This window comes from Danio rerio, chromosome 5, assembly GCF_049306965.1.
Source record: "Danio rerio strain Tuebingen ecotype United States chromosome 5, GRCz12tu, whole genome shotgun sequence".
NCBI lineage: Eukaryota > Metazoa > Chordata > Actinopteri > Cypriniformes > Danionidae > Danio > Danio rerio.
This window is the reverse complement of record NC_133180.1, coordinates 24,612,733-24,741,879: the sequence shown is the minus strand read 5'-3', so window position 1 is coordinate 24,741,879 and position 129,147 is coordinate 24,612,733. Positions and strand designations below refer to the sequence as shown.

The 129,147-nt window shown below is 35.0% G+C and overlaps 7 protein-coding genes across 55 annotated transcripts; 4 read left to right on the top strand and 3 right to left on the bottom strand.

Moving 5' to 3' along the window:
* Window positions 1-10,822: 10,822 nt before the first annotated feature.
* On the bottom strand, window positions 10,823-22,327 carry gps2 (G protein pathway suppressor 2). 3 transcript variants are annotated; one of them, NM_001431107.1, is made up of 13 exons: window positions 22,199-22,327; window positions 21,783-21,806; window positions 21,305-21,422; window positions 19,310-19,419; window positions 19,084-19,196; window positions 17,483-17,562; window positions 17,299-17,378; window positions 16,979-17,153; window positions 16,809-16,892; window positions 14,450-14,526; window positions 14,241-14,336; window positions 13,974-14,057; window positions 10,823-11,748 (listed from the first exon to the last, which is right to left on the bottom strand). In NM_001431107.1, exons 2-13 carry the CDS (start codon window positions 21,783-21,785, stop codon window positions 11,656-11,658), a joined length of 1,113 nt encoding a protein of 370 aa, NP_001418036.1. In that variant the 5' UTR covers window positions 21,786-21,806; window positions 22,199-22,327; the 3' UTR covers window positions 10,823-11,655. The 3 variants fall into 3 exon arrangements, with proteins under 3 accessions (NP_001418036.1, NP_957267.2, NP_001418037.1); NM_200973.4 differs by having other exon boundaries at window positions 21,783-22,327; NM_001431108.1 differs by lacking the exon at window positions 21,783-21,806.
* Window positions 22,328-23,440: 1,113 nt separating this feature from the next.
* gabarapa (GABA(A) receptor-associated protein a) lies at window positions 23,441-25,708 on the bottom strand. Its single transcript, NM_001013260.1, has 4 exons — window positions 25,440-25,708; window positions 24,683-24,761; window positions 24,467-24,585; window positions 23,441-24,347 (listed from the first exon to the last, which is right to left on the bottom strand). Exons 1-4 carry the CDS (start codon window positions 25,527-25,529, stop codon window positions 24,267-24,269), a joined length of 369 nt encoding a protein of 122 aa, NP_001013278.1. The 5' UTR covers window positions 25,530-25,708; the 3' UTR covers window positions 23,441-24,266.
* A 3,284-nt stretch (window positions 25,709-28,992) lies between these two features.
* Window positions 28,993-38,530, bottom strand: ctdnep1a (CTD nuclear envelope phosphatase 1a). Of its 3 annotated transcripts, none has more exons than XM_068221163.1 (9): window positions 38,243-38,530; window positions 37,879-38,139; window positions 35,814-35,880; window positions 34,789-34,907; window positions 32,813-32,884; window positions 32,533-32,649; window positions 32,269-32,380; window positions 32,076-32,160; window positions 28,993-29,922 (listed from the first exon to the last, which is right to left on the bottom strand). In XM_068221163.1, exons 2-9 carry the CDS (start codon window positions 37,981-37,983, stop codon window positions 29,862-29,864), a joined length of 738 nt encoding a protein of 245 aa, XP_068077264.1. In that variant the 5' UTR covers window positions 37,984-38,139; window positions 38,243-38,530; the 3' UTR covers window positions 28,993-29,861. The 3 variants fall into 3 exon arrangements, with proteins under 3 accessions (XP_068077264.1, XP_021331802.1, NP_001007310.1); XM_021476127.2 differs by having other exon boundaries at window positions 37,879-38,104; NM_001007309.1 differs by having other exon boundaries at window positions 37,879-38,479.
* A 2,607-nt stretch (window positions 38,531-41,137) lies between these two features.
* On the top strand, window positions 41,138-54,550 carry pdha1a (pyruvate dehydrogenase E1 subunit alpha 1a). Of its 5 annotated transcripts, XM_073950108.1 has the most exons (13): window positions 41,200-41,317; window positions 42,344-42,364; window positions 44,246-44,857; window positions 45,421-45,489; window positions 46,241-46,414; window positions 48,877-49,003; window positions 49,175-49,266; window positions 49,345-49,437; window positions 50,706-50,861; window positions 50,968-51,039; window positions 51,336-51,403; window positions 52,003-52,111; window positions 53,342-54,550. In XM_073950108.1, exons 1-13 carry the CDS (start codon window positions 41,261-41,263, stop codon window positions 53,504-53,506), a joined length of 1,815 nt encoding a protein of 604 aa, XP_073806209.1. In that variant the 5' UTR covers window positions 41,200-41,260; the 3' UTR covers window positions 53,507-54,550.
* A 2,075-nt stretch (window positions 54,551-56,625) lies between these two features.
* Window positions 56,626-76,682, top strand: rps6ka3a (ribosomal protein S6 kinase a, polypeptide 3a). Of its 3 annotated transcripts, none has more exons than XM_005165118.6 (22): window positions 56,626-56,954; window positions 61,668-61,703; window positions 66,545-66,661; window positions 66,764-66,845; window positions 67,511-67,591; window positions 68,241-68,320; window positions 68,827-68,933; window positions 69,126-69,163; window positions 69,329-69,471; window positions 69,560-69,630; window positions 69,703-69,791; window positions 69,887-69,951; window positions 70,189-70,291; window positions 70,384-70,514; window positions 70,603-70,728; window positions 72,532-72,621; window positions 72,709-72,867; window positions 73,575-73,736; window positions 73,837-73,913; window positions 74,201-74,318; window positions 74,461-74,601; window positions 75,326-76,682. In XM_005165118.6, exons 1-22 carry the CDS (start codon window positions 56,892-56,894, stop codon window positions 75,446-75,448), a joined length of 2,202 nt encoding a protein of 733 aa, XP_005165175.1. In that variant the 5' UTR covers window positions 56,626-56,891; the 3' UTR covers window positions 75,449-76,682.
* Window positions 76,683-77,245: 563 nt separating this feature from the next.
* Window positions 77,246-83,761, top strand: eif1axa (eukaryotic translation initiation factor 1A X-linked a). Its single transcript, NM_001006082.2, is given in 7 exon segments — window positions 77,246-77,407; window positions 78,960-79,043; window positions 79,457-79,560; window positions 81,771-81,821; window positions 81,942-82,023; window positions 82,184-82,275; window positions 83,304-83,761. Coding segments are annotated over 7 exon segments (435 nt in total). The 5' UTR covers window positions 77,246-77,391; the 3' UTR covers window positions 83,310-83,761.
* Window positions 83,762-86,140: 2,379 nt separating this feature from the next.
* Window positions 86,141-127,263, top strand: map7d2a (MAP7 domain containing 2a). 39 transcript variants are annotated; one of them, NM_001327937.1, is given in 19 exon segments: window positions 86,141-86,927; window positions 91,637-91,750; window positions 94,873-94,974; window positions 95,134-95,211; window positions 98,017-98,180; window positions 101,524-101,623; window positions 104,814-104,894; window positions 108,643-108,765; window positions 108,991-109,103; window positions 110,962-111,077; window positions 111,214-111,614; window positions 113,747-113,897; window positions 114,845-115,016; window positions 116,251-116,355; window positions 116,682-116,732; window positions 117,001-117,055; window positions 119,211-120,045; window positions 123,420-123,679; window positions 126,083-127,263. In NM_001327937.1, coding segments are annotated over 18 exon segments (3,066 nt in total). In that variant the 5' UTR covers window positions 86,141-86,881; the 3' UTR covers window position 123,679; window positions 126,083-127,263.
* The last annotated feature ends 1,884 nt before the right edge of the window (window positions 127,264-129,147 follow it).

Genomic DNA, 129,147 nt, shown 5'->3' with positions numbered 1-129,147 from the left:
CTGCATGTCTTTGGACTGTGGGGGAAACCGGAGCACCCGGAGGAAACCCACGGTCCCACGCGAAGGCAGGAAGAACATGCAAACTCCACACAGAAACGCCAACTGAGGCCGAGGTTCGAACCAGCGACCCAGCAACCTTCTTGCTGTGAGGCGACAGCACTAGCTTCTGCGCCACTGCCTCACCCCATTTCAGAAATGTAACTGTTATTGTCACCCACGTTTAGGATAATAAGCAGTTTATCTTACATACAATAGGCCTAAGGAAACTGCTTATAATATGAAACAGGTAGGCTTTGGTTTGATTTCAGTCAAGTATGTATAAAGAATAGGTGTCAGCAGTCATTTATGTTGTATAACATACACAAGAAATACAGCCTTCTGAAAAAACATTTCCTGGCATAAAAAGGATAAATCAGACATGAAACAATTACTTTAAGTAAGACTGTATGATCTTGAAAAAGCACCTTTTTAGGACAGAAGCAATTAATTTAATCTGATAAGTCACCCAGTTTGCGTTATTTTGAAATATTTGTGTGATTGACAACAATATGAGAAGAGAGTAAAAAGAGAGCGAATCAGAAGCAAAACCCCAAACATATATTTTATATTGTATTGTAAACATTCGCATGCATGGTGGAATAAGTCATATTTTTCGAGGGCATTATTAATTGACTGAGAAATATGCCTAGACCTATTATGTTTTGAAGACATGAAATATAATATTTTTTTACCTTCAAAGAATTATTGTGATGCCAAAGCCACTTTGTTTTAATACCTCTCAAATTTTTGTGTATTTAAAAAAAAAAAAAGATTCTCTAAAGACAATAGATGATCAGTGTTACATTTATATGATGACAATTCATAAACCAAAACTTTATTGCAATTTAAAAAACATTTCCTAGATGTAATCCTAGTGGCTATTAATCTTAAATAAAACTTATAATCAATTAATTATGATGTAAAAAAGCTTTAATCAACTTGAGTCTATCTGAACATCATCGTGCATGCGTGAGTTTGACTGAACATTCTGGAAAAGTTCTACAAGCTACAGCTAGAAATGGGCAGATTTAGATCTCTCCAAATCGTTGTTAAAAGAACAAATATACAAATTTCACAAAACACGTCTTGTTATGCTAGCTCTATTTTGACTTTTATTCAAGCAAACGTAAAACCACAAAGGTTTTGATGTCACAACAGACCTTTTCATCCCATTTTAAATCTGTTTTACAGATAAAATGCAACCAGAAACATACATTTACAGGAAACTTTTGTGTGAATTTGTGGTGATGTTATCATGTTTTCATAACAGCATTGACTATATGTTTTTTTACAGTTTATTTAGAATATCAAAAATTTATTATAGCCTCTATTATTTTTACAGTGATGCATTCAATTCATCCTAACATCAGTATTAGACATATAAATGCAAATTGTATTTCAAGTATGGTTACAACAAATTATAAACATTTACACCACATTAACATGAATGAATTTGTCCTCTAAAGTGCATTTCTTATATGTAGTCAACTAAATAGCACAAAATTACAAATTAAAGTCTGAATGACTTTAATAAATAAGAAAATAACCGATTCATAACATGCTTAAATCAAAATGAAATAGGAGGAAGTACCTGTTATATGACCACACGCATCCATGAACAACACACGTTTTACACATGCACATATAATGACCAATTTTTAAAAAGCTGATTTAAAAAACTGCTAAAAAATAATAATTCGGGGGTAAATCTGAGGATTTACTTGGTGTTTTTAGCGTTATCACAGCTCTAATCATGGCCACATGTTACTTAGCATTTAGCAAACAGGCATCTCTTGCCCAAACTGAGAACTATTTAAACTATTTTAAAAACACAACAAAACATCCCTAGAAATACATGTTCAATTTAAATAAATGCGAAATTTAAATATATTACACTGGATTTTTTCAAACAAAAACATTTCTGCAAAGCTTCTGCAGATCAGCTACCTTGTCACCCACCTGTTGTAAAAGGTTGTATTTTCAGTCCCATTACTAGAACTAAAACTCTTAAATCCCGAATTCGACGTCGAAGGATATGAAGGTTCCATCTTCAAATTAACGTACGATTTACGAAACGTGCATATTCTCAATTTTGCTCGGTTTGGGAAAGAAAGGCGGCTACATTAGTTTTTGCAGTAAAGTTGGCAAATAGGAGCCAAAAACGTCATAAAGGGGGGTAGAAGGACAACCAATAGTTTTTAGACGCCTTTTTGAACATACAGATGGACAGCATTCCTTCGAAACTATTCGAAAATAATAAAGGATTATATTTTTACCATTTTTTTAAACAATTGACTAACAACCTGTAACATTTTTACAACTCAATCCAAGACTGTCACAAAGCAATATTGAGTATTATGTTAAAATCGTCACTGATATTGTCACTTACTTGATTTACAGAAAGCAAGAACTCAAAAATAGCACTAGCATTGTATTTTTCTTCCAAGAGCCAAACCCATTCATTCGCTGCCACTGCACTTTCATGTTGACTCATTCAGTTTCAAAACAGGCACAAAAATAAATTTAAAAAAGGTTATAATAAGAAACGTCCCAAGAATTTGGATTATTTCACTTTCTATAAAGAAGCTTCATCTTCATGAGTCCATTAGAGGTTTTATCTGTCTCTGTCTCTGACTGTCTCTCTCTGCTGCTCTCCACCCTTGTCATACTGGCTTAAACTGCATCATCAAACTTCCGCCCTGCTGTCTCACCAGTGGCTGACCTGCATACAAAATCTCCAATCCATTTCACTGCCATTTCAAATTTCCATTCGAATATGACAGAGACCAAATGTGTTTTTATTGTAATGTCTTGTTTATACTTGATTTTCTTATTTTGCACCAAGCTTGCACTTCTGGGTTTTTTTTTTTTTTTTTTTTTGTCTTCCCGCTTGTTGTCACATGTTGCCTCCTACGTCACTGTCCAAATTTAAATAACTGACACAGCATCACACTTCACTTATTAAAAACATACACACACAATGCTGTGGTGATTTCACTTAATCTTTTGCTGAGTGTCATGGCTGATGAGTCAGCCGTTTCATTTTTGATTTAGTTTTGAAATGAGCATTGGGGAGATGAGTGAATGAGGAGTAAATGAGACCTTGATGTGTTTTTTTTAGCTTTTGATTATTAATATTACTTTTAAAGAAGAAGACACTTGGTTAATGTCTTCTACAGCTGTAAGTGCTGGCAGTTATATTTAACTGTTTAAAAATACAGAGGTTTAAGAAGGAAAACAGTTAGGAGACCACAGAACAAAGAAAACTGCCTTTAGGTGAATCATCGGCTAAATTTATCCTGCTCACTCACACACACACACACTCACACACACACACACACACACGTACTTTCCCGCTTTTTTTTTCTACTAAGCTCTTTTTCAACTCCCTTGTATTATAGTATAATTCAGTCTTTATTTAATCACTCATATCATTCTAAACCTGGCTTCTTTTGTGGGACAACATGAGAATGAGTGAATAATGATGCAAATTTTAAATTTTTATTTTTGGTTCAAGGTGCCGTAGAATGCACGATATGTAAAATATTTTACTATGTGTTGCAATATGTTGTTCTTGGAAATCCACATTGAATATCTGTGGCTTGGGTAAGAGCAAAAGATCTTCATAAGCAGTTATCCATGTTCATTTACAACTCAATAGGAATTGGTTTTGGAAATAAGATATCTGTTTGTTCCTTATTTAAATATTAATGAGCTCTGCTCTCATGCTCCTTGCTCTATTCAGTGGCTGCCTCTCACACCATGACGTACTCTAAAACAGACGTATGCAGATTTTTAATTAAATATATGTTTATAACAAAGATGAAAACTATTAAATGAGTGAATTCAAAATGTTTAGAGTATTTTCAGAATATCAACATTATATTTGCAGTGGTGTTCATAATAGCATTAAATGCCTGGAAACCTAATTGGTTAAAGGCCCTGGTATACTTAAAGTTCTTTGTTTAAGGGCAAAAAGATGATCGAAATGGATTATTGACTGTACACTGCTTTTTTTAGACACTCCCATGTTGCAGTATGTGTGGTTGTAGCTGTGTCACGCTGCTCACATGTAACCCTAAACACCACAATGATGGCTGAGAGAGCCACACTTTTGTTTTTTTGTCCACACTTTTATTACGTCATGGTTAGACTACTGCAATTCACTCTACTGTGGCATTTCAAAATCATAAGTTTCTCGCCATCAGTTGGTCCAAAATGCTGCTGCTAGATTTATTTGTAATAGGAAACAACATAATGACCACATTACCCCTATTTTAAGAGACCTCCATTGGCTCCATCTTCTTTTGGTTCCTCAGTCCAGGCCGAAACGTATAGGGAACAGAGCTTTCTCTGTGGTGGGTCCTCGGTTATGGAATAGTTTGCCTGTTGAGATTAAAATGGCTCTATCCATACGGATATTTAAATCGCTCTTAAAAATGTATCTATTTAGCTTGGCTTTTTAATATTATTTTATAGTCCTTTCTACAGCTTCATTTTTAAATGTATTCAGTCATTTCTCTTGGCTTTTTATTTTGTTATATTCTTTTTATTTTACTTTGACTTTTGTACAGCACTATGGTCAATCTTGTAACTGTTTTTAAATGTTCTCTATAATTAAATGAACTTGAACTTACAGCTTTCTCCATAAGGAGTGTTACCGCAGCACACCACATCTTTACATTGTTTTCTACTTGCAGTGCACAGAAATCAAATGGCACCGCTGGTGTGCAGAAACTCATAGAAACGATTTGCCATGATAAGTGCTTCTCATCCAGTGTATGACCCCATCTGAATCTTTAAAATCTCTGCAAGTGATCGTACATGTGTGGATACATCTGTACCAGCTCTTCTTCTCCACCACCCAGTGTGGGTAGTGGTGTTGTTTTGGATGTTGTTCTCCTGTTTGACCACATGGAATGAGAACCTAATCAGGTGGAAGAAATCGCATATTGAAGAAGGCTGATGTCCAGAACACACACATCCATTATGATTATAATTGCCATGAACCGGAGGTAGCTCATAAGTGTTTAGGAGGCAAAACAAACTCCCCCAGAAAGTTTATTTTGATGAGCTGTTTCAAACTACCAAAATGGACTGTAAATGAACTTTGCTATGGATGATTTTAGTTAAAAATTACATCAGTTTAGTTCATGCTTCAATTTCATTTGAAGTACTTAATAGGCTTGAATAGACCAAACACTGACATTTTTCACATGCTAATCAGGCCTATTACATGCTAAGGTATTGATAGAATATTCTATGATTCTTTATAGGGTTACTGTACATTAAAGCTTGTGCTGGATCATTTAATAATGAACGAAACCAGGATCCTCTCTTCACTATATTTCTTAGCTAGAGTTTGGTTTAGGACCATTTTGTATGATCTTTCAAGGAATAATTAGATTCTTACTTTACCACAAGGTAGCTTGATGGGTTCTGTGCATGAAGTCAATGTCTACTTCAGGAAGAATATTAATAAAAATACACTTTTATTATTAAAATAAATCTATTGAAAAGGATGAATAAAAACAAATACAAGATAAAAAAACGAAAATCCTTTACTTTATTCTCTGTTGAAAATAAAGGACCTAAGACTTAGAAAGAATGTACAGAAGTCTTGATTTAATAAAACTAAGGAGATGATAATTAGCAGAAATAAACTAGTCCTTAGTCAAGGGTTGAAACCTCTGGTCTTTGAAGGACATGAAATAGAGACAGTTGGCTGTTTTAAATATTTAGGGACATTTATTAATAGTGGATTAACATTTGCTGCAAGTGCAGAGTGCATTTTTAAAAAAGCAATGCAGAGATTATATCTAAGGAGGTTTAAACAATTTGGTGTAAGTCAAGATGTTCTGGAGATGGTATACAAGAACTAGGTTGAAAGTGATGTGAGTTTTAACTGGACAGCATGGTATGGACTGTTGCCAATTAAGGAAAAGCAAAAACTGTGTCGAGTAGTAAAAATTACCAGTGAAATTGTAGATAAAGCACAAAGACAACCAAATGAAATGTATTCAATGAGAATTAAACAGAAAGCACATGTCATAATTAAAGATTGTTCCCATCCCTTAAATCGAAAATTTCAGCTCTTGCCATCAAAAAGACGTTTTCGGCAACCTCAAGTAAAAGAAAAATGTGTCCTTTCTGCCAAATGCCATAAGAATTTTAAATACTGGGTTCTTAGTATGTATAGGGTTTAATTGAGTTTTTTAATGTGATATATGTGATGACATGTATTTTTGTTGCCTGTTTTTTTCTGTGATGTGTGTAATGTGAACGCTGATGTGGTTGTGTGGTGAAGCCAAAGATAAATTTCAATAAAGAAAGCATAACAATAAAGAAAGTAAAAGCTGCTGGTTTGTATGTTTCAGCCATTAATACAGTATTCAAGCCTTTGAATACAGGTGTGCCTTTAATGTTTTAAGCTATCAATGTTTTATATGTACTTGAGTCTATATTTTAAAAAAGTCAATACACAGAATAAATCCCTTTATATTCTGAGTAAAGACAGCAAAGCAATAATCAATGTTTGATATACTTGAATAGATCTCAAAAGTTTGATATACCTGATGTCTTAAAAGGGTGACATGGTGGCTCAGTGGTTAGCACTGTTGCCTCACAGCAAGAAGGTTAGAAACTAAATTGGCCATAGTGTGTGAATGGATGTTTCCCAGTACTGAGTGTCATTCGCTGTGTAAAACATATGCTGGATAAGTTGGCGGTTCATTCCGCTGTGACGACCCCTGATGAATAAAGGGACTAAGCTGAAGGATTGAATTATATCTTAAAAGTGCTAATACAGAGAAGAAATCCATTTTTGTTCATTAGAGCTAAGTAATTACTCTTTAGGGTTATACTGTACACTTGAACAAAAAACATAACAAAGCATTTATTCTATTACATCTGCATTCGGGCAGTCTTTCAGGGGTCTTGTCCTTCAAGGCCATAGCTCATAGTTAGCAAAGTATGTCTTCCTCTGAAGACAACGCTTTTAGGCTTTCGGTTGGTTAGAAATGTCACCTGGACCATTTCTTTCTTTATTGTCAGCAGAAAACTGACCCACTTCAGTACGTCATTCTTGACCTCTTTGAACTCTGTCAAAAGCATCTCATATAGCGGTTTTCCATCCGAATATGTAAGTAAAGTTTTGTGCTTTTTGCAATTAATGTGATTAAACCATCCAGACACTACAAACTCCAATATTAACATAGTAAATCTGGATTTGTCTCACTGTTGATTTTAATCCATTAACTAACACTCACTAATGAGACTTGATTATTGATAAAGTGTTACATATTGTACTTTAAAATCATTTTGCAATTTCATTCATTCATTCATTCATTTACCCTAAATGTGTATATAGAATAAAGCAGTACACTAAGTATTTTTGGTCATTAAACCAGTTAAGTAACTTTTTTCAGCTTAGGTCAATATTGTGATAATTGCATCAGCAATTAAATGATCATTTTATTTGCCATCAGACTTGTTTAAAATGATCGAGTTTAAAATGACAGAGATGCCTTTCAAATTATTCTTATGAATACAGATGGCTAAATGCTGCATAGGAAAAAGAAAATAAAGGGCAGCCTTCTTGACAATTGCCTCTATCATATCATTGTTAAACCTACGAGTAGCACCATGTAGTAATTTCACTGAAGCATTGGCATTACTGTACAAAGTTTGAATTGCATCATTAAAATATTAAGACCAAAAGTACTGCAGGATTTCAGAACAAAATGAAACTCACTGAAATCAAGAAAAGTCAAAAACTGTGATGTGGATTCAGCTCTTGAGTAATGCAAAACAAGAACAAGACATCCCAAGCTGGACAGTGATTTCCGCGACGTAGATAAAGGAGCGGAGGGGGTTGCGCGATGTCTTGCTTTGATGTAATGTACACATGCATCAGCCGCTGAATGGCTGTCCTGTTTTCAAAATAAGAGTCCCACATACAGTATGTAGAAAATATAGCAAGCTGTTTTAAAATGAATTTAAAACAGTTTTTAAAAATATTGTTTTTATCTAAACAAAGAAGAGTGGCCAATCAAAACCTGCTAGGATGTACATATTAATGATCCCAAATGTTATTTTACAGTGTGTTATGTTCTGATTAACCTATTTTTCTGTGATGTATGTTTAAACAAGATTTATCTATGGAGGTACACGGTATGACATTTTACATTTAAAGAACTCACCTTCCTCATTCTAATGCTCAGATTGAACTTCAGCAAATTATCTGGACAATATTTATGCCTAAATGCTCTGATTTGTGGTCATGCAATTGTCAGATTATAAAATTACAAAACCGAGCCTCAAAAACCATCAAGGATAATTCTGGTAACATATTCACATTGCTGCAATTTTGGGAAGTGCTTCCATACAGTCCGATGAGATTTTCTCACCCCAGGCCACTAAACTCTTAACATCTCCAACATATACAGGATTTCATTAACTTTTAGCTAACCCCACCCAATACTTGGCAATATCATGACACAGCACTTTTTTGCATTTTGTTGTTCGATGAGTTATTTTCAAATTCTTATTTAACTTGCATATCTCAGCAGATTCAGCACCTGTACATCCTGCTTTAATGTATTATAATTTGTAAAAACTTTACAATCTTCATTTAACAAAACTGTCTTTATTTTAATATTATTTTTGTCTATGGTTTATAAATATTGCACGATCTATGGAGTTGACCTTACATTTCACTGCTTGTTATATAGCATGTACTGTATATATATATATATATATATATATATATATATATATATATATATATATATATATATATATATTAGGGGTGTCAAAATCAATTGTTTCTTCGGTGCACCGCGATGCAGATGTGGACAATTCGGTATCGATTCAGTAATAACCATAACCGGTTATTATGTAGTGACGTCATTTATCTCCTATGCACTCTGTCGCGAGGGAGGTGAGCGCCGTTATTTACAACACTCAGCCAACTCAGGGCCGGCCCATGGTTTTGTTTTCGATTTTCCTGACACACATTCAGTTATAGACGACAAGAACTCAAAAAACACTTACCCTAAAAAGATCTAAAGTGTGTTTCCTACAGAAAGACAAAGCTGGTTATGTTTCACAGCTGTCTTTCTTTTTTTCGCTCGACATTACGAGCACTGCTCCGTTTAAGCCCTCGCAGTCTGCGTTTACTTTGGCCAGCAGAGCTCGCGCTGAGAGGAGCTCTCTGTAAGGGACCTTCGGAAAAGTGCTTATTTTTTTCGTTTTTTTTTTTTTCCCGTTTTTCTGCTCCACTCAGCGCGAGCTCTCCCTGTTGCAAGGGCTTAAGTGTGTTTGTTTGTGTGTGTTTGCGTGTGTGTGTTCATTTGTTTGATGCTGTCTATGTTTGTGAATGTGTTTAAATGAGAGACAGTGTGTTGCTGTGTGTCTGTGTGTTTATACAGACAGCATGTTATAGCCTCCCCCCTAAAATATAACACTATATATGGAAAGCATCGTCAATGCACCGTGATGCACCGAGATATCGAATTGAATCGAATCGATGGCATGATAATCGTAACCGAACCGAACCGTGAGACCAGTATATGTTCACACTTCTAATATATATATATACAGTTGAAGGCAGAATTATTAGCCCATCTGAATTATTAGCCTCCGTTTATTTCCCCCCCAATTACTGTTTAACGGAGAGAAGATTTTTTCAGCACATTTCTTAACACAAGTTTTAATAACTCATTTCTAATAACTGATTTATTTTATCTTTGCCATGATAGACAGTAATTTTTTTACTAGATATATTTCAAGACACTTAAAGTGACAATTAAAGGCTTAATTATGTTAACTAGGCAGGTTAGGGTAATTAGGCAAGTTATTGTATAATGACGGTTTGTTCTGTAGACTATCAGAAAAAATCTATAGCTAAAAGGGGCTAAAAATTTTGAGCATAAAATTGTTTTATGCAAAATTAAAAACTGCTTTTATTCTAGCGGAAATAAAACAAGAAAATTTTACATACATACTGTTCTGACTTCAACCGTATATAAATACAATTTTAGCTATTAAAAATCTTAAATATTTGCATTAACATGCAGTGTGGGCAGTGAGTGTAAGTGTCTTTTAAATGATTGCTAAAACTCAGAAAAATACAAAATCAACAAAATTTTGGGATGTTCACCAGTACAAGGGACAGCCTACAAAATGAACATACAGTGCTCAGCATTAATAGAGTACACCCTATTTTGAAAATGAATATTATGTATTTTGGTGCATTTAAACAAAACAGATTTAATAAATAGATATAGTTAATATATAAAATTTTAGTCACCAAACATATTTATATATTTATATTTTTATACATATTTATTTTTATTTTTTTGCTTTTCTTGATTTTTCCTCTTTTTTTAAAATGTGTATTTAATTTTTTCTGTAACATGAATTTAGGTGTACTAGTTTTTGGACCGTTATTGTCAGTTATTTTGTTAGATTCACATTTGGCTTTAGTACTGATCAATTTAATGTATATGCACAAATATGATATTGTACAGCATCCTATTAAAAATAAGAATTTAAAAGATTTGTGAGGGGTGTACTCACATATGCTGATCACTGCATCTAAACTGAGCTAAAAAATATTTAAATTGAGTCGTTGCCGAGTTACTGACAGAACATATCAAATCTTATCCAATGTCAAGTCATACTATAACCATCATCCGATGTCAGGTCATACTATAACCATTCAATTAAGAGACTCCTCAAACAGACTACAAATATAAAAACGACAATCAAAAAAAACAAGTTTTCTACACAACCATTTAATACTATTTTAAGAAGCTCCTTTAACAGATTAATAAAATGTATATTTCATGTGCACTTTTGTGAAATTCAGTTGGTTGGCTTAAAACATTTACAAATTAAAATCATATGAAAATATTACTTTTCTGTGGCAGCTTTCCTCGGCATTCATCAATGTTAATGCAAGTTACAGATGGCCCTGAGTGGGAGTCCTTGTCAAATCAATATTTACAATGTTGGTTTTGTTAGCGCACGTTGTTATTCTTTAGGTGAACGATTAATTTAAAAAGTGTTTTGGTAATCTTCAAAATCGGAACATTTGCTTTAGTTTGACGGCTTCACACACATTATTCTTAACCACAGGCCTCTTACCGTTAGTTTGCTATGAGAGAATGATGTGCAAAATAATTCCCTAATCCATATTCCAGTTAAGTTAGAAGTACATCCACAAACTGAAATAAGTCTTAGCAACTTCCAGCTCTTGTAGACTTTCAAGAACTTGAAATTGTAATATCTGAACGCATTTCTGCATTGTTCAGTTCAGGTATAAAGCCAGATTTAACTTATGTTGTGGTAGTATTTAATACGACTAATGTTGGCACAGCTGTTGTCAAATGAATAAAAGAAACATTCAGACACATCTCACTGTAATGTTCAAATAAACCCGGTTACAAAGGCAGATCTAAGAAAGAGAAAAACGATTGGGACGTGACAGTAATAGTCATGTGTTTTATGTTGTAACACGATGCCAAGCGTTGTGGGCTGTGTAGCTTTAATCCAAAAGCCTGCGAATCTTTCCTTCTACCCCAACATTCTGCATTGAACTAAAACGAATGGCTATTTGCCATGGTGGTAAAACCTCTGCCCTGATTGGCTGTGAGAGAGGTAGGCGTGGCGAGGGGTTGCTTGAGAGGAGCTTTGAAACGTAGCCTGTAGAGCAAAAGGAGAAACAAAATAAAGTCACTTCAGTAGTTCCTAAAGATATGAAATATACTTGTGTTGGTGGCCGGATTAAAGCACACCATTTACCCGCATGACAAAAATATACTACAATATATGACAAAAAAATTAAGTTAACAACAATAATTGTATTTATAATGAGACGATTTCTTTTCGATGAGTGAAAAAAGACTGTTGGAATAAAAAAGAAATTCACCATTTCTCCTACATTTATGCTATTCAGGAGCCATGTGCACCCATTGGCGGGTAAAGTCTGCTTCTTTCAGGTTCAAAGTAAACTTGAATGGCAAAGCATTTTAGATATGTATATAGAATAGCCTATGTAATAGATTAACATAAAATAAATGAGAAATAAATGACAGAAAAGGGAATAAAAACAGACAATACTCTAAAAATAATCAAAATGACAAGATTAAAATATGTAGATTAACCAAATGTGTTGATTAATCATTACTAAAGGTGTTCATATATTTTGCAGCCAGATTAGAGCAGTCATTTCATCCTCTTTGAGTCTATAGGAAAGTTTTTCTGAGTCGCTTAGACTTTTAAAAATAAATTATTTAATGTTTCTCTCACGACAAGCCAAGCGAAAGTAGGCTTAAGTTAGAAGTTAATGCAAAAAGGCATACAAGTTTTCAAAAGCCAAATCAAAAGATGAATCCTGGACATTTTAGGAGATTTAGACGAATTTAAGTGCCAAAAAGGTGCGTCTTTATGGGTCTGCAGAGCACGTGAGACTGTCTGTGGGAGTGTTGACAGTTCACGCAAGTGAAGAAGATTTTCCAGTACTTAATTGATCGCAGATGTTTGGTTATGTTGCGCAGATACAAAAAAAAAAAAAAAAAAACGTATAAAAAGATCATAATAATAGTAAAAAAAATATGTGTCACTAGTTATACCTGGGCAGCCGCTCAAGTAAAGTTTGTGTGGGAAGCACTGCACTTTCTTTATACATACATACATACAGTGCTGTGCAAAAGTGTTAGGCCACTAGTATTTTCACCAAAAAAAAAAAAAAGGTTTAAAGTTGGTTATTTCTTTATTTTTCTGTCGCATGTCAGTTTGAAATATAAAGCTACCTGAAAAACTATGGGCAAGTGTATCAAGTGTTTTAAATGCAAAGTTTTGTCATACCAAATGTTAATTTGGTTAATTTACTAAAATATATTAATGCGTCCACCTTTAAAATGTGGTTGTCTCAAGTATATGCATTATTTCCACTTGGAAATGGAAATAGATTTTTCAAACTGACAAAAATATAGAAATAACTGACGTTAAACTTTTTTTTTTTTTTTTTTGTAAAAATACTAGAAGTCATTTGTTTCTATATTTTTGTCAGTTTGAAAAATCAATTTCCATTTCCAAATATTATTGTTTTCATGAATTGTATTTACACATGGAGAATATTGACTACACAAGGAGTCTGCTAAGAGTCAGTGCTCCACACAGAGATCTGATCTGATCATTATCCAGTCTGTCTTAAATGGCTTCCAGAGAAACAGAACAAACTAAGAGAAACTGAGTTCAGAAGAACTTTGGCAAGATCTCTAAGTTGCTCTAAGATTTTCACAAACAGTACATGTGTGTGAAAATACTGTAAAATGAGGATGCTTTCAAAAAATAATGCATAAGTACATTTTATCAATTAACTTAATTACTAAAGCATGACAAAACTTTGCATTTAAAACATTTGCCCATAGTTTTTCAGGTAGATTTTAAACCTTTTTTGTGGAAATACTAGTGGCCTAAAACTTTTGCACAGCTCTGTACATCACTGGAATACTAAATTCTTCCAGCAATTATTGGTTCATTAAAAAAAAACTATACATTTAGACTTTCTCAGTCAGATATCATACATACTATCATTCAAACTTGTGAGGTTGGTAATATTTTCAAGGTGTAGAGACAATGGGCAAAGTAAAAAAAAAAGTAAATAAAAGAGAGGTATATGTATATCGAAACATAAAAAAACAACAAGAACTGGAGTAATGCATACTTAAAATTCTGTTTAAACAGAATAGGAATAGTTTTATTCATTACATTTAAGTTTTAAAATGGAACCTTTTTTTAAAATAGTAATAAATTATTTCTTTAACCATTTGCTGTGACCTTGCTGAATCAAAATACCTCACTTATTCTATAAACAGTAGTGTATAAATATACATAAATACAAGATATAGTATAAAGAAACTTACTGCATGTGCTTGCTGTGAGGGCGTTCCATGGGAAAATGCACCTGGAGATGCTGGCCTTTGCGAATGTGTATAAGATATGCCAGACTATAAAAAAGAACAGAGCAAAGGTTTTTTTAAATGTTGAACAGGCCACAAAAGCAATACAAAGCATCCATTTTAATCATCTTTACATTAAAACAATTATAGTACAGCAAAGCCTAATATCTCCAATGCTGCAAAATCAAGACTGTGGCAATACAGATTTCATGCGGTGGTTGTGGCTCTGACCTTGCCAGGAGGAATCTGCACAGCAATAGGAGGAGTGGACAGCAAACTCGCAGCGCTGACATGAAGAGCCTGTGGGTGCATGGGCCTCAGGGGACTCTGAAAACATCAATGGGAATCATGCTTTAATTTAATTACACAAACACAGCTGAATCCCTCCACTGAGTTGACGTAGTTTGAAAGAAATGCACTTCCTGACCATCTCCACTTACAGAGTCTGTGAAGCCGGACTGCTGGTTAGCATGTTCCAGCTGTTTCTGAAGGGGAATCCCAGCGCTAGGGATGTAGCCTAGAAAAAGATGGAAAACAAAAGAGTTTGTGTAGCTATCTGCCAAAAAACTGACAGAGGAAATATTACCCCCTAAAAATACAGACTGACTGAGTTCCCCACCTACACCCATTTAACATTGTGTGTGTGTAAGAGAGAGAGAGAGAGGAGGGCTACTCCTATGACAACAGGATGCATATATACATAATATGTAAAAGTTTAGTGAGTGATATAACTCACGTGACCTAGTTTGTTTTGAATGACTAAGCAGATGACGCTCTGGCATGGCTGGAATTCTCAAACTTCAAACTCTCAAAACTTTGGCATTTGCTTGATTTTAGGTTTGCAGAGATTTTGGAATCACAAAATCCTGGAGGGTCTGGTTAACACTTAAAAAAAAAATCATAAAACAAACCAAAGTGACCTTAGATGTTTTAAATTGGGGGGTAGGTCCAGTTTTTGTTTTACTGCTTTCAATAAGCTTGCTAACTAAATAAAGATTGTAGATTATGATTTAAATCTTGCTGCTAAAATGTTGACATTAATGTCAAAAAATTTAACTGAGTGTAGAATTTTATTTTAGTCTTACGACATATTTTTCATTTCTAAAGTGATCTGCATACGCTTCATTTCATTAGTGTAGGTAACGTACCTAAAGCTGTAACTGCAACATTGAATATCATTTTACTTCAAACTAATATTTAAATAAACATTTGATTTCAAAAGAATTCTGTAGCGCAGGGTTTATAAACCTGTGGCACACATGCCACCATTTGCAGAATTACTGCCACATAAACAATAGAAACATTGATTGCAGTTTGTTAAAGGATTTAAAAGCTGTAAATGATGGATATTTTTGGAGCTGCTTTTTGTTTGTTGTTTTAGGCTATACTCACTCAGTTTAGCATTCAGTTTGTGTTAAAGTTCCAATATCTCTATTAAAGAGGTGGTCCAGAGTGTATTTTTAAGGCTTGGATGCATTTATAAAAATGCAAAGCAATGTGTGCTCATGCTTCATTTGTAGAAAATCACGTTACTTTTTCATATATCTTAATTTGATTATATACAGCTACTCAGCTAAAATGAAAACAACTGTCATATTTCCTAGCTCCTCCAAAAGGGCCGCCCTCAAGAGGCTCTGATTGGTCAGCTAATATAATGTGCTGTGATTCGTGTATCGGCTCCACGTCAACAGGAAAAGCGTCACACCTCTACAAGCACGCACTTTGCCTCAGCTGTGTAAATACTGTCCATCAGTTTGTGCCTGAATCAGTCAGAAAATGACACAGAGAAGACAGCTGAACCTCACACCTGCTCTCTAAAGTAAGATCTGACAAGTGTCTTTCACACATATTCAGATGTAGAACGCAGGGAAAGCACCGCATAGAAAGACACTGCAGCGCTGCTGAAAATTGTGGGTGTTTACAGCGGTTTGATGGAAAAATATGAATTTGTAGCTGAATAGTTAATAATGCCAAACAGCATTTCCTGTTGTTACATCCTTGTTTACGTTCTTGCTGTAACATACCCTTAACGCTTGAAACAATGCATATAATTGATCAATTTTAACAAATAAAAACACTTACAGGTTGTGGCTAACAATTCAAAGCAACCCACAAATGCTAGCTATATATTTTTTTAATTCTCTGGAACATAATTAAAATAAACTGTAAGAACTTCTCTCTTTGTGTCGTGTCCTTTAGTAGCCCAAATACAGGAACAGAACAAGCTGCCTGGTAAAGCAGTGTTTGGACGGCATTTTAGCTTTCTCTGCTATAACATTACAATGCCTTTGGCCACGTGCCTTCACTGCGCAGAGTGCAGTGGTGCGTAAACTGAAGTGTTTGTGATCTCACTAGCCTGGATGTATTTTTTGTAGTCCTCAAACTTTGTTCGCTGTAGGCTTTGCTAAGCTAACTCTGTAAAAGCCAATGTCTCCCCTTTGCATTGAACTTTCAGTGTATTTCATTCAGAGATGTTGTTTATGTTCACACATCAACTAAAGTTTAAAGTATGACATCGTACCACCCCTTTAAATAAATTCTGCTGTTTATTTTTTCTAAAACATTGTGCTGACTCTTTACTCTGGGGCTGAAGATTGAAGTGTGTTCTCCATGTTTTCCTTTTTTTGTTATAATTCAATGTTATTTACCAACAATTTTAGTCTTCTTTGTAACACCTCCGAACAAAACCCCTAGACATAAAAGAAGGTCTTCACAATGGTATGCAAAATTCCACACCCAGGTAAGAAAGTGATAGCCACTTGATGCCTAAAAGGTTGCCAGCCTCTGCTATACACACACCTGGCTGAGAGGTGAAGTGACTGTGAACTGCATAGCCTTGCTGCTGATGGGGCAGGTACTGCATGGTCTGGAATGCTGATGCACCTTAAAACAGAAAGACATAACATCCCAAATTCATACCATGTTCTCATAAAACAACAACAAAAACATAAATAATACAAGCAAGGCACCTCTTAGTTGTGAACTACTGGCATAGTTGGCTGGCACAGGCTGACTGGAGGCAAAAGGTGATGTATGCTGCGTCTGGGTGACTCCATACGGGCTGTGACCTGGCTGCGCTCCCGAATATTGGCCGTGCTCTGATCCACCTGCACTAAATCCTGGCTGAGACTGGAAATGACGTGCCTTGGGCAGCAGTAGGAGATGAGCACACAGATCGACAATAACATAAAACAACTGTGAGATTAAACTGAACCAGGTGACTCTCGATACTAAATGTATATAGGTTTGAACATTGCAGGTACAAACAGTTTAGGCTACATTGACTCACAGGAATGACCGGAGACTGGAAGAGCTGTTTACTGCGTTCCCCAAGCAGAACAGCTGGACGGCCATGACTCACCTGACCCGCTGATGGGAAACAAGCATGGAGCAAAATCAAGTCATGGCATTTTAAAATAAATAAAACAAAGCAAATAGTCTAAATGACACTAAAGATGATAAATAAAGGTCACCTTGCATGCTAAGAATGTGCTGGCTAGGGTGGATAGGCATGTTTGCCTGGTATGTGGCTGAAGTCAGGGTTGTCATGTCACTGTAAACAAACAAAAGAATTGTATATTATTTGGTTGATTCATTTAAAAGTAACATGTCTTGCAGTTTAAAAAAGTGATTTAGAGCATTTTTAATTTCAGAAAAGTACAGTTCAGAATAACCAATGTTTAACCTGTTTTAGATCACAAGAAAGATGGACACTTGAATTATTTTAGAAGATTAGAACCTTTCCATGTTATTTATTTATTTTTATATAATAATTTTTTCAGGGTTTTCACCTTGATTTTTTTGATAGGACAGTAGAGAGCATAGGGAGCAGAGAGAGAGGAAGGATCGGCATAGGACTGCAAGGCGGAATCGAACCCGGGTCGCCGCGAGCACCGGAGTGCATGTGTCGACGCACTAACCACTACACCGCTGCGCCAACATGTTATTTTTTTATTAATTTATTTTTCTTTTCTTTCCTTTTATATAAGAGTAAAATGTTAGTAGTTTATTTTAATATTATTTATATATTTTTATACAACCTAAATGTATGTGTGCGACAGGTTTTGTTTGTTGTGTTTAAAATAGAAAAATTGAAAAGCTGCAGAGCATGGCAGAGTGTGTGTGGTTATGTGATGCATGTTTTCAGAGGTGAACTGTGGATGGGGATCATTTCAGAAACGCTAGGTGAAATGCCAGTGTAGATGCAGATCGTTTTCATTCTCATACGCTGTTTTAAAACTAAAATTCTTAAATTCTTGTGATTGTAAATATGGATTATTCCACCAAGTACTGATTTCATATCTATCTTGAAGTTAAAACACTGGTACTGTGTAGTCTGAAAGTACATGTGTAGTATGAAAATATGGCATCTTTCTTTTTTGTTTATACAAACCAAAGCACTAGCAGTTCACAAAATATAACAAAAATTACATATTTTACTCAAACGCAAAACTATACAATAAAAAAATTTAAAAAAATTTCAGTGTTCTCTTATTTTTTCTCCTTTGCTCTCCTCTGAAAATGTATATACATTTTTTTCTCAATTGCCCTCCAGTGAAATCTTTATTCTTATACAAGTATCTCCCAAGTGATGTTAAACAGAGTAAAAACATTTTTCAAAGTAATTCCTATTATATTTTTCTTCTGGAGAAAGTCTTAGTTTTTTTTTGTTTGACTGGGATTAAACTAAAACATTCAAACTGGTCAATATTCTCAATAAAAGGTCAATACTATTAGGCTATTAAAAATGTTGTTTTTATTGGCTACAGAACAAACCACTGTTTACCAATGACTTGTCTACTTAAGCCAAATTGCCTAATTAACCTAGTTAGGCCTTTAAATTGCACTTTAGAATTAATACAAGTATTTAGCAAAATAACTAGTGAAAATGTATTTACTGTAATCATGGCAAAACAACATTAAATTGGTTATTAAACTATTATGATTTAAAATGTGTTTGAGAAAATTAAACAGCTCTTGGAAAATATTTAAAAAGCAATTCCAATTTCACAAGTGGGCTAATAATTTTGCCTACAGCTGTATATAGTGTGTGTGTGTTTTTTTAAATATTTACCTCTGTTCTTTCCGACGTCTTTTCTCCTCTTCATGTAGAACTTTTTTCAGTTGTAAGAAAAGCTGGTGCTTCTCCTCTTGAAGGCCCTGCAGCTTCACTCCCATCTTCATAATCTAAAGACAGAACAAAAGAAATTAAGGCTTGCTGAGGACTCCTGAACAATAATCCTGCAACAATATCTGCAAATAACTCCCAATGTTTAAATGAGCCAATCATACAGACTTACTTGCTCTTTAGTCTCCTCTAAGGACATCCTCTCCTCCATCTCCTTCTTCCTTTTCCTCTCCTCCTCTTCTTTTAACTTCTGTTCCATCATTTTGTCAACCTCTTCCTCCTCTGAGATACACAATAGACAATTATGAGCAAAAAAAATCTTTGAAATGTAGAACTAGCAACATATGCAAATGATTATCTCTGTACATGTATAAGATTAATATTAACATTTGTAGAAAAAAAAAAGTATACATACAACCTGGGCTTCTACAGGTTTCACCAAGTCAAAATTAAGACCTTTGAAGACCATTCGGATGAAATTTCAGACTTATTAGTTCAGACTCATCTAAACCCTTTAAGATTTTTACCTAGTTGTGTACATACACTTTTTAAAAATAACTTTTCTTATCTAAAAAACTGTAATAAACTAAATGTACAACAGTCTGGTCACGAATGTGTCCTCACCACATGTGGTCTATAAACACATGGAGAATGTACAAATCTTATTGCGAGGAAGATATTTAAATCATATAGGCTGTTTTCAATCATGTAGTTCTGGTGACACGCGTAAATCAGATAGAGGGCAGGAAATAAAAAAACGATTGGAAGACAAAGTTTGTATTTTTGCGATGCATACTATATTTCAAAGGAGATATAAATACAAAAATAACCACATATGTTAGGCATGATCCTTACATCATGAAGAGGGCAGTTTTCACTGAACTGATTTATTTGCCAGTCATCGATGCGGTACATAGTGTATAACAATTATGTTACATTAAAAATACTGTAGTAAAGTACTATAGTGTTGGATGCATACTATAGACAATTACTTGAATTAAACTATTGTAGTAATATTGTTTCTGTGGTACAACACGACTGTAGTAATAAATTATTCAAAAGGATTCAATTTTCTACGCTATAATTACAATACACCACAGCTAACACTAACAGTATTACAGCTTATGCTGCTGCATTCTGTAGAAGTCATTAAAAAAAAAGAGTTATACACATTATACACTTCAATATGTGGTTCAAAAACATATTATAAATTACTAGTTTTTCCTCATGCGGATATCTTCCAGACATAACGAAATAACAAATGAAAGCATGCAAAAGTGTGGACACATTGTCTACATTATTATTCATTTATTTTTGTAAAGGGGGAAAAGTGCTTCACAATAATAACCGTCTAGTTCAGTTGCAAGGGTTGCATTTCTTTTTTTGTTCAGTCGATGAACTTAACAACAACAAACAATAACCGCTGCTGCGCATCTCAATGTTTATGTTACAGTTGTTTATTCCACCAAAATGCCAGTAATGACTTTTGATTACTGCAAAACATGAAGGAGATTTCATTACATCGATTACATGGCAAATTACGTTATTTATGTTCTCCTGGATTTTGTATAAGTGTATTGGTGTCTGTATCTGATTTAAATAAAACACATTAACATATTTATACACATAGCTAGACCTGTAAGTAATCTTTATTGGTGCTGTCAAATGAATTACTGCATTCAAGAAAAGTTTGTACACATGGATGATTATTACATGCTGTCTTTTCTTCCATTTATCAGCCAGTTTCTTGAACTTTTTCCTTTTCATGAGCTAAAATATTTGGAAGTCAAGAAGGGCTGTTCGGCATTTCTTATTTTAGCGAATTTAACAATGATAAACAACATAAAACAGAAACATGTGTATGTTCTGATAGCGATTCCTATATAGAAGAATCACTTCCAGCCCTCCATCTGAATTTCACACGTCATCAATGACATCAAGTGAACACAACCTATTGGTATATAGTCTTATAAATAGAGTGTTAAAAGTTTTTTGAGATGGATTGCTGGTGACTGTATGGAAAATTAAAACCTGTTAAAATGATTGAAGACATACAAGTAAAAATTTCAGTGGATTTAAGACGTTTTAAAGCCTAAAATTAGTTTTTTGAATTTTAAAACATTTTAAGACCCCGCGGACACCCTGTACAACAGACTCCAGGACTCACCTTGCCTCTTGCGCTCCCTCTCTCTCATGATGTGCTTGTGTAAGGCACGTGCCATGGCATTAGACAGTTTGGGCCTCTCCAGAAGAGCCGGCATGATGGTAGGGATTGGTGGTGCCAGCTGAAGTAGAGATGGCAGGAGGAAAAAAAAAAAAAAATCATACTATAGTCTATACAAATTACAAACTCCATATTTTAAAACCTACAGTTAAGCATTAACATCTATATTTTCAACACAAAAAATAATTTTGGACTTTAGTGCCCTTACCCCAGCTACAATTCATTATTTTGTTATTTTACCTTGCTAAATGACAGGTGTTAAACGCATAACTGACCTATTAACATTATTACTATTGCTGAACAGCACAATTTAAGTTTGTTATTTCACAGTGTTTCAGGCTGACAAGTCACAAACACAAACTAAAGGCATCTGTCAAAAAGTTGACAAGCCTTGCTGACGTTGTTTAATAAACCAACTTACCATATCAATTCTAAAAACAAAAGACTACGAGTTAGAGCAAAATGTGAATTAAAAGAAAGGGTATGTGGTAATGAGAAGCAATAAAATGCAGCAAACTCCCTATTAGCTCTGTAACGACTTAACAAGCTAGCTGGCTATGCTTGCAGTAACCTTAATGTTTCGATAATCGATTGTGCCAAGATGTTCAAGAAAATAATTGATAAAAAATAGACAAACTTTTACAGGCGAAAGTGAGTTCAGTATTTTCTTTTTACAGTAAAATCGATTAACACATGACTATAAGGCTAGCAGCCTTGACCATCAGGCTAACAGGCTAACGGCTCAAGTAACAGCTTAGTCAGCTAGCTTGCAAAATCAGCGCACTGAATAAAAAAAAACTCTTGCAATGAAACTCTTGGAATCTTCATATAACGCACTTTTGTCCGTTTCTGAGATTAAAAGTATGCTGAGCTTGTCTGAAGGCTTTCCGTAAAGAAAAAATAAACAAGTATATCAGTATTTAACCAAAATAAGGAGGACAGGAAACCCAGTTTGGCGCACTTCCGCTGGGCGTGTCTTGATGACGGCAAGTAAAAGGGGTACAAACCGTGTTTTTCTCTTCAGTTCAGTGATTAGATCAGGGCCCAAACTTTTTCATGTAAAGGGCCAAAAGCCAAATATCATTGAGAACCGTGGGCCGAAGGTAAATATAGCAAATTATATGACATTAAAGCAGCCATAATTTCCTATTTTATTTTATTAGATTATGTTAGGTTACTGTGGGCCAGCTTTGGCCATCCCTGAATTAGGCATATCATGCTTATAATCGGTAAAATGTTTTTTACAACTACAGCTGTTTAACTTGGCTGTGTTCATAAAGCATCTACAATATCTGTAAACATTTTAATATATTATTATTTTAAATTTTTATGTTATTATTAGTGTTGCGCAAAATATGCACAGGGGCAGATTTGGTGATTTTGGGGCCCTAAGCAATTTCAGCCATAGGGCCAAAGTCCTAAAATGAACCCTTTCTACTTTAATAAAATTTTATTTTATATTGCTGTATTTTTTAAATCACTCATTCTTCTTTTCAACATTTTAAAGTAATGCAATCTCTACATTTTATTGGTTAAATCCATCCCTGTATATGCATATACATCAAAACAAAATGCTTTACTCCTTTGCTTCTCCTCAGGAATTAATACATCAGAATCATTATGGCGAAATGTTTAAATTATGCTTGAAAATCTAAGCTAAATCCAATTTGCATTTGTATGTTTTACCTTGAGGCCGCACAGTGGCTCAGTGGTTGGCACTATCACTCACAGCAATAAGATGGCTGGTTCGAGTCCCGAATCCGTTGGCATTTCTGTGCGGAGTTTGCAGCATGTTCTCCCTGTGTTGTCATGGGTTTCCTTCAGGTGCTCTGGTTTCCCCCACAGTCCATGCGCTATAGGTAAATTCATTAAGCTAAATTGGCCGTAGTGTATGTGTGTGAATGTTTATGGGCGTTTCCCAATACTGGGAAGGGCTTGCGCTGCGGAAAAGATATGCTGGATAAGTTGGCAGATCATTGCGCAGTGGTGACCTCTGATAAATAAAGGGACTATTAAGGAAAATGTTTTATCCTACAGGTACATTTGATGTACTACACATAATGAATTTCATATGCTTAATTTGATATAAAAGCTTTTATCTCTTAAACAACAACAAAAAAGACACACAGCAGATACTCTCGATTTTAAAAAATGAAAAAAATAAAGACCATCAAAGACACACATAAGCAAATATTGTTTCACATCAGGTTTATAATGGTGACAAGCTTAAGATTTGTGGCCATTACAATTAAAGCTTTTAGGAAAAAAAAACGAAAAAAATAAACACACCAATCCATAATACAAATGTGCAAAAAAGCCAATCAACTCATGAACCTTAATAATAATAATAATAAAAATCAAATAAACATTCGATCTCCTACATCAACTGAAATGAAACCTTTTAAACAGTTTATTCAAATAAACAGCAATCTTAACCTGTTTTAAAATAATAATTGGCAACAGTACACAAACACACATTCACACTTTACATGGTATGATAGTCCAGTATTATAAATGATTTTGGTCTGTGCAAATAGGGTGGCTAAAAAAAAACTAAATAGACTGCAGTAGCACAACTGCATGATGCATGGCGGTGCGGAGTAAAAATGAGGAAAAGTGAAAGGAGAAGTGTAAAACATTGAAAGAGCCTTTATGGATATGAAACCCACTAAAATTTACTGAAACGGACCAAAGCTAAGATTTTTCTAGGTCTGTCTTAGTAAAGCAAGACTGAAGGGGGAAATTCTTAAACCGAAAAGAACAAAATGCAGGCAGCATGGAGTACAAACAAGATTTCATAAACAGACTAGGAGGGGGATATGAAAGTGCATTCAACATGTACACCTCAAGTAGCCTAACGTATTGATCATTTTATTTTAAAGACTGGTAATGTGGAGCAAATTGGTTACACGTCTTTCAAAACATCCCCATACACGCTTTCATCACTGTAGGCAATGTAAAGGAAAAAGTCTTCTTCGTGATGCTCCTAAAAGAGAAACAAAGAGGAATGCTTAATTATCTTATGAAAGCATACGTGTAGCAAAGGGGTAAGCTGTAACAAACAAATAATCAAGTTCGTTATCACAAAGGGTACGAGGTGTGTACCTGGTAGAGCAGTCCCATAGTGGCTGATGTGGGAGGAATGACATTGTTGACAAAGAAGAACAGGGCATCTTCAGCCCTCAAGTGGATCCTTTTTCGAATAAGGAAGTAGAACTGCCCAACTTCAGAAATAATGAAAAAAAGTGTCAAAACATATTTTCATATTTTAATACCCTTAAAAATTATACAAAAGTTTATGCAGTTTTTTAACAAACTAACCTGTGAGGTCAGACGGGACGAGGTATTTCTTTTTGTCCAGATCTCCTATTCTGGCTTTGGGAGCTTTTTCAACAATAACCTGCAGAAAACAAATCAGTGCTGAAAACAATGTGCCAGTCAAGTGAAAACAACAGCAACTTTCAGTGCTATAATAACATGAGTAATGGGTATTCCCCTAGATTTGCTGCTGATATTTGTACTGACGACACATAATGCAACTGAAAAATAAACTGGTGTGAGGCCACATGGTATCGTGTCAGAAAACCCTGTATTTTTAATGAATAACGTTACTCATTTTGTTTTCAGCCCAGTCAAAACATGCACAGCTCATTTCAATAATTAAATGTTATGCAAAGCAGTTCATGTTTTTGTACGTTTAACACATTAATATGTGACGTTAGTATCATTAAACGTGTGTGTGTGTGTATATATATATATATATATATATATATATATATATATATATATATATATATATATATATATATTCTATTCACAGTAGTTTAAACGATGCCACTATTTCCAAACGCTAACGTTAACTGACGCTAACGCTAGTTGTTCCATGAAGGACAGCTTCAAAACAACAATCTATTAAACAAATATAGGGATTACATCACGTTTTTTAATCGAATACGCCATTTTCATAAGATTTAACATTATAAATCAGCGTTGTCACGGTGTAATTCGTCGGTAACGTTAGGTCTATATTATCTGTGAGCGCAGGGCCCAACAAAAACAACTCATTTGTCTGACTTACAGGCACTCTGTCCGGGTACTTCTTTCTGATTTTTTCCCCCTCGGACCGTCGCTTCTCGAAGGGATGCTCTTCTTTGTACATAAACTTCATTGTCAAGGTTTGGGAGATCTTCAAAATCTCCAAGAAAACCTGCCGTCGGTAGTGTTTACAAACTAGATCAGGGTTTTTTGACAACTGCGTCGGAGGGCGGAGGGATATACAAGGAACAAGGGAGGCGGCGTACGTCAAGTTACGTCAGCTGCGTAATGACATCAGCAGTATTGAAGATCATCAGACCAAGTGGTCGGGACAGGATAACTACGTGGCAAAACCTGAAAGTAAACGCTGAAAAAAGTAGATTAAATTCTATTAGAGTAAATTAGAGTAAATTCTGTCAGGCAAAAGTAGCCTATGGTGTTGAAGTGCACAAGCAGGTGGTTGGAGATCATAAATTGACACCTCACAAAAATTAAATATGATTCCACCAAAAATCCAAAAAAATAGTTTTGTTAAACCACGGTAACCACAAATGCAATATGGTTGTGCTACACTTGCTATCTTAACCATAGTAGGCTACTTGTATAAAAAATACAAAACTTTGCTTCATAAAAAAAAAGTTTAATTGTTCTTGAGGACACTTGCTCGTCATGACCTAAAAGACATCCAAAAGTCAGCTCAAAATCAACTTGATCATCTCTTGTGTACAGACAAACAGTTAATGATCACTGTGACCTATATTTTTCCTCCAGTTTAATTTTGCAAGTGTCATTTGAGTTGCAGTCCTGCAGTGTTGCTTCTCCAACAACCAGCTTGTAACCAAGCACAAAAAACCGATTACACAATTAGAATGACACACATTTAGCTACTTCCTTTTATTTTATTTCTCCCCAAGACAAGCCATGAACAAAACTAACATGCGAGATAGTTTTTGGTGATTAGCAGTTCGATTCTGTTTGAATGCAGTGCACAGTAATGGTTCATTTATAAATTAAAATATTCTCACCCTTAAGTGCTTCCAAATATTTATGTTTCTTTGTTTCAGTTGAAAAAAAAGAAGATATTTTGAAGAATGCTGAAAACCAGTGGACCCTGGCATACATAATAGGGAATTAATACTTTGGAATTCGAGGACTACTGATTTTTTATTGTAACCCAGGTAAAATAATGTTCTACAAAATGTTATCTTTTTGCTCAGTAAATGTAAGAAACACCAAGAGAATAAGAGGTATGTGAATGATGAGAGAATTCTAATATTTGGTTTAACTATCCCCTTAAACTTGATCTGGTTTTAAGTCAGATTTTAACCACAGATGAGATGGAGATGCTTGACATTACTCTAGTAACAAAAGCAGACTGAACAGCTGAATAAATCCTTCTCACACTAATTATGTTTGACAGAAATTAGTTTTGCACATAATAAAGAATACCAGATCCTGTTTAACTGTAGTCTAAATGTTGCAGTCAAAAGCCTATTCAGTTTCTGGCACTCTTAGCTGAAAACCAGTGTGAACCTGTGTATAAAAATTGAATGTCTGTGTGTATAATGCTGAAAGACATACTGACGCTCTAAAGAACCTCTTTACTAACAGTCTCACATTAAAATCTTGAATACTGAACTCCGCATAAACAAGTTCCCTAATGTGACAGTTTATGCAAGTCAAATGACTTCTTAAGAAAATACCATGGGACTCGATTTTGTACATGTGGAAATCATCATGTAAATTTAACAAATAAGGGAACAAGAATATATAGAAGTCAGAAATGATGTTTAACAGAGCAAAGCAACTTTTACAGTGTTTGAATATGTTTTCTTTCCAGAAAAAGTCTTATTAGTTTTATTTTAGCTGGAACAAAAGCAGTTTTTCACTTTTTAAACAACATTTTAAGGTCAAAATTATTAGCCCCTTTAAGCTAGATATTTTTTTCGATAGTCTACATAGTCTAGTCGATAGTAGTTATACATTGACTTGCCTAATTACCAAAACCTGCCTAGTTAACCTAATTAACCCAGTTAAGCCTTTAAATGTCACTTTAGGCTGTGTAGAAGTGTCTTGAAAAATATCTAGACAAATATTATTTACTGTCATCATGACAAAGATAAAATAAATCAGTAATTAGAAATGAGTTATTTAAAACTATTATGATTAGAAATGCTTTGAAAAAAAATCTTCTCTCCATTAAACAGAAATTGGGAAAAAAACAAACAGAGGGGCTAATAATTCTGACTTCAATTCAGTCCCACTGAATTATTAGCCCTCGTTTATTCCCCCTACTGTGAAAATTTCCTTGCTCTGTTAAACATCATTTGGGAAATATAAAAAAAATAAAACAAAATTCAAAGAGGGAATAATAATTCTGACTTCAACTGTGTGTGTGTGTGTGTGTATATATATATATATCAAAACTCCAAAGAAACTCCAAAAAACTCTATAGAACAGAAATAAGCATAAACAGGAAGTTCTCTATTGTGACAGTTTATGCAAGAGAAATTATTTCTTGAGAAAGTATTATGGGACTGGATTTTGCTCATGTGGAAATCATTACGTAAGGTATATGTGTGTGTGTATGTATATATATATATATATATATATATATATATATATATATATATATATATATATATATATATATATATATATACATACACGTATATATGTATATATATATATATATATATATATGTATATACACGTGTATATATATATATATATATATATATATATATATATATATATATATATATATACATACACACGTGTATGTGTATATATATATATATATATATACGTATATATATATATATATATACACATATACATATATATATATATATACACGTATATATATATATATATATATATATACACATATATATATGCATATATATATATATATATATATATATATATATATATATATATATATATATATATATATGTATATATATATATATATATATATATATATATATATATATATATATATATATATATATATATATATATATATACATATATATATATATATATATATATATATAAATTATATATATATGGATAAATCTTTTATAATAAACTGCAATATTCTTCACAGTGACGTTAAAATTATGCGATTCCAATATTGACCCATACTTTTGACTGTATTATGTACATTCCGGGGAAACCAGCTAACTGAGAAAGAAATGTACGTGTGACTTAATGGAAGCAGATCTAAATGGAAGTTTCAGCTGCTTGCAAAGGTGCAAGGTAAAAAGGTGCAAGGTTTAAGCAAAAAAAAAAAAAAAAAATGGATCAAAAAAACATTCATGAATGAAAACTTCAGAGTTTTGACCTTACAAATGAATGAGTTGCATTTTCCCCCCACTTATTTACACAACAGCGTTTACATTTAGGGGGCCCGAAATTGTAAAAACTAGCAAAACCAGTTTTGAGAACAATACTTTTTACATCTCTGTGTAAAGTACAAAGATGCAAACTTTTGAAACTGATTGTGTATTGTATTCAGTCTGCAGGCATTAACCAGAATCTAAAAATAAAACAGCATACTCCACAAAAAAGTGCAAGAGACTGTGAGGTCGGTTGTTGACAAAAGGCTCCATTTTATTTCTGTTATAGCAGAGTCCTTGTTGCTCAGTGTCTCTCTCTCTCTTTCACAGCGGCTGATGTATCCACATCGAAGAGCATCTAAAAAATCTGTCCTTGAAATAGAAGATAAAACCTCTCAGCTTTAACCAGAGGCTCCACATGAGCCATTTAAAAATACACAGAAAATTAATACCATGAGCTGTAATAATGGACTGTAGTTTTCACTCTTGCTGACCTTACAGTTATCTCTACCACAGCATACTATTAGTACAACGGTATTAACTGCTCTCAGCTCTTGACACAGAGAAGAGGCCAGATACCTGAGATGGCCGACTGAAAAAGAAAAAAAAAAAAGAGAGAGAAAAGGACAGAAGCTTTAAGAGAGAATGAGTGGAAACGACCATTTGTGCTAAGGTCATACGTAACTTAAAAGACAAAAGACACTGCGGAAGTGCTAATGATTTGTGGAAACTGACTGGTAGTTATAAACCATTAAATGATTCTTCATTTACCCTGATAAATGAAGGGTAAAGTTGCAATCAGACACATTCTCCCCAATTCAGAAATACTCCAACATGCACACGTTGAATCCAACAACCGTAAGGCAGAGGTTCCGTTTTTTATGGAAAGAAATACAAGAAAAATGCCTCTCGATTCGTTGAGTTCATTTGTAATAGTTTCTTCTCTTATTCTCCTTTCTGTCCTCCCATGTCTTCTCAGAGGAGTCCTTATGACTGATGGGAGCTCAAATGATGACGAGAGGCTGAAACTCCAGCGCAGGAGAGGTTAACACCTAGCGGGCAGAGCCATGTAAAATCAAGACGGTGACCAGAAGAGAAACTGGTCCTGACAGATAGGATCACCAGAGCCGGTGCTGGTGAAGATTTCGACTGAGGACGGAGCGAACATCTGAGGTAAACCTAGAAATGAGAATGAAAGTGCTGTGAAGTTAGTTTACTAAAACAGCAACATAAAACAAACAAAATAAAAATCCCAAAACTTGTCTGTATAGTAATTTATTGCTTGCTTTATACTTACTAATTCTAAAATTCCTATTTTATAACAGTTTTAAGTTTAATTCAAATAAAATAAATATAATATTAACTACAATAAAATCTACCTGAAAAACATATTGACGCCTATCCAAGTTTTAAGAAAAACAAATAACTTGACTTCTAGTTGATCATTTGGTATCAGAAGTGGTTTATATGAAAGGCAAAGGCCTCTAGATTACGCTTATTTTACCAAAATAAAATGTGATCATGACTTGATTTTTAACTATTTATATAGGACAGTAAGGTCTGACTTTGCTAAGACAAAAGTCTTGTCACTTAACAGAAATAATGTACCGTACAGAATTTAAAGTCATGGTGCAGTGAAAAAAAAAATATATATATATAGTGTATGACTCCCATGAGCTTGTAGGACTGCATCCATACATCTCTGCAATGACTCAAATAACTTATTAAAGGCGTTCTTGCTGGACCCAGAGTTCAATAAGATTCTTTGGATTCATCTTCAGTGTCTCCTCTATTTTACCCCACACATGCTCAATAATGTTCATTTTTGGTGACTGGGCTGGCCAATCCTGGAGCACCTTGAACCTCTTTGCTTTTAGGAACTTTGAGGCTGAAGTATGAGGAGCACTCTTCTGCTGAAGAATCTGCCTTCTCCTGTGGTTTGTATTGTAATGGGCAGCACAACTGTCTTGATACCTCAGGCTGTTGATGTTGATGCCCCCAAACTGAATGTAACCTCAAACCATGATTTTTCCTTCATCAAACTTGACTGATTTCTATGAGAATCTTGGATCTATGTGGGTTTCAATAGGTCTTCTGCAGTATTTGTGATGATTGGGATGTAGATGTTTCATCTGAAAATTTTTTTTTCCTTCTGCCACTTTTTCAAATGATCAACTAGAAGTTATTATTTGCTGCACTTACAATTGGGATCGACAACAAGACTTTTGTCGAAAAGTGTACACCAAACAATATGTTATTTTCAAGTTCAATTCAATTCAATTTGTATAATCACAATAATTATTGTTACAAAGCAGCTTCAAAAAAGGTGCACATTATTCCATTACGATCAAAATAAGACGTGTTTACTATTTATGAAATAAGAATTTACTATTGGTGGCTGCTTTTGCACAATTGACTTCCATAACCTGATGGTGAATAAATACACAGTCTTCGTTTTTGTTTAATCCATGTAGTTCTGAGAGCTGAGATGCATATTTTGATTTTCTCAGACACATCAAGGTAAAGGTCATTCTCACACTCTTACACACACTTCAATTTGCAGTCATACTCCATATAAAATCCAGAAACTAAGCTTTTTTTTTTTTTTACACAGGCCTATGTATGGGTTAATGGTGCCAACTAATGATCAACAGTAAAAATTACAAACGTTACATTTTCCCAATAGGAAAACCACCATGCAAGATTATATGTGGTCATGGTTTTTTAATCAAAAGAGTGTGATTATAATGGAAGTCAATGAGGCAAAAACAGCCACAAACAGTAAACTAGAGAGAAAAAAATGAAAATCAATCAAAAACAATGCATCAAAAGCAATGTTGTTTCACATGTTCAAGACTTACAAAAGGTTAATAAAATCCAGTTCACAATTACTTTTTATACTGAAAACACATCATTTTGTGTATACTTTCCACCAAATCTGTGACTTCATTTATAAATTTGGCAATTTAAGAGTTCAAATCCTTAAATTTTTAGTAGTTTTGATCAGGACTGAGGTTGACGAACAGATTCAAGCAGAGGTAAAATAAAACTGATCTGATGCAGTTTTACAGTAGTTTACATTACAGTGGATGTTTTCATCCCAAACATTTGCCCAGAGTGTATTGTTGTTGTTGTTGTTGTTTTTTTTTAATTCAAAGGATTTCTCAAAATATGCATCTACATAGGATTTGTCACCATTCTGATAGCTGAAACACAGAAAAAGTTATGGCCAAAATGAGACTCAAAATCACCCTAGAGTGGATGAAAACATCCCCAACAGGACATAAGGGTTAAAAAGCTACTATGATCATAATTTTAGATGTTGCTCATACCTCAATGCGTCCAACATCGGGAGCAGGTTAAGAAGTGCCGTGTCACTTGGGTCACTGAACCAAGACTTTATAGGTATTGCATTGTCTGGGGATAAAATTATATATATTTTAAATTGCACACGGACAGAAACAAAACACCTTTACTATCAACTGTAGAAAATTAAAGTTGCCTGTTTAAAAAAAAAAATTGTACCTGGGTGACTTCGATAAGCTCCTGGTGAGTTATCCAAAATAACTATACTGGAGAGGTCACTGTGTACTACAGACAGATCTTTAATGTAGCTCCCTAGATCCAAAGTGCAGTGCTGCGAACGGCGGAAAAAAGAAAGATGAGTTCAGTAATAAAACAATTAGAAATTAAAAAGCTATTTCCCAGGCAAGATCGATTAACAAATGTCATGTTTTAAGATTATAAAATACAATTTAAAAGTATAAACGTGAGGCCGGCGGGTTTTACCTGTCTATAGTATCTTCTTTTGAGGATGCCTCTGTTGTTATCCAGCTTATCTGCTACGGCTGATCCATATATCTCCATGCTAGCTGTAAATACTACCAACTCATACCACTGACTAACCTGACAGTTGAAAACAAAAGAAAACAAAGACGTACTTATTAGAAAATTGGGGAGTTTTATCAAAAGTAATACTTGTGCACAATGCAAATGCAAGTCAAAACAATTAATAAATGATAGAACATGTTATTTGTTTGGTAATCTGCCAGAATGAGAGATCACTTACCACTTCTAAAAAGAAATCAACATGTGGCCTTTTATGGACAAAAAACCTGACTGGGTGTTTGTCTATTACCACCTGAACAAGAGAAAGAAAAAATGTAATCAAAAGTGAGTAAACAAAAAGTTGAAGAATGAACCATGAGCTTTAATCGGGACTGGGTGTGTCATTAAATTGAAATTGCAAACACAATTGAGCAAAGCTGTAACTGTCATGCACATATTGTCAGGGAAGCACAATTTGATTAGCAGTAAATGTCCTCCGAAGGCCAGAGGGCGCTCTCACATGGACACTCCAAATGCTTAGGAAATCCCCAAGGCATTGCATTATAAACAGAAGATTTGACTGCTTTCATTAATTCAGTGTGACTAATTAACACATGACTATAGAACCACCTCACAGAAGGATTTAATTGACACATTTGACTGAAATTACGGGGTGAGTTTGGAGTAAAACCATGGTAATATATATATGTGGTCATTTTATATGCAGCATTTACTAGACAGAGCTGTAGTTCATTAAAAAGCTACAAAAACAGCTGTCATCATCACAGATCGGCTATCTCGCAGTCATTATTGACAAAATAATTTAAATTAGATTTTAAAACGGATATTTGTGCAGTAAACTATGACTGTGTGGTAAACATGCTGGAGGTTTACGAGAACAAGCTTTACTGACAAAATGCACATTAAAGTTGAAGCCAATAGCCTTGTGGTTAGTGCGTTGACACATAGCATCAAGGTGCACACAGCGACCCGAGTTTGGTTCCCGGCTCGAGGTCCTTTGCCGATATTTCCCTATCTCGTCTCCCCACACTTTTCTGTCTGTAAAATCTCCAATGTCCTATACCAATAAAAGTGAAACCCCTAAAAATAATAATTATAAAATGCGCATTAAAAATTGCATTAGCTTTAATCCACAGGGTAGCCTATTTATATGGATACACCCAGGGCCTCCCGCCCTCCCTCAGCACCCACGCGTCCTCAGTTATATCCGCGCATAGTGCGCTGGAAAAGAGGTCCTCGACACCTTACTTCATTTTCATAACCGGTCACTTTCGTTTTCACATTGGGGTTGAGGGCGGCATGATCGTCCTCTGCCTAGAGCGGCAGTTCAGCTTGCTCCGGCCCTGGATACACCTTAATAAAACGGGACTGGTTGGTGATATTAACGTCCTGTTTGTGTCACATTAGTATATGTGAGGGGGCAAACTTTAAGATGGGTGGTAATCATAGTGGCCATTTTGAAGTCGGCCATCTTGGATCCAACTTTTGTTTTGTCAATAGGAAGAGGGTCATTTGACACATCAAACTTATTGGGAATTTCACAAGAAAACAATTGTGTGCTTGGTTTTAACGTAACTTTATTCTTTCATGAGTTATTTACAAGTTTCTGACCACTTATATAATGTGTTCAATGTGCTGCCCATTGTGTTGGATTGACAATGCAACCCTCTTCTCCCACTCTTCACACACTTATAGCAACACCGCAGGAGAAATGCCAACACAGGCTTCCAGTATCCGTAGTTTCAGGTGCTGCACATCTTGTATCTTAGGTAGGGCTTTTTCTTAACGTGCGCCTAAATTACGGAATGCATTACCCATAATTATTTGGAATGTCATTTCTTTGGATCGTTTTAAGAAACTTCAAGACACATCTTTTTGGCAAATCTTTTATTTTATTTGTTCTTTATTGTTTTAGCATTGTGGTGTGACCTCTGGCTTCTTACTGGGATTTAATGCAAAGCTCAATGCTTGTAATTCTCTGTATTTTTTATTTGTTATTGAATATCTTGTAGCGCTTTAAGTTTAAGAAAAGCATATGATAAACAATGTATTATTATTATTATTATTATTATTAATATTAATAAATGGACAGGACAGTAAAAGAACAGTGAAATAAAACATGCATTTGTCAAAAAGCAGTTATTAAAAATACCAATTAAACTTCTACATTCTATTGATGGAGCAGTGTGTTTGTACCTTGAGGATAAAGTCTGGTGGTGTTCCCGGCCTTACTGTGGGTCTAAGGACACCATCATGGTGAGAATGAATCAAAGTCTCATCCAGATCCAACACCAAGATCTTCCTCTTCACCGCATCTAAAGCAAACAGTCAAAACATTTATCAAAAACATAGCGAAGTGGTGAATCGACATCAAAAAATACAACATACTCTTTAAACAATGATCCGTCTCTCTAGTATTGAAATGTATTCTTAGCTTGATTCAAAATAGTAGCACACTATTAATACACTGTTAAAAGTGATTAGTTACTTAAAAAGTAGTGAGTATATATATGAATGGTTCAGATGCAAAAACATCTGTGCCATCTGAAATTTCCATCAAAGATTAACATTTTTCTCAGCCTCCTTTGTTAATGTTGAGATGTTTTACTATTAATACCAGGAAAAGGACTTTTTCTTTGCCACAAAAGTGATATTACCGAACATACACACAGAAGACTGATAAAAATACTCATTTTGGAGGAAAACTTCAGATGGCTTTCAGAGGTTTTTCCATCTAAACTCTTCATATATTGCCTTAAAACAACAAGTTGACTTAAAAAAAGCGAGTAAATGTGCTGCAACTTAGAACTATCAAGTAGACTTCATTTCTATAAATAAACAGTTATTTTCCTTAATTTTAAGGTGACAGGTTTACTCACTTTTTTCAAGCAAAGTCAATTCACTGCTTTAAAAGCAACGAGTTTACTCACTTCTCTTTAAAGCAATGTCGACTATTTACTTTTTGTGTGATGAACTTTGGTCACAAAGTCTTTTCCAACATAATATTTAATATTTTAAATAGTGCTTCCCAAAATCAGTTTAAGTATAACAATCTTTTAAAATAAAAACAATGTTTGTTGACAGTGATTGGTTTACAAAACATTTGGTGTCACAAATGACTTCAAATCAGTTTGCAACTTTCAGCCTTCAACTGTGTGGTTAGAAGTTCTCCTAGTGGACAGAACTGAAAATAACACATGAAAAAAAGAGACTGAACTTACTGAGTCTGTTTCTGGAAATGGGGGAGAGAGGTAATATGTCATAACGCACTGTTTGGTACTGGATTATCTGTAGAAGACAGAACAAATACAGTGTCAATGATGCATACAAGATTGCATTGTCATTTCTCCCAAAATACACACAGACTATATTAAGATCCTATATAGTTCAAGGGGGCAGTTCAATCCACTGTGGCGACCCCTGATTAATAAAAAGACTAAGCCAAAAAGAAAATGAATGAATGAATAGCTTTAGGACTTTTCATGATCAATTTCTTCATCTTTGAGCCCAAGTGCAAAACTCTGATGGAGGCATCATGTAGCAGAGAACTATATAGTCACCCACCCAGTTGGCCCCATACTGTCACGACTATTAATAAACCACCAAAACAGCTGTTCAAAGAAGTCAAAGTTAAAGACAAGTAGAAAAATCTGTGTACTTCTAGTACCTACATTTAGATTTTCAATGCAAACCTTTTTATGCATTTAAGATAAAACTTATAAATAAAAATCAGAAACTTTTGAAGTAGCACCGATACATTTGGAAACTCACAATAGGAAGGGCAGCAGAATTAGGAGCAATAAAACCACAACGGACTGTTTAATCAGGCTTAGTTTAACACTCAACAACACTTTTGTTGGTTCAGGTAGTTATATAAAACAACCCAAGGTCATGTTGAGTTGTTTTTCCAGAGAAGCCCCTTAGTTATATGGAAGCACTAATTTAAATGGTGCAAAAATTGTAGACTGTTTTAAAAACAGAAAATTGTAAGTATTTATAAGTATTATATTTGTTGTAAGAAAGTATTTTTTAGCAACACACACAACAATATTTGATGTAAATAAAAACAATGTACGGTAATTTAATGTCAACTAAACCAGAGGCTTCGGACAAATGAAAAATAAAAGGTAATGAAAGCTAAAAAATGTCATACTTTTTGTAAACTTATGAGATGGAGTTCAAAATGTCATTTTTCACCTGATATCTGGAGGTGGAGGGGGGTACTTTTAAATAAATGTGAGCATGATAATGATTTTATACCGAAATTAGTAAGTGTATTAGTACATTCCTTGTGTTTTATTTTCCTTTTCATGCTTTTGGATTTTAAAAAACGTTTCAAAGGTGCTGTATGGTTTATTTCCAGAGATATAGGGATATAAGTGTGGCTCCATGAATAAAATGTACAAAATTTCAGCGAAGAACTTGTAACACTGAAACTAAAAATATATATTGTTTACCTCTTTTGAAATAGAAAATAACCGAGCACCAAACAAAGTTATTTCTCCATTTCTATGACTTGCACGTTAATATCCTTTTTGACTCTTTTCAAATCATAAAACTTTTTTTTTGTCTTCGTTCTAATCTATAATTCAATATCAGATATACTGAAATATCAGTGTGTGTCACGTTTGGTCCACACCGTGTGTCACTTTACATATGGTTGATACTTATTTTTAAAAAAGGATACCTGAAGAATAAAAAAGAACACCGTGAAACTAGGAATACGGCTTGGTTTCCTCTATCAAAACAAGTGATAGTTTTGCTTCTGTGTCACAAACAAACATATAAGAAGGGTCCAGAGTTCAATGTAACGAGAACAATGACATACAGCATCATAAACACACAGGTTACAAAGGCCAAAAGTTTCACTAAACATTTCTAAAACATCACAAACTGCTAACTTATCATAAAAAAAAATATACCAATCTTAAACACTCACATTTTCATAATACCAAGTTATTTATTACAGATGCTACACTGGCCTTTTAGCACTGAGGGTCTTAAAATGTGCATAATGGACAGCTTTGTAAATAGATTCTTGATTGACTAACAGCTCCCCAATCAACACAATAAAACGTGCTACTTTTAAGAAGTATTGCATGACATTTATCACTCATATACATCTAAATCAACGTCATTATGTGATTCAAACCCAGTTATTCGTATATTAATTGAAGACATGCACTGTCAAATGAAGTAAAACGACATTGTTTACAGATGACAGGAAGAAATATAGTGAAAACATGATCTCGCGTTCACCCAGACAGATGTTGATGTGCTGCTCACCGTTCGTAGATGCTTCCTGAGGATGTATAAAAAGAAACTCCATATTCTAGACGTCACTCCGAGGAAGGTGCGAATCCCCAGTAGACACTGACGAGTCTTCAACATGCTGACAGTCGATGATCGGCGCAATCATAGAAAACACTCTCACCATCCGCAGAGATGAAGAGAAGAGCCGAAGTGTGCGGCTATAGCTAATCGGGTCGGCTAACCACTTCCCGCCGCTTCTCTGTTTGTAAAGTAAAGCAAACGCCGCTGGGGAAACTACAGACAAGCAAAGGCTCTGTTGCACTTGGACCAGCCAGTGTCACAAAACTGCAAAAATGTCAAAGGTGTCAAAAGTGTGCAGCCACGCACACAAACAAACCTCTGCGATCACAGGCTAGCTGTACTTGTATTTCACTGGCAAGGCTGCTAGCTGTGGATCTGACGAGCTCTGCAACAAACGATCCCTCCTCGGATTGACGACCCTTGTGCTCGACGGTTTCTATGTTAATCTCAAGACCTCAGTCAATCGGCCAAGTGTGCAAAAAGTCCAATCGGACGCCATCAAATTCGTTTTAGTGCATGTCCGGGAGCAAACTGTGAGCCGCCATCGGTACTTTGGTTTCGTCACTTCCGAGAAACAACAAACGCGTCCTTAGTGAAGCGGGGCAAAGTCAGACTAGGACAGGGGGATTTAAATCAAATATAGTTTATGACAGATGACATTCGTTTACATCTTACCTAAGGCCGAGTCAATAGGACGAGCTATTAAAATAAAAGTTTAAAAGTTTTTTTAGCATATTGTATTGTTTTACAATAAAGACGTCATGTGACATGTCACATATCATGAAAAAAGCTTTTGAAAAAAATAGTGTAACTAAAGAAGATTGTACACAGCATTACCTGGTCAATAACATTTTATGCTTTGCAAAATTCTTAATTCATAAATGTAGGTTTTTTTTTAAACTTTTTGAAACCCTTCTATTTGATACTTTATTTATTATGGCTTAAACACTACTAAAGTAGCTACTTTTCAGTGTATTTTGTACCCTTATAGTCTCACAATGCAAGGTTTATATTTGTAAAAAAAAATTAATAATTTATTTTAATGTTATTTATTTCCTAACTTATTTTTATTTTTAATGTACAATTGTCTCTACCATACGTTGTTTTCCCGCCTGTATCTGCTGTTATAATTGTATTACGTCATGATTGTTTTATGTGTGTAAGGCCTACTTTGTTTATATAACTCTTTGAATAAGATTTGAATAAGCCATAAGCTTTTAAAAAATACCCATTATTTTTATTTTACTTTTAGCTGATGACTATTACATCAGGTACAATACTTCCGTAATATTACCCCAAAACAAATGCAGCAAATATTAAAATAAAATTAAATGTTATTATTTTAAGATATAAATAATTTAATTTGTAATTATTTATTTTAGCACCCCTGCCTTCCTTATTTTTAGTTTATTCATTCATTCATTTTCTTTTTCAGCATAGTCCCTTTATTAATCGGCAATACCTTTTCTAAAGATACATATTTGTCCCTGAAGCGTTCATAATGGTACCTCAAAGGTACTTTTTAGGTACATTTGGGCACTAAAATGCACCTTTTGAGGTACCACTGTGGAGTTTTTGGGTACAAACTGCCCCAGTGACAGCTCCTGTACCTTTATTTCTGAGAGTGCAGATGTACAGTACATCATTCATTAATTTTCTTTTCGGCTTAGTCCTTTTTATTAATCTGGGGTCGCCACAGCGGAATGAACCGCCAACTTATCCAGCATATTTTTTACACAGCGGATGCCCTTCCAGGGCTGCAACCCATCTCTGGAAAACATCCATACACATTCATTCACAATCATACACTACGGACAATTTAGCTGACCCAATTCACCTGTACCGCAAACCTATACGCGAACACAGAGAGAACATGCAAACTCCACACAGAAACCCCAACTGACCCAGCCGAGGCTTAAACCAGTGACCTTCTTACTGTGAGAAGACTATACTACCTACTGCGTCGCCACTAGTTTTAGTTTAAATGATCTTTATTTGAACTTAATTCCATTTTTGGTCAACTAGCCAGTCACTTTTATATATTCAGGCACTTTTATGCTGCATTATCATATGCTGATTTATGATATATATGTGTCATGTTTTACTGTTACTCTTTGTGTGCATGTTTCTTTCAGACATAAATTACTTTTCAAGTTAAGGCGAGTTGATTGTTGTTCTGCTGTAGGTGGACATGTAGTGGAATGAAATGTTGTGTCTTGCAGGACGTCTGTGCCGAAATGTACAAATAACAATAGAGTATAAGAAAAACAAAGAGCTATGCAACAGTAAACCATCTACCTATACTTATACCATAAATACTGTTCAATTTTTAATATTTTGTGTTCAACAGAAGACAGAATTAAGCTCATAAAGACCTAAAAAACACATGAGGGAGAATAATTTTGTTTTGTAATATATTGTTTTATTTAACATTTTTTATAAGATATGTAACAAAAACCGTACTTTAATAAAAAGAAAAAAATTATAATAATACAAAATAATTGACATTAGCCCTTCACCCCCTCAAAAAAAAAAAGGGCAGGGATCGTCTCAGTTACCAAATATACATACATATATATATATATATATATATATATATATATATATATATATATATATATATATATATATATATATATATATATATATATATATATATATATATATATATATATATATGACATATGTAGCATAAACATATTTTAAAAAGATGACAGTATTCACGTTTTTACAAAGTCAGTGTCATGAATATATGAGTTAGAGATGAGAATTTGCAAAGGTAAAATGCTAGATTCCCAAGTCTTAAAATATGTCTTCTTGTGGTTTTAGGTTTTTTCTGTGAAGTTTCAAGACTTAGTCGTTCCATTTGAATGACATAAAGCAGCTCATTCAACCATCTCTTAAAACAGGGAGCCTTTGGAGACTTTCAATTTAGATCAGGGAGAATTAATATAAAGAAAGTGTTCATTTTTTGGAGTGAAATACTATACTTTCAATGCTTGACAAAAGAAAAAAGTACCTGCATTTTGTTAACTATGACAAACTGTCATTTCTACTTGAAAATTTCTTGAGATGTTAATATTTAAAATGAAATGCTTTAATTAGCACGCACAAATTAGCATTCCCTGTGGATCATTCCAGTTTGAATCAAGACATTTCTTCATGTCCCTCAAACAGGAGAGAGGCAGATGCAGTGTGTTCTCCGGCCAGCAGAGGGCAGTATTTCCAGAGGAATGCACGGCGAATCTGCAGCAGCTGTAAACCTCGCTAGCTGGGCTGGTTCTGTGAGTGGACCGAAGGAGATCACTTTTCTGGTTAGCTGTGGGTTAATAGCATGAGAAAGATGCTAACCATAATTTCTAACGTTCTGAGGGGCGGCGCCAGCAGGAACGTAAGTATATTTTCATAAGTAAATAATAACACCATCGCTTCTTGTATTAAATCCAAAATTACGTCTGTTTTGACGGCTAACGAAGCGCAGTCATGCCATGTTGACCTTGCAGCCAAGGCCCGGCTGACACCCTGTTAAATCTAACGTTACTGATCTTAAATTCTCATGTTGGTGCTGTTTATTACACGTCAATCAGTGTAGCATTTATTTTCGTTACAGATGTAAATGTAGTTAGATTGGTCACTCATGCTAAAGAGATTTAGCTTGGCTAGCTAGCTGAACATTCACTGGGATGTTAACGCAAACATCTACAGCTGGTTTGTCATTACGCTGTCTTTCAACTGACCTGTAAGAAAACGTTACAACAATATAGATTTGAGTCTGCTCATAAAAAAGTTGGCTTTGAAAAGTAGTTGTAATAAAATAAGAGTAAATGGTAAATAAAAGGTGACCTCAGTAGTCTCTGTATTTCATTACGAGCAGAGGCAGATTTCCAGATGACTGATGTTCTGTTTTATTTCTCATTAGTCTTTTTCCAGTTATTTTGTTTTACTTAGTCTTTTCAGTTAAATATATATTATATGGGCCAATGATGTTAGGTGGATTTAAGCATCAAAACAATGGAAGTCTGTTCCATTCTTTCTGATCTGACCATGACATTTGCTCCATTCTGTTTTTCCTTTTAGAGAGTTACTTTTCTCTGTACACAGAAGTCTGATAATTAAAGATATGTTGACATAATATAATTAGGAATTTTGCAGAACAAGACTTTCTTTTCATGATGACGAATCACCTTTCATCAACTGTATCTCAAGTTTAATTTAATTCAATTCTCTATATTGGCATGACATACTTGGGTATGTATTACTGCCTAAGCATTGTGCATAGCAGAATAAAATAGCAGTATAAACATTAATGGTACTCTTTCTCACTCAATCAACATCTTTCTCTTTACTAATTCTCTCTCTCTCTCGCTCTCTCTCTCTTTATCATTTACTGTTTACTGTTACATGGGCTGCCTTAAAGGGAGCCGAACTGGTATCAGAGGTAAGAGATGGTAGTTTTAGAACTGGGTTTATTGATGTGGCATCTGTGCCATCTGCACCTTTTCTGTTCTTATGATCTGAATTATTTTTGCTTGTACTTATTTAATTTAAAAAAGGCTTATTATTTTTGGGTCATCTTTTCATTTATCATCTTCTCTTTCTTGCAAATCACTTGTTTGGCTTTGTCGTCTCACGCCTTTACTACATTCTTTTTACTTATTGCTTATTGTGTGTTTTTTAATTTTGCTGTGTTGTTGGTGTGAAGGGAATAATTCTGCTTTATTTACCCATGCCACGAATTGAACACTGAAAAGTCAAATTTGTGCTACACCACTGCTTTCGTCAAAAATTATGGTCCTTCAAAATCATTTCTGCCTGAAAAATAAAGCTGCTTTTTGGACTAAATGTTTTACATTGTCGAAATATGGGGGGATCACTATTGTGTAGGTATCAGCATTATATTGTTTATTGGGCACACTGTATGCTAGATGTTGGCCATTTTGATGTAATTTTTGATGTGACCTGATGCAGTCTCAGGAATAAAAGTATGAGAGCTGCTTTCAAATGGTAAACATTTGTACCAAGATGGTACAAATTGGTATTTTAAAGGTACATATAAATTAGGGCTGAGCGATTTGGCCTAAAATCAAAATCTTGATTAATTGAACATTTTAACTCGATTACGATTAATGAACAATTATTTAGTTTATTTATTAATTCTTTTTTTAGTTCACTAAAAGCTTTTTTTTTAAAAATATAATTATTTTAGGGGGTTGTCACCTTTATTTGTAAAGGACAGTAGAGGTTGCAGACAGGAAAGTTTTATAGCAGAGAGAGGGGAGTAGTCGGCAAAGGACCTTGAGTCGGGAATCAAACTCGGGTCGCTGTGAGCACCATGGTGCTATATATCAGCACACTTAACCACTAGGCTTTTGGCGCCGACAGTTCTCTGAAAGTTTTCTACAGTAAATATGCTCGCATATTACAAGAGAGAGATTTCTGAATGAAGGGTGCATTGCTTGATTTTATAATAACTAAAAGAATCATACCATCTACTAGCTATGATTATTTATTGAACATCAACGTTGAACAACTGAAATTAAAACACACATTGCCTAAATCAAACAGTCACTCTTTTTTTTATATAAAAGTGAAAATTAATAACTTGGAAACAAATATTTTTTTCAGTGTTTTCCATATTTAAAGTAGAAAATAATCAGTATCTCTTCTAAATAAAATAACTCATCACTTATAAACACTCGCTTCAATGGGCTTGCTGCCTGTGGCTCTCAGCCCTGCCCACACTCATCAACAATACCAAGCTGATCAATCACAGAGCTTAGACTATGCATCATTGCAACGCATAGTTATGTTTTTTGAGAGGTGCGTGTCAGCGTCAGCAATGGGGAGGGGTATGTAACCGTACAAAGGCTGCGCCGGACCATACGTGTGCACTCCACGCAGAAGTATAAATCAGCCTTAAAAGAGTGGTGTCACGCGACTCCACACACCGTAGGGAAAGTAATAAAAAATTGACTTGGAAAAATTATATCAATTATATGTTCTGAATGTTGATTTCGATTACTGATATAAATCCTCAAAAAGGACAAATGTAAACCTTTTTTTTAAAAGGTACAGCCCCATGAAAGCTCTTGTACATTTATTTCAGTGCAGGTAGCCATCACTTCTTGTTTATTGTCTGTGAGTAGCTTAGTGTAGGTTAATATAGATTAGAATTGTATTGGTTTAGTGCAGAAAAATGTCTTATTTGTGGACTGTAGACACCTAAAGATCTCGTTCCTATCCCTGATCTGTAAACACTCCATTTTTATGGCTGGCTGAGTCTGACCCTCCGGAGTGACCTGTGCCCTTCTGTTTGCAGTCCTCCACTCTCCAGGCCGTTCTGCAGCTTCTGGCGGTCCAGAGTGAATATGCAAATTTGACCGCTCCACACGACCATGATCCTGACCCCCCTCCATACTCGACACAGTGCCAAAGCCCTTCAGTTTCCCCTCTATTAACACAGACACCACCTGTAGAATACAAATCTTTAATACACACCACCAGTGGCCAGTCTTCAGGACAATCAGGACCACCCGACAGACCTCTGACAGATGCTATTTCTTCAGAGGCGGTAGCTTCAAAAATAACTTGCATAGAACCAGTGGTGACCTATGGTTCATCCATCTTAGAACAATTAAACGTAGATCCTTCTGTTACAAAAACTATTCCAACAATAGAAAAAAATAACACTACAGGTGTTCCTGCATCCACTGGACAATTTACACATTATAAGTCACCTATTAACCCAGTCTCCAGCCCAAATCAGTTAATCCCTGCAGTAGCTAACAGCAGTTCCAACATTACCAGCACAGACCCCATTATGTCCCTTAGTCCCTCACCATCCGGGAGCCTCCTGGGACTTGATAAATCCTTCCCAGAGATTACGCACAGCCAGGCTGAAGGGACTCCCTTACCAGAGCCACAGCTTGCTGTGAGTACTGGCAGCCCCTATGTTAAAACTATACACTGTCTCTCTTATATATATACCCAGCTTAATGTCCTTTTAACCCTCCTTCATGGAATATTGCATGGCTCTTCAACTTTACCCAGAGAACTCACATATTCAGAGGTTTTTTTCCAACTCACAATGCTTTGGTTGGTGTCACTAGCATGTTGGTCCTGCATCTAATTGTGGATGGATTCCTCTTCTTCTTAAGAAATCTGCACACAGAGTGTCGATGACGCCATGTGCTGTGTCAGTTTCATGTGTCACATCTAGGCCTGTGGGTTGATTTATTGTAATTAAACTGCGGGGTATATTGATAGGGTTTTGAATACAATTACACTTGAAATGCAGGTTAGATTATTAGAGATATATTTTATTTTCCCGGGCTTGCTTCCTGATTTAGATAGAGCACTGTAGGGTTTATGTCAGACATGTTTTTCCATGCATCGTTTTTTTTTTGGTTGTCATCTTCTCTCTGGTCAATTTTTTTAAAACCATTTTAGTATAATTTAATTTCTTTTTTTAAATGTTTTATGTATTCTTCCTAGGGTGCCAGGATTGTGGTATCTGCCAGGACATATGCAGACTTTACCCCTCAGGCCACCTTTGATATTAAGGTGAGTTCTATCAGATAAGAAGTATTATGTAATATATATTTTATTGCATATACACTATTGCTCTAAAGTATAAAGTCAGTTCTTTTGAACAAAATAAACAATTTAATTCAGAAAGGATTCATTGAATTGATCAAAAGTGGTATTTGAAGTAAAAAAATAAATAAGTAAAGCTGTCCTATAAACAGTGGACAGTAGCAAAGTATTTTTAATCTGTTACTATATGTTTCTTAACTAATTTTGCCTTAGTATTATTTATTTTAATACTTTTTACTTTGTATTATTTTAGTGTATGTTAATCTTTGTCAACATTTGTTTTTCATAATTTCTTTTATCATAAAGTATATTATTTTTCTGATTTGACTTATCAACAGTTATCAGTAGTACCTATGAGTGTTTGACAAGATTTTGTAATAAATTTGCATCATTACATGCATTGATACAAACTAAAGGTCTACAGAATACTTGACAATTTGTATTAGTTTATAATGATGGTCATACTGAGCTACTATTTGGGTATAACCAAGAAAATTAAGCACTTTTACTTAAGTTAAACAAAAAGCAGTACTTTCCACTTTTACTGGAGTAATATTTTATTAGGCTATCAGCACATTCAAATACAAAATGATTTTTGTAATTCAATGCATCACAGTGTTTTATTTATATTACATTTTTTATTATAAATTGTAAAGTAATGAGCATCTTATTGTATCATCATGTATTTGAAAGCATGAAAATGTGCTTGTTCTTGTAGAAATGTGACGTGCACAAGCTGGAAGAGGGCCCAGCAGTGCAGGCAGTGCTAACCAGAGAAGAAGGCCTTCAATACTACCGAACAATGCAGACCATGAGGCGCATGGAGCTCAAAGCTGATCAGCTGTACAAGCAGAAGATCATCAGGGGCTTCTGTCACCTTTATGATGGACAGGTGACAAACACATTGCAAACAAAGTGATTTCATCATTACGAGTAGTTCAACATTATTCAAATTTCTTATTTAAATGTCTAAAGTGGGGTGACATGGAGGCGCAGTGGGTAGCACTGTTGCCTCACAGCAAGAAGGTCGCTGGTTCGACACTCGGCTGGGTCAGTTGGCATTTCTTTGTGGAGTTTGCATGTTCTCCTCTTGTTGGTGTGGGTTTCCTCCGGGTGCTCTGGTTTCCCCCACAAGTCCAAAGACATGCGCTATGAGTGAATTGAATAAACTAAATTGGCCGTAGTGTATGTGTGCGAATAAGAGTGCATGGGTGTTTCCCAGTGATGGTTGCAGCTGGAAGGGCATCCGCTGCATAAAACATAAAAAATAAAGAGACTAAAAGCCTGTTTCACACCGCAAGCGTCAGCAGCACGTGTTTTTTAGGCGTCCATGTTAACAGCTTAGAGCTTTAATTCCGCACGCAGCAGCAGTGTGTCAAAGCGAGGCGTGAGCATCGCTGAAGCAGCAGTGCCGCGATAGTTTCGGCGCTGGGTCTATTTTTGCTGCGCTGCTCAAGCCTGGTTTATACTTCTGCGTCAAGTGACCGGCGCAACTCACGGCGCAGGCAACGCGCGTGGCTGTTCATTTATACTTCTGCGCGCTGTCTCCGTTGGTCTGCATTAACACTTCCGAAACGCTAATGGGCAGTGAGGTGTAAATGTTCCTCTGTGTCGAGTTTCTTCGCTTCTGTTTTGCTATTCTGAACACTTCCTGGATGTACAAGTGACTCAAACTCGCTCATTTTGAGGCAGGAACCGGCGGACGTGCAACAACTTTAACCATGAGGTAAACAAAACAAAACTTTCCATCCGGAGCTCCTTCACGGGACTCCACACTTGTAAACAATCGCTCGCCCCATTCGCGCGGCTCTCGGTCCCGCCCAGACTCGTCGGCGCTAGCAAGCCGACCAATCACAGAGCTTGCGCTACGCGTTGTTGCGACGTGTAGTTACAATTTTTGAGAGGTGCACGTCAGTGACGGCGACGGCCACGGCGATGGGCTATGCGTCAGCGCCGTAGCATACGCCGGTGTTTGACGCAGAAGTATAAATCAGCCTTCACACTCAAAGTGACAGTGCATTGATAATGACCAAAACACATTGAATGACAGAAAAAAAGTAGGAATTTTACCCAATAAATGCGTTAATAATATCAACTGATTTGTATATAGTCGATCAAATGAACTTAAATGATTTAAAACTGCAACAAACATTTATTTAGGCCCAAATTACAAAACCAAATGTAAAACAATTTTAGTATCAGTTTTGCTTAGGCTGCACGCTAGTGTTGCAGGAGAGGGGAAATAGGAGTTGTAGTCCATAGCAAAGTGTATAGTTCGACACGCATGCTGGATGATGTGAGCTCGCTGTGTGCTGTACAGCTGAAGCAGAGGAAGAAAGTTTTATTCTGCTTTGTTTTATGTTCACTCAAGTTGCACTGTGAACCTGACAACCCTAAAATAAGTAAAAAAAGTGCATGCATACTTTTGTCCGTCTTATCTTTTGCACGAGCTGTTACTCTGCTGCTGGACATTACTGGAAGCGGAGAAAGTAAAACTAGTTTAATCATGTATCAGTATCATTATAACTATTTTGTATAAATATTATTATAACTAGGTCTAAAACATCCTGACAATCAAAAACCAAATGACATGATGTCACAGGCGATTGTCTTCTGAGTGCACCAGACATGAATGACGCTCCTCATAGAGTTTGGGAAGCAGACAGTACTGTATGATATATATACTTTCTAAAAAAAAGACTTGCAGGTTGAAGAAACAGCACAGGAGGAGGTTGCTGTGGGCCTTAGTGCAGATAAAAGGTTTTTTTTTTTTTTTTTTTTTTTTTAAAAGGTGTATTTGTATGTGTATGTATATATATATATATATATATATATATATATATATATATATATATATATATATATATATATATATATATATRTGTRTATATATATATATATRTGTGTGTRTATATATATATATATATATATATATAGAGAGAGAGAGAGAGAGAGAGAGAGAGAGAGAGAGAGAGAGAGAGAGAGAGAGAGAGAGAGAGATAGATTGATTGATCTCTGCAGCAGCTGCCGAAGAGCTGCGTGTGAAAGGCAAACACCTGCGTGCTGCTTCTGCTCTCCATACGCACTGCTCTGCTCTGCTCACGCGCTGCTCACGCACTGCTTTTGCGTTCGGTGTGAAACAGGTGTAAGCCGAATAGAAATGAATGTCTGGAGTGCCGCCATGTATAATTCTTTGACAATCTAGTGGGAATTATGAAGTTGTCTGTATCGATGTATTGATTGTTGTATGTATTTATCTATATTTGTCATGCCATAAAATAAATGAACAAATAAAAAAACAAACAATCTCAAAAAGAGACCAAACATTTCTAAGTGCATTGTGTCCTCTAACAGGAAGCGTGTGCCGTGGGTATTGAGGCGGGTATTAATCTATCAGATCATCTCATCACAGCCTACCGTGCCCACGGGTACACACTCACCAGAGGAGGCACCGTTCGGGAGATCATGGCTGAGCTGACTGGTAAGAACAGCAAAACTGATAAATATCGTTCAATGGTTTTCAAAAGCCAGTGATTATTCTGCATTCTTTTTTTTGGTCTTTGTTATACGTTTTATTTTCTATTTCTCTTTTTTCTTTAGTTATTGTCTTTCTACTAATAATTTATTTGTTAATATAACTTTTCTCCATCAGGTCGTAGAGGAGGTATTGCCAAAGGAAAGGGAGGGTCAATGCACATGTACACTAAACATTTCTATGGAGGAAATGGAATTGTGGGAGCTCAGGTATTTTAAGTGAATCTATTCGAGTCCGAGTTTAGAATAGAGCTGATACACCTTGCTAATTTATTCATCTTTTCACAGGTGCCTCTTGGGGCGGGTGTAGCGTTGGCCTGCAAATACCAGGGCAAGAATGAGCTGTGTGTTTGTCTCTATGGTGATGGTGCTGCTAATCAGGTAATTCATCCTAATGACTGATATAGCTACTTATTAATAACTCTTTAACACAGATCTGGGATTGTAAAAGATTATATTTTGGTTTTGGGAGTCACCGACAACAGGCTGATAAAACACTTTCATTGTCTTTAGTGCTGTCAAATGATTAATCTTGATTAATCGCATCCAAAATTCATATTTATAAAATATATTTCAGCCCACTGTGTTTATAAATATGTACATGAATAGATAATGGAACCATTTGCCAGAGATGGGTTGTGGCTGGATAAGCTTGCTGCATAAGTTGGCGGTTCATTCCGCTGTGGTGACCCCGGATTAATAAAGGGACTAAGCCGACAAGAAAATGAATGAATGAATATGTTGTAAAAATACTTAAATTTAAATCTCAGTTGGATGTTTTCATCCATATAGAGCAGGGGTCACCAATCCCGTTCCTGGAGGTCTGGTGCCCTGCAGGGTTTAGCTCCAACTTGCCTAAACACTCCGGCCTGGGTGTTTCAAGTATACCCAGTAAGACCTTAGCTGCGTCCCAAATGGCACACTATACACTATGCACTCATGCACTATGTACTTATGCACTTAAACACTCAACAGGATAGTACATGTATGTAGTGTTGTCCCAAATGGCACACTAATGTTTTTTTACTAAACGGAAATTCAAACCGTTTCCCTGATGACGTTTGACGGTTGCCAAATCAGTGAAATAAACGACCGAATTATCAAATAATACCTATCGTGAGTATAGCCGCATTCACCATCCGGAGGTGTTATAATCACTCTCGTAGGAGAATTTTGATTTCTCCATCCAAAATAAATAAAGTTATCCAACATGTGCGTCCGATAGCTCCGCCTCTTCCGCTACTTAAGCAAACCTGCGGTCGTTGAGTGCGTGAAGTGTCCATCATTACACACTTCATTTTAGCAGCTGAATGAGTGCATCATCCGGGTAATTAAAGTGCACTTATTATTTTAAGAGTTTTCAGTGTGAACACACTACTTACACTATTTATACTACAAAATGGCGTAGAATAGTGCATAAGTATGTGATTTGGGACGCAGCTCTTGATTAGCTTGTTCAGGTGTGTTTGATTAGGGTTAAAGCTAAAATCTGCTGGACACCAGACCACCAGGATCAAGTTTGGTGATCCCCGAAAGCTTTGTTACACTTGCATGAAAGGTAATTTTCAAAAAGCCATAACAGAGACACTTTAATATTAGATTTACTGTTCTCCGGTTAAGATTTGTACATTTTTGCACTGTTTCTGCAGGGTCAGATCTTTGAAACGTATAATATGGCATCTCTGTGGAAGCTGCCGTGCATCTTCATTTGTGAGAACAACAAATACGGCATGGGTACTTCTGTGGAGAGAGCGGCCGCTAGTACTGACTACTACAAAAGAGGCGATTTTATCCCTGGATTGAGGGTATGATGCTGGAAGGAAATTTGCAAGTTTTCTTTCTTTTGTCACAATATAAATATATCACTGAAATTGGCCAGAATGTTTTTTTACCTGCTTTCTGGTTTTGTAGGTGGATGGCATGGATGTTCTTTGTGTGAGGGAGGCCACCAAATTTGCTGCTGAACACTGCAGATCAGGAAAGGTGAGTGATATAGATATGTAAAATATTGATATAAAGTAGGGGTGTGTGAGATTAATTGTGTACAATAATATTATTTTAATGATGTGCCAGCTGAGATTTTTAGAAATATAACTCGCTGCAGAAAACAAACAAAAACATGTCTTGATAGCCCGAAAGCACTGACTATGTGATGAAGCCTATTAGAATTCCTCTATATTAACTCTTGTTTCTAATATTGCACATCTTATAGTTATATTAGAAGGTTTATTATTTGGATATCTCTTTTTGAATCTCAATAATTATATGGATAATTCCAGGGTCCTATTCTGATGGAACTGCAGACCTATCGTTATCATGGACACAGTATGAGCGACCCAGGAGTCAGGTAATGTCTTCTGAAATCTTAACCAAAGCTCACTGGTGTTGCTTCATGCAGTCAGCTTTTCCTGGATTATGTTTAATTAGCAGATTCAACCACATATGTGCTATAATGGTTTAGTAATTAAAATGCATTTGTTTTTGTTTCTAAAACACTATATCTGGGTAAAGATATCGTTAAAGTTAGGTTTTTAGGAGTCTTTGAAAGAAGCCTTTTATGCTCACAAAGGCTGCATTTATTTCACTAAGAGTGTGCATGTGTGTGTGCCTGTAGTGTTTGTTGTGTAAAAATGGCTTTATATCTGGCGGGTCAAAATTGTTTGGGTCATTTTCAAAAAAGTTAACTTGAAGATAAAAAAAAAATTGTTTAGAGTTTTCTTTTGTTTAAAGGTTCACAGGTCATTTTATATAGAGGAATGTTATTGTATTAAAACATATAAATTATTCCTTCAATTACAGGTTTTAGAAGTCTTCCACAAGATGCTTTTTTCATATATATCCAAATATTTTTAGATTTGGATACATCAGTAAAACTTAATGTAACTGATGCTTTTTTTCTGTTCATGCTCATATGTGATTTTCTCTCCTCATCCACCGTCTCTATAGCTACCGCACACGTGAGGAGATCCAGGAGGTGCGCAGCAAGAGCGACCCTATCTCGTTGCTGAAGGATCGCATGCTGAGCAACAACATGGCCAGTGTGGAGGAACTGAAGGTCAGACTGCACAAGCTTCCTAGAAAAAAAAAACAAGAGACAGCCATTTAGATGTACACAGCAAACTGCTGTTCACTTGATTCATGGAAACTGACAAAAACAATTGGATGATTTTTCCATGATTAGACAAATATCTAACACAGACATCATTAAACACCAACTGTAACTTTATCAATGAGCTATATTGAAAAAGTAGACAACAGTGAAATATCTATATCTTAAATCTAAAATGATATCTAATATCTTAAGTAATTTCAATCAAAAATGATTAATAATCACCAATTCTCTATATTTTCCTCAAACACAATATAACCAGTAGAAAAAAACATGTAGCTCATAATAGTTTATAGTAATACTTTTATCAAAGCCTCCTTAAACACTTTTCCTGTCCTTACTTGGCTACCATTTGCACATGCTCACAGACTACAATACACAAACAATGCTGATGATCTAAAAACATTGGCAACCATGTAATTTGTAGTTTAGCGATCTCAATTAAGAGGTTCTGCCTTACTGAAAATACAACAAAACTAATGTCTACAAGCAAATCTACCATCAAACCTTCTTAATGATGAAATGTAAAAAAGAAATCACTTAGATCTTGACTATAAAAAATCATAATAAAAAACACAATATAAAGTCTTTTTGTTTTCATTGAAAGACCTGAAAGTTGTATTCAATTTGGAATTCGAATTAGTTTTACTAGCAGTTTATTTTAGCATGGTTTATTTTACAATACATATAATATATAATGCTATATAATATTAAAATTAAAAAACAAAATTACGTAATGTAAACCATGTAAACTCTTACAAGTAGCTCCACTTATCAATGTCAGTTCCTAGGCAGTGTACCGAATCGAAGATCTCAGAGGGTCAAGCATCGCAAGCTCCTTTATACTGTAGTTCAGTAGCTGTGTCCAAAAACCCTTGTGTTTTACACTACTTCTCTACCCTGTACTTCTTTTAGTGCTCTAGACTACATTTCCTTTAAAGCCATTGCAAGTTTTTGGATGCAAAGATGTTTTCTGTGTGAATGGCCTCTAAGAATAAAAAGCTGACAATAAAAGTGTTGCACTAAATTAGAAAATGTCAAAGGCAGTCATAGAGTTAGTGCATGCTTTATTACTATAATGGAGGGATTACTTTATTCTACTTAAAAAATATATATATAAAAAAAGAATGAATCATTGGATTGTGCAGTTTCACTAAATGCTGACACCTTTTGCAGGAGATTGATGTGGAGGTAAGGAAAGAGATTGAAGACGCAGCTCAGTTTGCCACCACAGACCCTGAGCCTCCGCTGGAGGATCTTTGCAACCACATTTTCTACAATGACCCTCCTTTGGAAGTGCGTGGCACCAACCCCTGGTCCAAACTCAAGTCCATCAGCTAAATCTCCTTCATCCTCCTCTTCCTACTGGTTGGACCCTCTCCTATTAAAACGCACAGATAAAAATCCTCCCCAGTGTGGCTATAGGTTTCAGAGACAGTTATTGGGGAAACTCAGCCAAATCTCCCAGCCACATTGAGAAAAGTTGCCTCATTTCACATTTGATCATTGCCTTGTTTTCTTGTCTTCATCAGTTACAACACTAACCCTCAATTTATTTTACATCATCTATTGCAAAGAGCATGTACAGTAATATGTGAATAAACACGGCAGGACTTGGCTTGTAATTATTGGTACTTTCCAAATGTTTCCAGTACCTCTACAACATCCACACAATGGCAGAATATTTACTTTGTCCACTCAGACATGCATGCGCTCACACATTCACAGCTTTATATATCCGCAGAAGTGTGTGTGTGTGTGCTTATGTGTGTTTTAGCCAAGGTGTTGGTGAAACGCAGCCTTGCAGTTTTAGCTTTACAAAACATTTAAAGGGAAGTGTTTATTAACAGTTAAAATGTAAATCATTGTGGCCATACTACAGGAAAAGTTTGTGTTTTTTTGTGGTATCATAAAACTATACCAACTCGATTCATTTATAGGCTGTAAAGGGTTTTAAAAATCAATTTTAATTCATAAGATTTCAAATAAAGCTAAAATGTGGTTATGGAATGGGAAACTGTTATTTGATTCTCACCATTCCCTTCACTCTCTAGGGCATTTATTTAAAACCGGGGTTTTTTCTTCACATATTTATTATGAAAAAGTTTTTGTTACAAGCAATGTTACTGGGGATATATCTTAAAATTCTGCGATTTCCGTGTATTAATGGTTGTTTTTAATGTTTGTTTAAAATCTCTCTGAATTGGGAATGTAATAAATGTTGGAGTAGGATGTTATTTTGCTGTTGGGAGGGTAAAAGTGGGAATCGCAGGTTTAACCTTTTATGTTGTATCGAATAGGATGGAAAGTCAAGAAGATCAGGCAATGTATGTGTTCAATGTGGTCTTTATAACATACAACTACAAATAAATAATTCCAATGCTTTTTTTGTTGTGATTAGGTGCTTGTATATTATCTTCTGCTGTTTAAGAAAATTATTAAGAAATAGTTTAAGATCGGATACAGTGAGCTCTATAATACAAACTGTTTCATCTTATTTGTTACAAACTGCAGACTTTTTTACTAAAACTAAGCATTTAAATATGTTACTATGACAACATGCACTACCCTTAAACATTTAAGATTGTGTTTGTGTAATTCCCGTCACATTCAAGCATCTTACTAATGCAAAAAATCAGCAATTAGAATTATTACTGAAAGATTTTGTGACACTAAACCCTGATGCTGAAAATTAAACAAATTATATTTAAAGAGTCCAATTTTTAAAAAAATGACCTTCTATGCAATGTGTAATACAGCACTTAGTGAATGAAAACATCCGGCCTAGGGTTAAATGTGAAAATAAACTGTTTCACTTAAAACTATTGATTTTTCAACAAAATAGTTGATTCAGGAGTCGAATAAATGAATTGTGTTGGCTTTCTTTTGCCTCACTTTCTGTAGTTTGCAAAATATGTATTTAATAGTGTGTTGTAACTTGTACTCGCTTATCTATTATTTATCAGTGTGTCTCTGCAGGCTAAATCTTTATTTCTATTCACATATTGCATTCGAAACTATGTAAAAAAATGCGGCACATGCTTCTTCCTTCACTGGTTTAAATGCGTTTCTAAACTCGCCATCCTCTGCCGTTTGTCTTTGCTATGGCCACCATCAGCTGTTCCTCACATTTTTCACAATAGTTTGTGCATGGATTAATACTGAATGTGCGTTGTTGTTATTACTTGAGGTTAGGGTTAGGAGTAGAGTATTATGCCGGTGTTTAACTGCATTGCTTAATTGTGGTCCTGCATTGGACTCACATAATCCGTGTGCTACTTTATAACCGTGGTGGGTGTTTTTCTCTGTCTCATGCTGAACGCAGTCGACCAATCACAACAGACTGGGTCATCGGACAAATCACAGCAGATTAGCTTCATGCAATGGAGGGGTTTGGGAACAAATTAATCGCTGAATGAATCATACGGGAGTTGTTGGGATAATTAGGTAAAATAAATGCATATTTTAAGACAATGAAAGTGTTTTTGACCTTGCATGCATGTCAGCCTGTTGTTGGAGACCCCCAAAACCAAAATTTGACCCTTTATAATGCATAATAGAGGCTCTTTAAAATTTATTCAAATAACATTTATTTTAAATTAAAATACTTCTTCACACAAATACAGTTTGTTTGATGTACTGCAATAAAAATCAAATGCATTCATACATTCAACTTAATTCCTATCAGATATTCTACTTTTAAATTAAAATAACATATTTTATCACTTACATAACAACAACTGCAGCAAATTGTCATATATTTGCATTAATGTGTGCAATACTGAACAAAATACATTCTTTCAGTGTCCGGATTTTCTTTATGTTTTCACTGAAGCATACTTAATACTTCACATTTAATCATGTATTAAATTTAATAACAGAAACGCAAGGTAATTTAATGTAGAATGTGAACAAGAAATGAGCTTTTCAATTGTAGGAGAGCCTTGTGTCCTTCCTGTGTAATGCATGATTACAAAAACGCTTTGGAAATATGGGTCACAAATGAACTGGGTCTGATCAAAAAGGGAGCGAAAATAAAACCCAATCCTGCTCAAATCAGCTTTATTCTAAGCCCTCTGACACTGCTGGATGAGTATTTATCAGCCTGGTGTTGTGATTTCCCTCCCTCTGCAGTGTTTTTTTATTGATTGTGCACTTCATTTGCAAAAAAGAGTGAGTGTGATGTGTGTTTTTCTATCAAAACACAAATTGATTTAAGCATGTAGTTGCTGTGCAAGCAAAAAAAGAGGACCAAGGATGCATCAGAGTTATCGAATCGAATCTAAACGCAGTACAACAATACATTTAATGTATTAAACCTAATTATATTAAGAATAATTCCTTCAAGTTTGATTTTACCTGAGTACAAATGTCCAGTGAAGGTGTCAGTGGGTGGCTACGGAGCCCCCCACTTTATGACGTACGATGACGTATATCCAGCCTCGTTCTGACAGACAGGTGAACGGGGCGAAGACGCCATGTTGAGCGAAAACGGAAGTGTATTATTCCCTTGTTAAAAACATATTCTGAATGTTTGCGAAGAGGAACTGGACGCGTTAGTAGTTAAAAGCTTCCCTTTAAGCGTTTGAACATAATTTGCGATTGAATTACGGGTGAGATAAGAATCATTCTCTTTGTGGGACTCTTTCTGAGCAACTTTACACAGACTGACAGACCGTCAAATCACTTCACGGGGCGACCGTAAGTTAAAGATCGGGTCCTGAAAATGCCACTGGCGCAGTGTGCAGACCCCTGGCAGAAGTTGCCGATGGGGCATTTGGAGAATGAGGTAGGTTTTTATTATGTTTGCAACACCGATGTGTAATTGTACAATGTCATGTTTAATCCGACGGTTCTGGAGCAGGGGAATCTCAGTGTACAGACTTGAAGTGCATAACCTTACTCGGTTTGCTAGTTTACAGTTTGCAAAGACTATTCAAACACAAAGTTTCGGATTAACATTACTCTTCAAACAAGTAACGTAAAATGCAGAAAAGTGTGTGCTTAGCAGTTATATAGTAGAATTTTAAAAGCAACACGACGTGTTTGTTTCTTTTAAATGTTAACTTGGACGTGTTATTAGCATAGAGTACTTTGCTACTTGGAAAAGCTGGAGAATGTGTAAGCCGTCGAAGACTTGACCAGACAAGCCCTGTACGTACGTACGTGTTTATGTGTGTGTGTGTGTGTGTGTGTGTGTGTGTCAACTCGATGCAAGTTAACTTGGTTCATTCTTACTTAAAATGGACACTTGTTTTTGAAGCTGGTTGAAGTTTGACTTGAGGATGCATTGGGCAAGCTCAGGGTGGGGAACTAACTTCTCATACACTAACAGTCGGTTTCTCAAAACCCAGTGAACTGCCTGCATACCTAAACAGCATTTTTGGGCGTCACAGGCATGCCTAGAAATACCATAATGTGCCAAACATGCTTTATGATACCCCCAAATGCTGTCTAAGTAGACAGAGGGCCCGTTAGCTTTTGAAACACAGCCAGGGTGTTACTTAGATTATGAAACAACAGTCTCATAACAGCATTTATATAAACATGACTTACAAAATTATAGAATAAAATAATTTACTAAACAAAGAAAGAAAGAAAATAAATATTAAAAAGCTAATTCTTTTAAAATTGCATTTTTATTCTTACTCGTTTTAGCCTTATAGGAAATACTAACCCAAAATTTATGAATTCAACTTCTCGGACAGTGTAATTTTAAACATCAGTTAGTAAACACACCCTCCAACACATATAAAATACCAGAAGATATTAAGATAAAGAATACATTTAGTTGATTCAATTTGATTTATGTTAATAATAAGCATTATAACATGACAGTAGATGCATCTAATACCTATTACTACTACTGGGGATTTGCACATTTTTTCCAAAATGAAATGAAATGATTAGTAATGTAAACATTGATTTATGGTTATTATATAAAACACAGTTTACTGAAAATTTCAGTGGCAACTCTGCAAAAATGAGTTGAAATGTAGGAACATAAGAAGTCTTGAAGAATTATGCCAAGGAACTTTCTTCCAAACATCTTCAATTGTATATTAGGAAGAGCTTAAAGACATTTAAGATAGGGCTTTCTCACAAATATCTTGGAATTTATCTTAATTCAGATTTTGGTGAATTTGATTATTGGATGTGCTGTTGTCTGCATTTGATCAAATTCAACTTTAATTATTTCCCATTCAGGGTTGTATCTGTTCATCTGTGTTCAGATTTAGTCCGTGGATTACATTTCAATGATTGTTTCCTGTTTTATTGTGAAATTATCTGGATGGGAGATTTAATATAGCATTAAATTAAAATGGCACTAATCCCAAATAAATATATATAGAAGTGTGTAAAAGGTCACACAAGTTTACACAAATAAATAAATAATGCTGTTTTTGCACTTTTCTGTTTTTCAAAGAACATTTAGAGGTGTAGCTGCTGTAAATTCAGTTCTAATTAATTTTTTAAAAAGCATTTAAAAGCACTTTAGATAAAGAAATTTTCAGCCTTGCCTTCTTAGGAATACATTTAAGTTAAAAACAGTTATTTTGTCTTGTAATAGCTATATTGCTGTATTTTCAATCAAATTATGTAAGAGGCCTGGGTGGTTAATCGAAATTGACATTCAGAAAGTGTAATTGATTAAATTTTTTCTGTTATTATCTCTATCGCATGTAAGGTCACGTGACCTGGCTTAATTACGTCATTCCGCCAACATGTCTAACATGAACAACCTAAAAACTGAGACAACTAAGCAACAAGAGCAGCTTATACCAAAGACAATGCATATTTACTGCACAAAAATAAATGTATACAATAAAAATAAATAAATAAAATAATCGTTCATTAATCGCAATTGAGTTAAATTGTCCAATTAATCGAGATTTTGAATTTAGGCTAAATCCCCCAGCCCTATTATGTAGTATTGGAAAGCGTAAATATGCTGAACATTTTTCAAACCTCATGTGTAATGATTCAGAAACATTTATGGATTATTCTCCATGTGTAACTTTGAGTATGGCACAAAAACCCTGCACACTCTGGTGTACAGTTTTAAGTGCTTTTAGGATAAACATGTCATTAGAGTAGCTAAATCATAACATGCATTGTCTCTGGTACTTTGTTAGCCCTCTGTCATCGCCATACTCTTTCCCTAATTAACGTGCCTTTGATCCGGGTTAATCCTGTGTTCTGAAAATAGCCGTCCTGTGTGGTTTGTGTGGACCTATAAATAATCACACAGTCTGTTACTACACGTAAATAACAATCTTTCACAGTGCTGTTTTACTCTTATGTCAACATGTGGTTAGGTAATTTGACATTTCAAATAGTCATTTTCCCATGTAGATACTATTTAAAATAATTATGATTTCGCAGTCATTAAAATGAACTTTATTCCTTCTATTTGTAATGTCCTGTACTAGTTCTGCAAAGTATATCATTTCAGTATCGATATTGCAATGTGTGCATTTGCAAAAGTCACATTGCAGGACTGGCCAGTAGACAGTTAGAAAAACAAGTGATTTTTGTTTACAGTTTTTGAGTCATGGATCTGACTATTTTTCGGATCAGCAAAAGAGTAGGACACTAATGTCATTTGCTTTCCATTTATGCAAAAATATTACTGCACAAAGCATTGGTTTTAATAAACAGGGCTTAGAACCTGCAATTTTGTTAAAAATAAAAATCAAGAAAGAACCAACTGGAAAAAAAAGAAAATATTCAATACAAAAATGATTTTTGCTGATAATTCTGAATATAAAAATCTAACATCTTTATTATAGGTGGATCATTTTTGAAAACCTATTCAGTGACATAATTTTGATGGTTGTTTGTCGCTACCTGTTGGTTGCACAATGTAATTGCTACAACATTCACCAACATCTAGTTCCATTTAAACTGTGATTTTAATCTTTACCATAAACATCAGTGTTTACATCTGAACTATAAACTGTTCTCCCAGTACTTTTGTATTATTTTATTGTTTGTAACAAACTGAAAAAGTGTAAAACTGTATTTTTCAATCAAATGCAGATTTGAATGCAGCGATTCGAAGGAATAATAAACATATGCAAATCATTATAATTTATTCATGTTGTGTGGGTTTGAATTGAGATCAGTTGAGATGTTTCTAATGTTTAATTGTGGAGCTTTACATTTAAATGCATTAATGCAGGGTAAACAAACAGTGACTGAAAACACCTTTAATTAATAACCTTAGAAAGCATTTAGGTAGGTCCCATCACAACTTTTTCTGTCATCGTTATTTTTTTCAGAGAAGCCAAAATGCTTTCGTACACGTGATTTGAATGATGCGGGAGGCAATCTCTTTGCAGTTGTTATAAATGTTAGATTAACGTACAATTAAAAGAAAAAAAAGTTATTAATCAGCTGGTCACATGCTTTCCGAACCGTGGGTTGTTATCCATGCGTATCACTGATGAACTGTGATGCGTTACACCCCTAATGTTTGTAATTTTTAAGAAAGATTAATTGTATTTTTGTATATACGATGAAGAATATAGAGTGTTATTTTACATTTGACTATTCAATTTTTTTGTACCTTATTATTACTAGAATTCCAGAAAACTATAAAACACAGTTTATCTTATTTGCACATTTTCATTACTTTATTTATCAATTATAATAGTTTCTGCAAATGTTTAGTAACATGATTCCAATTAGTCTAAAATAATGATTAACAATGATTGTTAAATTATACTCAATATTGCAGAAAAATTAAGTATTGGAATGTCAGTTTTTTCGTAATTCGCCCTTGTAATTCGTAATCGATTTACAAGGACTACGTAATCGTAGTCGTTGTAAATCATAGGTTTCAAACTCGATTCTTGGAGGGCCTCAGCTCTGCACAGATTTGCTTCAACTAAAATCAAACACAGCTGATCCAAATAATCATTGGCTGCGTCCGAAACCGCCTACTACTCAGTAGGTACTGCATTTGAATTTAAACGTACTACTCTGCCGTTAGAAAAGTGCGTTCTATACAGTATGAACGTGAAAAATATGAATGGAATTCGGACGTACTACATCCGCCATTTTGTCATTGTCACGTGACCTACCTGCGTCAATTGCGTCGCTTTACTCCCATTCATGAATTCGCTCGCGTGGCATCATGGGATAGCGCAGCATGCATGGGATGTGCACTCCAGAATCTCGCCGGAAGTAGTAAGTCATCCGGGTACTTATCGCATACTGATTTTCGAATTCTATGAATTCGGACATACTACTCGGCTCGCATACTGATTTTAGCGTACTATATAGTATGGAAGTATGCGGTTTCGGATCCAGCCAAGGTGTTCAAGACTGCTAGAGACTATTAAGCAGCTTTGAGTTGGAGGTGGTTGGAGCTTAACTATGCAGAGCTGCGGCCCTTCAGGAATTAAATTTCAGACGATTGCTGTGAATGTTTTTGTAATAATAAAATAATGCAAGAAGGTTTTGTATTAACGTCATTTCTTTTTCTGTTTTGCAGGATGACTCCATGATTGAGGATGATTCTCTTGTTCACGTAAGTTGAAGACTGTCTGACTAACTATGTGTGTATTTATGTGAGTATGTTCTATTAGTTTTGTGTCCATCGGTTTAGCATTATTACTGCAAAATGTAACCATACGAGAGTGAAAGTTTATTATTTGCATTTGTTTTTAAGAACTGTGACCATGTGAGCTTTACAAGAGATTTTAAAGCATTTGGACATGCTATACCACTTGTAACTTTACAATTTAAATTTTATTTGTATTGGATTATTTATATATGTATACAATGAAGGTCCATAGTTATTTTACATTTGATTTCAAAATTTATATTGTTAAATATTGACTGAATTCTCAGGAGACCATAAAGCATTTATTTAATTTTCTCTGACTCAATATAAATTATTTATCCATCCAAATAGAACGATTAATGTCATCTGGTGAGCAGTTGTGTGTATTTTGAGTCGTTGTAGTATGCAGAATATAGCTGTCATAGTTAATGCTGATGGGTACAGCACAGCAGTTCAAGTCCATAGGTTATCAGACAAGCTGTTTGGTCACATCATGAAGACAATTTGATCTACTGTAAAGCCCTACTATCTTTCAGTTTAAAGATATGTTTCCTATGCCAGCTAGTGAGCTTTTATCATCACATTTCCTGTATCAGAGGATAGCCTGGTTTTATTGGTTTCCTGTTGGATGAGTGACATGGCAAACGGCCAGTAGGAGAAGAGGATGTTCAGCATTCACATCAAGCAGAGCCTAATTTTCCACCAAGCCAGCATATCGTTTTTTATAAAGCTGATGGAGCAGATTGACTCCATAGGCTGCTTTTAATAGCTCAAAACGCTGTAAAGGATGACTTTATGAAACATTATAACAATTTGATGATCTTCCAGGAATCACACTGATGTGATAATTTAGTGACCTAAAGAACACTTTTGTTTATCAATGTAATTTGTTGGATATTTTGTTTTCAGGATTTTTTGATAAAATAAACAATTAGCAAGTTTAGCGTCATTAAAAGCAGATTTTTTTAATGACAATTTTATTCTTTCAAGTGACTTTTTTTATTTGTCTTTGTTTAAAAAAAATTTCTGGATAAAAATGTACTGTCATGAATTTTTTAAACAGTGTATTTTTAAGCTCATCCTATTGTGTGTGCATGCGTGTGTGTGTGTGGGAAGGAAGACTGTCAAGAGTCATGTTTTTGATGTAGTGTGTTCAACACCCACGCTCACTTCCTGTTCCTGTTGTGAGGTGTCCCTCAGTCATCATCCTTGGTCACATTTCAGCTCGGTTCTCTAAAAAAAATTTAGCCCCTTTAGTCAAATCATCTGTTCCCAAACATCTTGAAGGCCCCATTGTTGGTTTGAGCAACAATTCTGATTGATTTATTTAAATTTAAATGTACACATTTTTTTTGCGTTTATGGAAGGATTGTAAGGTTCACAACTGCATATAAATTACTTAAAAGATATTTTATTTTACAAAGAACAAAAATTAATTCCTGTGTGATTCACACCATGCAGTTCTTCCTTTTAATGACATATCTCTACATCAAGTTTAAGAGTCCCTTTTAAGGGTATTTGAAAATTACCTTCCATGCAGTGTGCAACACGGCTCTAAAGGCTGACTTCTGCTTCAAGCGCACACGTATGCCCCGGTGCACCTACGCGTGGACCCATAGCCCTCACCGTGGCTGTCAGTGATGTAGATGCACACCTCTCAAAAAAATTTAACTTCACGTCACAAGGACACATAGCGCAAGCTTTGTGATTGGTCGGCTCGGTAGTGCAGACGAGTGTTGGTGGAGACTAAAGCCGCATCTTTAAATCTGAAATTAAATCTGAAATTGCACCGTATTTAAAAATATAGATTTTTAAAAATTAAATATTAGACTAAGTTGTTTAAATGAGTTGTCGATTGTCTGAATCTTTTGCCTGTTCGTATCGACATTGACACGAAACAATACCAAATATGAGCTGCCGGATCTAGTAAAACGTGAACGCGCTTTTCCCTTCAGACACTAGCAAAGTGCGTGGGATCATGGGATTGGTCATGATGCGAAGATTACAATCACTGAGAGATGGCCAGACATGCGGCTGTGGGGAATAAATGGTTCCTTGCTTTTTGTTCCTGTCATTTTTCTGATGATTGATACAATAACCTATCCTGCAGCACGGGATTTACTGGCTTTTTGTTATTAAAAGAAGGATCAGCAAAGACATGGGATTTTGTCAGTAACGGTTTGTATGGACCAGTTTCTTTCTCCAGATCCTGTAAGTGTTTCTTTTTCATACACAACATCAAGTGTCATTTAAACTAGTAGCTTCGCTTTCGGTTGTATGCAAAATATGCATTTAGTTGAGTGTTGTAACTTGTGATCACTACGTGTGGCTTATAATCGCATATTTATTATAGATCAGTATTTGTGCTGCATCTCTCAGGTTAAATCTGGATGGGCTATTTCACATATTGCGTCCAAAACCACGCTGAAAATGCGACACGTGCTTCCTCCTCTAGCGATTTAAATGAGTTTTGTGCTCGCAATCTCCTGCTGTTTGTTGCTATGGCAACCATCAGCTGTTCCTGCACACATGCGGGTGTGGTCAGTTTTCAAAATAGTTTAACTTTGCCACTGTGTAGTTTAATAATGAATGTGTGTAGTTGTTAAATGTGAATATGCTTAAACGTGGTGGCCGTTTCTCTCCGTCTCGTGCTGAACACAGTCGACCAATCACAACAGACTGGGTCATCGGACCAATTACAGCAGATTAGCTTCATGCGAAGGAGGGGTTTGGGAACGAATGAATCGCTGAATGAATCATATGGTAGTCGCTGGAATAATTAGGTAAAAAGCATGTTATAAGACAATAAAAGTGTTTTGTTGACCTTGCATGTATATCAGCCTGTTGTTGGAGACCTACAAATACCAAAGTATGACCTTTCATAATGCATAATGGAGCTCTTTAAGTCTTCTCTATGACCGTGAAGAAGCAATGCTGCATAAAAAGCCAGGCAAAAAAAGTTTGCTTTCTCCGACTCTCCTCAGCCCTTAGCAAATGCATTTGTCACCTCTAAGCAACATTAAACACTCCTAAAGTCTACAGGATGACAGGCACTTCTCTTCCACCTTTACTGTAAATTTGTCAAAAGCAAAATTTGAACTGTATAGTTCTGTTTCTTTATGCTGATTGGTAAATACTGTGTCATTCATGCTAAAGTGCATGATGCATAAACAACTGATGTCTATATTTCCTTAAGCACTTTATGAATTTGCTTATTGAAACATCCTTGTATTACTGTTGACACTGTCAGTCATTTGATGGGTTTTTAACTATTCTAACAGCTCGAGCTGCTAGTGAAAGCAGGTCAGGAGGGAAGCATTGATTAATAATGAAGTACGCAGTCTCCCAAAAAACACAGGCAAGGCAAAATGATGAAAAGACTGAGCTTGTTGAAAAATTGGCTCTGAAATATTGCTTAGATTATTACTACATACAGCAAATATTTCATTTACTGCTTTCATGTAATATTTATTGCTTTGCCAGTGCACAAACGCATGCTTTTGTCCCACTGCTTTCTTTTCATACTTTCTGATAGGGCTGAGCAATATATCGTTTGAGCATCAATATCAAAGTGTGTGTCGACAGTGTGTGTCGACTATTTTCACATCGCAGGATATGCTATGTTGAGTTGACAACAGTTGACAATACATGAGATTCATGCTGAGTTCAGATTGCATGATTTTAGTCCCGATTTTGACTCGCCGACAGGTTTTAAGAAATTGGCAACAAATGCTTGAAAATTCATAAATAATTAATTCACCAGCGTCTATTACGATAGTGCCATCGTGATGTTTCATATTTGACATCATATGATGTCAAATTGTTTGAAATCGCCCAACCCTACCAGATATCATTCACCATTTCTTCTCGTTTATTGACATGGCAGACTGGTGTGTGTGTGCAATTTGTTGATCAAACTCAGTGTTTATGAACAGATTAAAAGTAACTACCAATCTATTTTTCATAAGATAAAGAATGAGAGAGAGAGGGGGGGATAAGATGAGATGATAAGATAAGAGGGAGGGGAAAAAGCAGAGATATAAAAAAAAAGCCTGTTTAAATGAGAATGCAGGCGTTCGGCTCTGACTAACCCATTATTTTTTATTTTTTTAGATTTATTTTTGGCCTTTTTGCCTTTATTAGATAGGACAGTATTGAGACAGGAAGTGAAGTGGAAGAGAGAGAGAGAGAGAGGGGGTAGGGAAATGTCGTCGAGCCGGGATTCGAACTCGCGACACCCTGCTGTGCTATTGCACCATATGTCGGCGTGCTAACCACTAGGCTATTGCGCCAACTGACTAACCCATTTTACCACTAATTAGCAATTTAGCATCCAGAGTTGGATGATCCTGACAGCATCTCTCTGTGTCAGTGTTTCTGCCCTTCATGATCTCTTCTTCTGCTCATTTGAGGGTGTTTGGCATGTCAGTCAGATGGACTAAGATTAAAACCTGTGCTGCTTGTTTGTCGTGTTTATTGTCTCTCTCCTTCCACAGGCTTTGACACATCGCTCCTCTGCAGAGACACCAGCCATCCAGGCTTCTCTTTAACATCTTATCATTGTGTGGGTGTGGGTGTGTGTGTTTGCCTGACTGTCAGTAACTTTTTGGGCATGAGTTTGTATTGAGGTGATGAAGTGATGTTGGTGTTTTCTGACATTTGATTTCAGTGTTGTTGTTGTTTTTTTACACTGCTGTCATTAATGTATTTCTAACAGTACCAAGCAAGAGAACTGAGGTGTGTGTTTGGTGTTAAATTACATGTTTGACACAATCATCCTGATATCAATTCTGTCCTCTTAACAGGATGAGGGCTCGGTGAAGGAAATCAGCATCACTCATCATGTCAAAGAGGGCTCAGAGAAAGCAGACCCACGGCAGTTTGAGCTCCGCAAAGTGCTGGGTCAGGGCTCGTTTGGCAAGGTTAGATAAACTGGTCAGATATGAGGAGAACTACTGGAAATTTTTAGTTTCATTAAGCATTTTCACATTGGCTTCAAATCGTAATGGTTGGGATTTGTGCAGGTGTTCCTTGTCAAGAAGATCTCTGGGCCTGATGCAGGACAACTCTACGCTATGAAAGTGCTAAAGAAAGCTACGTTGAAAGGTGTGTTTTGCTGTCATCATTGAACAGGGTTTCTGCGGGGCCTTAAAAAGCTTTTAAAATGTCTTAAATGTCAAAAGGTTAATTTTAGGCCTTAAGTCTTAAATCTACTGAAATATTATATTGTAGGTCTTAAATCTTTTTTTAACAGGTCCTAATTTTCCTTTGTTCATGTATAGCTACCCAATCTGGCCATTAACACCTATGCGATCACCAACAATCCATCTTATTAAAACATTTTAATTTAAAAATTGTTTTTGCATTATTGTTTTTTTTTTTCTTACAGTAAGATTTGCTTTAAAAGTTCTCCATTTATTTACTAAAGTAATTGACAGTTATGTTTTGTTCTATTTGGTAAGGGTTATTGGGTTTGTAAAAGAATATATTTGAAAATTAATAAAAAAAATATTCATACTGAATTATTGTTATTAAATGTATTAAATTAATATTTTTTTGATCGGACAAGTGAAAATCTTTTCTAAATGGGATATTTGAAAAACATACTTTAGCATTTAGCCTTGTACAAGTTGAAAATTTCATACATAATGGTCTTAAAAGTCTTAAATCAAACTTGATAAAACCTGTAGAAACTCTGTTGAATGCACTCACACAGCTGAAGGAAATTTAAGCGTGTTATTGTTCGTTTACAATCTGGTTTGTGGTTTCAGTGCGAGATCGAGTGCGTACAAAAATGGAGAGGGACATTCTTGTTGAGGTCAACCACCCATTTATTGTTAAACTGCACTATGGTGAGTCTTTGACATCTTATCGCTGATCAGATTCTCACACTTCATGGTAGTTTTTTTTACTTTAATTTAAACTTGCTATTTATCTACTTAATCTCTGGATTAATTTTATTTATTTATTTGTTTGTTTGTTATAATTTTTGTGTTTCCAATGCCTCGCCCAGTTAACTTTGTTTACACTTGATATTAAAAGGATAGTTTGCCCTCCCTTATATATTATACATATATTGCGCTCTAAACCCATATACATTTCGTTTTTTTCTGCTGATCACAAAGGAAGATATTTGGAAGAATGTCAGCGATCAAACAGATCTTAACACACTAACTCTGCCGTAGTTGGAAAAATAAATACTATGGGAGTGAGTAGGTGACAAGATCTGTTTGGTTATTGACATGCTTCCAAACAACTTCCTTTGTGTTCACAATAACATTGCCACCTGAAGCTATATGTTTAGAGAAAAAATGTAAAAATCAGAGGGTTTAATGCTGTATGGTTAGTGAGCTTCAATAATACATGCCATAATTAAAAAAAATTGAGTCTTTAGGCTGTTAACTATTGATTAAAAGTTCATTTTACTTCCAGGTGCAAACAAGACCTTGGATAATAATGTTTACTACCGTTGATACAGATTTTGAATTTTTGTTTCTCCAGCATTTCAGACAGAAGGTAAACTCTATCTGATACTGGACTTCCTCAGAGGAGGAGATCTCTTCACTCGGCTGTCTAAAGAGGTGAGTTTTGTTTCTAAGGATCGATAAATCTACCATTTGCACAACTGCTCAAAACAGTTTCAGTTCAGTTCCTGAAGTATCCAAGGCTGCATTATTCAATCAAATATACTGAAGCAGAAGTTGCAATAAGATTGTGAAATTGAATGTAATATACATTTTTTAGCAGCCATTACTCAAGTCTGTGAAAAAGTATTACTAATAATTTAAGCCATTCCAAAAACATGACAATATCTTGTTGATTCAGTACCATTTCTAAGCATGTCTTTTTATAATAGTTGAATTTGTTTTGATTTTGTGATGTCTGATCTGTTTTTTTATCACTATTCTCATTTTTTATTAATGTGCCTTTTCTGAGAAAAAATTAATAATATCTTTAAAAATGAAGTTTGAACTGTAATGTATTTGTTAATCTTATTTTAGAGATGTAAATATTTAAATGAGCTTTAAATCATTAAACATAAGGAAATGATGTAAGAATATCTAAACATTCTACCACTCTCTTGTAGGTGATGTTTACAGAGGAGGATGTTAAGTTTTACCTAGCAGAGCTGGCTCTGGCACTAGACCATTTACATGGACTGGGAATCATCTACAGAGATCTCAAACCAGAAAAGTGCGTTTCTCACCCACATATTACATACAAAGTGAGGTGGCCCAGCTCAAAGTACAGCAGCAAACTATATAGTAACCACTACACATTTCCTTGTAAAACCTATTTTATCAATCACCATATAGTATATAGATATTAGAAAGCCAGCGCAGTGCACATTTTAATAAGTGCTCAATTTCTTGATTTCTTTTACAGTATTCTCTTGGATGATGATGGACACATCAAACTTACAGGTATGTGTGCTTTATCTATCCAAGAGAACATATTGCTTTTATTATAATGGGTGAATTTGGGTCATAAATGATAAAAGATTAATGTTATAACTGTTTTTTGTGAGTCACGTCATGATAAGTATGTTAGTATGTCTCAGATTTGGTTTGTTTGCACGTGTTACATAGATTTTGGTTTGAGTAAGGAGTCCATTGACCATGAGAACAAGGCATATTCGTTTTGTGGTACGGTGGAATATATGGCTCCAGAAGTTGTCAACCGCAGAGGTCACACCCAGAGTGCCGACTGGTGGTCTTATGGTGTGCTAATGGTGAGGAGGTTTGGTTTTAGATGTACCAAAGTCAAAAATAATATTTGGGTCACTGTGGGCTAATTATAATGCATTTCTATTACCGCAGTTTGAAATGCTAACTGGAGCACTTCCATTCCAAGGGAAAGACCGAAAGGAGACCATGACAATGATCTTAAAGTGAGGCTTATTTGCTCAATACTGATTTTCACAACTGAGTTATTGGACTGACGTTGGTTTTTGTGCCTTCAGGGCGAAGCTAGGCATGCCTCAGTTCCTCAGCCCTGAAGCCCAGTCTCTGCTCCGCAATCTGTTCAAGAGGAATCCTGGCAATCGCTTGGGTAAGACAGCTCATTATTTAATTAGCTTCAAAGAGAAGTTTGTTTGTGCTGAGGAAATTTGGTAAATGTCAGTCTGTTCATTCCTGAATGTTCAGGAGCTGGACCTGATGGAGTAGAAGGAATCAAAAGGCATTCTTTCTTTACCAGAATTGACTGGAATGTGAGTTTTGTATTATTATTATTTAATTAGAATTGTGTAGACTTCCAAACATGCTTAAATAAATAAATAAATAAATATATATATATATATATATATATATATATATATATATATATATATATATATATATATATATATAATTCAACCAGAATTGTAATATCAATGTATACCTAATTGCTATGCATTTATTATTTTTAAAATAAATATATTTTAATTAGTGTTTTTCCACCTTCGTAGAAATTATTCAGAAAAGAAGTGCCTCCACCCTTCAAGCCAGCTATCAAGAAGCCAGACGACACTTTCTACTTCGACTCCGAATTCACTGCCAAAACCCCACGAGGTAAGTCATGGAATCATTCCCCTTCCCAACAACAGAAGCAAATCCAGTCACAACAATCGAATTGTAATCTGTTCCTTAATTCTTCTTCACAGACTCTCCTGGTGTCCCTCCAAGTGCCAATGCCCATCAGCTCTTTAGAGGATTTAGTTTTGTTGCTACTGGAGTAGAAGAGGAGAGCCAGTCACCCATTCAGAGCAACATCAACATGAGCAGCATACTCCAGGTATACTTGCTTTACCTGCACACATTTCTTCTCAAATACCTATAACATCAGAACGGAAGGGAATTAAGCACATGCCTGTCTGTTGTAGCAGTCCCACCGGAGCACGCTTCAGTTCACAGATGCATATGAAGTTAAAGAGGACATCGGTGTGGGCTCCTATTCCGTCTGCAAGCGATGTGTGCAAAAGAGCACAGGAATGGACTATGCTGTTAAGGTAAAGGCATTCCTCTTCATCTGTGCTATTGAAGCATTAAAGTGATGGTTCATCCAAAAATTAAAATGACCTCTTTGTTTACTCTTCTTTACTCTAAACCTAAACTTTGAGCGCTTCTTTATTCCGTTAAACACACAAGAAGGTATTTTGAAGAATGCTGGTTGCTGGTACACATCAACTTGGATAGTAGGTAAAAAAATAACAATGGAAGTCGATGGAAATCAACACTTTTCAAAATATTTTCTTTTGTGTCCAACAGAATAAAATCACTGTTTTGGAACTTGTAAGGGTTGAATAAATGATGACAGAATTTAAACTTGTGTGCAAACTATCCAATTAACAGAGAGCGAAAGGGTTCTCTCTCTTTTTTTTATTTTTTTATTTTTTTTGCATGTTTTTGTTTATTTCTGTATTTTGGACTTGAATAACAGAAAAAGAACTAGCCACCTATAGAGAAACTGGCATCCAGGCTGCATAGTGATAATGTCTTTCTCACACACCGCCAGCATGACTCAGCACAGCTGTCTAACCAAGAATTCAGGGCAAGAATGGTTGTAATCGTGCCACTCTGTACCAGGCTCATGTGGATCTAAAACTGGAACCATACCTGACTGTATTTAAAACCATTCAGTCCGATTGTAGAAAAGTGCTTCTTCCAGTTTTATAGAGAGGTGTATTAATAGTTCTGAATAGTTTGTCAGTTGCAGAAAACGCATGCTTCATATTATATTGACCAGTTTTTTGATGTGTTTAAAGTTTGGACAAGGTACTTTGTCCTAGAAGATACTTAGAAGAAGAAACTTTTGTTTTAAAAATAGTTCTGCTGCTTGATTTTTGTTTAGAAGCTGTGATTTTTGCCCTTTGAAAGCCATTTTATTATTTCTGGTTTCTGGATTTTTTTCCTTCCAATAATTTTTTTTCTGGATTCTTTTTCCTTTTAATTGTTAAATTTGATATCTGTAATCAAATATAATGCCTAATTATTGAAATAATGAAACCGACCTAAAGCTAATTTTAATTGCCTTAAAATCTGTTTTTCTATGTTTTTTTTTTAAATAAAATTTATTTTTTTACTTAATCAGCATTCCATATTTCAATTGTAAGAATCATAGTGTACCTAAGAAATTCATAAAAGCAGTAATTATATGGCAATATATTTTTTTTATATATATTTTAAATAGAAGATACATTTATATTATATTTGAGTTTATAACTGTGTAATATTTTCATAGTTGATGCATTCATAATTATTAATATAGTCTTTATTCGATATTCTCTAGTCATTATTAAGGTAACGTTGGGCTGGCATTCTCCTTAATAATATAATTTGACAAAAATATTCTTTGCAAATTCTAAATGGTGAAATCGCATTAGCAGCCATTGACTATCAAAGTACAGCATTGTTCACAGTCAAATAAATAGTGCTAATGCTGTTCTCAAGTCATACTTGCATGTGATTTCAAGCTGAATATTCAAAATATTATGGTAAACAATATAAGGGAGCATGTCACAAGTTGTCACTGATCTAATGTGAAAATATTAAACCAACTTTAACACAATCTAATCTATAGTCTCTAGTCTTTGTTGCGATATGATTTAAGTGTCTAAATTCAGTAACGTTTCTTTCTTAAAGTAAATTTTAATTTACGTGATGCCTATATTTTCACTTTTTGGTGACTTAATTTTTCTTAGATCAAATAAATGCAGTACTTTTTCCAAATGAAATGTTAAAATATGCATATTTTATAGGAATCATATTAGTATCTTTAGATATGGTTCTAAATAGTTCTGATTGGATTGCAGATCATTAAAAAGGAGAGAAGAGATCCAACAGAGGAGGTTGAGATCCTGCTGCGGTACGGACAACATCCCAACATCATCACCCTGAAGGACGTGAGTGACATTTGTTCTGTAGAAGATCATAACTAGACTGTCTCAGGTGTTGTTTGCTTCTATTTTGAGTCTGTTTGGGGTTATTAGGTCTTTGATGATGGGCGATCAGTGTACCTGGTCACAGAGTTGATGAAAGGTGGAGAACTACTGGATAAAATCCTCCGACAAAAATTTTTCTCTGAGAGAGAAGCAAGCGCTGTCCTCTACACCATTACAAAGACTGTTGAATATCTGCACGCCCAAGGGGTAAGAACACTTAACATGGACTAATTTCACTTTTACAACACACTGAAAGTTCGTATATATTAGGGCTGGGCCGATAAACGATATTATATCGAATCGCGATACAATTTATGTCAATAACAATAAGTTCTGCACTGTTTTACTCTATTCTGATCTAGTGGCCAATCACACAGCAGAAATGTGTAACAATGAGAATCTAGAAGTGTGTTGGTATTAGAGAATCTAGAAGTGTGTTGGTATTAGAGATGTACCAAACTTTTGGCCACCAAAAATGTTATGCCATTTAATTAACCCTTTAATTTTTGTGGCTTTGGTCATTGTTTGGGGTACTCTTTTTAATCTGGAAGCTTTAACAAATTATATCAAAAAATATATACCGTTATCGTTCAATATGGACAATAATCATCGGGATTTGCATTTTTGCCATATCGCCCAGCCCTAGTATATAGTTATATAAGATTTCTCAGTAACTATTAATCTCTGACTAAATTGAAAGAGCTTTGATGACTTTTTGTTAGTGTAGTTGTGACCTGAATCTTTTTGTATAATGCTTTTTTATTAAGAAACTGCTGTGTTTAGTAAATTATTCATTGAACATTTATTACCAGTATTTTCATGAATGTAGCCAATGCTGCTGATATGGCATTAAAACCTAAATGAATGAATAAATAAGCTATTCTAATTGATTTGATTATACTGTTTGGCTTCAGGTAGTACACAGAGACCTAAAGCCCAGCAATATACTGTATGTGGATGAATCTGGAAACCCCGAATCAATCAGGATCTGTGATTTTGGTTTTGCTAAACAACTCAGGGCAGAAAATGGACTGCTGATGACACCATGCTACACTGCTAACTTTGTTGCTCCAGAGGTACCTGAGATTATATGGCTCTTTAGATCTGTCTATTGTAGTCTATTATATACATTGACTTTCTACACTGTTATGACCTGCGTTTGTGTTACCTGCTCAGGTCTTGAAAAAGCAAGGCTATGATGCAGCTTGTGATATCTGGAGTCTCGGAGTTCTTCTTTACACCATGCTCACCGGGTATGGTAACTCACTCTACAAATAGAGTCTGAATTTGTCTACATTTTAGGTTTTTATTAGTTTAAAAATTAATGACTACGCTCACCAGAGATGAATTTGTTTGATTGAAAAACTGTAGAAACATTTATATTATTTTCTGTTGCAATTGTTTAAAGCCATATTTTACAACATGTATAATATATAACATATTGCACAGGTCAATCTATACTTTCTGCCTGGATTTTTTAAAACATATATTCCAGGTAAATGTCATCATTTTTTAAAACTCCCAATACTTGTTTCTTTAGGTTCACTCCATTTGCAAATGGTCCAGAAGACACACCGGAGGAGATTCTGGCTCGCATTGGCAGTGGCAAATTCTCATTGACTGGTGGATACTGGAATTCTGTATCACATGATGCAAAGGTTGTAGGCTCTCTTTTTGTTTAACACCCTTCCTAGCCCAATTAATTTATTAAACACTTTGTTCCTGTTTTCGTCATTGTTGTGGATGAAAACGTTGATGAATGCACATGCTCTGTTTAATCTAACATCTTTAAACTGGCAGGACCTTGTATCAAAGATGCTGCATGTTGACCCTCATAAAAGATTAACGGCAGCTCAAGTACTTCGCCATCCATGGATAATCAACAAGGACCAGTTACCCAAATACCAACTCAATCGACAGGATGCTCCTCACCTAGTGAAGGTTTGCTTTGCTGTAATGGACTCAGATGTAAAACTGATGATATTAGAAATGGTTGACTAATTTTATTATCTTCCATGTTTACCCAACTGGCCTAAATATATCTTTACCTAAGCATTATGATGGTTAAACTGATTGTTCACCCCAAAATGACTATTCTTTCCTCATTTACTCATGCTTTTTCATTGCAAAAGACTTTATTCATTTTAGAAACACATAAGGGTCACATTAGTTGCAAAGTATATTTGTAGGAATGGCCAACATTAAGGTTAAATTATTGTTTTTTCTTTTAAGGCAAAAATGGTTTGAGTTTTAAGTAAAGATATTTAGTAAATTTCCTTCTGTTAATGTATAATAACTTTAGTGGTAACACTTTACAATAAAGTTGTATGAGTTAATGTATTTACTAACATGAATGAACAATGAACAATTGTTTATGTTAGTTAATGAAGTGGTTCATTGTTAGTAATAATGTACAATTTAAAGTGACAGTATTGGCTGAACAGACATGAATAATGTCTGAGCTTTCTGCAAAATGTGATCCCAAAATGAATGAATTAAAAATGCATTTGAAATGACACAAGGTTGAGTTAATCATGACAGAATTATCATTTTGGGGTGAATTAACCCTTCAATGTTTATTTTAATCTCAGATTAGACTTAGACTTAAGTCTTAAGACTTGAGATTAATTTTCTGTATTCTCTGTTTTCTGTATCTTCATCTCAGGGAGCAATGGCAGCCACTTATTCAGCCCTGAACAGAAATGTTTCTCCTGTCTTGGATCCGGTGGGCTGCTCCACACTGGCTCAGCGTCGTGGTCTCAAAAAGCTGACCTCCACTGCACTGTGACCATTCAGACCTGAGCCACAAACTACAAATGGCACATACGATTGAGAGAGTCATAGCGATTCTACCATCATCACCAAACTGCAGTCCAAACCAAAAAAAAAAAAAAGCAACAAATAGTTTTTCAGTACTTGTCACTCATGGCCATGTAGAATATTATACAATGCTCTTAGGTGAATATTAAATTCATGTACAATTGTTTTATGAAAATACTCTAGAAATGTACTTCATATGAAATTATATAAAACATATTTCTGTTCGGTCTGTGTGGAGATAATCGTGTATTAATGGACGTCAGAAGACTGTGATGTATTGCGGTGGTAATGTCATGTACAATGGCTGTTCGCAACTGCCACTAACTTTAACCCAGACCTCGTGTGCTGAAATTCCTCTCTCAAGCCTTTCTGCTCGAGAGAAAGAGCTGTGAGCGAGTTCTGCCACTATGTGAGACTTCAGATGGTGTTTGAACAGTGTTGAAACCGTTTGTTTGAAATCAAAGAGAACTATGCAAGTAAACGTTGTATGTCCTTAGAATTGTAGTGTGAATGTCACAAACCAAGTATTCTCTGCTAATATAGTGTTTTAATTGAGCAAATGGTTAAAAAAAAAGTCATGAATGTGTTTTAAAAGCATTTGATTTGCATAAAAGACAATCAATATAGTGACCTCATTCTTCAATCTTCTTCCTTCTTACGCAAGACCACTTTTATGCTGTGTCTTTCTTAATGGATATGGTAGAGTTTTATGGGATGGCTTTATAAGAGCAGTTTTTTTTAATACTGGGAATGACCAGTATACTGCTGTCTTACTCTTAGGTGATTAAAACACTCCTATTTTTTGTATTATTATTATTCTTTTTTGTTTTTGTTTAAGGGAATTATGCAGGCTGTATTATGCGTCTTTTTTCCAATCACGATTTAAAGACTGTTGAGAATGTATTATTTTTTATACCTGATGATGAACCATTTTCTGTATGTTTGTATGTGAGGCCACATGTTTGAGGGGACTCTGGTCACAGGTGCGTCCTCTTGTCCTGGAATGAATTTACTTTGATTAGTCCAACTGTTTTTATAATAAATTATTGCTGCTGTATTTTATTAATCACAGTGCAGAAATGTACTTGTGATCTCTCCTGGCCTCTATCATATAACACTGGCCATACACATATTTTTTTTAGCACATTTGTGCTTTGAACAGCAGGTTTTTATTCATGTATTAAAACAAATCTTGCATTACACTGATGGTTTTCATTGAATGACTCGAGCTCTTGAAACTAAATCAATGGGCTATAATGCACAGCTAGTGTCTTTTAGCCAATTATGAACTTACAGTGAAAGCTTTATGTGACTATTTTCAATTTCATATGGTTCTTTTACAGCAAAGATGTTGTAGTTTAATTCAAATATAAGAAGTTAAATATATTTAAGCATCCATTTGGGTTGTTAAAGCGTATAAAAAGACAGTAAAAGTTGTCATTAGCTGCATGCTAGCGCAGAAGTTTTACTGAATATACTGGGGTAAAATTAATTTCCATATTTTGAAGACATGGCGTGGAAAAATATAATGTAGTGCAGTGCTTCTTGATTGGTATGATGATAACGTTACCCGCTTTACATCGTATCTCAGCCAGGCTGTTTTTTTAAAGAAATCAGATCTTAATCGCGGCAATTTTTTATGAGATGACAATTCACCGGAAACCATGGAGCTGACTGACTGAGATTAAAAGTTTGTGTGCCGCAGATACCCCATTAAAATGTGTCTTGTGACATTATAAATAAAGTTTTTCTGGGAAGTAAATCGTTTTGCGCAGGCGCAGATGATTTGGGGGAAGTGCTCAGAAAGTAGAGGGAAGTTGACAGCCTCCCATTTAAAAGTTATATTTCTCCATTCAGCAACTCGGCTTTTGGACATCAGTGAGCAAAAACTGCAGTGTCTGTAATCCGAACATGCCAAAGAATAAAGGTAAGGAAAATGCTCACCGATTTATTAACGCTTCACTCAGTTATTGGGGCTGGATTTAGCTTAGCTTTCTCTGGCTACAACGTGACCAGCGCGAGTCTGACTCTCCTCGCATGCGCTGTCCTGAAGAACTCGCTGCATGTCCGAGTGAAGCCACTAGCTGAGCGCCAGTTATCAGAGCACAACAACGCAGTTTACAGTTTCTCTGTTCTGTTGCTCCTTGTATTTGCTTAGTCGATTTGTTTTTATTCAATGACTGATATGAGTTGTTTTAAAACAGCCAGCCCTTCTGCACGACAGCTGAGTTTACGCTTTAACGTCGTTTACTATGATAATGTTATTCGAGAAAAATAACATCTGTTTTTTCTTTATAGACTTTTTTATAGTATATGTATGCAAGTTATAAAATGATTCTGTGATGTAATTGAACTACATGTTATAATTATTTGTCACCCGCATCACCCAATACTTTAGCAGGGTTCAACTCTAAGGATTTTATCTATTGGCCTGATTGGACTAGTGGTTCAGATTTTTACTTGCCATACCAACATTTTCACTGGCTCCATCAAAAAAAAAAAAGGTTATTTGCTATTTCGTATCTACGTATTAAATAATGTTTCACAAAATAATGTCTGTAAATCTAAAATTTAAAGATTAAAAAAAAAATGTTAAAATATGTATTATAATGTTAAAAGCGACGGCAAACTGCAAAACATCACTTCATTTTTTGTCGTGTTGTACTCGTGTAAATGTTTCCACAAGGTTAGAAACAGACCTTTTCTTTTTACCTTAGCCTCATAATTTGATATTGCGATAAAGTTGCCGTCTATTACAATTTAGTGACAAGGTAGCACTGCCCACATCGGGCCTGTAACGATTCTCTGTCTACTGTCCCGAGCATCTCCTACGCGGGCGGCCCTTACTGTTGAGCCTTGTTTAGTAACGTGATATTTCTTGTTTTATGAACTGTCAGGATGTTGAAAAAGCTTTTTAAAATGCCTTTATAAACGCAGTATTGTGTATATGCAAGTGTGGTTTTTAAAATGTTAAATGTACTTTTATATTTATAAATGTAATATAATTTCTAGTGTAATGTTGAATTAAAAATTACAAAATTTTAAAAATGTAATATTTAAAAAAAAAGAAACCACATTTTTAAGGAACAAACTTCTTTCTTACAAGATGTTGGAATTAACTGAAATGAACAAATACATTTTATTTAATTTACTATTAACAGGAAAGAAATATTCTGAAAAGATAGTTTTAAAGCGTGTTTGTATTTCATATGATACAAGAGACAAAAATAGACCACTGCACAACGTATTATGATGAATTCAATTGTTTTAGGAGTTTGCTAGAATATTTAATTATGTATTACATGATGTTTTGTCAAAGAATTACAGTAATGTCTGTAAGCTTTACAGAAAGTTTTTGAGTGATTTTGTTTACCAGGATGAGAGAGAATTGAGACCGTAGGACCAAACCCAATACTTAATCTTATTGTTATGAGGTATGAACTACTAAATAATTCAGAATCCCTGTTTGTTTTCTTCAGGTAAAGGAGGTAAGAATCGGCGACGTGGTAAGAACGAGAACGAGTCAGAAAAGAGAGAGCTGGTTTTCAAGGAGGATGGCCAGGGTAAGTACATATCATGTGGCATATGAAATCACTAATGTGTATATATATGCAAATAAAAATATATTTTCTTTTCTGCATAGTTTTACACCTTTCTTGGCTGTTTCTAAATCCTGATCTATAGATCTTAAGTTTTTATTTACAAAATAGATATTTATTTCATCAAGTATTCCAATTATGATTTATTTAATCAAATATTCCTTTTAAAATGTTTTATAAAAAGAAAATCACATTAATAATAACAATACATGTTTTCTGAGCACTTATTCGTCACTTTAACTGAAGATTCATGTGACAAATAGAATGTAGAACTATCCACTTTGAACAGTACTATCATTTTACTTTTCACATGCTCTTGTATTTTTACACATTCACGTATTTCAGTCCTCCAACAATTCCCCCATGTCTTGTGCTAGAATATGCTCAGGTGATAAAGATGCTGGGAAATGGACGGCTCGAGGCCATGTGCTTTGATGGGGTCAAACGGCTCTGCCACATCCGAGGGAAGCTCCGCAAAAAGGTATGATGAAGTTAATAATGACCATGTTATGGGTATGAAAGATTTATCATACTTGTATTGAGATGTTTTGAGTCAATAGAAAAAGTCAAAAAAGTTTTGAGTGCCTGCTTTTAAGATTTTTCTGGATGTGCACACAGCCGCACACTGATGTTTTTATTTTTATATCTATGGGGTATATGCCGAAGCATGTCAATAGGACTTTTAATTTGCCAGTAACCTGGGTTAAGCGCTTCCGGCGAATGGAATGCCAATGCAAAATCCGGTGCGTTTAAGGTCAGTTTTCTTTAAAAATCAGCGATCTCCACTAGCTGATATCTGGTTTAAAGTGGGTCTCAGATTGTACAAGAAGCACTGCATTAAATTACATTTCCCCCGCCATATCTTTATAATATGAGCATTTATTTTACCCCTGTATATTCAATTGAGCTTCTGCGTTAGCCTGCCGATTCTGACGGGCGCGTGCGAGTAAACAGCTTTTTGTCTCGTTTTACGCTTGAGCAACTAAATGAATGCTAAAGTTTATTTAACTGAATGTATTTTAATGACATTACAACATCGATGCTGTATAAGGAACCGTATAAAATGGAAAAAAGTTCACAATAATAGGTCACCGCAAGTGTATCAGCATGGGAACAGCACTAGCTCGGCATATACCCTATTGTATCAGTTCTCTGGCTTAGACTTTAGATTTTGATATTTTTGACAGAAAGAAAACAAAAATAGATGAAAGTCACAAAATCAAATGTCATGGCGCATGAATATTTATGTATTCATATGAATCATTGTTTACTAGGTTTTGTAGAGGGGGTCAAAATTACAATCATCGTCAGATAATTGGTGCCAAATTACAGGAGGGTTAAAATAATTTTAACAAGCACCATTGTTATTTTTACACAGATTTGTCTGCTAGTAGATTATATGTGCCAGTGGTAATTGACAAAAAGCACACTATATGTACTTTGTCCCAAAGCTTGCATGCTTGTAGCTCAAGAAGTATTAAAGATATCTTAATGTCATTATAGATATTGTTTATAGCAGTTTGTAGTTAGAGCTGCACGATTCTGGCTAAAATGAGAATCACAATTTTTATTTTTTTTTGCTTAAAATCAAGATCATGATTTTGTCACGATTCTGTAGATTTAAAATAAAAGTTAATGTGAAAAGGCTGTTATTAGTGATGATTCTCAAACATAAGGTAAAGCAACAATAATAATTTTAGGCCTATGTGTAAGTCTACTGTTGGTTAAAATGCTACTTTTTGTATAGACTTTGAACGGTGGACTCGAATAGACTTTAAATTGGTCCTGGTTGTTAATGCTCAGTAAAGTGATGACATCAGAATAAAACTATTCATAATTCAGAAGTTAAATTATTATGTTTGAGACGTATGCTTGCAATCTGCCATTGACAGCATTAGTAGACCATTTTTCTCCACTGGTAAAATGAGACATTTCTCATTATCAGATTTCCTCCTGCATTATATTCAATATTATATAGGCTAGAGTGGTTATAATGACTTGGCAAACATTTATTTTCATGCACAACACTTTGTGTTTGCTATGAAAGAAAAACATATCAAATGCTTGTCGTAATCATAACTCTAAAATGCGATATGTTCAGTCAAATGAGATGTGTACTTTTGGTTTCACTTCACTGCTGAGTTTGGTTCATGTCATGGCTGCCGTCACTTTGAGAAAAAAAAAACATGCATGCAAATCATACTTCCCGCATGGCTCTCAAACGATCGCTCTCTGCAACAAACTGAACGTTATTTACAACTTTATTACCTGTTATTCACAGCCTGTGTAGGTTCTGTTTACTAAAGTATACATCATTCATGGACACATGTGCATCCTCTCAGTAGTTTCCGCTCACTTGTCATTTTATGGGTGCAATTACATCAAGTTAAGACATTTTTTTTACATTTTTGAGGTAATTTTAGTTTATAAATACAGTATGTAACTCTTTCAACACTATTTGGAGGTGTCCATGTTGCTGTGCAACATATATAAAACAGTGTGAAGACTTGTGCAACCTCTTTTACGCTTATCCTGTACTTGAAAATAGAGTGTTTATCACATGGCCCTACATTTTTTTTTTTTTTTTTGCAAAGATAAAGAGATTTTGGTGCAGCTCCATGAGTACTTTTGTGGTAAAAAGCCTTGATTTATGATTGTCCCAAGTATTAAATAAATTCTATCCCAATATAGGTCTGGATCAACACATCTGATATAATCCTTGTTGGTCTTAGAGATTACCAGGTAGGCTATTATATTACATTTTTAATAATAATAATAATAATTTTATTTTTTAACAAATATTTATTTTTACAAATGAATTAATGTTTGTTTGTTTTCAAATATTTAATTGGTATTTTGCAGGATGTCAAAGCAGATGTCATTTTAAAGTACAATGCAGACGAAGCCCGCAGTCTTAAAGCCTACGGAGAGCTCCCAGAACACGGTGAGTCTAAGAGTTTTCTGACTTAATTAGAATGTCATTGTACCAAAACACTCACAATTGTAAGTGTCAGCATTGGCGTAGCACACACACATCTTCTGTTCTCTAGGATGACAGTGTAAATGCATAGCTCGTGGCTAATTTCTTTGTGCATTTCCTGCAGCTAAAATCAACGAAACAGACACGTTTGGACCTGGAGATGATGATGAGATCCTGTTTGATGATATTGGAGAGAACGATGACGACATTGATGACGTAAGTTCAGAATTGTTTTTATTCAGCCTGATCTCACGGGAAAACTTAAGTATTTTACGTTTTGCCAGTTTAGTGGCGAATTCGTGCATTTTCGTACGACTGAACTCGTACGATTTTAAAAAGGAGCCGTGGCACCTAACCCCACCCCTAAACCCAACTGTCATTGGGGGATGAGCAAATCCTACTAAATTGTACTAATTAGATCTTACGAATTCATACGAATTAGCCAATAAATCAAAGTGACGAATGGCCCTGTGATTGTGTTGTTTTTATCATGAAAGATGCAGCATTAAATATTGTTGATGTTTACTTTGACAATTATCCAACTTTGTGTTTCTTTTTTATAGATATTTTGCATATAATATAATCTATATTTCTGCTTTTTAAATGTTATTTGATGATAATGCTTTAAATACCCATATACCCAATACCCATGTCTGTTAAATGCTGTTCAAAGAGTCCTAAAATGCTATTCATGTTTTCCACAAAAATTATCATGTGGCACTGAAGACTAGACCAATGTATCCTAAAAATATTTAAATAATTAAATATAAATATTAGTATTCATTTCACAATATTGCTCTTATGTTTTAATAAAATTAAAGTTTTTTTTGGTTTACCAAAACACGCATGCAAAAAAAAAATAATAATAAATTATATATATATATATATATATATATATATATATATATATATATATATATATATATATATATTTTATATATTTTATATATATATATATATATATATATATATATATATATATATATATATATATATATATATATATATATATATAATATATTATTACCAAAAAACGTTCACACTGTCTTATTATATTATGTTTTATCTTGGATCTATTAAGTATAAAACTGTAATTAAGCGGTGTCTGACTGCTGTAGAGGTTTCCTTGGGCTGTTTATCTGCACATAACTGTAACCGATCTCTCTCAAACATTGCGGAAACAACATGCTAAAGTGTTTAAGTAAACCTATAATTGATGTGTTCGTTTCTGCCCTCCCCTACAGATCTAACTCAGGACAGCTGGTGGGTTATATTGTTTACACTGAGAGGAAAAACACATCCTTATTTGGGGGAAAAAACTGCAACTCTGGCATAACCGATGCCTCACATCATACTGCAGGCTCCTTTAGAAGAACACTTCAGAGGCTTATTGCTTTTCATTTCTTCCCTGCGTAATCTGACGAACACAAGTCTTCCATTTACTGACAGCCACTCAAAATAGACTGCATATTTTGTTTTGTTATCTTTTTAAAGTATTTATATTATATTCCATTGTATGAGGTGAGATTTAAAATACAGAAATCCAGAATTTACAGAAAAGTCAAACCATTTATGTGTTTGTGCTGATCTTTATTTCTTGTATATTTGCATTTTTCCTAATTATATTTTAGGTAGTTAATGGTCTTCCTCATGGGATTTACAATAATTTCTGATGAGTATGAAATAAATAAGATATATATTTCTATGTTTTGTTGTTTGTTTTTGTATGCGAATGTAGCAGTAACATAATTTGTCCACTAGTGGGCAGAAAGCGGGTTCAATTTCTGTGTCGCCTACTACAACCATTGACTACAACACGTAGATGTGTCTGTCCGTCATGTTTATGGATTTATTAAAAATACCTTTAGTCCTGAAAAATAGGGAATATATTAGGTTCCCAAAGGATATATTAGGTTGGTTAGTGTTGTTTCTGCTGCTGTACTCCCTCTCTGCACTTTGTGAGTGGAGTCTGTCGACCCATTTGATTTGGACTCATTACTGTCCTCAGTCTTGCTGGCCCTCTGGCTCTATTGGACTGCCACGTTTCATCCGGATCACATGGACCGTTCGTCCATCTCCACAGAGCTAGCTTTGTGCACTCGGAGAGCGAGCATTAACATCAGACTCCTATATTTACTGTGGGCTGACTCTGTCTGTGATTCAGTGTTTGGCTCATTCGTTGGTCATATAACACTTCCCTTTGACTTTTTTGTTCATTTTAACTTTAAACTTTAAATTTTTTTCATTTAAATTGGTTTAAAGTTTGAACACAAATGTATGTCACGTTTAATTGGCAGCAGAAGTCGAAACCTGTAGGTTTACATAGTCTTGCTGAATATGCAAAGTCTTGTAATTTGTGGGAAAATAAAAGGACCTGTTACTCTATACAATAAGCGTTACTCTAATATACAGTACAGTACAGTGCTCCGCATAAATAAGAACACCCCTCTTTGAATATGAATGTTTTTATCCATTTCACAGTCATTGTAGACAATTATTGGTACTCTTAAACAACAAAATTTATTGAAAATTTAAAGTTAAATACATAAAAAAAGGAGAACGGTCTCGTAACATCTTAAGAAATGGAAAGATAAATATGTAAAGATGAGTTATTGCAAAAAACAAACTACAAAATCTCTTAGGAGGATTTACATTTATTATTTGTTAAATTTGTTTACATATTTTAAAATATATTAAATATTTACCCCCAACATATTAATTTGAGTTTAGGTCTACTATTCATTTTGGTTACTGTTATCTCGAGTTTTTATTTGTTAGATTTGTTTCAGTTTTGGCACAAATAAATTGGTGTAAAGCATAGAAAGTGTAAATTCATATTTTATCAATATATATTTTTATTTGGAATAAACAGTAGTTACTACAACAATAAACACCTAAAATCCAGTCAAGATATAGTTAAATCTAAGAAGAATTAAAAAAAAATATTTACACAAAGAAAAATGAACTTTAAAAAAAATTAAATTAAAGCAGGTATTAAGCTGTGTAAATATAATAAAGATTACACAAATTAATACATTTTTTTTATTGCAACAAAAATTGTTATTTAAGACATACATTTGAACTTCTTTTTTAAGAACTAAAATAAAAGAATTGTATATGTGACCTATTATGGATAAAAAATGTACATAAAACTTAAATGAACAATAAAATACTCTTTCCTTTTTTGAGATAATAATAATAAAATCTAATAAAATATGTTTTAAACTATAAAAATTAGGATTAATGTTATCGATCACAAATCTACTCAATTCTTTATTTAAATGAAGTGTGCAAGGTCTCATTTTACAAAAAGAGCAGTTTAAATCAATATATGCTTATATTTTCATTTAACAAGAAAATTATTAACTCAGTAGGAGCCTATCATCTGAACAATTTGAATATCACTTCCTTCACTTCGTTTACCAATAGGTATTTTAATAGCAAGGTCCAAATAACCTTTAATAATAAACAAAACTATTCTATTCCAATAAATTAGACCAAGCAGAGGTGCCTTTTCAGAATAAAGAATAAATAAGTTTTAAAACATTTATTTTGCAAGTTTTCCAATGTTAGTATCAAAGAGATTGAATGTTGAAGGCATAGCCTAATAATGTTTTGGGCATTAGCTCTAAACAATGCCAGTGAGGGATTTGCATCCATGACAAACGATACAAAAATAGTTTGGTGTCAGAGGAAAATGCCATGATCGGCTAGTTTTTTATTATAGGCATCGAAACATTACACAAAGTACAAATACAAATTAAGACAAACTATATCCAAGACCATTACTAAAAACACATCCATAGATAATAATAAAACAAAAACGTAACAAGTAAAAATAAACCAAATAAAATATAGTCTATAGTGCTAAAAATAAATAAATAATTATTTTTGTTATTAATTTGCATTAGAGACTTTTTCAAAGTTTCCATTTTTTTATAAATATATGTTGCATTCTGTTCTACACTTTCCAAACTTCTGTTTATGAATAAAATATTTACATTGTAAGATGTAAAAATTAACAAACTCGAATGTTTTTTTGTGTAAAAAAAACAGCAGATGACATCTTTTAAAGAAATCCTGTAATTAACATTTCTTTGCACAAATAACACATCACTACTAACATCATAGCAACATTTTAGAGAGACATCACAGTTATAGATAAGTCTTCCTCGTGTATATTACAAAACGTGTGACAAAAGTATTGTCAACATCCATGAATTTAGATAAAGCTGCTTTGCAAGGGAACCTATTTTAGAATGCACTTCTTTGACCTTATTTAAAAGGCAAATTTTAAAGGGGATTGACAAGTTAATATAATATCAATAATGCTTGCAATTCAATAAGATTGCCCTCTATGGGGTATTCCGTGTTTAGATTGCCGCGTTTGTCTCTTGTTTTTATTATTACCATGAACAGCTCGAAACGGAGAAATCTCTGCTGTCGATGACGTCACTCAGTGTTTCAGCACTACTGCGCTGTCCAGCCTCTCACACCAGACTCCTCAACCGCCACTGCGTTTAGCACATTCTCTCTACCGGACGACTGGTAAAGAACACCCCTACCACCGGGCGAGACTAACTTGACGTTACTTTCCTCTCATAATCGATTCAACTCCTCAAACCTAGCAATCTGCGATAGCGGCAGAGAGCGCGTTGTGCTGAAGCTGTGGAAAGCGGATCGGGTCCCAGCAGCGCAGCGGCAGTCCAGGAGGAGCTGGCTATGCTGTTTCTCTTGGCTTGAATTTTTTTGGGGGTAGCGGTTTCGCTGCGGCTCTCTCAGTGACATTGCGGTTGGAAGAGCTGGAGGTTTCGGTTCGAAGATGGCGGAGAACCCCGTCAACACTTCAACGACAGGTGAGCGCAAAGGTAACAATAATTCAGTAAACGTACCTGCGATGCTTTGTTAGCATGAGTGTGTTGGGTGAGAGGAACAATGACTTGCCTACATGCTCGTGTGTTTATATGCTTACGACGCACACTAGCTTAGAGCGGGACGATGGAGAACAATGATTGACGCTCCCAGATGAGATGCTTTCATTCTGAGGAGCTTCACACTTAATCCCGCAGACACAGCAGTTCAACCCGTCATTTATTGTGCGTTTACATCGCAACGGGCCTTGCTGCATCTCAGTCGCGCTCTCATTTATTGCCTTTCACTTTTTCAAGTTGTGCTCGTCTGCTGTAACTGCGTGCTGTTTAGTGTTTGCTTGTTTATCCTCGTCAGATGGAGCGAGCCCATTATTTCTTGTTCTGCGTTGTGTTTTCGTGGAGGTTCTCGAAAGTTGACGGGTCGAACACCGCCCAACACTGTGAAGTCAAAACTCTGATGAGATTAGAGCCGTTAAGACTAAACCACGTCCATTTGCCAAATTAATTTAATGGGAAATCGATGGAGAGCTACATCCGGCTCAGGAGCTCCTTTGAGTTAGTGTGTTTGTGTGTGAGTGTGTGTGATATATAAGCAGCATCCGCAGAACTGTCTCTGTCCTGCTGCCTCTACAGGCTACTGTGCTGGAACCAAACCTAAATACTGCACTTAGTGACATTTTGAGGAACACTTGTGAATTGTTTTAGTATTGGATTAATTGTATGGAGGTGGTGCAGTCGCACAGTGGGAAGCTGTCTCCTCAGAGCAAGAAGGTCGCTGGTTCGAGCTTCAGCTGTATCAGCTGGCATTTCTGTGTGGAGTTTGCATGTTCTCCCTATGTTTGCATGCTCCGGTTTCCCACACAAGTCCAAAGACATACAGGTTAATTGAGTTAGCTAAATTATCCATAGTGTATGTGAGTAAATGAGAGTGTGTGGGTGATTCCCAGTGATGGGTTGCAGGTGGAGGGGCATCTGCTGTATAAAACATATGCTGGATAAGTTGGCGGTTCATTCCACTGTGGCGACCCCAGATTATTAAAGGGACTAAGCTGAAAATAAAATGAATGAATGGTTGTATTGGAAAAAAATCGGAAAGATAATCCAGATTGTGATTAGCTGATAAGTATTTTTCATTTACAACATGTCAGTGCCTACAGGGACATTCTACCAGAAACAAACATTTTTACTTATAAAAATGTGACAGGGCTTGACCTTTAAGCTTGCCCTCCTCAAAAAAACGCACAAAAACAAACATAAAATCATACAATTCATCACCTATTTTGAGATATTGAGCTTTAAAGTTTTTGCATTCCATAGCAAACAGTATTTGAGTAACGTTTGTTTTTTTAAATACAAAGTCTTAAAATGTAAACAACTTATAAAAAACATGCAATAATGTAAATAAGTTGTCAATTAATACGAATATGTCAATAACTCAATAACAAAAATGTCAGATAAAACCTTACAGTTCTAAGATGACAAATTCAATGAGAGAAAGCATCCTCGATCACTGTAAGCTTCTCCATCAAATGATGTCACTTCCTTTGAGTTATAGCCTAAAAGGTGTGTTGCATGTATTTTATGTTAAATTTAATACAAACGTGACAGGACTGACCGAAACATGGGGACAATAATAAGTTTATCTGTATTATATTTTTGTAGTTTTCCCAGAGATGGGTTGCGGCTGGAAGGGCATCCGCTGCATATAAAACATGCTGGATAAGTTGGCGGTTCATTCCGCTGTGGTGACCCCAGATTAATAAAGGGACTAAGCCGAAAAGAAATGAATGAATGAATAAATTTGTAGTTGGCAGTTCATTCCGCTGTGGTGAACCTAGATTAATAAAAAGACCAGATATCAGTGCAATTGATTATTTATTGCGCAGACTTCCAGTGAAAATATGTTGTACTGTGAAAGAAAATTATTTGCTATAAATAAATGATCATTTACCTGTTAGAGGAGGTAGTTAGGTGCTTAAATTAAAGAAATAAATATAACAAAGCAACTGTATAAAAATAAATATCAAAGGAAAAGCATGAAAAGAAACCTCTTCAACATATCAAACAACAAAACTATTGAAGCATAGGTTCAATTGGGCTGAGAACAAGGACAATGACAGGGATTGTACATTTGTAAAGTGTTTTTAATAAAGAACAAAAATCTAAGAACCTAATGAATGACATACTCCTTTACAGAACAACTCGCAGAAATCAACCATCAGTCCATTTTAGAAAGTTTTTTAATGAAATACTTTTTATTCGCTGTATTTCTGTTTTTATTTCAGGCACAGATGATGTACGATTCTGCTAGAATGTCCCCTACATCTTTATATAATTTTGCTTTATTTGTGATCTCATTCATGTTGATGGTCAAAAGGGAAATCTGTAGTTTTCATGCTTTAGTTTATCTGCTCATTTTCTACAGGGATATAGATTTAACTCCCTTCAAAGGATAAACAATAACAGGTGTAGCAGGTCTGTGGTTGGTAATCGAATGCACCCTTTTGCTGAATTAATCTTTTTGTTGTAATTGAGTTGTATTAAAACAATTGTTTAACAGCAGATTTCTAATAAAATAAAATAAAATATTTTCAGACTATTATTTCTATAAAGAAGTGATAATATACAATTCTATACAAATATATTGTCATGGGTGGCATGGTGAATCAGTGTTTAGCACTGTCGCCTCATAGTAAGAAGTTCACTGGTTTGAGTCCCGGCTGGGCCAGTTGGCATTTCCCTGTGGTGTTTGAATGTTCTCCATGTGTTTGCATGGGTTTCCTTCGGGTCCTCTGGTTTCTATAGGTGAATTGAATAGGCTAATTTGATTGTTGTGTGTGTGTGTGTGTGCATGTGAGAGTGTTTGGCTGATTAATAAAAGGACTAAGTCGAAAAGAAAATGAATGAATGAAATAATTGTTTTTTATTTTTTAGGGGATTTTCACCTTTAAATTGGAGAGGATAGTAAAGTTCACAGACAGAAAAGTATTGGTCATATTGGGAGTATTTCGTCTTTCATTTAAAAAGGATAGTGGAGGTTACAGACAGGAAAGTAGAGCAGAAAAAGGGAAAGGGTTGGCAAAGGACCTTGAGCTGGGAATCGAATTGAGCACTATGGTGCTATATGTTGGCACACTTAACTACTAGGCTATTGGTGCCAACTAAATAGCATATTTTTAGTAGAATAGAATGTTGTTAGACTATTTCTATAAAGGAGTGATAATATACAATTCAATACAAAAATATTGTCATTTAGAGCCCACAAAAAAGACAATTAATCACAATATCAAATGTTTTTATTTGATGTGTTTAAAAGTTAGGGTTAATACATTGGTTTCTTTCTTTTCTGAGTAAAAAAACACTAAACAAGAAAACAATAAAAAATATATATACATATATATAAAAATAAATATAAACATTGCAGCTTTTTGTTATTTTATGTAAAACGTACGCTTGATAAGTTGGCGGTTCCACTGTGGCGACCCTTGATTAATAAACGCACTAATCCAAAACGAAAATGAATGAATGCTTAATTGTAAGTATTTCCTTTATCAAAGCTATTTAGCACACATTTTTGTACTTTGCTTTAGAGTAAAGTTATTACAATTCTCTTTGTTGATTGGATTGGTTACTAGCTTAAACATTTTAACAACAGCCTGTTTTAAATCCTTATGGGAAAAATTAATGGAATACTTTCTGTGCTGCTGAAAAAAGGGGACAAACCCAAACTGCACTCTATTCACCCATAGGCAGACAATGCTTTATCATAGATATGGATAGATTATCCACTGGGCCAGTGCGCCAGGTTATTGAGACTTGACTGAAGAGAACTTGGCACCCAAAAATAAGGCTACGCAAATGTATACTGATTAAACTGGTTTTATGTTGAGCAGTTATCAGTTTGAGTTTTATCAGACACTTGACTATTTAAAATTGCTGTAGGCTCTGTGGAATACAGCTTATTTTTAATGTATCTGTATTTGAATTGTATTGCTGATTTATTGTTCACTGAGTTGAGAAACTATAGAGATAGAGGAGCAGAGAGCAAAAGGAAAGAGAGCAGACAGAGGACACCATCATGAGTGAGCAGTTTATTTTAAGGACACGTCATGGAGAGGAAGGAAATAGGTCGGAAACTGAACGTAACAAAGCTAAAACAAAATCTGACACAAGGCATTTTTCAGTGCTTTGTCAGTTAGAAAATAAATGAGAAATTTAAGAGGCCTCGTGGTATTGAATAGTTTATTGTCAGCGCCGACTGTACCCTTCCAGTCACGAAATGCAATTTTGCTCAGTGCTAAACTGTCTGATATATTGATCACGAGTGGATTGTTTATTTCAGAGGGTGTTTATGTGTTCTAGTGGGTGAAAATCCCTGTGGATAATTGATATAATGTCTGACTGTATTAAGCGTATGCATCTGTGAAATGTATTTGCATGAAGTGTATACAGCAAAAAAAATTACTGGCCACATTTTATATTTATAATCCATTTCAGAATGAATACGCTGTCTGTTTTTGTCATAGACTCGAACAATAAGTAAAAAGACTATTTTCTCTTCCTACACTTTTATGTGTGTGTTTCTCTATATATCAAACAATATATCAGTGTAATAAGGCCAGCTATGTATGTCAAGGTCTCCTCAACATTGAAGCTTGCCATTTGAACCAATTATTTATTTCCCACTCTCTTTTTTTTTTTTACAGCAGCTAATAACGCTATGACCTCACCTTTAACTCCTGAAAAGAGGCCTCAGAGTAATGGTCACGCCTCACCAACTTACCAGAAAAACAATCAAGGCAGCCCTTCAGTAAAACCGAGTAAGTAATATAAAAGGTGAAGTGTGTGGTGGGAGATGTGTTTGAGAAAACAGTTCGGATATTCAATAATCAGTGTTTTTGTTTTGATTCAGTGCTGTTAGGATGGTGCAGAAATTACGCACTGCATCTTTATTTAACTAATACTGTACTTATTGTTAAGCGGTTTACATTTATGAAAAATACAAGGTCAATCAATTGTATTTTCAGTGAATGCACTTATCCAATGTGGTTTTGTTGTACACTACCTGAAAAAAAGTCTTGTTGTTGATCTCGGTTGTAAGATAAACAAATAATATCTTGACTTCTAGTTAATCATTTGGAAAAATGGCAGAAGGTAGATTTTTTCTGATGAATCATCAGTTGAACTGCATCCCAATCATCACAAATACTGCAGAAGACCTATTGGAACCCACATGGACACAAGATTCTTATAGAAATCAGTCAAGTTTGGTGAAGGAAAAATCATGGATTGGGGTTACATTCAGTATGGGGGGCGTGCGCAAGATCTGCAGAGTGGATGGCAACATCAACAGCCTGAGGTATCAAGACATTTGTGCTGCCCGTTATATTACAAACCACAAGAGAGGGCAAGTTCTTCAGCAGGATAGCTCTTCTCATACTTCAGCCTCCACATCAAAGTTCCTGAAAGCAAGGAAGGTAAAAGTGCTCCATGATTGGCCAGCCCAGTCACCAGACATGAACATTATTGAGCATGTCTGGGATAAGATGAAGGAGGAGCCATTAAAGATGAATCCAAAGAACTATAATGAACTCTGGGAGTCCTGCAAGAATGCTTTTTTTGCCATTCCAGATGACTTTATTACTATTTGAGTCATTGCAGAGATGTATGGATGCAGTCCTTCAAGCTCATGGGAGTCATACACAATATTAATTATTTTTTCACTGCATCATGACCTTATATTCTATAATGTACATTATTTCTGTTAAGTAACAAAACTTTTGTCTAAGCAAAGTCAGACCTTACTGTCCTAATTAAATAATTAAATATCTAGGCATTATCATATTTTAGTTTGGTAAAATAAGGCCTTTGCATTTCATATAAACCCTTCTGATACCAAATGATCCACTAGAAGTCAAATTATTATTTGTTTTTCCTAAAACTTGGGGAAGCGACAAGACTTTTGTCAAGTAGTGTACTTAAAGTACACTGCACAAAATGCAGGGTTCCACACTATTCCGCCATGCTTTCCCAACACAAATCAATCAACTGCACTGTTTTTACAAATTGAAGTGGATTAAACATAAAACAATTAGGTTGTCCCCAAAATTAAGAATTGTGCTGTTTTAACTCATTTACATAAGTAGATTGAACAAGCAGCAAAAGTTTTTATTTTCTTGAGTGTATACATGATTGTTGATAAGTTCTTGCTTTTTCAGGAAATCAAAATCAAAACTAACGTTAGCATTGAAAATACATTTACAATGTCTGAGTCATGCTAAGGACTTTTTTACACTGCATGTAACACTGGGTTTTCATCATTCTAAACCGCTAACTCGAATTCATAGATTCTTTCACAGATGATTATTAAAAGCAGGGTTAACAAACCAAAAATTATGGAGGCAGTGCGAGCTCAAATATGCTGCAAGTTAAGAAAACGCATAGAAATAGAAAGACACTAACAAATTGAGAGGACATCTTCATCATTTTGACTACACACATACAGGTGAATTCTCACACAATGAAAATGTATTCATAACAAACCCAGGGGTGTCACGGTGGCGCAGTGGGAAGCACAATTGCCTTACAGCATTTAAGTTAGCATTTCTGTGTGAAGTTTGCATGTTCTCCCTGTGTTTGTGTGGGTTTCCTCTGGGTGCTCCAGTTTCCCCCACAGTCCAAAGACATTCGATATAGGTGAATTGAATAAGCTAAATTGGCCATAGTGTATGAGTGTAAGAGTGTATGTTTGGGTGTTTCCCAGTGTTGGGTTGCAGCTGGAAGGGTATCCGCTGCGTAAAACATATTCTGGATAAGTTGGCGGTTCATTCCGCTGTGGCGACATCAGATTAATAAAGGGACTAAGCTGAAAAGAAAATGAATAAATGAATGAACAAACCTAGCTGCTTCCTTTTTAGAGTCACACTTCAAAAAATGCTTTGCTTACTTAGATTTTTTGTCTTGTTTCTAGTCCAAATATCTAAAAGTTCTCAAATCAAGAAGCATTTTCTAGACAAGCAAAACATATTGTCTTGTTTTTAAGAAATAATATGCCAAAATTAAGTGATTTCCTTAAATCAGGCATAACAATCTGCCAATGGAATAAGTAAAATAATCTTATCACAAATCGAAAAACAAGATTATTTTGCTTACCCTATTGACAGATTATATTTGGACTAGAAACAAGACAAAAAAAAAAAAAAACTATGTAAGAAACGCATTTTTTGTAGTGCAGCTGTGTTGTCTGTGATCTGAGAGGTGAGTTTTTAGAGTAATCTGATGTGCTAGTTCTCTAACCTACAGTTGTTCTTAGAGTATCTTTTGTTAACATGGCATTAAAATTACATGCTTTGTTAAGACTAATTGTGCAATTTGTCAGATTATCAAGATTAAAAGTATACAAACAATGAACTATGACGAGGACGTTAAAATAAACAAAGAGTTCGCCTGTCAAAAAATGTCTGACAACATTGCTGAATCTAAACAGGAAGCAGCTGGGCTTTCTACATTCATGTGTTATTATGACAATTTGCAAACTGATGGAAATGTTTTCTCGGTTTGTTAGTGTTTTTCTATTTGCATGCATTTTCTTCACTTGCAGCATGTTTTAACTCTCTCAGCCACCATGTAAACCCTATTCTGGAATACACAACAGAAACAACCAGCATTTGAGCAGAAAGTTTGAGCTGAAATAAGCTTAATAATGACAGAAAACCCCTCAATTATAGTAACTACTGTTTTATTCTTTCGTTTATAATCTGAAATGATTATTCTGGAAAGGTTTTACATTAACTGACTGTTCAGTCAGAGACACTTACATTGCAAATATGCAAATAAGGATGTCAACCCAAGGTTTTAATTAATAACGAATTAATAAGCAATGTTGACATCTGACTGACAGAATTTTCTTTATTCTTATTCTTTATTTTCCTACCATCTAAAGCGGATGCCCTGACTCCACCCACTGTCACAGAAAAGAAAACTCAGACCAATGGACATGCATCACCATCACGCCATCCAGCCAACGCACAAGCAGGTAAACAATGTAAGTCCCACCTTTTCTGATGGTGCTGAGTGGACGTCTTCCATCTCATCTGATTATTTATTTGACAGCATACACAGTAGAAGATGTCTAAAAAGATAAAGCTTCTATTTTCTTTTGTTTTTATATTTGTTTTTATGTTTCTGGGTTTCTCTGTCAAAGATTTGGAAGGATATTTGAAGACAGATGACAGGATGAGACTTGCCAAAGAGAGACGTGAGGAAAGGGAGAAAAGTTTGGGTAAGTGTTCTTGTATGTGTGGGTGTTATAAAATCAGAGTGACTCATAATGTGATTCTAAAATTTAGTATTCAAATTTTGTTTGAATCTACGCTTCTGGCCGATATTTTTTGTTCAATGCAACTTACATTGCAATATAATGCTTAATGCAGTACAATACAAGGGTATCGAGAAGTGGCCAAAACTAATATGTGAATGTGACATGTTCTTGATTTACGCTTTTGATGACCTTACAAGTTCTTCAAGTATCTATCTGCAACAAAAGGAAAAGTACAATTTATCAAGGAATATTTTACTCTGCAAAAACGACATAGAAAAACAATGGGGCACGTTATGGTTTTGCTATGTGCAGCTTGATCAGTGTTGCCAGATTGGGAGGTTTCCCTGCTCAATTGGGGGGGTTTTATAATTAGATTTTGCTGGTAAAAATGGCATATGCGGGTTAACAAAATTTGAGCAGATTTGAAATGTAATTTTATGTGTAACTTATTTAACAAAATGTAACTGTGTGCTTCTACTTCGTTCAGTTAGTAGTGACCAGTGCATAGCGCAAACCGCGCGGGCTCACCTGCAAGAGGAGGTGAAGGAAAGATGTATCAAAATCTGACTCCCCGGACAAATCTGACTCCCCTTCACGTGCACGCGTATCACAGAGCATCTCGGTTAAACTCACAGCAGTTTATCACATTTTTATCGATCATTTTTCCACCGCGATTGACAGCAAGAACAAATATAGATTTTTTGATTGACAAGCAGCACCTAATTATGTTAAAAAGAATTTAAAACGCCCAATGGGATGATTTTATACCCCATTTTGAAAATAAAACATACTCTAATGTGTAGTGTAATCTACACAACATCAAGTGCACTGTGTGTGTGTGTGTGTGTGAGAAGGTCGGTGTTTTGATGTGATCCGGTTATGTTGTTGTTCTGTGATTGCTGGTGATCCTTGCTGTATGGTTAAAATTATGACATTTAAAGTAACTTGGTTAGTTTCAGTAAATTTAAATGAATTAAAATGAAACAAAGTATCAATCTAATATTTAGGACATTTTTGTGTGTGTTTTAAACCACTTTTAGGCTGGAAAAAGTCAGCTATATCTGGCAACACTGAGCTTGATTGGTATGTAAATGCAATCGAATGGTCATTTTGTACTTCAAAATATACTGTCATGATAAACAAGGAGAATAGGGTATAGAGAAAGGCATTATGTTAACATTAGATGAGTAAGCTAGCATTAACCAGGCGGAGGAGGCTAACGGCAGCGCAGCGTGGACAGGATTGGATTCAACATGTCAGAGAGACAGACAGAAAAAGGAGAGAGAGGGAGAAAGAGAGAGAGACAGAAAGGCCCTGAAAAAGAGAGAGACCGGAGTGAAAAGAGGTATAGTGTGTGTGATTTCGGATACTTTTAGGTTAATAATCTAGTTGATCTAAACTGTTTGCCTACTCTTCATCACGAGAGTAGAGAAAATACAGGGAGAGGAGGAGAGAGACAGTACATCATTAATAAGTGTGTGTATTTTAAAAGACTCAAATTCATAGAACTGGATTGGAGAAGCATTGTGTGATATATGCCATGCCAATAATATGCTTTGTACGTTTGTAAAAGTTATACATTAAAAAAAAAAAAATATATATATATATATTTATTATTATATATATATATTATTATTAGTACTATATTATGTATAGTACTGTTTCAGTGAACTTGAACAAGTATACTAAAAAACATTAATTTTCACTATTTTAATTTTCAGTATTTTTTTTTCAATGCTTTGAAAAATAAGTTAAATCTTTGTAGACTATAAATATATATGTACTATATATGATTTATTTAAATATGTGGCCAACAAATTATAGATTCATTTTATTTAAAAATTATTATATTATTCTTATTTCTTAATTCAACTATAGGGGTGCAGCTGGGTAGGGGCCTTACAAGACAATGTGCCCAGGGGCCCCTGAGCTCTTAATTCCGGTCTGGTTTTGATTCTTTATTCTTGCTTAGTTGTGACACATGATTTGTTTGATTGTTTTGTTGTAATAAGATTATTAGTTTAGACAACACGATTCATGTGTCCTCTTTATGTTGCATTCTCCTGATGAATTAACTTTGAAAAAAAGGGTTTGTAACAAACGCAAACAAATGATTAATATGCGCTGCATTTTCTTACAAAAACATTTTACAAAAACACACTGCATTTTCTCACAACACTCTTTATTAGTTTGGAATACAATAAAAATGTTTCAATGAGACCCTAAAACGTGACAGCCTGGCTATTTAGGTTATGGTGATTTAAGCTAATATATACAAAAGACAAGGGAATCAGGATGTTAAAATAAACACACAAAAAACTAACCTTTCAAAGATCACACATACAACTTCACTGAGCAATAGTCACAACACAGCCGTGTCCGTCAAGTTTTTGGATCACCTTTTTGGGTCTGTTGTGTTGTGTTCTTTTTGTATTGTGAGAAAAAGCTGCGCGTTTTAGTAAATTGTTTGTGTTGTGAGAAAAAGCAGCGCGTTTTATTAATGTGTATGCGTTGGGAGGAGTTGTAGCATATGGTGCTGTCAAACGGATGAAGACTATTTCTTATTTTCTGACGTGTTTTGTAATTGCCTGTGTTTCTTAAATTGCAGCACATTAAGCTCTCTCAGCCACCGTACTATTTACACTATTGGTGCAGAATAGTACATAAGTATGCGATTCGGGATGCACCTACAGTGCTAATAAGATTGTTGGAGGTATTCCGTAACAAGCCAAAATGAAGTCAACAGTTTGTCTCACTCTCCGTCAGCCGCAAGGGAGCAAGCTATAAAGGAGAAGGAGAGACGGGCACAACTGCAGTATGAGAAGACTGTTGAAGAGCGATGGAAGCGCCTGGAGGAGCAGAGGCAGAAGGAGGAGCTTCGCAGAGCAGCCGTGGAGGAGAAGAGGAGACAGCAGCTGGAGGAGGAGAAGGTCAGAAATCTCAATCCCAGTTATATTACATCAGATTAGAACTGTATTGTGCAAAGTACAATACAGAGCGAATGGCAAGCATATGGCAAATAACAAGTATATAAGTAATATAAATGTATACAAATATGTGTATAGAATTTTCTGAGATACAATGCAAGGTAGAAAGAGGGTTATGGTTTGGGTATGAGTCAGGGGGACATAGACACAATGCAACTATTAGGAGTACAATATAACTTGGAGGAAGCAAAAACATAAAATTCATCATTATACATCAAGTAAAAGGTGCATTATATCCCAATCCAAGTCCATTCCCTATAGTTTGTCTCACTCAAACTATCAAAGTCCAATCCAAATCCAAATCTCTTAGTGCTTGGTGTCCAAACAAAGAGTCAAGGGAATCCAAATTCTTTTCCAAAAATCTTTCTTTTGATTTGAGCAACTCACCGGATGATTGTACTGTTCTTCTCTTGACTTTTCAAGTGCTGTTTTCTCAAATGGCTCTGATATGCCAGATGTCAGGACGCAATTAGATGTTTGTTTGGCCTTGCTATTAATAGCAAACATCTGTTGTGATTAATCTCTAGTAGCTCAAGCAGAATAAAGGCCTGTATTATGAATAAATTTAGTCCTTTATTGTCAATAAATTCATATGGTGCCATGTGAAACCATCTGAATTTAAGGGAAAAAAAGAATCACAACTTTTTATGTTGTGTGAAATGACATGCACTGTATCTGTGGCAATGAATTCCAGCCTGGCCATGTAATATCACCCACCCACAGGGCAGACACTATTCTTACGCACTCATTTATCTGTTATGAGCCTGTGAGTGTTTACTGGGTGCCGTCCGTCAGTAGCTTGTGATACTTCTCCAATCAGAGGGATTTTGGCCAGATCAGATCAGACTTTATTTTAATCCTTGTCTCTTGCTGAGCTGTGGATTCATTATTCTTGTCCAACACGGCCTTCATCTGTCTCACTGTCAGCTTTCAGGACTATGTTCATTTTGGAAAGGCAGATCCTTAAAAGGAGTTGGCAAAAAAAGAAAGAGGAACATGGTGGCATGCGGAGGAGGTGATGATGGACTCAGCAAATGTTGCTGGAAACATTTTTCATAGATGCAAACACAGGTTGATCCGTGAAGGTGATGCTAAATAGGGCTATGCAATATTGGCAAAATATTTTCTTCTAAATAATTCTTCAAAAACAATAAAGAAACAATATTTTTATTGTGTTTTTTGGGCGCTTTGCACATAACTGATGATCTGTTGCAGCAGGTCCCTTTTGAAATGAGTTTTTGTTAGTTCATTTGTGAGTTTTTTTAAATCATTGATTTAAATGTTTAGTAGAAAATGGCTGATTCATGCATAAATTAAGAGACTTAATGAATGGGCCATTGGATCATTGGCTGCTCACTTTGTTCAAAATTAGATTCATTCAGGAACAAACTGCAAGTGTTGCTTTGAAATTCACATAAATTCTGTTCTGCCTTTCTTTGAAACTTTTTTTTTTTTTGTTGGCGAATTTAAAAAACAAACATATTTTGACTAACAATTTGTAAAAATCTAAAATCACTATAGCATATTTTTAAATAGGGTGACACGATGGTGTCATTGCCAAGAAGGTCGCTGGTTCGAGTTCTGACTGGGCCAGTTGGCATTTCTGTGTAGAGTTTGGATGTTCTTTCCATGTTAGCGTGGGTTTCCTCTGGGTACTCCAGTTTCTCCCACAATCCAAAGACATGGAGAATAGGAGAATTGAATAAACTAATTGGCCGTGTTTAAATGTGATAGTGTATGAGGGTTGCAGCTGGAAGGACATCCGCTGTGTAAAACATATGCTGGATAAGTTTGCGTTTCATTTCACTGTAGTGACCACTGATGAATAAAGGGACTAAGCCAAAGGAAAATGTATGAATGAATGAATGAATATATTTAAATAAATAAAAAAAACATACAAAGATACATTTTACTTTCATAACTAAAACTATAGGGGCATTCAGGTTATAACATGCTGTGATTGTAAGACATGTTTGTGTATATTTTTTTTGCAAATGACATACTTGATTTTGTCAGCGCATACTGTTCATCATTTAAACTTTTACAAAGTTATTATTGATGATCTGTCTTGCACACTGATATGGCTAGCTCTCTGTCAAAAACAAAAGGAAAGAAAATGCTTGTCATATAAAGCCATAAAAATAAGAATGGATATTTGAAAGTGATGGTGTAGTACCTGAGGATGTGATGTGGGATGACTCTACAGTTCAGTGGTTTGGGGTTGAAACTTTTTTTTAATGTTGAAAGAATCCCTCGTGCTCTTTAAGTCTTCATCTATTTCGCCAAAAGACTGCAAAAGCACTATATCCGTTAAATATTATTATGATTAAAAGCTCCAGATTCTTTTTAACATCCATTACTCCAGCCTTCAATGTCACATTATCATTAAGAAATCATTCTAATATGCTGATGTAACAAGTATTATAATGATTATCAATGTTGTGCTACTACATAATATCTTTTTGTAAAAACTTTTGTCAGGATTATTTAGGATAAATAGGATTTAGGATAAATAGGATTTAGGATATATAGGATAAATACAAAGATAAAAAATAGCATTCATTTGAAATAGACAGCTTCCCAGCAGACACACAACGGCATAAGATGTTAATGTTAGGTTAGATTCAGGTCAGCAGCATCTAAAGACAATGTTATTTTGGCATTCAGTAACGACGTGAAGTGATATTTCGTTGATATTTGGTTGATTTTAAGTTGGGTTGTAAAGTGACCAAAACCTAACAACGAGCCAACATTTTAAACCAGCGTAATATTGACGTCAAATACTGACATTTATTCATCAGGTATGGCAACTAAAATCCAACATCTAATAGATGTCATACATGTAGCATCCACACAACGTCAAGCTATAACATCATTAGACTTTGATATTTTGTTGTTTTTAGGTTGTGTTGGAAAGTAACCTGTCTGTTTAACGTTAAACATTGATGTTGGCCTGATGTTGGGTTCTGATGTCAACCCGATTTTCATTTGCAAACAAAATGCAACATCCCACGATGTTGGGGAACAACATCAATTTGATGTTTGGTTTTGTAACATTATAAGTGTCTTTTCCATCCCTCTAGTGTATCACAGCTCTTAATTAAATTTTTTTTTTTTTAAATCTTATTAGCTCCAAACTTTTAAACAATCATATTGAATTATGGGTAGTGTATTCTTCTACTAATATCCATATCTGCACCCAGAATGTTAGCACTGATGTTGTTGATGTAAATATCCAGTGGTAAAATAATGTCTGGTGTTTCCTGTGCTGGAACGACACATGCAGGAGCGTCTGGAGGCTCTAATGAGGAGATCACTGGAGCGGAGCCTGCAGTTGGAGAACAGGAATAAACGCTGGGTTTGGGGTCCCAACGGTCCCACTCAAGGTGAGTTTAATGCACACACATCACACTGGATAAAGAAAACAGACACTTGGAGGTTGAATAAGCAGTCAGTACTGATGTAGTGAGAATGTAAGGATGGCACTGCTGTTTCACAAAATGGTGGATTTCAACAGTCTAATCCCCTTCGTGAAAAAGCATTTTCTTAATAAATGAATCCGAATTTATCCTTTTTTTTCATTCTGTTTGACATGTAATACAGCAATACTGGCTTTAAATTAAATGTGCATTACAGAGTAAAGGTCCTTTGCAGTTCCACAAAGCCATGCATGCTAAGAAGCTGTTGTGTTGCTGCAGCACAAGTGTCCTTGCAATTTGTAAGATTTTCATCCGGGCTTTAGGACACAGCGTTACTGGAGCTCAGGTTTCATAATTCAGCTCATCAGAGAGGAAGGACAGGCAGACTGGAGTGAATCAGCACTTTCCTGTCCTGCGCTTCTGTCCTGTTGGCTTGATTTAGATTCAAGTAAATGAACTGGTTAAGAAATTAGTTATTGATTCGGGCTTTGGATGTAATCATTTAAGAAGCTAGGGACGTTCAGATGGACAAAGAGTGTGTTTGTGTAATATTTCTTAAACCATTGTAAATTGTACAATTGGTTTCAAGTTAAGGAAAATTTATGTTGGTGTTTTTGTAACATCTAATTATTACGAGTTGCGTTGTTAGCCCAAGGAATGTTTATTTTCAATATTTTTACATTTTCAAAATGTAAGCATGTACTGCCGTTTATACAGTAATGTCTGATTAATTCATCTTAGACTTAAAGTGGCTATTTGTGAGAGCTTATGTAATAATCTCAATATAATCTCTCTCTCTCTTTTTTTTTTTTTTTTTTTACATTTTATATTTTGGCAAATATTATTATCCAAAGCCACTTACATATGATAACTCTAGAAACAAACCAATAATAGGTAATAGATAAGATAATAATAGGGAACACACTTTATAACAGAGAAGACACTTTATAATAACTACACACTTTGAATCGTTTATTAAGCATTAGCATATAGTGTATTCATTATTTAAGCATTAACTCTTACATTAATAGACAAGCAGTTTATAACTGCAGCTACAAATGCTCTATTTTTACATAATAAATTACATTTATAATGTGCTCAATAATTGTACTTTCATAATTTGTGACTGATTGATTTTGCATTACTAAATGAGGTAGTGCAGTATTTACAAACCATTTATAGTGGGATGTTTTTAAGATCATTCAGAACGAGTTAGTTAATGATTAATAAACTATTCAAATCAAAGTTTATAAATCTCATTATTAAGGCATACAGTAATGGGTACGATGTATGTTAATAAATGCTTTATTACCACAACTTCATGCAGTTTTGTGACCTAATCTAAAGTGAGGGCTATTTATGCTTCGGAAATTCCATTATAAGAGACAATTAAAGGCTCAGGATCAAATGAACAATAATTATAAAAGCCATAAGTTCATTGTTTTTTTGTTTCTGTTAAATTACTAATAATGTGAAAGGCTAACTTACTGAAAAGCAAAATATGCTGCACTAAGTAATAAAATTCTTTATTATAGAGTACAGTATATGCTGATGTCACTTCCGTGAATGGATGCTGTCATGAAGATGGAAGCAAGACAGTTTTTTGACCGTGTAATAGTTTAGAAAAGTTGTTGTTAAACATTTTTCGAAAACAACATCACTGGACTGTCTTATGTTACTCGCGTTCAGATTCCGCTTATTCAAAGAAAGAAACAAGACAAGAAGAGGCGGACTTAGGAGTGTCAAAATACAACAAAAAATTGGATAAAACAATAACAGTAATAATTTACAGTATAATATGAGACAACATTTCAATGTTATTTAGTGACTGCTTAAACTGTAGTAATTTTATTTTTAATCAGGTTGCAAAGATTTATTTTTCATTTGATGTAGTTTCCTAAATGAATAGAAATGAATAAGTTAATCAAGCATTTACTCACATACAAATGAACTATTAGTATATGTCTACATAATAAGATATATATATATATATATATATATATATATATATATATATATATATATATATATATATAATAGTTTATTAATCATTTACTTACGCTTTCCGAATGATCTTAAAAAACACCAACTATGCTTAAATAACTGGTTTGTAAATAATACAATACTTAATTTAGTAATAAAAAATTATTCATTAACAAAGTATAAAAACACAATTATTTTGCACATTACACATTTGCTTGTAAGTCAAGAATAGAGCATATGTTGTTGTAATTATAAACTGCTTACTAACGTTTATTAATGTAGAGTTAATGCTTAACAGATAACGAATTCACTATTTGTTAATGCTTTATAAAGGGTTCATGGTGTGTAGTTATCAAGTGTTACTCTATTGTGATGCATATACTGAGTGAATTTACTACTAATTAATTCAGTAACACTTTAGTTTGGGTCACACTTCATGCTATTAACTACTGCCTTAATACCTGCGTAGTATTAAAATGTGAACTGTTTATTAGTAGTTATAAAGTATGCTCTAATTCTACATCCCTAATCCTACCCGAAACCTACACCAAACTACTACCTTACTAATTATTAGTAGCGGTTAATTAGTAGTTTATTAAGGCAATGGTGTTAGTTGATGGTTAGTTAATACCGTGAATTGTGACCTAAAGTGTTACCATTACTTCTAGTAGCAGTAAAACTAGTAAGCAGGTCATTTGGGAATAAAAGTGATGTTGTTGCATGAGAGAAATATACAGTATTTGATCAACGGCTGAATTGTAAAATTGTCTGCACAATGAGAAAAAAAATGCAGAACGATTTTGATTTATGGTGATTTTATTTAATCCTAATTTCTGCTGCCTGTTTTCCTCCACAAATTGAGTATGAATGCTTAATGAAAGGACTTGGAATATTAAATGGTGATTGCAGCGTGTGCATGGGACAAATATGTCTGAAGAAGGATGAAAAAGTGAGAGTGTGTGTTAGATCAGCCCTGCTCATTGTGTCTGGCTGCTGTGCTTAGAAAGCACCAGAGGATGTGGTGAAAGTGTTAAGGTCTGTGTGTGTGTTGTGCTCAAGTGCACACACACACAAGCCCAATACACACACACACACAAACTTCACCAATGGTCAGCCAGTCTGTCCATAACGCTGTGCTGTTTCTGCTGTGCTCTGCCATGACGCTGTTGCGCAGGTGAATGGGAGAATGCCCCGCCTCCTCTCCTCCCCCATGACCTCGCTGCCCCCTCGCCTGCTGCCATCGAATCAGGCAACGGTACGAAAAACCCTCGCTGGCCTCTTCTCATCTCCTTTTCCCTCCTGTCCCTTCAGACCAACACCATTCCTCTGTCCCAAACTCAAAACCAGCCTGCTCTCCTTCCCTGGTTCCTGCTTGAGTGTTTTTTGGGGGCTAGGGTAATAGCCTCCATATCCAAATGTGACCCAGGATTTAGATGACAGAGATGCTATGTAAGAATATCTGATCAAGATTTGTTTTTAAATCAAGTGATGGCAAGATAAGGGGAGACAAGAGGAGGCTGCTTTTAAGTATACATGTTCTGTACTTGTTTTGCTGGGCGATTCACATGCTGCTGTATGTAATCTGAATATACAGTGCCTTGTTGAAGTAATCAGGCTTCTCTTGATCACTGAATTACGAATGAAGTTTAGTGTTTATGGGGTTTTACTTTTAAAGCCATCTCAAGTTCTCACCAAAATGAACATTTGCTGTTATTTTGCTTACTGTAAAAGCATCCAAGATGTGAATTTTTTAAAGAACAATAAAGATGATTTTTTTTTCTGAAATAATGGTAAATACATATACAGGTGAAACTAAATTAATACCTGTGGCTCCTGATGATACACTAATGTCTTATGAAGTAAAACAATCCTTCTGTGCCATAAACTGAACTAATGAAATGAATTATTTCTATTATTATTATCATTGATGGACAGCCTAACGGTCCTGAGCATGTTCAAAACAGTTTGAAACGCAAGCTTTTATTCACAGTTTGTCTATTTATTTGCATTATGTAAAACACCAAGGACCACAGTGCCAGCTAAAGATACTGTTGTTCTACTGAAGACAAAATTCACTAAATCTCAGATGACCTGAATGTATGTTATGCAAAAAGCAGTTTGTCATTTTTGGGTGAACTGTTATTTTTAGGCCTCTGTGTTTTTTTTTTTGAATGAAACACAACATGGGGCATGTTCACTTTACCTTGAAGCCAGTACAAAAGCACATAAAAACCCTACAGAATACTGTAGAAACCACATAGCATACAGTGGGAAGCACTCATTGGCATAAAGACAGCCTGTTTTCATTGAGGAAAAAATTCCCCAAAAAACATGTTGATTAAAAAGGCCAGTCCAGTTTATAATTCATGTCACTATTTCAGACAAAATTGGTGTTTGAAATGTAAATATCACAGAGAACAGGGCAGTTTTGAGCAGCAAGTCTGATTTCTTTATGAAGGCGCTATATATTCAGTGGGCATTTGCTCTAAAGCTTAATGGTTGGTGAAAGTTGAAGCAAATATGAATGTCTGTGTGCTGCTGTGTCTTTATGTGTGTCTGTATTTAACGTGAGTGTACATTTTTTACAAAAAATTCATGAGTGTTTAATAGTAATCGAATCATAGCTAGTTGTTTTGATGTCCAAGATTGTATGCACATTTGTCTATTCACAAGTGTTTTTTCTTGTGTTTACATTTTAAGTCACATGTTTAATCTATTTGGATACATTATGACAATTTGGGTACATTCATCTCACATACACATGCGCACAAACACATCTCTGTCTGTCTGTCTGTCTGTCTGTCTGTCTGTCTCTGTCTGTCTATCTATTTATTATATTATGTTATATCTATCTATTATATTATATTAATTCACCCAATCAGTCTTAGCCTGCAAACTGTATTTTCTGCCATCTCTTCATCATAAAGTGCAAATGTGTTATATGTAACACCTTTACTATTTTTGTATTATTATTGTTTATTAATTTTCTAAGCGATTTATATGCATTCATGGTCATTCATTCATTCATTTTCTTTTCAGCTTAGTCTCTTTATTAATCTGGGGTCGCCAAAGCAGAATGAACCCCTAAGTTATTCAGCATATGTTTTTTTAGGCAGCAGATGCCCTTCCAAATTCAATACATCACTGGGAAACATCCATACACACTTCTTCATAAAAACACTACAGACAATTTTAGCGTACCCAATTCACCTATACCATATGACTTTGGACTCGAACCAGCGATCTTCTTGCTGTGAGGCGACAGCACTACCTACTGTGCCACCGCGTCACCTGCATTCAGGATCAAATACTTAAATTTCCGCATGAAAATACATTGGAGCATTGCCTTTTTTGACAGTGACTGACAGTTTTTCTCAGTCGCTCACAACACTATTTACATTTGCAACAGTTAATGCATTTCTCAAAACAATTAGTACAAACTGCAAAACCTAGCTAATAACCTGCAAAAGCGTGTCACTTGCTCAAAATGAATAGCTCATTCCACAAAAGCAAGTATTTATGTCACTGAAAGTGTCAGTGTCATCAAGATGAAAAGTCTTGAAACCATTGTTTATGATAGATAGTCAAATGGCTTTGTCATGTTTTCATTATGACAGTTTACTCTATATTTTTTTTCCAATGCAAAAAAAGTCAGATTTTGGTGACACTTCCTGAAAATGCTCAAGACAGCACTATATAGTATTTGCACAGCCATCTGAAAACTACAGTAAAGTTAGACATCACTGCATTTAGTGAGGTATCTGAGTACTAGACACTGAATATGTATGTTTCATTTTTACTACATACAGTATGCTCTTTATGATTCAATTTATTCACAGCATTGTGCAAAAGAATAAATACACCCTTATTTACAACAAACATAAACTTCCTTTGGGTAGAGCTGTGCACAACTGTAAACAGTATTGCAGTGCATATTGGAACTGAACCTACAACACAGGTCTGTAAATCATCCATCAAGTTGTTCATTTCAGAAGACATTTTCAGGTAAAAAATATAAAAAAAATGTATATAAAATTTGCTTAGCAGATTTTGACAATTAGGTTTGACATTTTTGTCTGTAATGGCTCAAGTAATGAAAGGAGGACTATTAGTTTTACATGGGATGACTATTCAGCATTCAAAACTTTAGTTAATTTTGACTGACATGACATAAGCAAATGATAATGTTATGAACAGCAGAGAGTTGTATGAAAGCAATTGGTGCATGTCCAAAAGCGTTTGCAATTTGCTGGAAGAAATGAGAAACTGCTACTATGATGTGCACAAATGACTAATTGTTTTTGGGAAATGCATTAACTGTTGTGCAAATGTAAACAGTGTTGTGAGAAATGTACCAAAGCCACTGAGAAAAACTGTAGCATCTGATGGTTCCAAACCCTTCCTTTCCGAGAGTTTTCTGGGCTCTGCTTGGTTGGTGATGGGTCCTAAAGTAAAAATACCTACTATCACAGCTGATTTTCAACTTTTAAGTGAACAGGGTGATATGAAATGTAACATTTCTGTTATTTTTTTATTATATTATTATATTACTTAGAGTCTGAGTCCTCTTCCTTTGGAAAGGCATGCAAAGTGGGTTTACGGACGCCTTTCACAATCAATTCTTGTGTTTTTGGTGTTAAAGTATGATTTTTGCTGGCACCAAGTGAAGACCATGGACTGTCATTTTGCAAATTTGCCACAGGAAGCAAAACTGAAATAACTTTTTTTTGAGGGGGAGGTAATTTCCTCATTCATCATGCATGTTAGTCTTTGAATCTTGTTAAACAGTTGCATTAAAAAGCTATATAATTTTCCACATGAGTGATAAAACCTGACAAAGCATAATTAGGAATCCTAAAAATGTATTTTGAACACACCTTTCCAAATACACCCCTCCATCTCTCCATTGACATTAACGTTATGTCTGTCAAACTCCCATCCATCCAATTCATCCCTTCTTTATTTCCCTTCATTCTCTCCATCCCTCTTTCTCTCTCTGTCAGCCTGTCATGGTCATCTGAGTATGGAAAAAGTAAAAGCGAACCGTCTCCTTACACATACACACTCTTCACTGGCTCGCTGTAACAGTGCTGCAGAGCTGAATCTATCATGTCTGCGCTGCAAAGGTAACACACACACACACACACACACACAAGGTTCCTGAAGCTGAATCTGTGTTCATTTGTGCCACTGATAAAGTTTTGCTGTTTTTTGTTTCAGATAGATGAAGAGTGTGTATGTGTGCATATATGTGGCTTGCTAAGTGTTTAATGTCAGTTTGTGTCCGCGAATGGTCATATTGACAGATCTGTTCTGACAGGGAAATGCTCTTATGTCTCTCTCCTGTTCAGTGCCCTCCAGTCCTCACAGGTCACCATATCGAGGGTCACCGAGCCGCCGCAGAAATAATCCTGTCCAGGCAGAAGAGTCCAGTGGAGCTGTCAGTGCCCCCAACACCCCCAAGGTCAGTCAGAAGAAGCTCATCTCTTCTGCTTCTCTGAGTGCAAGGATTTTTATTTGTCTATACAGTGCTCAGCATATTTGGGTACACCCCATTTTGAAAAAAATATTTGTATCCATTCGATTCTCAGTGAATATAGACAATGTATTTTGGAATTGGTATTATGCAAATTGAAGCCAAAAACAAACAATCAATCTATGGTAAACATTATTTGCATTTTTTCAGTTTTACTCAGTTGCTTTGGTCCATTTTTTAGATCAGAATTGAAATTCTCAAAACTACCTGTTTTCTACCTGTTCAATCTTCAGATCATTGTGTCACTTGTGCATATGAGAAAAGCAGTTTCTTATCCCTTTGAACAGGTTGCAAATGCTTTTGTATATCCACACAAATGATTATGTGCAATTCTCTGATGTTTCCTACATAATCAATTGACCATGTCATGTTGATCATAATTTTTTTTTATTTTGGTCTCTATTGAATAGTTTCACCTCCACAACATTAAATCGTTTGTTCAAGTCCTTACATGCAAAATGGCTGAACAGGTTATCATAATATTTTGTCATAATGCATTTTCCTATTAGACTTTTTTCTAAATCTGTCTACAATTGGTCCATTTCTCCCATGTGAATCTTGACTTTTTTATTAAGGGTGCATCTCAAAGGAGATTGTCACATGTTCACATTTCTCCTTTTGTTTTGTTTTGTCTTTGTGCTATGCAGTTCTGTCTTTTCCTTTCTCTCTCACAATATCATCTATTTAACTAATCAGTTTTACAGAAAATATATATGTAGCTTGCCCACAGCACAATGACTACCTTTTTTGAGAATGGAGAACTTCAACAATCCTGAACTGCATCAATATGCTTGTGGAAGAGCAATTGGAAGAAGCTTAATCTCTGGCAAGGCCAACAAGAGCGACAGGATGCCCACCAAGAATATTTTTTTTCATAGATGCTATTTTGTAGTATTTTTTTGTTAATTTGTGGTAACATATGGTAAGAAATATGAAATTTGTAAATTATAAATGTAATTGAACATTCATACAAAAATAAATGTATGGTATGAATACAAATGTTTATTTTTTATGTACTATCGATTTTTATGTACTTTTCAACAACTATTAGATTTTTTAACATGGTGAATAAACAACTAATCATTTTGAGCAGTGTGGCGCACAAAATGACAAATACACTCAATGTTTTGGTGACCTTAGTCAAATTACTGACATGATAACTAGGTTTTGAAGCATGAATGAAATGTTTTGGGGGAGTAACAACATTTTGCAGACATGCAATAAAGTTCTGATGTTCCAGCAAACAGTTTTGACATTTGCACTCACAGTTTAGAGAATGTGACGACTTTCGAAAAATGGACCAAAGCAATTGAGGAAAAACTGTAATTAATCGACATTCCATTTTTCTTTTTAATAAAAACAAAGAGAAACAAATATTAGAACTGAGAGCTATTATTTAATATGTTTTCTTAAGTTATCAGTTACTCATCTAACAATATATTTAATTTTGTATGCTGAATTTATTAAACTTTTATTGGTGTTTTGAAAACTGCACTTTCATTCAAACATTTGTCAGTAAGATTTTATCAATACTTTTACTCAGCAAGGACACATTACATTAATCACTAGTGTAGATAAAGGCCTTTATAATGTCACAGAACATATTTATTTTATATAAATGCGGTTCTTTTGAAGACTGAGATTTGATGAAAATCTTCAATTAATTTGTAAATGATCATGTGACATTGAATTCTGGCTGCTGAAAATTCAGCAATGAAACTGGTATATAGCCCTATGGCCACTGTGTGTATTATAGAGCATTATGCATTATTTGTGTTTGCTGCAGAAGGAGAGACTGCGCAGAGAGAGGAGGACTGGCTCACCGGCCACAGGTTCACCAATCAGACGAGCCAAATCTCCTGCTGATGTCACTCGCCGCTCTGCTTCACCTGCAACACCCAAGTAAAACATGCACACACTTTCTATATTGTTATTTTATATAAGATGCTGACACAGAGATCTCCAGTTAATTATATTTTTATTCAGCAATGCGCTGACTGCAAGCATCTGAATCAGCTTTCCATGTGTGTGCTTGAAGGTTATTGCCGAAAAGTCGTACTCAGTCCCCCTGTACAGTGCGGCAGTTTCCTCCGTCCCCTATGAAACACAGAACCGCCATCAGTGAGAACAGCAAGAATACAGAAGACAAACAAGCTGAGGATGTAAAGGAGAGCAAGTTTGTCAAGGCTGAGATCCATCAGAACAAGAGTATTAACAGTGAAAACTTGGACAAGGCTGCAAAAATACAGCCACCTATTTTCAGCACACCACCTACAGAAAGAAGAACAGTAAAGATAGAATGTAACGGGACTAATGGAGCAAAAGACAAAACAAGTGTAGCTTTGGAAAACCAACAGAAAAAGAACGACAAGACTGAGACCCCAGAGAAAAAACATCCTAAATCAAATTGTGCCGATGTGACTGCAAACAAGAGTGCAGGTGGGTCTAACATCTGAAACATTCCAAACCTTTGTTGACAACATTTAAAAGTATCTTATTTTTTGTGATTTTAATGTGGGCTTTTTTTAGATTATTTGTTACAAATAAAACTTACTTTATTGGTTTGTGTGAATTAGTTAAGTTCAAGTGAGTGTAAAATATTTATAGCAATTTAATTAACCATTTGCACCAGACACAATTTTTACAATCTTTACATAAAAAAAAACATTGCACAAATTCATTCATGGCGGCACTGTGGCTCAGTGGTTTGCACTGTCACTGCAAGAAGTTTGCTTGTTTGAGTCCCATCTCTAGTTTCCCCCAATCCAAAGACATGTGCTTTAGGTGAATTGAATAAACTGAATTGCCCGTAGTGTATGAGTGTGTGTGTGAATGAGAGTGTATGGGTGTTTCCCAGTATAGGGTTGTGGCTGAAATGGCATCTGCTGCGTAAAACATGTGGAGAATAGTTGGCGGTTTATTCAGACCGCTGAAAAAGTGACTAAGCAGAAGGATATTGTATAAATGAATTGTTTCACACGGGTGAGTGGGCTTGGAAAACCACCTGTAGAACCTCTCTTTCTTTCTTTCTTTCTTTCTTTTTCTCTCTCTCTCTCTCTCTCTCTCTCTCTCTCTCTCTCTCTCTCTCTTTCTCTCTTTCTCTCTCTTTCCCCATACCCGTCTAACACTAGCACTAAATTCTCTGACATTTCCTTTGTATAATTACCTGTTCTTGTTGATCTCTGAATTCCTCCTCAGTTGTAAGTTGCTTTGTATAAAAGCATCTTCTAAGTGACTAAATGTAAATGTAATTTAACCAAACAAGATGTAATATTATAACTTTTATTTGTGAAGTTTGTAATTGCCTGTATTGTTAAAACATAATCATTCATTACTACATAATTAATAACTAATTTCGCTGACCGGCCTCCTCCTCCTCTGCCGGTAAGACATACTGTTGGAGATCAGGTGAAAGTTGATCATTAACTTCTGACCTAGGATATCGTTTTGCCATGTGCACTGATGGACATGCTTATGCTCGAAACAGGAATAATAATTATGAATGAAATATTTCATCAAATTTAATGGGTTTGTTCACCCCTAGGCATAGGCCCGTATAAGATTCTGACGGCATGATAACCTTGAATAAAACTATCAAGGTTACACAGTATTGTGATTATTGCTCTAAAATATCTTCTTTTTAAATGTCTGGGTAAAAAACTAAAACTTTTCCCCCTTGAACACAATATTTTTTTTTTTGAGAAACATTTATAATTTTTTGGAGCAGTAAACGTCAGGCTTAATAATTTAAATAAACTATTGACTTCTGCTGACTTTGTTAGTTTTAAAAACAGATTTTTTTTTTTACAATTTAAAATGGTATCTTTGGATATCTTTTCTACCGGAGATACTGTTGTCCTAAAAAAAAGTAAGTAAAAACACATACACATACACATACCTTAGGAACGGTAAACCTTGAAAACGATTATCGTCCCGTGCCTATTCACCCCAAAATGAATTTATTTCATTATTTTCATACCCTCAGAGCACAAATGGAGATTTTCTAAGACATCTGAGAAATGTCTGTTGCTCTTTTAAAAGTCTAGTAAGGCAAGACTTATCCAGAACGTTTTTACGCAGCGAATGCCCTTCCAGCTGCAACCCATCTTTGGGAAACATCCACACAACACACACACACACACACTCATACACTATGGACAATTTAGCCTACCTAATTCACCTGTACCCCATGTCTTTAGACTGTGGGGGAAACCGGAGCACCCGGAGGAAACTTACGCGAACGCAGGGAGAACATGCAAACTCCTCACAGAAATGCCATCTGAGCCGAGGTTCGAATCAGCGACCCAGCAACCTTCTTGCTGTGAGGCGACAACACTACCTACTGCGCCACTACGTCGCAAAACTAAGATCCAATACCTATAAATCAAGAAATGTGTCTGCGTAAGAGACTGTTTGGCTCTTGAGATCCCTTAAAGGGATATTGTTTTGTGTTTCTTGAGCTTTCTAAATTTGAATAGTTACTAATGACTCAATTTAACAGAAACGGCATTTACAATTAATATTTACACTATGCTCAAATAGTGAAAATGACTCTGCTTATCTTATTTCAGACGCTTCACCTGTAAACTCTGCTGGCAAAGTGATTGCAGGAACGACAGATGCTGAGGAGGCGTCTCGTCTGCTAGCTGAACGCAGACGTTTGGCCAGACTCCTGAAGGAACAGCAGGAGAAACAGCGCAGAGATCTGGAGGAGCAGGAGAAGTGCGTGTCTGTGTGACTGACACTGTATTTCCCTCAACTACTGTACATAGTGTTCAGTGCTTGATGAATGTGACTCAGACATTTTAATACACATTGCATAACAAAGTTATTTTTTAGTTTATTTCAGATTTATTTATAAACAGTGTTGGGGGTAACGCATTACAAGTAACGCGAGTTGCTTAACAATATTACATTTCTAAGTACATGCTAAAGTAACGCATTACTTAAAAAAATTAAGTCATAATATTTGAGTTACTTTTTAGTTTATTTAATTAGCTTTTAAGAAATAAATTGATGAATTAAAACTAAAGTAGTCTCAATGAATCCCGCAGTCAATGAGAGAACATGTTCATTATTTTGAACGCATCAAAGAAAAGGAGATTGTCTTAATAGACAGTGATTTAACTCAAGACAAAATAGTACAAAAATAGCAAACAGATTGCGTTAAACTTTCAATAATCTGTTTGTATGGCATGTAGCTCTGGTGTAAGGAAGTTCTCAGATAACATTATTCTAAAATATTATTTTTTGATGGATTTTAATGTAGGTGTAGGTTATACAGTGCATTGATAATCGCAGAACTCCTCTATTAAAAAAAAAAAACAAGTTCTGAAAGAGATCAAGCCTCAGATAGGTAAAAAAAGTAACGCAAAAGTAACATAACACGTTATTTACCATAAAAAGTAACTAAGTAACTCAACTAGTTACTTTTTTGGGGAGTAGCTCGATATTGGAATGCATAACTTGCCCCAACACTGTTTATTAAATACTTTTAAAGCTACAAGATATCAAAAGAGCTGAAAGTTTTGTTATCAAATATAAAATTCATCATAATACTTTAATACCTCACTAGAGTGAGATTTGAATATTGCTTGAAAACATGATGTTTTGTTGGTTTTTAATAAAATGCATGCGTTGGAGTGACTGTTGGTGTGTGTGTTATTCAGACTGAAGAGTGAGCAGCTGAAGAAGAGGCAGCTGGAGGAAAGAGCTCGACAGGAAGAGAGAATTCGTCAGGCAGAGCAGGAAAAATGCAGACTCGAGCAGCAGCAGAAGAAGAGAGAGCAGGAGGAGAAAAAACTGAAAGAGAAGGAGCTCCAGGCCCACATGGAGAAAGAGGTCAGAAGATAATGGGTTAGAACAGCTTGTGCCACCGCAAACTACAGCAAACTGTGTTTTTGGCATTAAAACAGTACTGTTGCTATTTACTTAACATGCATTAAGAAGAATACAGGTGTCGACATGGTTGTTTTTGAGCATGACCGTACTGAATTTGCATTTGTAAGAGGATTTACTACAAATATGGGTGTTTCATTTAATGCTATCATCATTTAATGCCTATGCATTTCATTATCACTTTAATTGCCTGCTCTACCAAATGGTTGACCACATGTTGACTGTTTTAAATAATGACAGTTAAAGTCATTTACAGAATGGTTTACACTACCACAGCATTGTTGGCTTACAAAAATCAAACAAACATAATCCTGTTGCACTACTACACTTGTTTTTGGTTTTATTGTAAAACAAACAAACAAGAAAACATGTTAAATGAGAATATTTCATCATGGCATACTTCAAAAAATAAAGAAACACTTCATATTTCCTGATGTTTCACAGTATAGATTTACCATAAACCCACAAATCAACCATTTGGTAGAGGTGGATAATTTAGAAGTTATGGGATTTGTTGGAAAAAAAATTGCATTGAGTGTATAAACTAGTGACATTGGGAGTCCAAACATTTTGTCTTGCTGGGACAGTTTAAAGGTTATTGCACTTAAAATGGATACAAATGTTGTTGCAAGAGGAGGCACTGCACAGAACAGAGAAAATGTTGTATAAAGTAGAAGATTTTATAAGAATGCCAGAGGAACACATCAAACATATATGTTTGCCAAGCCATTTTATTTAGAATTTGCTTTAGGAATTAAAAGACGACTTGGAACTAACAAATAGGGTGAGTCATGTAATACTAGCACAATCTTCCTCTCAGACAGCATGCGATCTGTTCACCTCGCACCTGAGCTGTTAAAAAAACAAACATATATCTATCCATCTATCTATCTATCTATCTATCTATCTATCTATCTATCTATCTATCTATCTATCTATCTATCTATCTATCTATCTATCTATCTATCTATCTATCTATCTATCTATCTATCTATCTATCTATCTATCTATCTATCTATCTATCTATCTATCTATCTATCTATCTATCTATCTATCTATCTATCTATCTATCTATCTATCTATCTATCTATCTATCTATCTATCTATCTATCTATCTACAGTATATATCGGTCTGTCTGTCTATCAACTGTCCATTACTTGTGTTTGTGTGTAACAGAAAGAGGAGGCTGAGAGTCGTGCTCAGAAAAATGCTGAGCGTCAGCAGCAGGAGAGAGAGCTTTCCAAGCAGCAGGAGGAACAGGAGAGACAACAACGAAAAAAGGTACGGCCAGCAGCAATACAATGTAATCAACATTGCAAAGATCAGCCAAAATGTATATTATCCAGCAGGAGAACAGAAGCAGGGAATGTACACAAACTGTAAACATCATACTTTACTGACTATAAGTTAAACGTTTTACATATTGAAGAAGTTTGAATAAAATAGATGTAATGTCTGGGTTTTCACACAAAAATACAGATGTGAAGTCATTACCTCTTTGTATTTAAGTTACTTCATCCAGCTTTTCTTGTTGTCATTTGCAACAGGACTGACTCAACAAATCTGCAAATACTGTAACTGAACTCTGCTTAAATTGTTCTCTACAGAGAATTGAGGAAATAATGAAGAGAACAAGGAAGAGTGACGGCGAGATGAAGGTATCAATGCAAAACAATTCACTCATCACTCTTTACTACATGACTGTTTAGTATCTCCACTCAAAACATGTTCAGTAGTAACATATGATTTCACTCATCACAGGAAACTAATTGGATAAATTAGGTAAAACGTAGTACAACTGGGACAAATACCTGCGTGGATTACCATCCATGTGAATGTGATGTGAATAGCCCTAGAGTAGAGAAAGTAGAGCGGAAATGATTGCTCTGAAAGTTAAAGTAACAGAATGACCTGATATTCACACAGAGAGATGGAAGCCCAGAGGCCCTTTCTCCTGTCTCATACCCTGTCTCTCCTCCAGGTAGGACTCAACCCCGCTCTCTCTAAAATGCCAAACTATTTTTAAAGCCAAGAGAATAACTATAGAAGTGACACCTATGCATGCAGGGTTCCCTGTTTTGTGAATGCTGCTGAACTGCTGTAGTATTCAGTTCCTCCCCCTAGAGGCACATGTGTATAGAATATGTCAGCAGAACTGCTGGTATTTTTCCACCATTGCAGTATCTTCTTCAGTGTCAGGAGAGGGCATCAGGGGATCATATTCTCTGTCATAGGTTGTGTTCAAGGTGATCTATTCAAAGACTGCGCTGACTATATTTAGTCTGCTCTGATTTACACTGTAGTCGTTCCAGTGGTTTTAAACTTTATTAGATGCATTAGTACAGAGGGTATGAAACAGATCATGAATCACTATAATGAAGACATTCATGCGTTTATTGGATCAAAAATACAGTAAACACATAAGTATATTGTGAATTTAAAATAACACTCTATGCATGTATGTGTGTGCAGGGGCAGATTTAGTTATTTTGGGGGCCCAAAGCAATTCCGGCCATGGGGCCCAAAAGTTCTAAAATGCACCTTTTGTACTTTAATTTATTTTTAATTGATTTATTTTGCTGTTTTAATTCATATAGCATATCTCCTTTCTATGTTTTTTCTTTATGCAAAGTAACAATAACTACATATAATGCATCTTGTAAAACTTTTTAAAGGATTTGTTTTCTTAAAATGGACCCACAACTAAAACTTTTTCGATTCTAAAAATCTTTACCTACGACACATTTGCGCATTTGCAATCTGATAAACATTAAACTTATTGTTCTTGATCATCATCATACAAAATATGATAGAAAATGATGTTGTATATAATTTATATGTATAATTTATACTTCTAGGTGTTTATTTGGGGGCCTTCAGATTTCCTGGGGCCATAAGCGGCCGCTTACCTTGCTTATTGGTTAAATTCCCCCCTGTGTGTGTGTAATGAATGCCTTTGTTGCAAAGTTGAAATTTCAGAATCCTTAACCACAGTTTCCTGTTTCAGTACTGATAATAATAAGAGCCATTATTAATAATTTATGAGAGCCCAATTAGCACATTTGAATGATTTATGAAGGATTGTGTGACATTCAAACTGTACATCTGAAAATGTTCACTTTACCATTACAGGAATGAATTGTATTTCAACATATACTCAAATATATATTCAAACTATATATAAACCATAGTCGTATTTTGTAATTTTTTTCCCATTATATTTTGCAGTACATTTAGAATGAATGGACTATATCAGAGGTGCGCAAACTTGGTCCTGGAGGGCCAGTGTCATGCAAAGTTAAGCTCCAACTTCCTTTAACACACCTGCCTGGAAGTTTCTAGTATACCTAGTAAGAGCTTGATTAGCTAGTTCAGGTGTATTTAATTAGGGTTGGAGCTAAACTTTTCTGGACATCAGCCCTCCAGGACAGAGTTTGGTCATTACTGGGCTACATGCTTCTTTTACAGGCCTGTAGCCAGCCTAGTGAAATGCATGGCTCTTTACGTTGGTCATTTGAATAAAAAATAAACAAATAAATAAACAATAATAATAATGTAGAGCTTCACAATTTATTTATTTATTTTTTTTTCTCTTCAAAAAGTTTAATTGAAAATTCATGGATAAAAACAATAGCCTGAATAGTATTAAAATAAACTTTAATGTGGTTCACACCTTTTCATTAGTCATTGTTTTGCTTCATGAATATCGTCCAAAGTTTAGAATAAAAGTTACTTGTAAAATATTTTCTTTATTTAACAACAATACAGTAGGTCAGTAGTGAAAGATGACTTTACTTATATCAGATAGTATTTTTTTTTTTTGCACAGCTGAATGTTGAACTTTATTGAAAAATATTTGTTTGTATTGACCAAAACTGTTTAGCTGAAGTGACGACAACCAACAGAGGATTCCGCTTGGTCTTAAAGCCTTCTTCAATGGGTTATTTCATAATTTATGATGGAATAGCAGTCAAAATAGGACAAATGAGCTCATGTATGGGACAAATTCTAGACCACCTGAACCATCCCTGGCTACGGGCCTGTTTTACTTCCCTGTCTATTGCAGACTGATATCAGGCTTAAGATATTATTCTCTATTGTAACAATCTCCAAAACCTCTTTTTTCTTTTTTTCAGGCAGTAACCATTTGATCTCAAGCGCTGAGCTCAAATCTCCACCTCACCTTTTGCAGTCAAACTCCATGAATGGGCAAACCTACAAACAGGAGATTGCAGGAAAAAGAGCAGAGACTGGCTGTTCAAATGAACAAGTAAAGTCACCTTCTCACATACCCATAAAAAAACCCTCCCCAAATGGCCAAATGAACACAAGCGCAACTGCGGCGAAAACAGAAGAGAAAGGAAAGGTAAGTGAAGAAAGCGCCAAGACTATCAGACAAGACACTGAACATTTCAGGACGCAAAGTTTACAACCAAAAGAAGATGCAAAGGTGCAGATATCACCACCGAAATGCTCACCTATACACACAGTAGCAAATATTAATATTACCATGACCCAAATATCCTCCCAAATGAAAGCCCCTCCAAATATACCACCCCGCAGCTTTCAGGAAAACAATCTGACTAATGGAAAAAGCCAAACCCTCACTCAGGTGGTCAAGCAGGAGTCCGGCACCCAAGTGAAAACCCCTTTGACCGTACAAATGAATGGACAAGCCACAAATCAGGTATTCAAGAAGGACATCACTGTGAAGAAACCAGACATCCCTCATGCCAATGGACAGAGCAGCTCAACTGCAACTGTCCCACAAGCGAAGAGTATCAGTCAGGCTGGAGGACATTTGATAACCCAGGCCAAATCAAAGGAGGGAGGGAAAGACAGCCCACCCTCTTCACTGACCCCACTGCCAGAGTCAAAGCCCCCTCTGCCTCTCATTCATCTGGACACTGTGGAGGGGAAGAGCGCAGCGGCAGACGACTCTGCAGATGAAGTGCAGTACATGGAGGTTAGGTGAGTTTGACACAGTGACTGTGTCAACATATCCTGTACACTGGACTGCCCTACACTGACCAGGTAGGAATCTGCATCACAGGAAAACAAAAGGTTTGAAGTCTAATAGAAAGAATAATGTAAACTGATTGTCATTTATGCAAATGAATGCTTAATTCTCAGCAAACTAACATCTCCTGGAGTTTAATGCTGTATAAAGAACATGATTATAACCGAGACTTGGTCGGGCAAAAAAGTATTAATTAACTCTCAAAAATGAACATTTTGTTATTAATTATTTACCTTTATGTTGTTTTTACAACACAAGACCTTTATTCATCTTCAAAACACAAATAAAGATATTTTAGATGAAATCTTAGAGCTCTCTGACCCTTCATAGACAGCAAAGGCCTCAAGATGCCTTAAAATGAGTCACATTTATTTTTATTATATAATACAATATAAGAATATAAGATCTTCATTCATTGGTTTTCTTTTCGGCTTAGACCCTTTATTAATCAGAGGTCACCACCGCGGAATGAACCACCAACTTATTCAGCATATGTTTTACGCAGCGGATGTTCTTCCCGCTGCAACCCATTACTGGGAAAGATTATAAGATCTTATATATTATAAATATATAAGATTGAACTGTCACCCAAGGCAAGATTGGGCTTTTTTGGAGACAACTCAGAAATAGGAGACAAACATGTATCACAGGCAGTATCTTTGTGTATGATATTAGCAAAGAAAATATTTCTACAAAATTGGTATTCAGATTATAAGCCTGTTTTTTAAAACCTGCATTAGGAGTTATGTGTTGCCCATGGAAGAATAGAGATATGGTTTGATAAACAAACTCAACATATTTTTCAAAATCTGGAATCCAATTAGGCTTTAAATTAGTGATGCTGACTTGTAACTCTTTATAGGCTGGACTGGTTAGGCATATGTCGAGTTGTGAAGCTTACACACTTCTCTGTAAATTATTTATCAATTATATTTAATCATTTTCTTTATTATTCTTTCTTAATGATATTGTATTATATCGTGTTCAAAATTTTGTGTATTGTGAAATGGCCTTTGTACTCTTTCTGTTATAGTTAAGGTTTGTTTATTTTTTGTTTATTTTTTTAAACATATACAGTTTTTTTGATATACAGTCAGAATTATTTGCCCCCCTTTTATTTTTTATTATTTTTTGTTTTATATTTTCCAAATGATGTTTAACAGAGCAAGAAAATTTTCACAGTATGTCTGATAATATTTTGTTTTCTATAAAAAGTCTTTTTTTGTTTTATTTCGGCTAGAATAAAAGCAGTTTTTCATTTAAAAAAATAATAATTATTAGCCCAGTTAAGCTAAATATTTCGATAGTCTACAGAAAAAAACATCGGTTTACAATAACTTGCCTAATTACCCTAACTTGCCTAGTTAACGTAATTAACTTAGGTAAGCCTTTAAATGTCACGTTACGCTGTATAGAAGTGTCTTGAAAAATATTTAGTCAAATATAATTCACTGTCATCATGACAAAGATAAAATAAATCAGTTATTAGAGATGAGTTATTAAAAAAAAAAAAAACAATGTGTCAGGTCAAAGTCAGTTCTCGTTTACTGTAGGGGATTCAAGATATTGCCGTTACACTTTAATTATTTGATTATTACACAAAAATTATTTTTGCTGCTTGTTCAAATGACTCATTCAAATGGCCCAAGAGCTCCCAGACTTCATCTAAAATATCTTCATTTGTGTTTCGAAGATGAATGAAGGTATCAGAGGATTGGAACAACACAGGGATGTTTTTACATTTTTGGGTGAACTTATCTTTTAAACAAGACAGTATTTTCAAATAAAAAAAACTAAAATAACTAAATGGAGGATTAATTTAAATTGCACAATATATTTAAAGACAAAGCTTTTTTCTGAATGTTTTTTTTTTTAGTTTTACTGTATTTGATAAAACATTCTTTGTTTCATGTTTGGCGCCTTTCAAAAAGCTTGCATATGTACATGTACATGTACTGTATGTGCAGTATTAGGGGTGTAATGGTACACATATATTTAAATATAGAACACTCTTGTGACAAGTCTTTTGTAGTAAGTGAATATTGTTCTTCTTCAAACTCTTTGTGTGTGGATTGTTATTTCAAACTGAGTTTTGTAAACAAATCAAAAACAGGATATGGTCACAATATGTGATCATATGAAGGATAGAATGCTCAAGCATACCTGTTTTTTCTTGTCATACTCTGAATGTTGTTTAGTACAGGTGTCTGAAACACGTCAAGGTGTTTTCTGTGTGTGTAATGAAAGACTTCCTGCTAATGTTTGAAAGCTTCACACATTTTTTAGTTCTTCACAAGTTCTCAACTGTTAAAAAAATCCCATATACTGGACACCATATATGTGTTGTTGCAGCATTATTGACAGTTTTTGTTAATTAAGAAATGCACATCATTTGGTTCAGTAAACCACTGCTCGTTTACTAAACACTAAAAGGTTTGTTTTTCTTGTGATGGAAAACATGTTCAATCATGATTTTTTTTGTGTACTGTTACATCCCTAATATGTAGGAATTATTTTGTTTAAATCTCCTACAAAAACTGTCATCTGTAAAAAAAAAGGACATCTGTTAAAAAAGAAATAAAAATTGCTCATTTACTGTACCCAATAAAGCTTCCCTGTCTCTCTCAGAGAAATATAAGATTAAAAATAGCATTTATTACTGTAACTTTTATATACAAACACACACACATATATAAAGCAATATATAAAGCACATTACACAAAAATGAGATTTAGAAAAAAAAAAAAAAAACAGGTAATAGATATGACTGTATTGTACAGAAACGACAACTTATTACCACATTGACCACATTGTATTATAAGATGTGTACAAAGCAAAATCATTTATATATTTAAATATGTAAATGATATATTCAGTGGATTGCAATTAAGTTTTTTAGCATTTTAAAAACGTTCTGTCTGTGAAAATATCATTTATGACATGTAAAAACACTCAGAAATAGCCACTGGGGTGGTATCTTTTGAAAAAGTAAATTTTTTGTTCTTTAAAGGTACATTTTAAATTAATACCATAAAAGTACAAATGTGTACCTCGTTGTACATTAAGGGTAAAAATTTTTACCTTAAAAGGTACAAAAGTAAACCATAAAGGTACTAATGTCCACCTGTATAGTACAAAAATGTACCTTTTAAACAGGTACCACTCCAGTGATAGATTTGGTACCTTTATTTGTGTGTGAAGATGATGCCTTTGATACGTTGTTCATTATTCCTAGACATTTAGCCATTAACATGTTTGGTGGTCCCAACTAAAGCACGTAAAATTTACTGGGAACATTGTGCTCTTCGATTTTATGCATTCTCAGCCCCGTCTCAAAAGAGGAGTTGATCTCCATCCCTGAATTCTCCCCGGTGAACTCACCCCAGCAGAATGGCACGAGTAACATGCGCGCTCTTGAGGACCTTCTGGATCTGACGGGGCAAGTAGCTTATCCCAGACTCTCTCCTGCTGCCAGCCTGGGCGACTGCAACAAAAACCTCATTGAAGGGGTCTGTAGTCCTGGATCCGACTCTAAACTCCTCTCCTCCAATTCTCCAGCCTCTGACAAACACCATGTACAATAAGGTAAATGACTCCTCGACTGCTGAAAGGAAATTGTATCTTTGGGATGCTGGACAACAAAACCAGTCATAAGGTTATTTTGTATGCGTTTATACATCAGGATTGGACTGAGAAACAACTATTTGAATATCTGGAGTCTGAGGGTTAAACAATTTAAATATTGAGAACAAAAGCTCTAGGGGTGACACGGTGGCGCAGTGGGTAGCACTGTCTCCTCACAGCAAGAAGGTCGCTGGTTCGATCCCCGGCTGGGTCAGTTGGCATTTCTGTGTGTAGTTTGCATGTTCTCCATGTGTTGGTGTGGGTTTTCTCTGGGTGCTCCGGTTACTCCCACAGTCCAAAGACATGCGCTATAGGTGAACTGAATAAACTAAATTGTCTGTAGTGCATGTGTGTGTGTGTGTGTGTGTGTGTGTGTGTGTGTGTGTGTGAATGAGTGTGTATGGGTGTTTTCCAATACTGGGTTGCAGCTGGAAGGGCAGCCACTGTGTAAAACATATGCTGCAAGTTCTGCTGTGGCGACCCCTGATTGATAAATGACCTTGCCGAAAAGAAAATGAATGAATGAATAAAAAAGCTCTTAAATGAAGAAAAACCCTCCTAAAAGATCTGTCTAAATTCAGCTCTTGTCAGTGCACATTACAAAAAATAAGATTTGATATATTTGAAAAAAGAAAATGTACTAAATGTCTTAATGATCTTTGATTTTTACTATCTAACCTGATCTTCACTTAACATACGAATTAAATTTTACATAAAAGAAAAGTATTGTTGGATAATCCTACAAATACACTAGTGTAAAAGACTGGTTTTGTGGTCCAGGGTCCCATTTGTGGCAAAAATACATTTTTCAGCTAAAAAAGCTGTGTATTTTGTATTTTAAGATTTTAAATAAATGCAAAACTACTGTAAATTATATTACAATTAACAATGGTTTCTAACAATTAAAGGCTTTTCTAGCTGCATGTGTTTTAAGATTTCATTTATTCATTCCTCCAGTCTTGAGTTTCACACAATCCTTCAGAATTTATTCTATTATGTTAATTTGGTGCTAGTAAATGTTTATTATTGTTGTTATTATTATTATCAATATTAATATTAGTTTGTGCTCTTTAATATGTTTTTTGAATGCCGTATTTGATCAAATAAATGCATTCTTGCTGAATAACAGTATCTATGCATTTCAGAAATTAAACGCAAACATTTTTTTGCTGGTTGTTCAACTTAAGTGAAATAAGCTGAAACAACACAATTCTTATCCATCAAAAATTAAGTTTTGATTAATTTAAAGTAGGAATTTTACTAAATGTCTTCATGGAACTTGATCTTTAATTAACATTGGAATAATGTTTTGCAAAAAAAGAAAAGTTAGAAAAGTTATACAATGTAATGTTAGATAATCCTACAAATATACCAGTGTGAACTACTTTTTTGTGGTCCAGGGTCTCATTTGTGCTTGAAAATAGATTATGATCATTCTTTCTTTAATAAATGTCAAATCTAATGCAATGTGTTTTTTTTTTTTACAAAGCTAAAGTTTTTTGTATTTTAAGATTTTAAATAAATGCAACAATATGGTAAACTCTTACAATTTACAATTAAAAGCTTAACTGATTATATTTTAAAATTACATTGATTGATTCCTCCAGTCTCAAGTGTCACACAATGCTTTAGAATTAATTGGTAATTTAGTGCTTAATAAATATTTAATAATGTTGTTACTGTTAAAATCAGTTGTGCTTTTTAATAAGTTTGTATAACCGGGGACCGATTATACAACCGGGGACATTCAGAATAAGAGCATTTATTTGTCATTATAAACATCTTGAATGTCATATTTGATCAGATGAATGCATTCTTGATGAATAAAAGTATCTACTCATCATTCGTTTCATTATGCACTCAAAACAGTGTTTTTGCTGGTTGTTCAAACTACTTATGTAAAAGTAGCTGAAACAACACAATTCTTTTTTTTTAATTTTTTTTTAACACAAGATTTTTTTTGGGACAACTTAATTGTTTTATGCTCAATTCACCTAAATTTGTTACCTTATACTATTTGTGTTGGGACACTATTAACGAATTATGTGGAACCCAGCATTTTTAGAGTATATTTTTTAGTGAAAAAATATTTAAAGATAATTCCTTGGATTTACTACATTTGTTTAAGATATGTGGAATTTAAACAAACAAATTAAGTTAAACATTTCTAAATGTAATTTGTTTAAATTCAACACATATAAATTGTCTGCAACAATTTTGCAGACATCATTTTTTTCAGTGTAGTATACCTCTCACTGCTCTTTAAACTACATAAATTATAGACCGAGTAGTTTTAAATATACATAATCATGGTTATATTTTCAAGTCTTTGACATAAACATTTTGTTTCTGTTCATTCTACAGGTAACATGACAGACTACGTTGGTGTCTCCGAGTGCAGTGGGCAAAATGCTCATCTTCACATCAAAGTGAAAACAAAGATGTCGGAGGAGAGAAATACTGCTGGGCAGGAGTGTGAGATTTGTCAAGTTTCAGTGTTGTCCTCATTAAAAATGATGTCCTTCTGCCTTTAATCTCTACAGCACAAAAACCAAGTGTATCGCAGCCCTGGGTCAGTATTATGGACAGAATTGAACTCATGTGTGAAGTTTTCAAGTGTGTATTGTGTGTGTGTGTGTGTTTATATACAGACATGTATAGCCAGAATTGCTGGCAAGAGGATTTGGACATAACACTTTGAAGGCATGACATGACAGACCATGACAAGAAGTTATGACATTTTCATCACTGGATAAAGACGCAACAGCGACTAGTTACTCATATTTTAGAAAGCATAACTATGAATTAATAAAAAGTGTAATATGATATCTCTTTGTAGTTAGAAACACATAAAAAAGATTCCTTTGCCAGTCGACTCATTTTCATTGATAACAGTATTATTATAAACTGTTTTGTTGAGTAATTGCTGTGTAGTTTAAGCTCACGGAACATCTCCTGCATTGCATCGAACCCCCGTTTGCTAAGAGCTTGCACCACAGGACATTAGAGAAAGATGACCACCGGTTAATACAGCATGTATATTATTTAAAAAAAAAAAGAAAAGCCCTGGATTACCAGTAATTAATAGTCAAATTTATCCTCCGGTGTCATCACTGTGCTTAGATTCAGTCCTTTCTGACAAATGTAAATCGAGTATAATAGAGGTCTGACTTTATTCCTTGACATCCAAAGAAAGTTTTATGGTCCAAACCAAAAAGCCATTGGTGTGCTTTTGCACCTGGGCACTTCAGTGTACTGTCAGTGTTGCAGGTGTAAATGTCTGGAGCGGATGGATATGTGAGTTGATGAATATGTCGTTAAATTGTTCTGTATAGTGTGGATGCACAAAACGGCTTACTTGAAAATCTGTATCATTTAGCCTGCAGGGAACTTCTTCATTTCTCCAAGTGTCTCCACCTCTATCTCTGAGTACAGTATAGCAGTGACTTCAAGTTGTGATTGCTGTAGATGATGTGCATGGTGGCATGAGCATCAAGCCATAAATATATGCATAGAAATAAACCAATAAACTGTCTTTACCAGCTCATGTGCGTCCTGTGCTTTATATATATATTGCAACTTGTCTGCATTTCTGTCTGGTTCTTAAATCCGATTGGCTGATAACTGTGATATATTTAATATCAGCACCCGTACAGCCTCTTTACCCTTTGTGTATTACTCCGCCCACAAACAGCCAGCAAAAAACAGACACTACAGATCTAAAGTTTAAAAGATGCTTGCTCAGCTGTTTAACTATCAGCTTATGATTTGGATCCAACGTGGAAGAAAGTAGTTTCTCATACAAAAAGGTTTTTGAGACTCTCCATGTTTGATTTTGTTTTTATATGCCGTCAAACTGTTGTATAAACGCAATATCACACTCGTAGCTGTGCAATATGGTCGGAGACGTGCGTTGGCACTGCTACTCGTATGATATTGCTCATATAAATATATATTCTTTATATAAATATTTGCCACACAATTTAAGTTTCTTTATTTGTTTTTATCAGTTTAAATATTAAGCAGTTTAATTGTCATCTAAGTAATATTTTATAGGTTTATACTTTGGACCTTAATGTAGGGACAGATCCACACAAGTTCTCTTGCTTCCATGCAATGTAACTTTCCCTGTAATTTAGTGACTTTATTCTACGTGATAAATAAATTATCAGTCAACAATTTTACATGTAAAAATAAGTCAAGCTGAATTGAGTAGCCTAATATACTTTAATGAACCTAAAAGAGCAAATGTCACTCCTCTACTCATCCGTTTGCACTGGCTGCCAGTTACTGCTCGCATCAAATTCAAAGCTCTGATATTTGCTTACAAAGTAATTTCTGGCTTTGCTCCTTGTTATCTGCTCTCACTTCTGCAGATTTATAGGCCCTCCAGAAACTTGCGTTCTGTGAATGAACATCGCCTCGTGATTCCATCCCAAAAGAGGGAAGTATTCACTTTCCTGAACTCGCTTGCGCTCAATCTGCCCAGTTGGTGGAATGAACTCCCTAACTGCATCAGAATGGCAGAGTCACTAGCTGTCTTCAAGAAACCACTACAAACTCAACTATTTAGTCTCCACTTTCCCTATTAAACTGCAATTCCCTCTCTGGCTCCTCCTCTAACTACTACTACTACAAAAAAATGAGCTTATTACACTTTCTTTACACACCTGAAACTTGCCTACAGCACTTATTCATTATTGCTCTTATAGTTGTGTAAATTGCTTCCTTGTTCTCATTTGTAAGTCGCTTTGGATAAAAGCGTCAGCTAAATGACTAAATGTAAATGTACTATAATGCAGTAAAACTACTGCAATACAAATGAAGTACCACTACAGTACAGCTGCCATACCACTATTGTAATACAACTGCAGTACAATTACTACTTGTCCTGCTCTGTAGCCATTGGTTTCCAAATGAGGTTTCAGTACTTCAGTTGTATTGCTGAAGCACTACCACAGTATATTGTATTGCACTTTTCAGACGCATAACTAACTACAGAAATGCATCTACAATACTGCAAGACATAATAAATCTAAAGTGCACTTTTAATACTTATGTACCCAAGTGCATACCGCTATATTGCCCCTAAATTTACCTAATGTTACTTCAGTTGTACTGCAGATTTTACTGCTGTTGACCTTTATTGTATTGTAGTTGAACAGTATTTTTTACCTCATTATACTGCGATTTTGCAGTAGCATTGAATTTTGCCACATTTATCCTTTGTTTACAGGCTGCTGCTGTTTACTGTTCAGTTCACCGCATTTGTTTTTGCAAATAAACTCATAAAATTCTAATTAGAAAATAACTTTAATCCAATATCCAATATTTGATATTTTAATATAAGATTGAAAGGAAATGAAAAACTGGTGTATTTTATTTTCGTTGGAAAGATATTGAGTATACTGCATTAACAAGGGTAAATG

What these genes read in the sequence shown, in the direction of transcription:
- gps2 (NM_200973.4), bottom strand. An exon ending in GCACATTCTTAGCATGCAAG is followed by an intron (nt 17,379 to 17,482) that starts GTGACCTTTATT and finishes GTTTCCCATCAG; the next exon opens with CGGGTCAGGTGAGTCATGGC. An exon ending in CAGTAGTTCACAACTAAGAG is followed by an intron (nt 16,893 to 16,978) that starts GTGCCTTGCTTG and finishes TTCTGTTTTAAG; the next exon opens with GTGCATCAGCATTCCAGACC.
- gabarapa (NM_001013260.1), bottom strand. Translation starts at nt 25,529, where the DNA reads ATGAAGTTTATGTACAAAGAAGAGCATCCCTTCGAGAAGCGACGGTCC. An exon ending in CGTCCCGTCTGACCTCACAG is followed by an intron (nt 24,586 to 24,682) that starts GTTAGTTTGTTA and finishes TTATTTCTGAAG; the next exon opens with TTGGGCAGTTCTACTTCCTT. An exon ending in CTATGGGACTGCTCTACCAG is followed by an intron (nt 24,348 to 24,466) that starts GTACACACCTCG and finishes TTTCTCTTTTAG; the next exon opens with GAGCATCACGAAGAAGACTT.
- ctdnep1a (XM_068221163.1), bottom strand. Translation starts at nt 37,983, where the DNA reads ATGTTGAAGACTCGTCAGTGTCTACTGGGGATTCGCACCTTCCTCGGA. An exon ending in TCAGGAAGCATCTACGAACG is followed by an intron (nt 35,881 to 37,878) that starts GTGAGCAGCACA and finishes TGTCTTCTACAG; the next exon opens with ATAATCCAGTACCAAACAGT. An exon ending in CCGATGTTGGACGCATTGAG is followed by an intron (nt 29,923 to 32,075) that starts GTATGAGCAACA and finishes TCTCATTTCTAG; the next exon opens with GTTTACCTCAGATGTTCGCT.
- pdha1a (XM_073950108.1), top strand. Translation starts at nt 41,261, where the DNA reads ATGAGAAAGATGCTAACCATAATTTCTAACGTTCTGAGGGGCGGCGCC. An exon ending in GATCATGGCTGAGCTGACTG is followed by an intron (nt 49,004 to 49,174) that starts GTAAGAACAGCA and finishes TTTCTCCATCAG; the next exon opens with GTCGTAGAGGAGGTATTGCC. An exon ending in ATTTTATCCCTGGATTGAGG is followed by an intron (nt 50,862 to 50,967) that starts GTATGATGCTGG and finishes CTGGTTTTGTAG; the next exon opens with GTGGATGGCATGGATGTTCT.
- rps6ka3a (XM_005165118.6), top strand. Translation starts at nt 56,892, where the DNA reads ATGCCACTGGCGCAGTGTGCAGACCCCTGGCAGAAGTTGCCGATGGGG. An exon ending in GAATCCTGGCAATCGCTTGG is followed by an intron (nt 69,792 to 69,886) that starts GTAAGACAGCTC and finishes CTGAATGTTCAG; the next exon opens with GAGCTGGACCTGATGGAGTA. An exon ending in CTGTATCACATGATGCAAAG is followed by an intron (nt 74,319 to 74,460) that starts GTTGTAGGCTCT and finishes TTAAACTGGCAG; the next exon opens with GACCTTGTATCAAAGATGCT.
- map7d2a (XM_009301270.5), top strand. Translation starts at nt 86,882, where the DNA reads ATGGCGGAGAACCCCGTCAACACTTCAACGACAGGTGAGCGCAAAG. An exon ending in GACTGCAAACAAGAGTGCAG is followed by an intron (nt 111,615 to 113,746) that starts GTGGGTCTAACA and finishes ATCTTATTTCAG; the next exon opens with ACGCTTCACCTGTAAACTCT. An exon ending in ATACCCTGTCTCTCCTCCAG is followed by an intron (nt 117,056 to 119,210) that starts GTAGGACTCAAC and finishes TCTTTTTTTCAG; the next exon opens with GCAGTAACCATTTGATCTCA.